This window comes from Ahaetulla prasina, chromosome 13 (genome assembly GCF_028640845.1).
Source record: "Ahaetulla prasina isolate Xishuangbanna chromosome 13, ASM2864084v1, whole genome shotgun sequence".
Classification (NCBI taxonomy): Eukaryota; Metazoa; Chordata; class Lepidosauria; order Squamata; family Colubridae; genus Ahaetulla; species Ahaetulla prasina.
Genome location: NC_080551.1, coordinates 14,998,639 through 15,142,817, shown reverse-complemented (window position 1 = coordinate 15,142,817; position 144,179 = coordinate 14,998,639). Strand labels below are relative to the sequence as shown.

The 144,179-nt window shown below is 43.1% G+C and overlaps 2 protein-coding genes and 1 long non-coding RNA gene across 3 annotated transcripts in view; all 3 read right to left on the bottom strand.

Moving 5' to 3' along the window:
* The window catches only part of ABHD17C (abhydrolase domain containing 17C, depalmitoylase), a 12,405-nt gene extending 6,780 nt beyond the window's left edge, over positions 1 to 5,625 (bottom strand). The window contains exon 1 of the mRNA XM_058156588.1: positions 4,482 to 5,625. Coding sequence (XP_058012571.1) covers positions 4,482 to 4,999 — 518 coding nt within the window. The 5' untranslated portion in view covers positions 5,000 to 5,625. The remainder of the gene's footprint in view (positions 1 to 4,481) is intronic.
* Positions 1 to 6,392, bottom strand: part of LOC131184830 (uncharacterized) — a 13,172-nt gene extending 6,780 nt beyond the window's left edge. Inside the window, exon 1 of the long non-coding RNA XR_009152037.1 lies at positions 6,013 to 6,392. This is a non-coding gene — a long non-coding RNA (uncharacterized LOC131184830). The remainder of the gene's footprint in view (positions 1 to 6,012) is intronic.
* A 24,360-nt stretch (positions 6,393 to 30,752) lies between these two features.
* Positions 30,753 to 142,162, bottom strand: ARNT2 (aryl hydrocarbon receptor nuclear translocator 2). The gene is made up of 19 exons (XM_058156176.1): positions 141,890 to 142,162; positions 121,161 to 121,272; positions 117,662 to 117,709; positions 104,425 to 104,638; positions 101,218 to 101,431; positions 84,927 to 85,029; positions 80,346 to 80,411; positions 79,213 to 79,298; positions 64,555 to 64,631; positions 60,497 to 60,631; positions 59,812 to 59,886; positions 56,955 to 57,106; positions 52,092 to 52,164; positions 50,853 to 50,976; positions 40,294 to 40,393; positions 39,280 to 39,418; positions 37,471 to 37,636; positions 33,790 to 33,926; positions 30,753 to 31,494 (listed from the first exon to the last, which is right to left on the bottom strand). Exons 1-19 carry the CDS (start codon positions 141,918 to 141,920, stop codon positions 31,396 to 31,398), a joined length of 2,151 nt encoding a protein of 716 aa, XP_058012159.1. The 5' UTR covers positions 141,921 to 142,162; the 3' UTR covers positions 30,753 to 31,395.
* Between the last annotated feature and the right edge of the window lie 2,017 nt (positions 142,163 to 144,179).

The following is a 144,179-nucleotide window of genomic DNA, read 5'->3' as shown; positions in this document are numbered from 1 at the left end:
CTGCCACTTCTTATACCAACTGCTAACATTGGTACCCGGGCCTACTGGACTTCTTCAACATAAGGAAATTCTTTGCAAAGCATGGCGTAAAATTTTGCAATGGATAAGATTAAACTCAAAGACTGGGTTTTCGAGTTCCAACCATTAACACTTGCACGGTGTGTTTTTACCATTCTGGTTTGTTCAGAAAAACTAACTTTTGTACGCACGTTTTAATTACTTGCAATTAATTGAAGATGTCCTTCAGCAAAGGAAATATTAGAAATCTCAAGGATTGTTTATCACAAGCAGGAAGCCACTTAAGGATTCCCTTCACTGACCAAACGATTAATAATTCAGAAGAAAGCTACATTTCTTTATCGGGTTTTTTTTAATTGGAGCGATACACAATATCTGTTCAAACTCAAGCTTTGGCAAACAATTCTGCAATAGATACCCATCAGAGGAAGTTCTCCTCCAGGTTTTCTGGAACAGGATACAAGCTTCCCCCCCTCCAATCTGGAACATTAGTATGAGAACAAATATTACATTGGCATTACTTTCCAATATAGTGTTTTGTGCAAACTGTTACTCAAAGCTAGTTGCCTCTTATTCTCTGAATTCCCGAGTTACTTTTCTATTGAAAAAGGTGGACAGAGCTAAATGCAACTGCCGCTTCTTATACCAACTGCTAACATTGGTACCCGGGCCTTCTGGACTTCTTCAACATAAGGAAATTCTTTGCAAAGCATGGCGTAAAATTTTGCAATGGATAAGATTAAACTCAAAGACTGGGTTTTCGAGTTCCAACCATTAACACTTGCACGGTGTATTTTTACCATTCTGGTTTGTTCAGAAAAACTAACTTTTGTACGCACGTTTTAATTACTTGCAATTAATTGAAGATGTCCTTCAGCAAAGGAAATATTAGAAATCTCAAGGATTGTTTATCACAAGCAGGAAGCCACTTAAGGATTCCCTTCACTGACCAAACGATTAATAATTCAGAAGAAAGCTACATTTCTTTATCGGTTTTTTTTTAATTGGAGCGATACACAATATCTGTTCAAACTCAAGCTTTGGCAAACAATTCTGCAATAGATACCCATCAGAGGAAGTTCTCCTCCAGGTTTTCTGGAACAGGATACAAGCTTCCCCCCCTCCAATCTGAATACTATACAGGCATCTCTATTAACAGGAAGTTGTCTTATAAATAAGCACCCACCTGTGATGAGTAAAAATAGCTCCAGGAAATCAGACCACTTAAAAAAAACCAACTATATAACAAATAGTGCTGTTTTGGAGTGGGATCCAAACCCATCTTCATCTAGGCAAATCCACTTGGTGCCATGATGGCGAACCTATGGCATGCGTGCCACAGGTGGCACGCAGTGCCCTCTCTGATGGTACGCGAGCTGTCACCCCTGGTCAGCTCTGCTGGCACGCCTCCCATCGGCCAGCTGACCTTTGGGTCTCTCATGCGCAGGAATTGTGCATGGGGCACATGTGTGGGGGTCATGCACATGCGTGGGGGACAGGACGCATGCAGGGGGTCATGTGTGCATGTGTGCGGGCAGCGCGCATGCACAGTGGCCCTGTGCGCATTACATTTTGGGGGTTCGGGCACGCGCACACGCTTTGGGCACTCGGTCCGGAAAAGGTTAGCCATCACTGACTTAAGTGACTTTGGATAAGTTACTCTCTCCACTAAATCTACCTCAAAGGCTCTTTTTTGGAGCTAAAATGGAGACACCCAATGTGAGCTTCCTAGAGCACCAGTGGGGTGTAGACCTAACATGTGATAACTTTGGTGCTTATGCAATGCATATGCACATAACAACCAATAAGGATTTTTAAGCCTGTTGTTGAATAGAGTAGATTCTCACACTGTTATCTTTTTTTTTCTCATTGTGGATTAGTGTGCGTGCAAAACCAACTGGTATTGTTTATAAAACATGGCGAACAGCAAAATAATGCAGCCGAAGGTATAAAAGCCAAATGTTAGTTGAAGTTCACCACATAAGTTTATATCAGAAAGTTGGTTACTGACTTGCAGGAAAAGTATTTTTAAGTTGCTGATGTTTTTTGAAACCCAGACTCTCATCTTTTAACACATGCTAAATTAATTAATATTTTCACATAAAAGCAAAAAATTAAAAGGGGTCATCTTAGTAAAACAAAGTTTTAAAAGTATGGCTGACTCAATGTATTTTTGCCTCATAGAGCGAATCTGGAAACTAGTATCTTGACTTGAATCACTGTCCAAAGACTGGATGCAAATCTAAGCAATAAATCAAAGCTTGACCATAGGAAAAACATTGCTGACTTAATCACACTAGGAATTATTTATTTCAAGACAATTGAGTTATATCACAGCTTCACATATCATTTAAATCCAACTGGGAAATAAACCAATGGTTAAGTACATACATCAAGCAGCATTGCTCTGATTCTCTATTTCGCTTTTTAGAAATTCTGTTGAAATGAAAGCAACTGAGAAAGAAAGAAATTAATCTTTCTCAGCTCATAATAAGGAGCTCCAACCTTGATCAGACCTCTGAACAATTACTTTTCTTTATTATCAGTTGCTGAATATTACTTTGCAATTAAAACAGAAAGCTCTGCCCAACAAAAATTATGCCAGCTCATTGTATCTCAGTTCTCTGACTGAATATGCCCAGTCCTTTTATTAAAGAGGACTATGACTAATAACCTGTGATTATTCTATGGTGAGCACACAGCATGCACCTTTCTGGTTTAGAAAAAATAAACTTGTCCAATATTGCACAAAGAATAAAACATTAAGAGCTAATTATGCGTGAATTCATCACAGTTGGAAAGGGAGTCACCATGTTCCAAACAGATTTAGATAGTTCCTCTTACTTAAGATTACAGAAATTATAAAAATACACAAGATGCAAAATGAAAGGAACTCGCTTTCTCTTCAAGATAAAGGAGTCTGTGTGAAGGAAGGGTTGGGGGAAAATCCCACCTCAATTTCCTTATGATGAAGGACTTTCACCCTCTGATCTCAACTGACTTGTCTGAAATGGTGTAGGGCAGGGATGTCCAAACTTGGCCCCTTGAAGAGTGGTGGACTTCAGCTCCCAGAATTCCCCAGCCAGCAACTTGCTCATATTTATAGCTCATGCTGGCTGGGAAATTCTGGGAATTGAAGTCCACCACTCTTCAAGGGGCCAAGTTTGGACACCCCTGGTGTAGGGTTTCCTGCTTGAGCAGGAATTGGACTAGAAGACCTCCAAGGTCCCTTCCAACTCTTGTTATTCTGTTGTTCATTTCAAAATAGGAGACAGTAAAAATAAAAAAATATTTGAATTGAGCTCAACTCCAGCTGACTGCATGAATGGCAACAATAGTAACTAGATCTCATCTATATATCCCAAACTGAGAGATTAATATTCATAGAGCATAATATCCTATGTAAGCTTGGGCATAAGTATTCAATACAGGTGGTCCTTGACTTACAAATCGTTTGTTTAGCAACAGTTCTTCATTGAGAGCAGGAGTAATAGATTGAGGAGCTGGAAGAAAATATAAAAGACTTCAACTTCAAAGTTGATTGCTCTCATTGGCCAGTTTGAACTTGAACAATCTCCTAACATCTGTCTTCAAGACTGCAATTATTCAATATTAATTTCAAGCCAGACACTAAACTGATATACTCAAATTAAACTGCTCAATCCAAAGCACATTTGCTATCAATCTTCTTTGAAACACATATATTATACCAGCAACAATCTGCCAAAGATTAAAATATGCTACCTCAACTTCCTGAATTTCAGAGTTTCCAGGTAACATGTTCTTTCATAAAGCCAAAGCCCTAAAAGCCAACAAATGCTACACTTCCTGATTTTTACTGGTTGTGGAAAAAGAACTTTGAACTTATCTATCTATCTTGGTGAGGGAAGGATTTTTATGTGACCCTCCTCACCTGGTTAAGCAGTCTAACATAATAGGTTTGATGCTACCTAGTTAGTACAATACAACCACAGCTGTATTTTGACTGTCACCATGATATTGTTGTGTTGTCCGAGAATGCAGAAAACCAAATCTCACGGTAAAGAGATGAATTACAAAATATCACTGTTGTCTTTTTTTGTTACCTGACGTACAATTAAAGGCTTGTGAGTCCCTGGTAGCAACCTCCCATTTTCAGTTCAATCAGAGACTGCGATTTTGTATTTAAAAAAAAAAAATCAACTGTTTTAAGAAGGATTTGTTGTGCAGCATTGGCAGTAAGCAGCTTTCTATTTAAGAAGCACAAAGGTCTCTTACATGCAAGGGCTGACAGTAGCTGAACATTTGGGACTGCAACAAAGTCAGCACTGCAAACAAACAAAGAATACAATAGTCAACACAGTTGCATCAGTGACAACTTTCGCCATCATTTTGCTCCAAACAGGATAGCGCCCCAAAAATGAGATCAAAACTACCCGCCACCGTTTCCTCAGGTATTTTTTTTGGCTCATCTTGCAATTTACCTTGTTCTTAAAGCCTGCCATGCTGCATCGATGTCTGCATAGAGATTTTTTTCCGATGGTTTACCAGTGCTGACTCCATAACCCGAGTAATCATAGGAGAAGACATTACAGTTGATGCGGGAGCCAAGGCCAATATAGAAGCTGCACATCTGGCCCAGGTCAACAGCATTGCCGTGAGAGAAAAGCAGGGTATACCGGCTAGAAGGAGCACAGCGGACAAACATACACCCCAGCCGATTATCCCGGGCTGTGCGCGAAAAGAAGACTTCAACGGCATCCAGTTCTCGTTGGGAATACTGCCAGTCGGCCCGTTCAGTCAAATGGAGGCTACAGCTGCTGGTCGGCGTCCCCACCGTAGCTGCGCTTTCTTGCTGTTCTAGTTGCATCACAGTGTAGGTGGGTTCCGGGGGCAAAAAAGCCAGTTTGGCCGCTATGCGACTGGGGCAAGGCGGGCAGCAGAAGAGCCAACATAGCTCGCCTAGAGAGAAACCGTTCATTCTGGGGCCTTGTTCTGGCATCAGAGATGCTGGATGGAAAACCGTGCCGAGAAGAGACGGGGAAAAGGACTCGAGAGATGATCCCCGGAGGAAGCGTTTCTCACTTCAAGCGACACAGATCGGAGGCGACCCGTTTTCATCCACTTGCCGAATTATTATACACTTAAAAATTCACACCCAAGAAGTCCATGGCTTCTAGGAACAACTGAACGGGCGCCAAGAAACGAAGTCCATCCTCAATTTTTTTTCCTAATAAGCCCCAAATAAGGATGGTTTCCAGGGGTGACTCTTAGCCGCTGGACATTCAGCCTCTCTTTTTATCCACCGTGAAGCCTTCTCTCCTAAACTGTCACCTATCCCAGGTACCTAAACCTGGCATGATCTCTACGGACTTTACCCCACCTAAACCAACATGGAAGATGCCAAAGATCCTTCCTGGCTTATGGAGAGAGCAACTCTATAATTCTCTTCTAAGGAAAACACAGCACCTTTATGGGGCTTTTTTAAAAAAAAAAATGAAATTATGGCAGCCCCTACCCCAAGATTTTATTCCCTTCCTGAACGAAACCCTTCTCAAATCACCCACCAAATACCCCTCCACAACCACTTCCTCGTTCTCTTTAATCCCCGAAGGCTTCTATTGCTTGGGACTCCAACCTGCCTGGTTTGAAACTCACCCTCCCAGCCTCTGCTAGAGCCCCTCCTTCTGGCTTTATCCCCCCCCAACCTCTAAAGTTAAAGAGACCCCTACCCAAGCAGTACCACAAAGGGAAAGGCCTACCCTGCCAAAACGGCCCCCGGCTCCCTTAAGCCAGCCTGAGGCCTTCCAGAGCCCCTCCCTCTAGCTTTATCCCCCCTAAACTTAAGGGGACCCCCACCCAAGCAGTCCCACAAAGGGAAAGGCCTACCCTGCCAAAACGACCCCGGCACCCTTAAACCAGCCTGAGGCCTTCCAGAGCCCCTCCTTCTGGCTTTATCCCCCCTAAACTTAAGGGGACCCCCACCCAAGCAGTCCCACAAAGGGAAAGGCCTACCCTGCCAAAACGGCCCCCCGCTCCCTTAAGCCAGCCTGAGGCCTTCTTCACGTTCAAGGCGGCCTCGAGGAAATGGGGGCGGGGGGGGGCTCCAGAGCGAGAAGGCCTCGAGAGAAAAGCAGGCCCGGATAGTCAGGCGGTTCCTTCCACCCGCGTCCCTCGTCCTCCAGGCGGCTGCAAGGGGCAGTCCCGAGACGGAAGCGGGGAAGGAGGCGAGCCGGCGGCTTTGGAGCAAGGCCGGGCCTCCCTTCGTCCTCGTCTTCTTCCCGGGACTACCTTTCCCTCCTCCCAATCGAGTCGAGGGTTCACTTCCGGGTCATGGCCCGCTCCGTTTCCCACGGCTGGGCCGCGCGAAAGAGGAGCGTTTTACATTGTGCCGCCGGAAGGGAGAGGAAGAAGAGAGAGGGAGGTGGGGGAAAAAAAAAAGACCAACCGACCAATCAGAAGAGGGGCTGGGTTTTTTTTGTTTTTTTTACTCCTCCTCCTCCGTCTCACCCCTTCTGCGCCTGCCCGTTCTCCACCGCTTTTCGTCCCTTCTCCGTATTAACCATAGAGTCTTCCCGCGACTTACTACTGCCCCCTGGGCAGGCGCAGTTAAAACTGCTGCTGCTGCTGCTTTAGAACACTCCTGTCCCTGGTTCATCCGGCTTTTGGCACGTGCAGGCAGCCGGCCGGTTAGCTGGTCCTATTCAGACGACCTTGCCTTGATTCGTGTCTCAAATTGCTCTATGCAGACTGACACGAGAGAAGTCCCCACTTTGTCCAAGGGAGGGAAGGTTGCTTCTGAGAAGATTTATTTGGCGTTACAAAAGTCCTGACCTCAGCCTTAAGCAAAACATGAGTAGAATAGGTAGGGTAGGGTAGAGTACTGCATAGAATAGAATACTGAATAAAAATAGAAATAGAAATAGAATAGAGAAGAGAAGAGAAGAGAAGAGAAGAGAAGAGAAGAGAAGAGAAGAGAAGAGAAGAGAAGAGAAGAGAAGAGAAGAGAAGAGAAGAGAAGAGAAGAGAAGAGAAGAGAATTTTTAATTGGCCAAGTGTGATTGGACACACAAGGAATGTATCTTTGTGCATATGCTCTTGGAGTACATAAAAGACAAGATACATTTGTCAAGAATTGTAAGGGTACAACACTTAATGATAATCATAGGGTACAAACAAGCAATTCAGGAAACTATATATAACATAAGGATACAAGTAACAAAGTTACAGTCATACAGTCATAAGTGGGAGGAGATGGGTGATGGGAACAATGAGAAGATTAATAGTAGTGCAGACTTAGTAAATAGTTTGACAGTGTTGAGGGAATTATTTGGTGTTCGGGAAAAAACTGTTCTTGTGTCTAGTTGTTCTGGTGTGCAGTGTCCTATAGCGTCGTTTTGAGGGTAGGAGTTGAAACAGTTTATGTCCAGGATGCGAGGGGCCTGTAAATATTTCTACAGCCCTCTTTTTGACTCGTGTAGCATACAGGTCTTCAATGGAAGGCAGGTTGGTAGCCATTGTTTTTTCTGCAGTTCTAATGATCCTCTGAAGTCTGTGTCTGTCTTGTTGGGTTGCAGAACCAAGCCAGACAGTTATAGAGGTGCAGATGACAGACTCAATAATTCCTCTGTAGAACTGGATCAGCAGCTAAATAGGAATAGAATGGAATGTAGAGAAGAATACAGCAGAGAATAGAATACTGCCTAAATAGAATACTGAATAGAAATAGAGATAGGACAGGACAGGATAGGATTCTTTATTGGCCAAGTATGATTGGAGATACAAGGAATTAGTCTTCAGTGCATAAGCTCTCAGTGTACATAAAAGCTATAAGTGATAATAGTCATCATAAATCATAAGATACAACAGTTAGTGATAGTCATAGGGGACTAAATAAGCAATCAACATAGATCATACTAGAAAACTAAATAAAACAATATAAATCGTAGAGATAGAAGCAACAAAGTTACGGTCAAAACAAGATAAGGAGATGGGTAATAGGAAAGATGAGAAGAATAGTAATGCAACCTTTGTTTGACAGTGTTGTGGGAATTAGTTGCTTAGCAGAGTGATGGCAAGGGGGCGGGGGAAACTGTCCTTGTGTCTAGTTGTTCTGGTGTGCAGTGCCCTATAGCATCATTTTGAGGGTAGAAGTTGGAACTATTATTATATATAATAAATTGTTTATAAATAAATGAATGAACTATAAATGAATTGTTTATACAGTACATTATAAACAATTTATCATATATAACCTTAACACATTTATCTCCCTTGGGGCAGAATCCATTGAAAAAGGCTAAGGTCAGGAGTTCTGTAATATCACCTAATACCACATACACACACACACGTAAATAAGGGTATATACATATATACGTACATATCTTGGGAAGCATTCCTGGATAACCTGAATAAAGACGTCCCAGTTAATAAGAATGGCTACAGATTTAAAATATAAAATTTGTAGCTATTGTTATTAACTGGGACGTCTTTATTCAGGTTATCCAGGAATCACTTCCAAAGATTCAGTACATTTTATTCCTTAATCTGCATGTTCAGTATTATAGCTCAAATTTGCTTCCAAGTTAGTTGGACTGGGATGGTAGGTCACGTTTGTTTTATTTTTACATCCTGCAAGTCTCAATCCATTTACTCAAATTAAGGTTACTGCTATTTCAAGAACACAATGCCGTTGTAAGGACATTACTAATAAAATCCCAGGGCTTCTTTTATAGATGATAGTGTCGTAATTAACACACTTCCACCCTCTGAGTAGCTTGATGGCTTTCCTTGTTCTGTTCATTCACTGGAGACCTTGAAATGGAAATACTGTGATTTTCTTGCATAATCAGGAAGGATGTTGTTATGTATTCATGTTTGTACCTTTAAATATTTGAGCGGGAAATCAGCACGTTGCTGATTGGTCGAAGCCTCCAGCAGAACTGTATAAAAGGAGAGGTTTTTCCCCCAGCCTGTTGCTGGGTTCACCCTATATTAAAGAGCTGTTGTCACTACCCTGGTCTCCAGCCTCGTCACTTCCAGAACTTAACATTGGCGACGAAGGTGGGATCTCGAGGCTGAGGAGAACCAGAACCGAGCTGAAGCACAATAGACCCGAACCCAGCAAACCCAGGGCAGAAAAGCGGAGATGGCTAGTTACACTCCGCCCGCACCGTTTGACCCGGCTAAAGAGAAATGGGGAACGTATATGACCCGTTTCGAAAGCTTTCTAGAAGCCAACGAACTGCATGGAGTTCCAGATAACCGAAAGAGGGCTTATTTCCTAAGCCACTGTGGTCCGGAGGTCATCGATATCGCGGAAGCCCTGGCAGAGCCAACACCGTTGCAGTCGGTGTCATGGCCAACTTTGCAGACTTTGCTTAAAAATCACTTCGCACCAACGCCGTCCAAATACGTGCGGCGGTTTGAATTCGGAGAGCGAAGGCAGATGGAGGGCGAATCCATCAGTGACTACATGGCCGCCCTAAGGAAAGCGTCCAAGGACTGCGGATACCGCGACCTAGACGAGGTGCTTCTCGAGCAACTCATCCGAGGGGTCAAAGACATCCGTTTGCGACGACGGCTGCTAGCAAAGAGCAACCTCACACTGGCCAACGCTCTGGACGAAGCCAGAGCACATGAAATGTCCACCCAAGCGGCAGAGACACTGCAGAAGCCGGTCCCACAAAAGGCGAGCGCAAAGGCAACTCCGGTGCACCAGGAGGAGGTTCAGACCGAATCCGACGGTGAAGACGAGGAAGGGGTCTGCCGCACTGAGAAACGCGAAAAAGGGGACCGAGACGAATGCGGAAGCTGCGGGGGTCAACACCAGCGCCAACGCTGCAAGTTTAAAGACGCGACATGTCGGGCGGTGTGGAAGAAAGGGCACCTAGCTCAAGTTTGTCGAGCGGCCCAACCTTCCCGCCGAAAATTCAAATCGCCAATCAGAGCGCGGAATCGGCAAGGCGGCCCGCGATTGGCTCAAACAAAAAGGCGCGATTCCAACCAAACAACTGTGGTCATAGGCCGCCACCAAAGTGGAGAAGAAGATCTTCACCAAGCCAAAATAGAGGGAGTACGGTGCCGGCTTGAAGTAGACACGGGATCAGCGATCACCATCATGTCCTGGGACACTTTGGCGAAGTCGCTGCCATCCGTCGCGAAGCGCCACCTGCAAGCACAACGGCTACGAGTGCACGACTACCAGGGGAATCGCATCCCTGTTCGAGGGACCACCTCCGTCCGAGTCGAGTACGGTCCACATAAAAAGACCCTGCCCATCACGATCGTCGAAGGAACTCTGCCCAGTCTGTTGGGACTAGACTGGTTTCGTGCCCTGGGCATGGGAGTGACTGGCATCTACAGAAGTGACTGTAACCTGAAAGACATTCTCTTTAACGAGTTCGAAGATGTCTTCAAGGACTGCCTGGGCAAGTACAAGGGGACCCCTATTTCCTTCAACTTAGACCCCCAGGTAGCCCCCATTAGGCTTAAGGCGAGGAGAGTCCCTTTTGCCCTAAAACCAAAAATCGATAAGGAGCTGGATAAGCTCATTAATCAGGGGATTTTGGTGCCAGTCGATCACGCAAAGTGGGAGACGCCAATCGTCACCCCAATAAAGCCGGACGGGTCAATTAGAATTTGCGCTGACTACAAGGCGACGCTTAACAAAGCCTTACAGAAAAGCGCGTACCGGTTCCGTGGTGCAACACTTATTGCACTCTTTGGGGCAAGGGCAAGTCTTTGCAAGGTAAGCCTGGGCCCAGGCCTACCAACACCTGCAGGTAGACGCCCGCACAGCCGAAGCCCAAACGATTGTGACGCACAGGGGGGCCTTCAAGTGCACCCGATTGCAATTTGGGGTCAGTGTGGCACCAGGGCTGTTCCAAAACCTGATGGAACGACTACTGCAGGGCTCCCAGGGTAGTTCCCTACTGATGATGTCCTAATTTCAGGGAAAACATGGAGGAATTGGGGAGCGGTTAAGAAAGGTCTTGAGCATTTTCCGACAGCCGGATTAAAAGTCAAGACAAACAAATGCCAGATAGGGGTCGAATCCGATTTCTTGGGCTACGGATAGACAAGAAAGGAATTCACCCTACTGAGAGCAAGGTTAAGGCAATTAGGAAGGCTCCAGCGCCCAAAAACAAAGCAGAGCTGCAGGCATTCCTGGATTGGTTAATTTTACGCGGTCTTTTAAAGAACAAAGCAACTGCTATGGAACCGCTGCATAGGCTCTTAGGAAAAATACTGTTTGGTCTTGGGGAAAGTCAGAAAATAGGGCTTTTGAAGCAGTAAAGAACCTGCTCTCAAGTGATAGCCTGCTCATCCAATATCACGACTCATTACCCCTAGTGCTGGTTTATGCCTCCCTTATGGGGTGGGGCTGTACTCAGCCATAGACTTCCAAACGGCACAGAAGCCCCTATAGCTTTTCTACTCTAGAACGATGTCCTCCCCAGAGAGGAACTACAGCCAATTAGACAAAGAAGCACTAGCCATTGTGTCAGGGGTCAAAAATTCCACAGTATGTCTTTGGGCGGAATTTTGAAATCGTGACTGACCACAGACCGCTACTAGGGATACTGGCTGGCGATCGCCAACGCCTGTGGCACTTTCGCCACGCTTGACCCGATGGACTATATTTTAGCCGCTTATTCGCATACAAGCTGCAGCATCGACCAGGAAAAGAAGTGGGCATGCAGACGCGTTAAGCCGATGCCCACTACCAGGGGCGATCAAGACCCCACTCCGGGACGCCCATCCTACTTATTGACTCGTTGGACTCTGGCCCAGTCACATCTAAGGAAGTGGCTCGGCATCATACCGACATTGTGTTAAGGACTGTACCGGTTGGGTACAGAGAGGGTGGCCGCTGCGCCGGGCGAACGGTTCAAAGAATTTGTTAAAAACGAGATGAGCTCTCGGCTCAAGGGGTGCCTGTTATGGGGTGATCGTGTAATAATTCCTGATAAGTTAAGGGAAAGGTATTGGACCTCCTCCACGAGGGTCACCCAGGATCGTAAGGATGAAGGGGTTAGCTAGAAGCTATGTATGGTGGCCACTCATGGACGCAGAGATTGCTGAGAGGGTAGGGAAATGCCAAGCTTGCCAAGAGTCCAGACCTCTACCCCAACGGCCCCAGTCAGAGAATGGGAAAAGCCCCAAGGGCCCTGGTCAAGAATCCACATTGATTTTGCTGGCCCTTTCACGGCCAAACATTCCTAGTGGTTGTGGATGCATTTTCTAAATGGTTGGAGATCATACTCATGAAATCCACCACGGCCGAAGCAGTAATCGCAACCCTGCGCCACCTATTCGCAACTCACGGGTTGCCGGACACTCTGGTGTCCGACAATGGGCCCCAATTCACGGCAGCCCAGTTTGAAGAATACCTGGCAGAGGAAGGCATCCGACATGCCCTCTCTGCGCCTTTCCACCCTGCGTCGAATGGCCTTGCAGAGCGTTCCGTCCGGAGCGCTAAGGAGGCATTGTCCAGGCTCAAGCCAGGTGACTGGCAAACAAAAATAGACTTTTTCCTAGCCGTCCAGCACAGAACCCCAAGCACGGCCACCGGGAAAAGCCCAGCCGAATTGCTAATGGGACGGAAACTCCGGTGCCCACTTGACCGCTTGAACCCCCATTACACACCCGAGGGTTACAAGGGGGAACTAGAAAAGACAAGGGAAATGAGCATAGGCGACCGGGTGTGGGCCCGAAACTATGGGGACGGCCCTAGTTGGTTCGCAGGACAAATAATAAAGATAACCGGCCCAAAATCGTACGTGGTAGAGCTACCAGACAACCGAGTGTGGAGGCGCCACATAGATCAGTTAAGGAAACGAATAACTGACCAAACCGAACCAAATGAAACAGATCATGACCAATACCAATTTGAATCCACAGCTGACAATGACCCGGGGGAGGCGCAAGACTTAGCTGAGGTCCCAGAGTTCCAGCGACGCCATCAGGTTCCCGAGGGAAGCAGCAGGGAAAGTTCCAAAATTAATCCAAGGCCGGATGGCCAAGAAAAAGAGTCGGCCAATAATCCGGAGCCCGTTGGCCCAGAGAAAGAGCTGGGAGGAGAAAACAGCCCTCCGACCAGCTCAAAACACCACCCAGAACTGAACCGCGAGGTCAGAAAGAACTAGGAGACGCCCAGGTTATTTGCGTGACTACGTCGAAAAATAACATGTAAATAAATATGTAAATAGAGGCAAAGTGTTTTCTGGGAGGGGAGGAGTGTTATGTATTCATGTTTGTACCTTTAAATATTTGAGCGGGAAATCAGCACGTTGCTGATTGGTCGAAGCCTCCAGCAGAACTGTATAAAAGGAGAGGTTTTTCCCCCAGCCTGTTGCTGGGTTCACCCTATATTAAAGAGCTGTTGTCACTACCCTGGTCTCCAGCCTCGTCACTTCCAGAACTTAACAGATGTTACTCTGTCTTTTTTCCCCCTCCACCTGGAAATTGGATGTATTGCAGGCTCCAAAACCACCTTTCATAAAAGAAGAATTGACGTACCAAAATTAGGCAAGCAAATCAGCTAAACCAACAGTATGCTAAGAAGTGCTTTAGCTGATACCACAATATAAGGAAATTACTCAGCCTGATTCTGCAAGTTTTTATTTTTTTAAAAAATAAAGTTCTATTGGTCTCCCACATCCTGACAAGAGCTTTCTCCATAGGGTAGGGCTTGTACAGTAGAGACAATCCACGGAGTAGTTCCTTCAATTCATGCCAAGAAAAATGTGAATGCAAAGAAAAATCAGTAAATTGCAGCTTTAGAGTGCCAATTCTACTTCTGCAACCACCCTGATTCCGTCAGGATTACTTTTGCCTTGCTGCTAACATCAGCATTTAAGGGAAAGAGGTCATGGGAGCAAATACAGAAAAGGGGTTGTTGTTTTTTAAAGCCCCACCCATCCTTTCCCCAATGGAACAGTTTCCTTTGAGCGATTCCGTAAGCTTCAGGGTGCGTTTCCTGCCATTTCCTCCTTTATTGTTTTCTTAAACTTATCCTACAGTTGCTCATGATTATTCTGTGCCATCATCAACTCAAGAGCTTCTATTCATATATCAATTCTTCTTGAATGAATAACCACTGCCTTTTGGAAATATCAACACTAGAACTTCCTCTTTATCTCTTTTGCCTAGAAATTTGAGAGCAAATTTCCCTGGTTAACATACAGATACATCTCAAGGCTATAGGCTAGACCGAAAACTTGAAAAAATATTGTGAAAGAGAGGGAGGGAGAGAGAGATTCAGATGGATGGAGAGTCAAAGCAGGTGGTAATTCCTATGCAAAGAATGATATTGTAAGGTTCCTGGTGCTCTCTGAGCTTAGCTGTTGTCTTGCAGACGTTTGTTTACCCAACTAGGTAATATCATCAGTTGGGAGAAATGTCCTTCTGGGTTCAGTTCCAAGTGGGGAAAAAGACACTGGAAATAAGGAGACGGCTTGGAAAGAAGGTTTAATGGTTGATAGCAGGACCACATGGTTTGAGGTCCTAGGCAAAAGGGGATCACATGCCTCAAAGATGTTGAAGAAGAAGGGAGAAAAGGCCGAGATGCTGAGAGTCCCTTGGTTTTATACCCTCTCTTGGGCCCCACCTCAGAGTTTCATGTTCCTGTATAAGAAATGCATCCTGATTGGTTGTCAGACTCCCAGGGGGCGGGGGTCTTAGCCAGAGGTGGGTTTCAGCAGAAATTTTGAGTAGTTCGAAGAACCGGTAGTAAAAATTCTGACTGGCCCCATCCCCATCTATTCTCTGCCTCCCAAGTCCCAGTTGATTGGGAGGGAATGGGGATTTTGCAGTAATCTTCCCCTGGAATGGGGTGGGAATGGAGATTTTACAGTATTCTTCCCCTGGAGTGGGGAGGGAATGGAGATTTTACAGTATCCTTCCCCTGCCACACCCACCAAGCCATGCCACACCCACCAAGCCACGCCCACAGAACCAATAGTAAAAAAAATTGACACCCACCACTGGTCTTAGCTGACTTTGTAGGTTGCCCCCCAAGCTTGCTTGAGCCTGGCTCAGACCTTAATGGCCCATTGAAAAAACTGGGGAGGAGGACGGGGATGGGACAGGGAACTGCAGGGAGCTGCTTTGTCTTTAAAACATGTTTCTCCATTTCTCATCCAGGGAAATACAATATTCTGCCTTTTTAATATTTCATAAAATATTTCATTCTTCTAGGAGAGGGGTGGGTGCTAACTTCCTACAACTGGAAAGGACTGAGGTTCGCTCTCTGTTTATATACAAGTGGCTTCCCCGTCAATCCCATACAATATTTGTCCCAATACTTTTATGGGAGACAATCAAAAAAATATCAAGGCTGTAGACTAGATTAGGAAACTAGAATAAGGGAAGAACAATAAGGGAAAGAAATATCAACAACAATGGCAATACAGTTATTATGAAATGAGGATTCAGAAATCTTCACCTTTATCTCTACGCAGAATTAGCGAAGAGTAGTAGCAATTTTTTTTTTAGTTATTACTATGATTTTAATAAAAAATGCTTGACAGACTATAGATACTGGCCTGGTTCATATAACACTCTAAGTAATATTTTGCAGAGTTGAGCAGCATATAGATTTAATAATTTACTATTGCTTGGTGTGAAACTAAGAAATGGTGGCTTATTTGGTAATCATGGTCAAAGCAATTCAAGTTTAGATAATGTGTGAAGCTAGTCATGGGATAAATTCATTCTACTGTTGGTTGAATGTGCATAAAATACTAAGCCCAAAATGGACAATTCAAAGTGCTTACTATATTGTGTGAACCCTTTTAATTTCTTTGACGGAAAATGTTGCAAATATTATTTAGCCATTATTTTATGGTACATCATTCTGGAAACAAAATTGTGGGGAACACAATTACAGTATCATCTGTGTGCTTCATAAAAATGGTAAAATCAATTTAGCTTGTTTTAAAATGAAACAGATTTCTTCTGGGAAAAGACCAAATTAAGCAAAATGTAAATACTGTATTCTTCTAAACCTGGAAAATTATTTGCACGAATGTGCAGATATTGCAATGTTTCTATTAAATGGTAGGCACATCCTCATTTTCATAAAGTCAATTCTGGAGTTTTAATTTCTTAAAACAACGTTGTGGAGAATACAACATTTACAGGAAAATCCGTATGTGTCATAAAATATGATATAATCATTTTAGCTTGCTTTAAAATGAAACAGATTTCTTCCGTTTCTTTCTCTTTTTTTCATAGCACGCTGTTACTGGTTTAATTTTTTTTTTTGGTAATATTATAAATCGTGATAGATGCATTATTTCAATACAGATATCGATGTATTGATCCTGGGGAAAAAATTCTGTTTCTTCTGGTGAAAGATAAAATTGTGCAAAATTCAAAACTTATTTCAGAACTGCGGAAACTATTCATATGAATTAGCAGATGCAACACAGCAATTTTTTAATCAAACTGTACGTACATCCTTATTTTGTGAAGACAACTATCCAATTGTTCAAAATTAAATTATAAAAATAAGTGTAGCAATTGGAGGAAAAGAGGAAGGCTATGATTCAGCAGGACCAGAACACAAAACGAAAGAACCTTTAGCTTGAGAAATTTCCTGGCCAAAACCAGCTATAAATTGCAAATGCAGTACTTTGGAAGTGATCAAATCCATGTTGCTTTAATTATTATGTTACTGTGCTTTTTCTACGAGGCAGTAGGCGTATTCCAAAAATTCCCATCCAGATGCATTGTACTCTTTCAACTCAAATACGTATGCTGTGTTTTTATAAACTTTTTTTTTTTTAAAAAGACATTTTTTTGGCCAGTTCCATTTTCTGCCAGTTCGTACTTTCCCAACCTTTTCATTGACCAATATCCGTAATTTCAGTGACCCAGTAGATGTCTGCAAAAGAAAATTAAGACTAATCATATTTCTTTCAAGGGATTTGATTTTTTTTTTTGATCCATTGTACTGACACTTAAAGTTCAGAAACTGAATGCAGGTTTATAGGGGTTTTGATAACATGAAACACCTAGCTCTAAATGCAGTTTTTCTTAGGATATCTTCAGATATGGAATGTATTATGTAATTCTATTTTCTCATGGAATTTGATCAAAGGTACGGATGATAACCCCCTTCATGGATTACTGCCTTGTCATGGCAAAGGGGCTTGCGTAGGTAGATCAATGAAGCTATGAGCTATGCCGTGCAGGGACACCAAAGACAGACAGGTCATAGCAGAGAGTTCTGACAAAACGTGATCCATTGGAGAAGGAAATGGCAACCCACTCCAATAGCTTTGCCATGAAAGTAAACAAAAGGAAAAAAGATATGACGCCGGAAGATGATCCCCTCAGGTTGGAAGGTGTCCAATATGCTACTGGAGAAGAGCAGAGTGCTAGTACTAGGAGCACCAGAAAGAGTGAAGCAACTGGGCCAAAGCCAAAAGGACAATCAGCTGTAGATGCATCTGGTGGTGAAAGGAAAGCTCAATGCTGTAAAGATTTTTTCTCCATAGGAACCTGGAATGTAAGTTCCATGAATCAAGGCAAGCTAGACGTGGTCAAACAAGAGATGACAAGACTGAACATCAACATCTTAGAAATCAGAGAACTAAAATGGACAGGAATGGGTGAATTTAATTCAGATGACCATCAGGTATACTACTGTGGGCAAGAATCCCTCAGAAGAAATGGAGTAGCCTTCATAATCAATAAAAGAGTAGGAAAGGCAATACTGGGATACAATCCCCAAAATGACAGAATGATCTCAGTTCGAATCCAAGGCAAACCATTCAATATCACAGTAATCCAAGTCTATGCCCCAACCACTAGTGCTGAAGGGGATGAAATTGACTAGTTCTATGAAGCCCTATAGCACCTTATAGAATTAACACCCAAAAATGATGTCCTTATCACCATGGGGGATTGGAATGCTAAATTGGTAGCCAAAAGATAACTGGAATAACAGGCATGTTTGGCCTTGGAGTACAAAATGAAGCAGGGCACAGGTTGATAGAATTCTGTCAAGATAATACGATGGTCATAGCAAACACTTTTTTCCAACAACCCAAGAGACAACTCTACACATGGACATCACCAGATGGTCAATACAGAAATCAGATTGACTATTTGCTCTGCAGCCAAAGATGGGAAAGCTCTATACAGTCAATAAAAACAAGACCAGGAGCTGACTGTGGCTCAGATCATGAGCTTCTCATTGCAAAATTTAGACTTAAATTGAAGAAAGTAGGGAAAAGCACTAGGCCACTTGGACTTGGACTCTCTTGGACTGCAAGGCGATCAACCCTGACTGCTCTTTAGAAGGTCAGATCCTGAAGATGAAACTCAAATCCTTTGGCCACTAATGAGAAGGAAGGACTCACTGGAGAAGACCCTAATGCTGGGAACGATTGAGGGCAAAAGAAGAAGGGGACGACAAAGAATGAGGTGGCTGGAGTCACTGAAGCAGTAGGCGTGAGCTTAAATGGTCTCTAGGGGATGGTAGAGGACAGGAAGGCCTGGAGGAATGTTGTCCATTGAATCGCGATGGGTCGGACATGACTTCGCAACTAACAACAATAGATGATAACATCAGTATTTATCTTGAGTTCTACTACTTCTTCCGCCTCTATCTTACTACTACTTAATGCACCCTGCTCCATAAATTGTGTCATCTGTTGGGAACAGAAAACAAACTTCCTGTGTTGCTGAACCTGCCCACCCAGAGATCCATAGGGCACCTACCCCGGTTATGTCTGAACAGGCTTTTAAAACATGTCTCTCTTCCCACAGCATTGGGTTAGATGAGGGATAGGCTATAATGGGGCAATGGACGTTATGTTAAGATGTTTCATTGCTCAACCAATGTGCATTGTGCTTTCTCTTTGATTGCTGTCTTGGGACTTCTTTTGATTGCTGTAACCCACCTGGAGTCACATAGTTTCAGTCAAGTGGCTATGCAAATGAACGAATGAATGAATGATGTTGCCAGGTTGTTTGAGTGACATGAGCCAAAGGTGTTTTTTTTTGTTTTTTCTTCAAAAGGCAACGGGTCTTTCTTGGTGCTTTCTTTGAAAACGTTTCACTTCTTGTCCAAGAAGTTTCTTGGATGAGAAGAAAAATATTTACAAAGAAAACACCAAGAAAGTCCAGTTATCTTTTGGGAGGAAAAAACAAAAATCTCTGGGACAACCATGACCTAGATGATTGAGAATCTCCATAGGCATTTGAGGACATCTCTCCTCATTTATGGCTAGTTACCCCACCAGATCCAGGAGTAGAGACCCCACCTAATAAAGAGTTCCATTGGTAGGACCCACAAACATAACCTTTTCCTGTCATAATGCCTGCTTTTTGGAACCTCATTCCTCAGAGATCAGATTAGCCCCAAATCCTGGTGGGCTCTTGTAAGGCCTTGAAGAGTTGGTTCTACCACTGGGCATCAGAGTTAGGACGTATGATGGAGCCTGGGAGATTGCTGTAGCTTTTACTCTGGCTTCTGGTTTGTATTTATTGTACTATTGTGTTGTTGTTGAGATGTTGTTGAGAGATGGCAAGACACCATGAACAAAGATATGCAAGCCACAGGCCTGCGCCCTGGAGATGCACACTGACCGTGCAAAGTGGTGTTCAATCAGGGCTGGGCTGCTGGGGGTTCGCAGGGGTTCGGGAGAACCTCTAGCTAAGATTCTGTGCAGTTTGGAGAACCCCAAAATCCCATTCCTGGCTGGCCCCACCCACCCCGCCCAGGAGTTCCCACACGGCCCATTTTGGATGGAGGTAAGTGCAGGGTATGCGCGAAGGTTTGGGGAAAGTGAAAAATGGGCCTAGCAGAAGTTCAGGAAGGCTAGAAACAGGCCTGAACTTTCCAGAGGGCCTCTGGGGCCTGGGGAGACCATTTTCACCTTCCCGGAGGCTCAAGGAAAGCCTCCAGAGCCTGTTAAGGGCAAACCCCTCCCACCATGGTGCAGGAGACTAGGCCACACTCATGCCCACCCAGCAACCGGGCAGAGAACCCCTTGCTAAAATTTTGAAGCCCACCCCTTGCATTCAATGATCTGAAAAGTGGATCCTGCACCTGTGGGAATATGCTAGGTAGGAGGAGGAGCCGACGATGATGAGTATTGTGGTGGTGTTGTGATAATGTTTTTTGTTACTATCTGCCTGGAAACATGATATTCAGGTGAGCAACCATCTACATCTACATTAAATTGCCGTGAGTATCAGAGAGTTTATGTCTTTTAGAACCAGCTATTGGACAGAAGTTCAGTGTTCAGAAGATGTAAGATTTTCTTATCTTCCCATCTGTCTCTTTTGGAGGTTAGACAAGGTGATTGAGCCAAGAATCATGTTCTCCCTGCTGTGTGTCAGGATTCTGATGGATGCCCTAATTAAATCATAAGCCTCGAGCCAAGCTTCAAAAGAAATCCAGTTATTTATTAGTTTCATGTCAGCACGTTGCAGGTGAAGCCAACTCTGACCCCACGTAATTTACGTCCCAATCATGACCCTGTTTCCCCCCTCCCCCCAGGGTGTGTTATCATCACATTCGCCAACGGAGCAAGTTTGCGGGTTGTAGAGATCACTCCCCTCCAGCCGCTGTGGGTAACCCTGGAATACAGCCTTCAGAGAGATATGTCTGGAATGTGCTCCTGTCTTTGGCTGCCGGGCTGCTTCATCGGTTTTCCATCCCTCTTGCCTATGGCAACTCGAGAGCAGGTCAGGGGTGCTTTCTGAGTTGACACTGTGGTTCACAGATTATGTGAAGCTGCAGTTGGCTCAATGAGGGCTTATTGGTTAAATGACAATTGACTAGATTCCATAGAACCTACCTGAAAACCCCCAAACCAACAACCCATATTTGTAGGTTAGCACAGTGTGACTCCAGTCTTTCCTTGCTTTTGTGGGGGAAGGCTAATTTTGCTTTTATGTTACCAGCAATACTCACCTATCATTGCTGGGAACAGAGGAAGTCCCCATTCAGTCATCTGGAGCTATCCCAGTACTTTGTAGGCATGGTTTGTCTCTCTAATTCAGGGAAGGATTTTCAGAATTACACAACTCTTAACTAACTGAGCCTCGAGGCCAAGGAAGGAAGCTTTCTTAGAACATGGTCAATTAGAAAAGCTGGAGGTTGTCTCCAAATGGGCAGATGTCAGGGTACATTTAGATCCAAGTGGAAAAAAAGGGGAAAAGGTCTCAAATTTTGTTGACTTTTTGTGTTATTATTGTTATTTCTTCTCCAGCTTGGATCTTTATTTCCCTGTAGGTCTTTTGGCAGGGCAGGCTAAGCATGGAGATTAAAGGAAGTGAAAAATCAAGATTTTTCTTCTACAATGTGAAAAAAAAATGGTATTTTATTATCCTTAATATATTTACACAGCTGTTCAGCTACTGTTCAAATACTTTCTCATGAAGCCATATCTGGTGACTGACATCACTGGGGGAGGAGCGACAAGGAAAAAGAACCTGGGTCAGAACTTGTAATGAAGAACACCTCAGCTGCTTTTGACAATTTTATGGTAGAGATAGTGGAAGTTAGCTGAGTCTGGCGAGAGAGATTTCGGATGGATTTGTTCCAGGCTCCATAATAAATTTCCAAAACTAGATCCAGTTCAGAGGTTTAATGAATCATGAAGGGAGACAGAATGTAATTGTCCTACTACAGAGGTTTGTGATCTTAGAAGATGAGGTCATCTTGAGAAGTCACAAAGAAAGTCACAGGGACAATCCTAGGCTGGAATTGCAGCTCTCATCATTTTAAACCAACATTGGGAGTTCAGTCCCAAGGCGACTGAAGAATGCCAGGCTAGAATAGCTTCACTTTTGCTTTTCAGATAAAATAATCATTTTGGGCTAGTGTAGTTGGAAAGCCTGAAGCTATTAGAATAATACTTTTATCACGTTTCATTTTGCTACACATCCCTTTAGAGAAAACAATTATTTCCCTCCACTTTGAGATCTACCAGATATCGACATCCCAAAATTTCCATTTGCAAATTATGCCCATGTATCTCCTTGGAGCAAAAGGTTCCAAGTGATGATTTCTTAAAAAAACAGTTCGTTTATCTTCAATACCGACGGTCTTTGAGAATGTTCTCTAAATGAACCTTAACAGAATAACAGAGTTAGATAGGACCTTGGAGATCTTCTAGTCCAGGGATCAGCAACCTGTGGCTCTGGAGCCGCATGTGGCTCTTTCATTCTTCTGCTGCGGCTCCCTGTCACTCAAAATATGCGTCACAACCACCAATGTTACCTTATGCCTCCCACCGACCCGTACGCTCACACAGAGAGGGTCTTCTCAGGGTGCCGTCCGCCAAACAATGTCGGCTGGTGGCCCCCAGGGGAAGGGCCTTCTCTGTTGGAGCACCCACCCTCTGGAACGAACTTCCCCCCGGTTTACGCCAATTACCTGACCTTTGGACCTTTCGCCGTGAATTGAAAACATACCTGTTTATCCAAGCGGGACTGGCTTCATTTTTAAATTTTCAAATTTCTGGTTTTTTAATAATTTTAGATTGGGGTATTTTAGTATAGGTCAATTTGACGGTTTTAATTTTCGGCCATCTTTGAATATGTATTTTAATTGTTATTTTAATTTTGTATATTATTGTTTTAATCTGGCTGTACACCGCCCTGAGTCCTTTGGGAGAAGGGTGGTATAAAAATCTAAATAAACTAAACTAAACTAAACTAAACTAAACTAAACAATGGCAAACACCCACTGGCACACAATTTATTGAGCTTTTCGATTCCCGGTAGGCCAACCATGGATAAATCCAGGAAAAGAAAAGTTTCAGAAGGAAACAGAATGTTTAATTCAACTACATATGCTAGTTTTGTGGCCACTCAGGAAATAGTCAGGCACGGGAAGGGTTTTGTGGCTCCCGGTGTTTCTTTTTCTTTGGGAAACGGGTCCAAATGGCTCTTTGAGTGTTTAAGGTTGCCGACCCCTGTTCTTTGTCACTGGACTGGACAACCATTTTAGGATTTTGATTTTTTGTATGGTACTAAAATGCTTTATACCTTGAACCACTTTGCAAATTTGTTTGGAGAAACAATATATAAACATAAGCAAAAGAAAGACAAGTTAAACCCTGTATTATTTTTTTAAAATTAAATCTTAAGTATCATCATTAAATCAATTAAAAAGAACCACATTATCCTACAGACTGGAATCAACAACAGCTCTACATTCCGTGGTAAGTAGCTTATGACCTTTTATTATTTTAATGAAATTTTAAAAGGCAAGTTATTCATTATATCAACACACAAAACTGCTTTTGCTACATAGAACATTCAAAAGTACAAAACACTTTTTTATCCACAGCACAATTCCACACACTGACATGAAAGAGTTCAACAAAGATCGATGCCAATGGTAAGAAAAATCATTTAAATAAACCTGATGCAAAATAATGTTCAATCCAGAGCCGAGAATGGATACATTGCGATCGCAATGGGAAATGTTCAAGCATCTTTTCCCCCCACTGAAATAAACTCACATGATTTCACCATTTATTTCAGGAGAAGATAAGATTGCTAGTGGGTGTAGATCAAAAATATTTCCCTCTTGCCTTCATCTAGGAAGGATCAGAAGGACAGGAGCTGGAAAAGAATGAGATGGCGGCGAGAATTTTGAAGGAATTTATCAGATCAAAAATCTAGGCTGGGCCAAATCGTATAGTCATGGGTGAAACTAATCCAGTGTACCGAGCAGAAAACAATCAATCAACCACACAGTTGTTACGTGTTTAGTGTAAACTCAATTCATATTAAAAATATTTAATGTGACGATTTACACCAGGGATGTCAAAGTCAATTTCATTGAGGGCCACATCAGGGCTGTGGTTGACCTTGGGGGGCCGGGCAGGCTTGGCCAGCTGGGTGGGTGTGGCCAGGTTGATGTCACTCACTGGGCGGGGCTGACTGGGTAGGCGTGGCCAGCTGGGTAGGCGTGGCCAGCTTGACACCACTCCCCAAACTGCTGGCATGTTTCCTCTTTCCATTGGGTAGACCGGGCCGAAGCCATGCTGGCCCAATGTTTCCTCTTCACAATGGGTAGATTGGGCTGAAGGCATGCTGGCGCAATGTTTCTTCGCATTGGGTAGACCAGACTGAAGTGATGCCAATAGACTGGGACGGTCCCGCGGGCCAGATTCCACCACATCATGGGCCGGATGCAGCCCGTGGGCCTTGAGTTTGACACCCCTGATTTACAGTATATTAATTTGTCAATAGCCCCAACAGACTGGCACAACTATTCTGCATTACAGTACTTTCTTCCCAACTAAGATCAATATTGCATTAAGGATGACCAGAGGATGTTTGCACCCAATAGCCAATATGTTGTGTGTCCATGCAGTTGGTAAGCAAGAGATGCAGATGGATACCATAAAATTACCATCAGAGACGACACCAGCCGGATCACAGAAAAACAAAGAGAAGTAGTGCAAGATCAGAAGATGTGGAATGACCTGGTCCATAGAATTGCCTAATCGGACATGACTGAATGGATAACTTTATCATCATCAATGTAAAATATCTCCTCCTCCATAGTCATTGCAAAATATCTTAACAGTATCGCAAACCTATCCACATTTAGTAATACCTCCCTTCATTTGAAAAACTAAGGGGTCAGTTTCTTCTTTCTAGCTGTCCCTCAAACAAACTCACCCAAGTTAAACAAAATATCTATTAGGTAGCCTATATAATATCTATTATATTTTATATAATCTATTATGTAGACTGCACATCTGCCAAACGTTTAAAAGAGGGATGATGAGAGAAGCATAGTGCATATAAAAATGTATACACTAACACCAGCTTGGGGGGGGGGAATCCATCAATATTAATACTAGACTAAAATGAATTCAGAACTTTGAAAAGGTCAGCTTGCAATTCCGTATTTTGCTTTCTAGCCAGGGAAAGAAACCAAACTATATAAAGGCACTGATGACCAAAGCAATAGTGGAATTCACATATAACACAAAATCGGGATTTTTAACCTCAGATTTGTTGAAAAACAAACACACAAAACACTACAATGGCTTGGTTTGCCAATAACTTTAAACCATGTTGTTCAAACACTGTAAAAAAAAACATCGCTTAAGGCTTAATGCTATGTACAAACTAAGCTAATTTACTAATATTAATAACACTAATTTAGGCTTTTTTTAAAAAAAAACCCTATGGTTTGAAGACGTTAGAACAAGGCAGAGTGAATCTTATAAACTAGTGAAATAATCTGGACTTTTTAGGCAATTCTCCATTTTCTCTATTCCTTTTGCCAATATGTAAAAAAAAGTGGGCAGAGCCCAGAAATGACTTTAAATTTGGCTTCAGATAGAAATTGATTAAAACAAGACACAATTTATAATCTTAAGAAAGTAATATTTTAAATTATGGTTTGTCATAAAAAGCCCATGACGTCTTTTTTGGGGCGGGGGGAACAGATACATCACACAAAGAACATCACGTTAAGCTAAATACAAACAAAACCCCATATTATGGCTTTGGGGCTTTGTGCAACCAGCCCAAAGGTTGGAACTACTTATTACACTCAACTGGGGTTACAGTATGAAAATAATTTCCTGCGTCAAGCATGAGAGGCATACATTAGCGTTTTCTGCTACCCTTGTTCGCATCCTTTCTGCTGACATTATTATTATTCATATTAGCTATGTTTGCAGGATATGCTGGGGTGGGCTAAAATGGGATCTATAATTCAGGATGTTGTTAGAACCAGGCATCGCCTTAAGTCACATTGGGGTTTGTTTGGCTACAGCAAGTTATGCAAATGCAGGAATTATTTTTTATCAACTTGGATTTAGCAAGATCGGTGGATCCAGCCACTTTTGCTTGCTTGTGGTTAAGACTATTTCTGGTGGAATGTAAAAGTTGTTCCTTCAGCCTGATGGATTCTTCTGGGTCTACAGCTGCAAACCTGCTGGACTGTGTCACATCTGCGAGTAGCTAAGGCACTGAACATTAAGAATACTCAGTGCACATGCCAAAACTAGGCTTAACGCAATTTGTAAACTCAAGCATTGGTTTGTAAACCATGACTTATGGCTCAGCAATAAGTGTGAACTCAGCCACCTGTGGCATGCGGACTGATTCATTTTTAAGCCCCTGGCTTAAACACATTGTGCTGTCTATAAACTCAGCTGCAATCTGAACTTGTGACATTCCACCAATACATTTATCACTGATAGTATGTAATGGCCTCTCTCGTAACCTGGGGACACAGACCTGCAAGTCCCATCATACCTGTGCCAGGGATGAAGGAGGCTGTACCCCAACTCATTTGGAGGGTGCTAAGTTCTGGACAATCGAGGAATCTGCAAATTCATGTGTAAAGAAAGCCACAATGACTCAACAAGCGTTGTTCTTCCTTCACAGAAAGAAAAGGGAAGATTGGATGTATTGGACTAATGCAGTCATTCACATCCGTTCTCTAAGACAGGGGTCTCCAACCTTGGCAACTTTAAGACTTGTGGACTTCAACTCCCAGAATTCCTCCGCCAGCAAAGCTGGCTGAGGAATTAATATAATATAATATAACAACAGAGTTGGAAGGGACCTTGGAGGCCTTCTAGTCCAACTCTACACCATCTTAGTCAGATGGTTATCCAACATTTTCTTAAAAATTTCCAGTGTTGGAGCATTCACAACTTCTGCAGGCAAGTCGTTCCACTGATGAATTGTTCTAACTGTCAGGAAATTTCTCCTTAGTTCTAAGTTGCTTCTTTCCTTGATCAGTTTCCACCCATTGCTTCTTGTCCTTCCCTCAGGTGCTTTGGAGAACAGCCCGACTCCCTCTTCTTTGTGGCAACCCCTGAGATATTGGAACACTGCTATCATGTCTCCCCTAGTCCTTCTTTTTATTAAACTAGACATACCCAGTTCCTGCAACCGTTCTCCATATGTTTTAGCCTCCAGTCCCCTAATCATCTTTGTTGCTCTTCTCTGCACTCTTTCTAGAGTCTCAACATCTTTTTTACATCGTGGTGACCAAAACTGGATGCAATATTCCAAGTGTGGCCTTACCAAGGCATTATAAAGTGGCACTAACACTTCATGTGATCTTGATTCTGGGAGTTGAAGTCCACAAGTCTTAAAGTTGCCAAGTACATAACACGTGACAAGTACATATCTCTTGTTCCAAAGAGGAGAGCTTACTAGATCTCAACCTAGATCAACTGCCCTTTAAGTTTGCTTTATAAATTCCATGCCATCGTGCACCCTGTCCAAACAGCTTCCTTTGTTTCCAGACTTCCCATTTCTACAGCAAACTCACAGACAGACAGACAGACAGACAGACACAAAGAACTGATTTCGTATGATACTAGATATACAGATGGTATAAAAATGTCTACATCTTCAAGTTTAGCTGGATTTAACATGGAGTTAGAAAGACCATAAACACTTTTTTTTTTGCCAGAAAGCACCAGATTACAGGAATGTAACCTTACATTCAAACTGGCCTAGAATGATTATAAGATAAATAACGAAGGCATTAACACATACATGCATACTTTCCTTGAGAAAATGGGTGAGCCACATCATCACTGGCCCCAATCTCACAATTTACTGGCCACTTAGTGATCCCTGCCATAGACGTCACAATCTTTCTGTTAATCCTTCTTTGCAACCACAAGAACATCACATTTAAATAAGGTGGTTTGCAAACATGACACCACCAAACAACGGTATGAACAAGTAGATTTTGCAGTGTGTGGTATACTTCATAACAACATAATTTCTATGCACTATATCCACAATATATTTCTTTCAGTGTCATTGATGATGTACATTAACGTTATATTTAGTGGCAATTTAAAGACTTTGAAAGAGCTCAAGTTAGTAAGAGTTACTGTTATGACTTGTCGGCTACCAGCCCCTCCAGCAGCGGAATCAAAGGAGAAGGAGGCGTTGGAGTCAGGGTCAGCTTCAAAGCAACCTGAGAGCTCCGAGGGGGCAGAGGGAATGGAGCTGTCAGAGACAGAGGCGGAGCCTGGGCCGTCCATCACCTCTCAGATGGAAAATCCAGGACTGGAAGTGGCTGATGAGGAAGAGAAGGAACAGCTGGGTCCAGTGCCTGACGTGTGGATGTGCAGAAGGCAGAGGAGAGGAGAGCAGGGAAATCTATGGGCTGATCCTTGGGACAAAAGAGCCACCACTGCTAGCGAAGCCCCACCCTAGCTCTGGGGATAAAAGGCAGGGGGTGAAGATGAATAGATGTGGAAGACAACTATTCATCTCCTAACTGGACAGACTTGTTAGCCTGCGGTGAGAATGAAACTTTTTACCGGGGCTGCCGACGCTCCTGATAAAGGAATTACTGAGTTAAATTCAGAGGGTTTGTTGTGTTTGGGGATTTGAGTCAGAACAGTTACCTTACTAACTTGAGCCCTGTGTCCCAGTGGTTAAAATGCAGTATTACAGGCAAATTCTGCCCACAGCCTGGAGTTCAATCCTGACTGGCTCAAAGCTGACTTGGCCTTCCATCCTTCCGAGGTCAGGAAAATGAAGATCCAGATTGTTGGGGACAATATACAAATAATGCTTCTACATTGTAAACCATCCAGAGAGTGCTATAAAGCACTATGGGATGGTATATAAGCCTAAATATAAGCCGCGGTGTGGCTCAGGCTGTAAGAAGCCTGTTATTAAAACACAGCTGCCTGCAATTAGTGCAGGTTCTAGTCCCACCAGGTCCAAGGTTGACTCAGCCTTCCATTCTTTATAAGGTAGGAAAAATGAGGACCCAGATTGTTGGGGGGGCAATAAGTTGACTTTGTAAATATACAGATAGAATGAGACTATTGCCTTACACACTGTAAGCCGCCCTGAGTCTTCGGAGAAGGGCGGGATATAAATGTAAATTTTTAAAAAATGCTATTTCTATTGCTATAACAACCTTACTGTTAATCAAAAGTTATTGATTTGATGGAAAGGAGTTGGCCAGAGCTTCAACTATTAAAAAAAAAATCAGAGTTAATTTAAAACTAACGTGTTAGCATGTCACAGATCTATTCTTTTTACTTAAACACAAAACAATGCCACTTCATTGTATTGTTCTTCTATTACTGCATGTATGCGTATGGAGTATAGATTTCTGTACAGTACACTTTTCTATGTATGTTTTTTTAATCACTATAAAACTTTACAAATAGGTGGCAAGGAGTAAAATGAAGCATAAAAAATCATGCCGAAGGTAAAGTCATATGACACAACAGCTTTAGTTTCGGTTTTGATTTTTTTTTTTTATCCCATAGTTCCAATCTAGAGCAGACCCTAAGAATAGAGAAGCTGTCCATTTTCTACTCTAGCCAATAAATTTTATCGTCCTGGACATTCTTGATCTAAACTACAACATTTGTGATCCAGGATGGCTAGTATTGTTGTTGTTGCTTGTTACTATTTTAACTGACACTTCCACATGTTCAAGGCATCACCAAAAAAAAAAAAAAGGCATCACAAACATTCAACCTACTTTGACCCTGGTTGCAATGTGAGCTGAGATATGGTTACAACCTCACAACCATAATAATTCTACCTTTGTGTTGTGCATAGTCTGTGCCACCCAGGGGTGAACTGCTAGGGGTTTGTGAGAACCTCTAGCTAAGATTCTGTGCAGTTCGGAGAACCCCCAAATCCCACTCCTGGCTGGCCCTGCCCACCCTGCCCCTCTCCTCCCAGGAGTCCTCAAACGGCCTGTTTTGGATGCAGGTAAATGGAGGGCACGCACGGAGGCTTGGGGAGGGCGAAAAACGGGCCTACCGGAAGTTCAGGAAGGCCAGGAACGGACCTGTTTCCGGCCTCCAGAGGGCCTCCAGAACCTGGGGAAGCTGTTTTTGCCCTCCCGGAGAGTCGAGTAAAGCCTCCGGAGCCCAGGGAGGGCAACTGCCTCCTCCTCCCGTGACTAGGCCATGCCCACCCAGCAACCGGGCAGAGAACTCCTTGCTAAAATTTTTGAAGCCCACCCCTGGTGTTACCATATACGCAGCATATATGTGCAGGAAAAAAAAAATTAGTTTAGAATTACAGCAAGTAGGGCCTTGCCACCCTTGTTAGTCAAGTTCTTTTCAAAGGGTTGGGCTGCAGTGATTAAATCCACAAATTGCATACCAGACAATTTAAGTATCTTCCACCAGTGAAGCAAACTATGAAGCCTGAACTGTGTTTCTTTTGGTCCATCCCAGCCCAAGACTGCTATGCATTACTCATTTTTTTTTTTTTTTGTTTTTTTTTTTGTTTTTTTTTGGATTTATATCCCGCCCTTCTCCGAAGACTCAGGGCGGCTTACACTATGTCAGGCAATAGTCTTCATCCATTTGTATAATTATATACAAAGTCAACTTATTGCCCCCCAACAATCTGGGTCCTCAATTTTACCTACCTTATAAAGGATGGAAGGCTGAGTCAACCTTGGGCCTGGTGGGACTTGAACCTGCAATATTGCAAGCAGTTGATGTTAATAATAGGCTGCATTAGCCTGTTGCGCCACCATCATTAAGTGGGTGTCCTTTGTTCAAAGTTCTAGAGAAATCTGGTGGGTTTGTTTTGAATAGCGAGTGAAGGATTGGCGCACCTAAACTTTAAGCGAGATGATTTTCATGGAAATGGGAAATCAGCAACGATTTACATTCTGATGTTAAGGGCTCGGGAAAAGAAAATCACAAAGTCCCCCCCCCACATTCTTTTCCCCCCCCCCTTGCTCTTCATCCATCCAACCCCGACCTCTTCAGCCAATGGAAATGAAATACAGATAGTCCCCTACTTACAACAGTTCATTTAGTGATCGTATAAAGTCACAACGGCATTGAACAAAGAGACTTACGACCACTTTTCACAGTTACAAACCATTGCAACATCCCTATGATCACACGATCAAAATTCAGATGCTTGTTTAACCGGTTCAGACTTATGACCATTGCAGCATCCCGGGGTCATGTGATCCCCTTTTGCAAACCTCTGACAAGCCAGATTCACTTAACAACCGTGTTACGGACGTCTCAGCTGCAGCGATTCACTTAACAACTGCCGCAAGGAATGTCGTAAAATGGGGCAAAGTTCCCTTAGCAAAATGACCCGCTTAACAGCAGAAATGTTGAGCTCCGTTGTGGTCGTAAGTCGAGGACTGCCTGTACAAATGGAACCCTTGTGCGAGTCCTGTCTAATACGAGGTGAATTATTAGAACTTGCATGGTTAACATTGGGGGAGGGGAGCAAGTTATCTCAAAGGAAAGAACGGAGGCTCCTTGTATGGGAGCTTCTATGATAATATTAACACCAACAAACAAATGAACAAACAAAAACCAGAGCCCAGGCTACATTGGTAGGTTTTTTTTCCCCCCAACCCTGTGCCAGAGCAGGTTATCTGGCAAGATAAATTTACTCAGAAAACGGTGGAAACATGCCCAAATCAGCAAAGTCTTCTATGTTGTAATTGCCAGTCCCTTGTGTTGGATCCCCTGGAATAGGTAGCATATCCTGTGGAAGAACGAAAAAGCAAAAGAAAAATGTGATTCTGGTTTAAACTGGGGGTAAAAAAAAAAAAAAGCACTCTTTTTTGAAACTTCTGCAATTCAAGACCAACACCTTTTGTTTTGTCACAAAGGAGTTAACTGAAAAAGGAGCAGAGCAAATGGCAAAGAAATGCTTCCAAAATAAAAGTTAAGACCAAGGATATCTGCACCTGGTATCCTTCATCACCTCCCCAAGGCTGTCCATGAGTCAGGGTAACAGTAACAGAGTTGGAAGGGACCTTGGAGGTCATCTAGTCCCAACCCCCTGCTCATGCAGCAGACCTATACTAGGGATTCGAACCGCCGACCTTTCTGATCAACAAACTGAGCATTTTAGCCACTCAGCCACCTAGGGCAGGGGTCTGCAAACTTGGCTCTTTTAAGACTTGTGGACTTCCAACTCCCAGAGATCCTCAGCCAGCAAAGCATATGTGCGAGGGGAACCTTTACCTTTACAACTCCCTAGTGAATTTTAATGAGGTCATCTTAGGTGTTCTAAGGCCACAAAAATGCAGTTCCTGGCTTCCAACAGTCTATGCCAAGGGTCTGCAAACTTGGCTCTTTTAAGACTTGTGGACTTCAAGTCCCAGAGTTCCTCAGCCAGCTTTGCTTTGCTGGCTGAGGAACTCTGGGAGTTGAAGTCCACAAGTCTTAAAAGAGCCAAGTTTGCAGACCCTTGACCTAGGGAGACAGCCATGATCTCCTGATTTTTTTGAATTCAACGCTGCCCAATAAATTTAAATACATTCACAATATATGCATACATTTCCCACTGTGCTTATGCAGCCCATTTTCTGTCAATCTCTAGCATGTGGTATGATACCGTGCCTTCAATTTAACTCTTCTGAGTTTTGCAAATGAAAAAGCGATGAATTAGTTTTAAATACCTATCGGATTATCCTACCCTACACTGGCTAGGCACCTCATGTTAAGAAGGATTTGTCAGAGAATCTAAAATGGACAGGGACCAATAATAATGAAGATCGTGGGACTGTAAGTTAAATCTTACTGTTTAAGAAGAGATTGAAAAAGTTAGTATATTTAGCCTTGAGAAAAGCTGCTCTGGTCTGGAGGTTAGGATAGCGTTTTTAAATACCAGAACAGAAGAAAGATAAGAATAGTTGTCTTAACATACAGAACTGCTACCGGTAGTTAAAACATTAGGAAAACCATCCTCAAGGTAAAAGCAATTTTACTAGAACAGGATCTAGGTAGCGGTTTTTGAAACTGGGGTAAGAACTTTCAAGAGGGAACAGAGCAAATTGTAATTGCTTAGTTGTGTGTTGAAAACCAGTTTGCATTTGCCACTGCCAGGCAGAATTTAGTTTTGCTGTGGGAGGTAATGACATTATTTGAGACCGGGAAAAAGAATAATTGAGCCAAACATTTTAAGAATCTCTGAGAGCTACAGTGGCACAGTGGTTAGAGTGCAATATTGCAGGCTACTTCTACTGACTGCTGGCTGCCTGCAATTTGGCAGTTCGAATCTCACCAGGCTCAAGGTTGACTCAGCCTTTCATCCTTCTGAGGTCAGTAAAATGAGGACCCAGATTGTTGGGGGTAATAAGCTGACTCTGTAAACTGCTTAGAGAGGGCTGTAAAAGCACTGTGAAGCGGTATATAAGTCTATGTGCTATTGCTATTCTAGTTTTGCATCTTGTGTGAATTTAGTCTATTGGATTTAATGCATCATGCAAACCAGATTAAGGGTTAATTTAATAACTGGGAAGCATGTTGGTCATGAAGTGTGGGAGACAGTGTAGCATGGAGGTTAAAGTGTTGCACTGGGATTGGAGATCCAGGTTTAGGTTTCAAGAGACGTGGTTTGCCCAGTGGTTAGAGTGCAGTACTGCAGGCTACTTCTGCTGACTGCTGGCCGCCTGCAATTTGGCAGTTCAAATCTCACCAGGCTCAAAGGTTGACTCAGCCTTCCATCCTTCCGAGGTCGGTAAAATGAGGACCTAGATTGTTGTGGGTAAGATACTGACTCTGTAAACCACTTAGAGAGGGCTGTAAAGCACTGTCAAGCGATATATAAGTCTAAGTGCTGTTGCTATTGCTATCTAAGGAGCTCTCCTCTTCTGGATGTCTCCAAGAAGAGACTGGACGGGCAGTTGTTATGGGTGCCTTAACATGAAATCCAATAGCGAGCAGGAGTTTTTTGTAAGTGTTGCTATGGCTCCTTCCAATTCAATGACTCTATGGAATCCCTAAAGCTAGAACTATGGTGCCCAAACATTTTTGGGTGGTTCGCACTTACCTGGAACACTTCTGTCTGGCTAGTTTGCTGGTGAGGATGCTGCTCACTGTTTTGCTGGTTATGGTGCTGGCTTTGCCACTGGGACCAGACCTCTGAAGGCCGTCCTTGAAACTGTCCACTACTTTGGCTGCTCTCAGCTGAAAAAAAAAAAAAACCAAAAGGAAACCACTGTGATGATTCTTGTTAGAAGCACCCCATTCCAGGATGATAATGCTAGCATTTTGCCTGTTGGTGAATTAGCGCCAGCACTGGGAACCTTCAAATGCCTGTGGATTGGACTGAATCTGTTAGCAACAAAATACCGGCAGACAGAATATCTTAACTTTCTAAGTCAGGGGTCTCCAACCTTGGCAACTTTAAGACTTGTGGACTTCAACTCCCAGAGTTCCTCAGCCAGCTTTTTTGGCTGAGGAACTCTGGGAGTTGAAGTCCACAAGTCTTAAAGTTGCCAAGGTTGGAGACCCCTGTTCTAAGTCTTTCCTCCTTCCAAAGCCCTCGTTTTGTGAACAAATCAACTGGTGATCAACAATAGAGTTTCACATTCCATGAGATCATCCTATGTTTCTCTATGCAAGGAAAAAAAATTTCTCCCTTTCTCTAAAGCAATGTGAGGCACAGTGTTATCCAGGCTGAAGAAAATCTGAGCAAGGTCTTTACAGAATACAGGTTAAGGCCAGGGGTGGGCTGCTGGGGGTTCGCAGGGGTTCGGGAGAACCTCAAGCTAAGATTCTGTGCAGTTCGGAGAACCCCCAAATCCCATTCCTGGCTGGCCCCTCCACTCTCAGGAGTCCCCACATAACCCGTTTTGGATGCCGGTAAATGCAGGGAGTGCACAGAGGCTCGGGGAGGGCAAAATATGGGCCCACCGGAAGTTCCAGAGGGCCTCCGGAACCTGGGGAGGTTGTTTTCACCCTCCTGGAGGCTCGAGAAAAGCCTCTGGAGCCCAGGGAGGGCAAAAGCGCCCCTCCCCCCCCCTCGCCGTGGTGCAGGAGGCCGGCTAGGCCACGCCCACCCAGCAACCAGGCAGAGAACCCCCTTGCTAAAATTTTTGAAGCCCACCCCTTGTTAAGACTCATTGCTTGTCTTTGATCCTTAGGGTAGGGCTTTCCTCTCTTTTCTGTCATTTTGCACCATATTCCTGTGTACCGCAAAGAAGCCCCTACTTTAAAACATTATCTAAATGTATACAAAAAGATCTGTCAGGGTTCAAATGGAGACATTTTGCTCCCAACCCTCCAGAAAACCAAGAGTCCCCCCAGGATGATTCCTCAAACTATGTGTTCATTCTTCCCAAAGGGGAAGATTAAACTTCTTCATTATAAATAAGAATTGGAAACTTTGCACTAACTTTTCTATTTGTGAACGTAGCCCATAAGGCCTACTTTTTATATTAATATTATATTACATTTATATTAATAATACAATGGTATAATTATCAGCATGTTTTTGCAGATAAACATCGTTTGATGCGGATCTTTTTAAAACAAATCCTGTTGGTAACTTTTGAATTAGAAGAACCAGTGTCCTGAAAAAAAATGCTAGACATTAGATTCAGTGTCCGGAACAACTAAATCAAGTTTTGTTTCCCCTTCTCCTTGCCTTAGGCTGGAATAATTCACTGTAGAACTTTCAAAAAAGAAAAATGGTGTAGGGTTTCCTGCCTGGGCAGGGGGGTGGACTAGAAGGCCTCCAAGGTCCCTTCCAACTCTGTTGTTCTTATTATTAAAAGAAAGAAAGAAAACCATAGATACTTTGTTTTGTGTACGCTTTGATGTTTATGTGCTCTCTCTTCACCTTTTGTTTCTGGCATTTCCACTCACACCCTGTTCTGAATTTTCAGTAAAGTCTTTTCTTGGTCAGGGATATTTTATCCTCAATTTGCTGAATTGAGCACACATCCTGTTCAATCCCCCCCCCCTCTTTTTTTTTCCCTGGGGTATTTTTTTAAAAAAATTCAAACAGGAGCAAATTGTCAGATGAAAAGGAATCAGCTGGGGGAATACTGGGCTATTAGCCAGTCAGAATTCTTAAGACTATTTTCTTTGCAGTCACAATGGCCCTTATGCACAGAGATAGTTCAAGTCTTCTTATTTTGGCTAGCATCACTTTTGGAAAAGTCTTTTTCGGTATTTTATTCCAGAAAAAAGGGCTTGCAAGGAGCCAGTGTCCTGGAAGCTGCCAAGAGTAATAAAGATAACCCTTGATAGGGGGCCATGGAGTCAAATCATCTAGGCCAGTGTTTTCAAACTTGGCAACTTTAAGATATGTGGAGTTCATCCCTCAAAATTCCCCAGCCAGCATGGAGAATTTTGGCAGCTGAAGCCCTCCTATCTTAAAGTCACCAAGTTCTAGACAATATTTTCAGAATATTGCTTTGCCTTCTTCCTCTTGGAGCTGAGAGAGGAACTACCCCGAAGTCACCTAGCTCAGGGGTCTCCAACCTTGGCAACTTTAAGACTTGTGGACTTCAATTCCCAGAATACCTCAGCCAGCAAAGCTGGCTGAGGAATTCTGGGAGTTGAAGTCCACAAGTCTTAAAGTTGTCAAGGCTGGAGACCCCTGACCTAGCTAGTGAGACTAGAATTCACAGTCTCCCAGTTTCCAGACTAGCGTCTATAACCACTACACCAAAGTGACCCTTAATACCTGCTACTTCTATGAGGCAACAACTACCTTATGTATACTATCTTTGCTACAATACAATGAGTAAAAAAGTAAACCCCTGCAGCCTCCCCAGGGTCATGTGATCAAACTTCAGAGGCTTGGCAACTGACTCCTATTTATGACGGGGTCCTGTGATCAGCTTTTATAATCTTCTGACGAGCAAAGTCCACGGGGAAACTAGATTTGCATTACTAACCCAACCATGTTACTAACTTAACAACTGCAGTGAGAAAGGTCGTGAAATGGGGGCAAAACTCAGCTTAACAAATGTCTCACTTAGGAACAGAAGTTCCTGGGCTCAATTTGTGGCCATAAGTCAAGGACTACCTGTATCAGTGGTGAAATCTGAACCGGTTTACTACTGGTTCGCTGGCTGCGCAAAAAGCCTCCGACGATCGCGCGGCTTAGCTGGGATCATCAGAGCCTTTTAAAAGCATTTTTTCTACAACCTCTTTGGCCAAAGAGATTGTAAAAAAAATGCTTTTAAAAGTGGGGAAAAAAAGGCTCTGATGATCGCGCAGCTCAGCTGGGATCGTCAGAGCCTTTTTTTTAACCTTTTTAAATGCTGTTAAAGGTAAAAAAAGAAAGCCTCTGATGATCAGGCAACTCAGCTGGGATCATCAGAGCCTTTTAAAAGCATTTTTTCTACAACCTCTTCCGCCAAAGAGGTTGTAGAAAAAATGCTTTTAAAAGTAAAAAAAAAAGGATCTGATGATCGCGCAGCTCAGCTAGGATCGTCAGAGCCTTTTTTGTAAACCTTTTAAAAGCATTTTTTACAACCTATTCGGCCGAATAGGTTGTAAAAAAAATGTTTTTAAAAGTAAAAAAAGAGGGTCTGATGATCACATGGTTCAGCTGGGCATGGGTGGAGAGTGGGCAGGGATTTTTGCTACCGGTTCTCCGAACCACCCACCGCCATCACTACCAGATTGGCCAATCCAGTCCGAACCGGGAGCATTTCACCCCTGACCTGTATATTAATGCACTAATGCAGTTATGAGCAACTTCCATACCTACCGAAGCCCGTCGTCCTGTTAGCTAGGCTGGAATAGGCGTTTCCACTTGGAGAAGACGTAGCCGGACTGGAAAGGGGGCTGAAGGAAGCTGGATCAGCAGGGTAAGTATGGCTGGATCCAATGGCAAAGGGCGACGATTGTGCCTTGCTGGCTTGCGAAGGAATTTGCTGAATGGAGAGTAAACCCAAACAAAGATGACATTATCTGTCCACATTTCTCCCAAAAAATAATTAAAAAAATGAAGCAATCCAACAGAGATCGAAGCTTAGCCCTGACAGCCTCGTGCGCATTACAATATCAGCGTCTTTTCTCAGGGCTAATTAGGTCGTTTGTTTTCATTTTTATCGCTTGGCTATTGTAATTCAAGGAACTGGTGGAACCGAACAATTAACTTATGGAACTGACAATTAACCGGTGGAATGGCTCGCTTTTAGAAATCGTGGGCACTCCATCACTGAAGGTTTTAAGAAGAGGCTTGACAGTCACTTGCCTGAGATGGTATAGGTCAGTGATGGCAAAACTTTTCAGTACTGAGTGCTGAAAAGGGAGCGCACACACGCACACACAGTACCAAGTACCAAAAAGCGAGCACTTTGCACATGCGCTCACACGCACGTGCTTATCAGGGCCACAACCAGGGCCTCTGGTGGCTCAACGGACTAAGTCTGTCTGTTATTAACACAGCTGCTTGCAATTACTGCAGGTTCTAGTCCCACCAGGCCCAAGGTTGACTCAGCCTTCCATCCTTTATAAGGTAGGTAAAATGAGGACCCAGATTGTTGGGGGCAATTAAGTTGACTTTGTATATAATATACAAATGGATGAAGACTATTGCTTAACACATTGTAAGCCGCCCTGAGTCTTCGGAGAAGGGCGGGATATAAATTCAAATTAAAAAAAAAAAACCAGGAAGAGAAGCTGCCCAGGGAGCATGCACGCACCAGATAAGGTACTTCTGGTTTCCGGCGCGCGCATGCGAGCCGGCCAGCAAGTCTTCTGGTTACTGCCGCACATGCGCATGTGATGATCAGCTGGCCGGCACGCATGCTCACACTGGAAAACGGAAGACCAGTTCTTCCGGTTTCTGGCACTGCTGCCTGCACAAAGGCCAGCTGATCATCGCGTGTGCATGAACTCCAGAAACCTGGAAGAAGAACGGGCGATGCCTCATGTGCCAGGCGACATGGCTCTGTGTGCTACTTCGAGCACGCATGCCATAGGTTCGCCATCACGGGTATAGGTTCTCCTGCTTGAGGAGGGGGCTGGACTAGAAGACCGCCAAGGTCCCTTCCAGCGCTATTCTTATTCTTAATTCTATTCTATTCTATTCTATTCTATTCTATTCTATTCTATTCTATTCTATTCTATTCTATTCCATTTCCTTTCCCATTCCCATTCCCATTCCATTCTATTCCGTTAGAGCAGGGGTCTCCAACCTTGGTAACTTTAAGCCTGGAGGACTTCAACTCCCAGAATTCCCCAGCCAGCAAAGCTGGGTGGGGAATTCTGGGAGTTGAAGTCCACCAAACTTAAAGTTGCCAAGGTTGGAGATCCCTGAGTTAGAGGAAATACTTCTCAAATTTGCAGCAGACACAAACTTGATGGGATGCTGCTTTCAGGTGTTGGAGACAGAAACTATGTCCTCGCTCAGGGATATTCCAAAGCATCCTTTGGAGAGGAAGTCTCGTTATCACTCTTCCTTCAAATATGCCTCTTGTGATCAAAACGATAAGAGCCCCAAATAGAACACACGATTGCTCTGCCCAAAAAAACAGATGTAAAGCCAGCCTTTTGAAATGAGTTGCCATACCTGTCCGGAGAATGGAGGGCGACTTCCTGTCCAGGCAACTTGGCTTTGATTTAACTGCCGAGAAATCTGTGACAGGTTCTGTCCTGTTGATGAAGAGGACTGGATGTCGTTGACACCTGGCACGTGGACCACAGATGAGCTGCGAAGAAGAAAATGAGAAGGGATTTGCAAGAGAGAAGATTGCTTGACCTCTAGTCCTTTCGTTCTACGTGGACCAGTCCAGATATAATTGTATGTGAGGTCTTTGGTGCTCCCTGGGCTTGATAGTTTTCTTCAAGACATTTCGTTGCCCAAGTAGGCAATATCAATGCTAGAAAGAAGTGGGGTTTCTGGAGAGGAGGAGGAGGAGGAGGAGGAAACTGTGAGGTCCTTGGTGGTGTTTATTGGACTTGGTTGTTTTCTTGCGGATATTTCATGACCCAACTAGGGAACATTATCAGTGCTAGAAGGGGGAAGGAGGGGAATTGTGGGGTCCTTGTTGTTTATGGACTTGGTTGTTTACTTGCAGATATTTCATTACCCAACTAAGTAACATCATCAGTGCTAGCAAGGACTGTGGTTTGTAGAGAGGAGGAGGAGGAGGAGGAGGAGGAGGAGGAAACTGTGGGGTCCTTAGTGTTTATTGGACTTGGTTGTTTTTTTGTAGACTTTTCATTACCCAACGAGGTAATATCAGCTGTGCTAGAATACCCAGATAAGCAGAGATTAGCCCCAAGATTAATACAATCAATAAGTAAACACTATTAATGCACTGATGGTGTTTCTTAGTTAGATAATAAACGTCTGCAAGAAAACAACCAAGCTCAGGGAGCACCAAGGACTTCTCATTTCAAACCTGAGCTACAAACATTCTCTTCTATTGATATAACTGTACTATGCTGAATCTGGCTATTTCTGAGCTCCAGTTTTCCCCTAATAACATTGAGGTCAAAAGATCCTATTCACAAATGCTTGCTCAATGTGTGCCAAGTGTTGGTTCGCTGCCTTTATTCATTCTGCCATAAGTCACAGTACCTGAAAGATTTCCCAGAATGTCCTGGTTGAAAAGGGCTCCCTTGAGAGTAGATCTGCTGGTTTCCTGTGGTGGAAGCTGAAGGCATCATCTTTTTATCTGCTGCAAGTATAATCAACAGAAACGAGACAATTCAAAACAAGGCAACCATCATATAAACCAGGTTTAGCTTCAGTCCTACCATTGTGGCTGCCGAATTGGCTTCGTAACCATATCCTGCACCTAGGCCTCATTGCACGTGTCGCCCACGAACGCTGTTTCATACTTCTCTCTTCTAATCTTTAACAACAAAACACAACCATGGCAACGTCACCAACCCTTTCAACATCACCAACCAGTTTTTGGGTAGGTGGCCTTCCAATTGAATGCTGCATTCTTGTCTTTCAACTATGTTTGTGGGATGATGACAAAAGTCCTCCTATGCAACATTGCGTTTGAATGAGATTGCTCGTGTGATGTTGCCACAAATCAGAAGAACATTCTACAGATGCCCCAAAGGTGCTTTTTCAAGATGCAACTGGTTTTTCTTTAAAGACATTTCACTTCTCATCCAAAGAAGCTTCTTCAGCTCATGACTGTATCAGCCCTCGAGGCCATCTTTTTCTTTGGATCTTCAGGGCTGCCACATTTGGTGCTGGGGGAAATTGGGAGGGGGGATTGTATGGAGCAGGAACAGTGGTGGGTTGCTACTAGTTCTCCCCGGATCGGGCGAACCTGTAGTGGCAGTGGTGGGAGGCTCCGCCCACCTACCCAGACATCTCTGTGCATGCCCAAGGGCAGATCCACGAGCGAACTGGTAACGACGGGATTTGAAACCCATTACTGAGCAGGGATGAGATATATAGTCATAATATTCCTTTCTCAGAGAGTCAAGGACTTCTTGCTCTGCACCTGGAGGGGTGTGACTGGGAGGCATCTCCACTTGGGATGGTGCATTGATTGGACCATGTGAGGGACATGTGGGTGCAGGGTGAACGGACTTGGACTTCCTTTTGGATGGGGAAAACCTGGAAAATTTCAGATTCAGGTTTTCCCAGATATGCCAATACGACATCTTTAATAAAATGGGAGGAACTTCTAGCCTTGGGGTCTTTTTGCGTTGGGGGTGTTACTTGGAACTCTGATAAACTGAGATTCTCCATAGACATTCTACAGATGCATTTCGCATAATCAACTAGGTTGACATATTCCTTTTGAGTTGGTTTCTGCTGTTCTTATTTGATATTTCCTCATATCTAAACATAGTATGTGGTTCATTTTTGTGGCTTATCATATTGACCAAACCTTACTGTATGGTTATTTTACATTTTAAAATTCTCTGCAAAGCCATTAAATCAGGTTTTGTAATATCCTTCCCTCAGGAGTGGAGTGGGAATGGAGATTTTGCAGTATCTTTACCCTGCCACGTCCACCAAGCCACACCACTCCCACCAAGCCACGCCTACAGAACCAGTAGAAAAAAAAATTGGATTTCACCACTGCATTAAATACATTAATTCAGTAAACAGGTTATGTATCTGGATGACTGCTGCAATCTTCAGCCCACGTGGAAGGATGGCCCACTTCTTTGGAATCTGTCCTTCCTCTTCATTTTACTGCTCACAAGACTCCCATTAAGGAGATTATGGGGTTTGTAGCATGTTAGATCTTTCCTAGGTAGGATCGCATGATGAGAAAACATCTTCTTGACCAACAGAGTGCAAACTTTTGACTGATACTTCCAATTGTGCCTCATCTTCTCACCACAAGTTGCAAAATCAGGGTTTCAGAAGTAGGGGTCAAATGCAGGCAGAAGTAGAGTAAGCATCTGAATTATCTAATAAGAAAAGTTCACCAAGGGCATTCCCATTGCTTCTCTTTTGGCTTCTGTGGGAGCAAATCATGAATACAGCGGGTTCAAAAATTAAGTTGCTGGCCAAGAAAGCAGAGTTCAGCTCAGTTTAACCTTATTTATTTTGGCTTTAAGCCACGACTTGAAGAACAATGGCAAAGCTGTACCAAATTGCAAATCCACCCAAGATGTTGCAAACGACTGTCTAAAGACATTGTATTTATAATTGACTCTTGGGGTCAGCGCTGAAAATCTTGGCCAGATTTAGCATTTGCTAAACAAAACTGGCTATGTTGGAAGGGGCAGTTCAGTAGAGTGACATATTAGGATTAAGGAAGGTCACATTTCAGTCTTCCCTTCTCCAGAATGAGCTGGTGATCTTAAGTAAGTCATTCCCTCTTAGTCTGACTAAGTTTACAGGACTACTGTGTGGATAAAATGAGGGTGTACGTAGAAAGAACCATACATCAGTTTCTTGGGGGTAAATTTACATACAGTAAATATATTATGGTTGGCAATAGTGGTGAAATCCAAATTTTTATACTACCGGTTCTGTGGGCGTGGCTTGGTGGGTGTGGTGTGGCTTGGTGGGCATGGCAGGGGAAGGATACTGCAAAATCTCCATTCCCACCCAACTCCAGGAGAAGGATATTGCAAAATCTCCAATCTCTGGGGCCAGCCAGAGGTGGTAATTGCCGGTTCTCCGAACTGCTCAAAATTTCCACTACCGGTTCTCCAGAACCTGTCAGAACCTGCTGGATTTCACCCCTGGTTGGCAATCTTTTTAGCTAGGGATACCTTTTGCAAATTATATGAGCTGCGATGGCACAGTGGTTAGAGTGCAGTACTAATGTATAGCCTTTATTGTCATTGTACATCATGTATACAATGAAATTGGTTTTAGCCTCACTGGTGCAATCCATGACAAAAAAATACAAACAACATAAATAGTATAAAGAATAATCCCTATGCAAGTAATTGGGGGGGGGGAAGAAAAAGAAAGAAAAAGAAAAACTAGTCATACGTTTCCGTGTGTGCGTGGAATGATTGTGGTTGTGTTTAAGAGTCTGACAGCCCAAGGATAGAAACTATTTTTAAACTTATTTGTTTGGCTGGGTATTCTTCGATGTTGGAAGTGCGAAGAGACACTGACCAGAGTGTGAATCATCTCTGAGTATCTTCCTTAGTCTACTAAAGCAGCGAGACCTGGCGATGTCATCCAGTGGTGTTAGAGGGCAACCAATGGTTTCTTGTGCCGAATTGATCACTTTCTGTAGTGCCTTCCTGTCCGCAGCAGTTAAACCGGTGTACCATACTGTAATGCAGTATGTGAGGATACTTTCTATCGTGGACCGATAGAAAGAGGTTATCAGCCATCGTTCCACCTGATTTTTTCACAGGACTCCAAGGAAATGAAAATACTGCAGGCTACTTCTGCTGATCACCGGCTGCCAGCAGTTTGGCAGATCAAATCTCGCCAGGCTCAAGACTGACTCATCCTTCCATCCATCCAAGGTGGGTAAAATGAGGACCCAGATTGTTGGGGGAAATAGGCTGACTCTGTAAACCGCTTAGAGAGGGTTGTAAAGCACTGTGAAGCGGTATATAAGTCTAAGTGCTATTGCTATATGCACACATGCCCAGTGAACAAACACTCAAAAAAAAAAAAAAAGGAGGGGAGAAGAAAAAAAATGAGATGTATCACTTGTGCATTCAATTCTCATAAGGCGTTGGTGTAGTGCAGCCAAATCAGGTGAATTTGTGAAATTTCAGTCCAAAATAATAAACATTTACATCCCATTTTTGGAAGCCAGGGGCACCTTTGTTGCCAAACTTAAAAAAAACCCAACCATTTGGCATGACTATTTTTGCTAATCACTCAATCAAACTTCAATCAGAATAGAATTGGAAGGGACCTTGGAGGTCTTCTACTCCAGCCCCTGCTCAAGCAGGAGCCCCTGTACCATTTCAGATAAGTGACTGTCCAGTCTCTTCTTAAAAGCCCCCATTGATGAAGCACTCACAACGTCCGAAGGCAAGCCCTTCCACTAATTAATTATTGACACTGTTGGGAAATTTCTCCTTGGTTCTAAGTTGCTTCTCTCCTTGATTAGTTTCCATCCATTGCTTCTTGTCCTGCCTTCAGGTGCTTTGGAAGATACGCTGACCTCCTCTTCTTTGTGGCAGCCCTGGAACATTGCTATCAGGTCTCCCCTAGTCCTTCTTTCTCCAGGCTAGCCAAACCCAAGTTCTGCAACCGTTTTTCATATGTTATAGTCTCCAGGCCTTTAATCATTTAAATTAATCATTCAATCATTCCTTCAACTATTGGGCAGCATAGGCACTTTCACCAAATGGGCATCCTCGAAACGTGCCAGACTACAACTCCCATAATGCTTAGCAAGCACGGCTGTGCAGGCTGAACATTTCCAGAACTACAATGCAACATGATTGGAAGTGGGGGCAAGTTTAAAGACAGCTGCAGTAGATCAAGGTTTCTTGACACTGAAAGGAACTCCAACTGGAGACAAATAGCATCTGGGATCCGCTGTCATTACATCCCAGACAGAAAACAGAATAAAAATAGTAACAAACATTTGTCTATTATCCAGAATTTTCACCCGCCTCCTTCCCCCTCAAGCTGAAATTCAAATTGTACATGAGGATTTCTTAATGGGAACTTCTCAAAAACTTCGCAATAAAAGTTTGGATTCGGGCTTAAATTAAAAAATGTGGAAACGTTGCCACGATGTTGAGAAATCAATGACAAATTAGTCCGAGAGACTGTACAGCATCATTTGCAGTGGTGGGTTGCCCCTGGTTCAGACCGGTTCGCAAGAACCGGTAGTAAAACAGGCAGGAGGCTCCGCCCACTGACCCGGACGTCATCAGGAAGCGTCCGCGCATGCGCAGAAGCGCATGAGTGCGCGGCCCCATTGCAAACCGGTAGTAAAGGTAAGTAGAACCCACCCCTGATCATTTGAATGTCTCTGCTCACAGCACCAAAGCCAAGAAGCCCAGGTTTCCCAAGCAAAAAGCCATCTAGCAAATTTGATTTCTGATATTTAGATATTTCTTTCTATTTTCTTGGCCAGGGATAAAGGAAAAGTGAGTTATATCTAACTTGGGAGATGCAATAAATGCAGATATTAACAAATTCTTCCTGAACTGTATTATTATTTTTTTTGAAGATATTTTTTACAGGATCTGTTGCTTATAAACACATGGTTGGAGCAATAGGGGATATTTTCATCCCCCCCCCCGCCTCCTGCTAAGATACGTGCTTGACGGCTGCAGAGCAAATGTCCTTAGCATGATAGGCCTCTCTGTGCAAGCTCCAGCTATTTGCACGCACTGGCTCAGAAAAAGTCAATCCAAAATCAACATTATTCAAAATATGTAAAAGTAACAAGTACTTTGCCTCTATTCCTTTTTAACAGCATCCTATGTCAAAAATGGTTCCTTTATGGCTTGAAGCAAGTGCAAAGAATTTAATTCCCCCAGTTGAAGTTAAATTTTATATTTGCTGAAAATAGTTTGTCGTGAAAGTGACTGCCTGCGAAGGCTCCTGGACTGGGGCTGAAAGACAAAAGCGGAAGCAGGATGCTCTGTCCCATATTTGGGTAGACCAGGTTGCCCTGATTTAAAAAAAAACACTTTTGCAGTTGAAGGTTAGCATCCCCTTGGCATCATCTCTTGAGAGTTACATGGTGAGCACATCTTAAAGAGATGAGCAACAAAGATGATTAGGGGACTGGAGGCTAAAACAGGAAGAACGGTTGCAGGAACTGGCTATGTCTAGTCTAATGAAAAGAATAGAAGGACTAGGGGAGACATGACAGCAGCGTTCCAATATCTCAGGGGCTGCCACAAACAAGAGAGAATCAAGATATTCTCCAAAGCATCTGAAGGCAGGACAAGAAGCAACGGGTGGAAACTAATCAAGGAGAGAAGCAACTTAGAACTAAGGAGAAATTTCCTGACAGTTAGAACAATTAACCAGTGGAACAACTTGCCTCCAGAAGTTGCAAATGCTCCAACAGTGGAGGCTTTTAAAAAGAGTTTGGATAATCATTTGTCTGAAGTGGTATAGGGTTTCCTGCCTAAGCAGGGGGTTGGACTAGAAGACCTCCAAGGTCCCTTCCAACTCTGTTATTCTATTTTTTTTTTTTAAAAAATCAGTATTGGTGGGAACCACCTACTTTTCTTTCCAATATCCACTTTTTTCTTCTCGCCCTCTCTCTGCCAAGCAACAGTCTAGGATAGTCTACTTCATCTAATGTCCTAATTTTTTTTCCCTTGTAGCCACGCTACAATCTTCACCTTGATTCCAAGAACAGAGAACTGAGTGAAAGAATCTTATTAACGTAGTGCTTTTTGATTTGTGCACTATCTGGACCTATTTTGAACTAGAAGGTAGGAATTCACCTTCAAAAATAACACTGAAGAAAGATCTTTTTTTTCTTTGGCAGAACTAAATCTGATTCCTGGTGAGAACATTTCAAGAAGGCCTTTTAAAGATTGCTCCTCTCTCTGAATCAAGGGAGACATGCAGGGGTGGGCGGATAGGGGTCTGCAGAGGTTCGGGAGAACTTCTAACTAAGCTTCTGTGCAGTTCAGAGAACCCCCAAATCCCCGCCCCGCCCACCCCACCCCTCCCAAGAGTCCCCATGCAGCCTGTTTTGGATGCAGGTTAAGTACAGAGCGTGCACAGAGGCTCAGCGAGGGCAAAAATGGGCCTACCGGAAGTTCGGGAAGGCCAGAAACGGGCCATTTTTGCCCTCCCAGAGGCTCAAGAAAAGCCTCCGGAGCCCAGGGAGGGCAAAAATGCCCCTCCTTCTCTGGTGCAGGAGGCTGACTAGGCCAGCAAAGCTGGCTGGGGGATTCTGGGAGTTGAAGTCCGCCAGGCTTAAAGTTGACAAGGTTGGAGACCCCTGCTTTAAAGTGGGTTATAAGGATAGCCGTCTCTTCCACATGAAGTGACTGCCTCAAATAGCAATAGCCTTATATACCACTTCATAGTGCTCTTACAGCCCACTCTAACTGGTTTACAGAGTCAGCCTCTTGCCCCCAACAATCTGGGTCCTCATTTTACCCACCTCGGAAGGCTGGAAAACTGAGTCCACTTGAGCCGAACTCCTGGCAGTGGGCAGAGTTAGCCCGCAATACTGCAACACTGCGCCACCACGGCGCTAACCACCAAATATACATCAAAATCTAGGGTAGTCCACATGGCTCCAAGGTGAAGGGACAACAATCGACAGGAAAATGTATTTCAGTAGCAGATCCTGTACGTTGGAGTATTCCATCTTGCATTTAGGTTAACACCTTTGTTTAATTCTTCTATAAATTAGTGAAAATCAAGCTATTCCAGAAAAAAAATCATCATGATTGAGGGATGTTACTTTGTATGGATCGAAATTCATTTCCCCCCCTCTAATAATAAAATAGTTTTATGGTTTTGATGATGCGCACTTTGTTTTATTGATTGAAGCTTTCAGGAGTTGATTCAGTTAGGGTAGTTATAGAAGGAGAAAAAATACATGCCTACATAAGAAAAGAATAGAATAGAATAGAATAGAATAGAATAGAATAGAATAGAATAGAATAGAATAGAATAGAATAGAATTACAGAATTGGAAGGGACCTTGGAGGTCTTCTAGTCCAACCCCCCGCTTAGGCAGGAAACCCTACACCACTCAGACAAATGGTTATCCAACATCTTCTTAAAAACTTCCAGTGTTGGAGGATTCCATATACTGTACCTGTGCATTTTGTTTAAATGAATGACATAAATATTGGTTGTATTTTGCTTAGAGAAGTAAAGAGGTGTGAAATTCTAAACAGGTGGGGGATTGTTCAGTTTGCAAGATCCTAGAAGTTCACCCAGTGATCCAGGGCTATTGTTATCACTGGAAATAACCAGCTTCAGGGAGCAATAACTGTTAATAAACATTTTCCATGATGGATGGAAGAAAGACGGCAACATCTCGAAGGAAGGAGGCCCAGCTGTGCTGCTGTCTCCCAATGACCCTTTGTTACAAACACTGAGATGCTTCTGCCTTGGCTAAGAACGCCTTGCATGGTGATTAATTAATAACAAATGTTAAAACTTCATCAGCAGCAGGGAAGGTTAGGAACAATAAACAGAGGGAAAGATCACAATAAAAAGAATCCTAAAATACTTCTGAAAAAAAAACACAACCCAACAATATTTTTGTCCCCTCTCTGGAAAAAGCTAGGTTGATTTATTGACTTGCTACTCTTGCCCAACTATCAGCTGACAAGTTATTAGAGATGCAACTGCCGTATTTTTCGGACTATAAGATGCGGTGGAGTATAAGACGCACCAAGTGGAAAACAAGGGAAAAAAATAGTTTTTGGCCTCATTGTGTCTGGTTTTTGCCCCCCCTGGCCCCCAGGAGCACTCTGCAGATCTTCCAGACCCTCTGCGCATCCCATTTTTGCGAAAAACAGACCCATTTTTGACTTCCCAAACCCCCCATGCATTGTATTTTTGCCCTCCCCAGCCCCCAGGACCACTCTGCAGGCCTCCCAAACTTTCTGCACATCCCGTTTTTGTGAAAAATGGGCCTGTTTTTGGCAAAAAGGGACGCACGAGGTGGGGTTTTGGGGAGGCCAAAAATGGCTGTATTCGGTGTATAAGACGCACCAACATTTCCACCAGTGGTGAAATCCATTTTTTTTTTACTACCGGTTCTGTGGGCGTGGCTTTGTGGGCATGGCTTTGTGGGTGTGGTGTGGCTTCGTGGGCATGGCAGGGGAAGGATACTGCAAAATCTCCATTCCCACCCCACTCTGGGGCCAGCCAGAGGTGGTATTTGCAGATTCTCCGAACTACTCAAAATTTCTGCTATGGGTTCTCCAGAACCTGTCAGAACCTGCTGGATTTCACCCCTGATTTCCACCCTCTTTTGGGGGGGGGAAGTGCGTCTTATACTCTGAAAAGTACGGGTATCTTCTTTCTTTCTTTCTTTCTTTTTTTGGTTCCCTTAAACAGCGAAAACACACAACTGAAAGGATTGTTTTGAATCCAAACCCGTTTCCCTCTGAAGAAATCCAGGATTTTCCATGAAATATGTAGCAATGAATTGAGAACTGGGGAGAAGTCAACTCTTACATCCCTTGCTAAGAATAGAAAAGGTCGAAAATAAAAGAATAGGCAGCCAGCTACGACAGCTGTAAGACTTAGCCTCTGCACGCCAAGAAGTCCTTTCTTTACAAACTATCCTGAAGATTGGGGTTTTTTGCTGGGCAAATTTACCCCTTTTTGTAGGGGCTAAGTATGGCTTTTTAAAATTTTAATTTCTCCTCATTGGAGAAGACTCGACATCTTCCAACAAAGATGCCTTCATCGAATCCTAAAAAATCTGCTATTTTGACCATGTTACCAATGAAGAAATGCTCCAAAAGAGTTTCTTCTACAAATTACATAAAATTGTCGCATGCAGAAGACTCCAACATGCAGGTCATATACTTCGTATGGAGAATAGCAATAGCACTTAGACTTATATACCGCTTCATAGTGCTTTATAGCCCTCTCTAAGCGGTTTACAGAGTCAGCATATTGCCTCCAATAATCCGGATCATCATTTTATTGACCTCAGAAGGATGGAAGGCTAAGAACTAAGGAACTGCTGGGAGAATTAGCTTGCAATATTGCATTCTGACCACTGTGTCACAAGGGCTCTATAATCGAATAATCAAATTTGCAAGATGGCAATGAGATGGACCTTCCCTTGATGCAAAATGATCAAGATGGATGCCCTCAAAACATATGGCAAAGAATGTTTGTAGATGACTTAAAGACCTTAAATATCACATGGGAAAATGCTGAAGTATTTACCTCAAACTGAAAATACTTACTGCTTGATATACTACATAGCATGGGAGAATCTAATGCTAATACTAATAGGAGGTACCTTCCTACATTGCCATTTTGTGAGAACAATTCAACTTGGGTTTCAATGTCTCCTTTTCCCTGTTATGTGCTTTCCACTGAAACAGTGTGTGGGGTTAAGAGTCCAGGGATGAAATGCTACCAGTTCGCCCGAACCGGTAGTAATAAATGCTACTGGTTCACACGAACCTGTAGTTTTAAAAAATGCTACCGGTTTGGGAAAACTGATATTTCCAATAATCAGCTGTGCCATGCTATTTATATTTGTTAGAAAGCAGGAAATCTTGCTTTCCAGAAAATCTAAATTGTGTGGCACAGCTGTTCTCCCCCTCGCTGTTCTACTTACCTTTGCAGACTCAGAAAAGGCTTAATTCTCCTTTTTCAGCACTGCATGGTAGTGCCTATGGTGTGCATGCACATGCACATGCAAAGGGAACTGGTAGTGAAGCAAACCGGTAGCAAACTTCACCCCATTAGTGTCTCTTGATGGAAAGTGTTGTGTCTGCGCCCCCCGAGCCGGCCCCCCTGCCAGAAAGTGACTCGGAAAGTGAGGGGGAAGGGCCATCAGGACTTACCTCTGGAGCACCGGCTTCCCTGGCTCAGCTCCAGGAGCCAGAAGCAGGCCAGGTGGAGGAGATAACAAGGCTTCCGTCCCCTGACTCTTTCCCCCACCCCAGGCCACGCCTTGTTTAGCCAGCTCACGTGGCTGAGGCCAGGAGGGGACTGAACAGAATGTCAGCTAAGAATCCAAAGTAACAATAAACTTAACTTATACTGAAGATGAAACTTAGAGAACATATTATACTTACAAGCAGTTATGCCAGCAAACATTTCTGCAAATCTTGGATCTCTTTCCTGGGTGAAGATTGTGTCCGGCTTTTCCACTGCTTTTCCCCCCTCGTGAACATTAGACTGTATACTTGGAACTGGCACCTAATTACAACAGGCAAGAGAGAAGGAAACCACAATTTCCTTGATGGCTAAATTTCCACCCAATTTAGTTAGAAACAAGCCCTTGTTCCCAAGGATGAAATCTAGCAGGTTCTGACAAGTTCTGGAGAACTGGTAGCAGAAATTTTGAGTAGTTTGGAGAACTGGCAAACACTACCACTGGCTGGTTCCAGAGTGGGGTGGGAGTGGAGATTCTGCAATATCCTTCTCCCAGAAGTGGGGAGGGTATGGAGATTTTGCAGTATCCTTCCCCTGCCATGCCCACTAAGCCACACCCACCAAACCACACCATGCCTACCAAGCCACACCCACAGAACCGGTAGTAAAAAAAAAATTTGGATTTCACCACTGCTTGTTCCCCAATTCCCCAATTCCCCTATTGTTCTGCAATAGACATATTTCGTTTCTGTACTGCTCTTATTATTCCTTGGACCGTAAGCATGCTGGCTTGGTAGTTTGCAACAGTCATGAAGCTGTTGCTTGAATGGTATGGCTCCAGCTAAAGTGGCCTGTGGTTGAGGTGGGTGAGAGACACCAAGTGAATAGTGGCAGAAGACAAACGCAGGATATCAGAAGCATTCTCACGTTCTCTCATCACAAGGTGCCTCTACGTAGAAAGATTCTGCAGAATTTTGAGAGGATATTCTACAGAAGTTCTCTTATTGACAAATTTGGGATGGAAATAAATGATGAATGGAGAAGAAAAACACTGACTGTGGTCAGCGGTGTTTTTATATAGCACCTTATATCCCACAAGAAATGCAGAGTGAACTTCACAGGAAAACTGGGAATATGCCTTCGTTTTTGTCCCTTTCCTGAGAGAAGATGGCATCAGGCACAAAACCAGGCAAAAAAACCTTGAAGGATCAGGCAAAGGAATCTCTGGTCCAGCATTCTGGACCACTATGAATATTAAAGAAGCCAACAAACTTCTCCAGATCATACTGAAGGTGTGGGAAATCACTAAAAGCCCTCTCTTCTGTCAATTAATCTGGCCCTCTTTTAAAGCTATTGACAAATCTCCTGGTGGCAAATTGCTTGGTTTAGCTATGGATTATTTTAAAGAACCCGAGGTCAATTCAGCAGGGGCCTCTCACCTGAGTTAAGTCATAGGAGGAAAGTCCATCTCTCTGGTGTACTTCCAACTCAGCTTGTTGCTGCTGAAGCTGCCTGAAAGGAAACGAATAGAGCAGTGGTAATAAATACCTTTGAGACTGTCATGGAAGAAGACTTGCGCTGTCCTGCCAATTTGCCAATCAAAAACCAAGATAGCCAATCAAGTCATTCTAAAGCAGTGGTTCTCAACCTTTATAGTGCTGCGACCTCTTTAATACAATTCCTCATGATGTGGCAACCCTAGCTGTAAAATTATTATTTTTTAGGCAGCGATCTCAGCGCGCCTCAGCAGCTTCAGAAGGGGGAAAAAAGCGGCAAACTGTTTTTTTGAATTTATCGCGGCTGAAGCCGTATTGGCTAGCAATCTGAACTGCTTGCGATTGCCTTGGGGACGGAGGCATTAAAGCGGAGACTCCTCCCCTATTAAGTTTATCGCGCCTGAAGCCAGATTAGGCTAGCGATTGGGAGTGATTGCAGCTGGCTTGAGAGGGAGACATCAGAGCAAAGATTTCTCTCTTTTTTAATTCATCGCGCCTGAAGCCAAATTCGCGATTCTTCGACTCGCAAGTATACTTCCCATATTTCCGATGGTCTTAGGCGACCCCTGGCAAATCGTCATTCGACCCCCAACGGGGTCGCGACCCACAGGTTGAGAACCACTGTTCTAAAGCTTCATTTAGCTTAATAAGAACAGAGTAAATAAAGCCTAGAGATCACGGTCCAATTAGTAAAACTTCAAAGAAAGAGTTATGAGATCACATTTGTAGCCACCTCACAGAAAACGGACACATGCAATCCAGTAAAGAGAAGTTTAAATCCATCCAAACGATGGATTTAAATGCAGGGCAGGTAGAAACTTTGTCCAGCATCAAGGGCTTTGCGAGAATCCCAGCAAGACTTTAATCTGAAACCTGTAAAAAATACAGCTTATACGCTGTGTATGTATCTAATCGCAGGCAATTAATTTGGTGAGTTTCAATTTGTAACTGATTAGTTAATCAAATTGCTAAGGCAACTCTGAAAAAATATTTTTTCACTCATATATCCAAGGCAGGGGTGAAATCTACTTACCGTCCTTACCGTCAGAAGTGTGTGCTTCCCACGCTTGCATGCACGCATTACATGCACGCTTGGATCCTCTGCACATTTGCAAAGCCTTCTGCGCAGGCACAGAAGGTCAAAAACAGGTTACTTCCTGGTTAAAACCAAGAAGTAAAGATGTCTGGGCAGAGCCTCGCGCTGCCGCCATTACCGGTTCTCTGAACCACGTACCGCCATCGCTACCGATTCGGGCAAACCGGTCCAAACTGGTAGCATTCCACCCCTGATCCAAGGAGATCAAAATGGCATAGTCTCACTTTTTTCCCTTGTTTTCCACAACATATCTAGATCAGGCTAAAAAAATGCAACCTTGACTACCACTAAGTGTTGTATCATTTTATTCTTGATGAATGTATTTTATTCTCCTTGTGTACATTGAGAGCGTAAACACCTAAGACAAATTCCTTGTGTGTCCAATCACACTTGGCCAATAAAGAATTCTATTCTATTCTAAAGAATTCTATTCTATTCAATGTGGAGTATTAGTACTTAGAACCATCCAAAAATACTGAAATGATCTCTTTTTGTGTTGTCATGGGAGGAAATGCAAAGGGAAGAAGGGAGAACAGCTCGATTTCGAAACTAAATAGACCCTGGAACGGTTGTGTGTATGTAGGAAGGCGAACACTGTGTTTTACTGTATTAGATTCTCTTTTTCAACAAACAAAGAAATGTTAAATGCCAATGTTTTACTTCTGAGCTGGGATGACTATGCCCAAAACAAACTTTTGCAGAGAAGAACATGAACATTTGAACTTAGTATTTAGTTGTCTTTCAACAGAGAAACCAGATTTGGAAAGCCAATGGCTTCAAGCCAGGTGTCAGTATCAAATAAACACAATTCTGATGATAATTACCAGTGTCCTTATAGCTCTCTATTTAAAAACAAAACCAAACCCTAAATAGCTTCATATATATCAAATCCTTTTTGTTTCTTGTTCACACCTTCATACTTCTGGAGTGATACTTAGCCCTGCTTTTCTATTTATACAATCTGAAGTCTTTCTGATCTTTTGATCTGTAGTTGTTTTGACTTATTTTTTTGGAACTTTTGACTTATAAAGACCTAGACAGTCTTAAAGGTTTGCTCTTGGATTCATGCAGATGGGAGCAGCTGATTAGCCAAAACAGGGATAATCTATTTGAGAAATTTTTCTTTTTTTTAATTCTCCCTCTTTGACCGATAGTTTTTCATTGGCAAAAACTCATTAGCTAAATATTTAATTGTCATTAGACTTACTGTACATTAAAATTATGCAAATACAATTTGCAACTTACAACTCCAATCAATTCCTAATTACCATGTAAGTGGGCTCCAATGTAAAATCAGGTCCAGCAATTAATAGATCTTACCTATGGCAAAGGGCACTACTTCTTTCAATGCCATGCCTTCATTGAAGGACACTATTTTGATTTTTGTTCACAATACCTTTGATATAGCATTGGTTTGGGTCTTGGGGAGAATGAAAAATGTGGGTTATCCAAAAAGGAGCATAACCAGGGCCTCTGGTGGCTCAACGGACTAAGTCTGTCTGTTATTAACACAACTGCTTGCAATTACTGCAAGTTCAAGTCCCACCAGGCCCAAGGTTGACTCAGCCTTCCATCCTTTATAAGGTAGGTAAAATGAGGACCCAGATTGTTGGGGGCAATAAAAGTTGACTTTGTATATAATATACAAATGGATGAAGACTATTGCTTGACACATTGTAAGCCGCCCTGAGTCTTCGGAGAAGGGCGGGATATAAATTCAAAAAAAAAACACCAAAAAAAAACCCCGCCTTATAGTAGGCTCTCCAATCCATTGAATATTTGAGTATCTGTCCCCAGGGATGTGGTGGATCAGTGGCTAAGATGCTGAGCTTGTCAATCGAAAGGTTGGCAGTTCAGCGGTTTGAATCCCTAGTACCGCCTAACAGGGTGAGCTCCTGCTACTTGTCCCAGTTTCTGCCAACCTAGCAGTTCAAAAGCACGTAAAAAAAGCAAGTTGAAAAATTAGGGACCACCTTTGGTGGGAAGGAAACAGCGTTCCGTGAGCCTTTGGCGTTTAGTCATGCCGGCCACATGACCACGGAGACATCTTCGGACAGCACTGGCTCTTCGGCTTTGAAACAGGGATGAGCATCACCCCCTAGAGTCAGGAACGACTAGCACATATGTGCAAGGGGAACCTTTACCTTTATCCCAGATGATAAATTTTGACCAATTCCATCAATGACCCTCAGCTTCCTTTCTGGTCTCTCAAAGAATCTGATCCACTCATTTCAGATCCAGATTGTTTCTAAACATTTTTAAAGAGTCTGTAAAACTGTAATCAACCAACTGTATCTCTAGCTCCTTCGGTTATTTAGAATGCTACAGATGTACTGCAACTTTCTAAAAGCTAGTTTGAAAGGCTTTCTCACGCAATTTATTGCTCCCTTAGAAAAGAGCAACAGTAATGCATTAGCCCATAGCAGCCTACCCCCATATTAGGGAAGGATGCCTAGTTTGTTTTGCTAAGTCAATTGAGGATAAATATGACAGAATCCAAAGAAAGATTAAACATTCAATTCCTTTTCAAGTGCAATGCTATAGATGCAACCTTGAAAGGGAAAATTCCTTGCTCAGTGTCAACATAAGTAATTTATTGGCCCAAATAAATGACTTTTTTATTTTTAGGCCGGCCAAAAGACTTCTGGCTGAACAGAAGTTTGTTTATGAGCTATAGATGCTCCTGCCACTACCATCTGACCATGCAGAATACACATTTATTTATTATCTAGGTTTTGGTTCTTCTTTGGACCCAAGTCAACTCCAAGATAATCTACTGATCATATCAACAAAACAATAGAATAGCATTCTGGAAAGTGTCCATGTTGTTCTAACTGCAGGTCCTCAAACTTGGTGGGGAAAAAAAGTGAAATGAATGAGCTTTAGGAGAAATGGAGAAGAGAAAACCACAAGTCTGAACCATCAACCTTCAAAGTGATGAAATATATGACTTTGATTAGTTTTTCCACTTGAAGAATTTTTTATTGTATAGGGGCAACCCCAAGGAAATCCTGTTCCTTGTGAGTCATGAGACTGTCATCAGATAAAATTGAGATTTTAAACAAGGTCCTATTTATATGTTGAAGAGCCATGGTGGCGCAGTGATTAGAATGCAGTATTGCAGGCTAATTCTGCTGACTGCCAGCAGTTCGATCCTGACCGGCTCAAAGTTGACTCATCCTTCCATCCTAAGGTCAGTAAAATAAGGACCCAGATGTTGAAGGCGATAGGCTGACTTTGTAAACCGCTTAGAGAGGGCTGTAAAGCACTATAAAGCGGTATATAAGTGTTGTTGCGATTGTTATGTTAAAGCCACCTCTGGCTGGCCCCAGAGTGGGGTGGGAATGGAGATTTTGCAGTATCCTTCCCCTGTCATGCCCACCAAGCCACACCCACCAAGCCACACCCACAGAACCAGTAAAAAAATGTGAAACTCACCACTGCAGCCAAGCCATGTGGTCACACAATACTCATGAGGCCTTGACATGATGGCATGGTTGGACCTGCTACTTTGATTGTGTTTATTTCCCCCTTCTCCCCGCCCCCCCCCCCCAAGCAGACGTGCACAGTCATTCTTAGGATCCGTTGTGTAATTTTGTGCTCAAAACACCCACCCACCCACAGAAAGTAACCTGGAAACACAGCCCTCATTCTAAAAACAAAACTGCTTTCGAGAAAGGAAGGCATTCCTTAGCGTTTAAAGGACGTACTTGACATTCGTGTTGGTGCAGATGATATACTCAATCTCATCCGAATACGGGTTCTGAAATGTAAAGCTGCTAGTCCTGATTAACATCCATTCCCGGTTCTTGGTACGAAAGCGATACATCACAGACAGCACCTGGCCTTTCAGCTTCACCACCTGCAGAATCATTCGATCAAGATCAAAGGAAAAGAAGATCACGTTCCAGTCCAAAGGGAAGGTTTACAGAATAGCCAAATAAACCACCTTCAAAAGCTTGCTTTTTAAGCCGGAGATCTTCACCTGATGAGAAAAGTCCTAAGACTTTTAGGAAAGTCACATTAGGAAATTTTGGGCTCAAGTGGTTGTAAGTCAAGCACTACCTGTAGTAGTACCGTGTTTCCCGGAAAATAAGACCAGGTCTTATATTAATTTTTGCTCCAAAAGATTTATTAGGCCTTATTTTCTGGTTAGGTCTTATTTTAGGGGAAATACAATATTAAATGCATCCAAGTGGCTGACAATCTTAACTAGGGCTTTTTTAAAAAAAAATTTGCATGTATATCCCGCCCTTCTCCGAAGACCCAGGGTGGCTTACACTATGTCAAGCAATAGTCTTCATCCATTTGTATATTATATACAAAGTCACCTTATAAAGGATGGAAGGCTGAGTCAACCTTGAGCCTGGTGGGACTTGAACCTGCTGTAATTGCAAGCAGCTGTGTTAATAACAGACTGTCTTAGCAGTCTGAGCCACCAGAGGCTTATTTTTGGGGTAGGGTTTATATTATAAGCATCCTGAAAAATCATGCTAGGGCTTATTTTTCCAGTTGGGTCCTATTTTCAGGGAAACGGGGTATTTATTTGAACAGCAAGTGTGTATCTTTTCTTTTGCCAGCGGATATCTTAAATACGCTTTGTCACTACAGAATGTTGTTTTTCTTATTTTACAATGGATAACATATAAGCTGGCGGAAACTCAAGGAACTTGTGCACATCCCAAGCAGCTAACCCATTAACATTCAGCCTTTCAGTAGGGAAAAAAAAGGAAGTGCCGAGTTTCAGGCAAGGACCAGAGCGATCTAACCTGCAGCTAAATATGGCAAGGGAAGCAGCTGGAATGTGGGTCTGGTAACCGGCCAAAGCGATTTGTTGAAAGGCACGCTGGATAAATCAAAATCGATTTGTCTTACACAAATTCCGATTTCTCCTCTGGAAACATGGAGCTCAGCATAGAATTGGTTCCACATGCTCTTTAGCGCTTGGATTTGAATTATTTGCCGAGTAAAAATTTCGGGGAGCTAGACATTTATTATTACCAGTTGTAAGAAAGTTTAAAAAATGATCCGATTATCTATAAATCATGGATTGAGATTTTCCAAATGCATGACTTGACAGTTTAAGAGAGTCAAAATTGGCGGAATAGCATTCGCTGGCTTGGGCTGTGGGAGTTACAGGCGTTTTAATGGTTTTGGTTTTGTTAAACATGAGCTAAAAGGTGACAACTAGGGATGTGTATTGAGCACATTTTCACAACTAAAAAAGACCTGAACTTGAAGTTCTAACATGCAAAACAAACAGAAGACTATATTGATACATAGCATCGATACAACGGGTGCTATTCAGCAGGTTCTGAGGTTCCGGAGAACCGGTAGCGGAAATTTTGAGTAGTTCGGAAAACCGGCAAACATCCCCTCTGGCTGGTCCCAGAGTGGGGAGGGAATGGGGATTTTGCAGTATCCTTCCCCTGGAGTGGGGTAGGAATGGAGATTTTGCAGTATCCTTCCCCTGCCACACCCACCAAGCCACGTCCACAGAACCGGTAGTAAAAAAATTTGAATTCCACCACTGATTGATACATGCATAGCATTCAAATTATGATTTGTAACAGAATTTCTGCATGCAATGAACAGCTTAAGGGAGTATTGGAGCATATAATTTTGTGCTTCCGTATAGTTCTAGGATTCGACATGAACACACAGCGCATATATAGAGCATAGAATAATGTGGTTGGAAGGGACCTTGAGGTCTTTTAATCCAACCCCCTGCTTGAGCGGGAGACCCTATACTATTTCGGATGAGTGATTGTCGAGTCTCTTCTTAAAAGCTTCTAGTGAGGCAGCATCCACAACTTCTGAAGACCAGCTATTCCATTGGTTGATAGCTCTCACCATTAGGAAATTTCTCCTTAGTTCTAGATAGCTTATCTCCTTGGTTCGTTTCCATCCATCATTTCTTGTCTTGCCTTTTGGTACTTTGGAAAATAGTTTGACATCTTTGTAGGAGCCACTCAAATATTGGAACACTGCTATCATATTTCCCATGGTCCTTCTTTTCATTAGACTAGACAGAGCCAATTCCTGTAACCGTTCTTTGCATCTTTTAGCCTCCAGCTCCCTAATCATTCTTGTTGCTCTTCTCTGCACTCTTTCCAGAGTCTCAACATATTTTTTTTTATACTGTGGGGATCAGAACTGGATGCAGTAAGCGTGGGCTTAACAAACTTAAATTCTTTTACATTAAAAATAATTATTTATGCTCTATTACATATTTGCCTGCTATCATTATCTTATACCTGATTTCACATTGGGATGAAGAATAGAAAAGGACTGTATAAGCGGTGAAATCCAAACTTTTTTTTTACCGGTTCTGTGGACATGGCTTGGTGGACGTGGCAGGGGAAGGATACTGCAAAATCTCCATTCCCTCCCCACTCCTGGGGGAAAGATATTGCAAAATACCCATTCCCACCCCATTCTGGGGCCAGCCAGAGATGGTATTTGCAGGTTCTCTGAAGTACTCAAAATTTCCGCTACCGGTTCTCCAGAACCTGTCAGAATCTGCTGGATTTCACCCCTGGACTGTATGAATAGAGAGAACATTACCTGCTGGAAACTTTCTCTTAAATGGCTTTGATCTTCTGGATGGCAGAATTCTAAAATATCTTTCCCCAACAGATCCTGTTAAGCAAACCATAGAAGGAGGAGGAAAAAAAACAAGGCACCACACCAGTTTAAAAAACATTACAAATTGCCGGAGGAATAGTTTACTAATAATGAATCCACTAAATGTTTAAAAATAAATGTTAGAGCTACTTAATAGAAAAAATAAGCAAGGCCGCAATAATTTGTTTGCATATCTGTCAGATGAATACAACGTCTTAAGACGTGACTTGCAAAACAGCAGCAGAGATAAGGATAATTATTTTCAGATGGTCCCAGTCTCAAAGTATCTATCACACAATAATACAACTGAATCAACCACAGTTTTTCACTTTACATTTGAAATTTGCACTTTATGTATGGAGAAGAGCCAATAAGACTAACATTAAATATATTTATAGAAGATACATGATTTAAGGAATGTTATTTAAGCCATTTAAAGCTCAGTCTTCCTTCCTTCCTTCCTTCCTTCCTTCCTTCCTTCCTTCCTTCCTTCCTTCCTTCCTTCCTTCCCTTCCCTTCCTCCCTCCTTCCCTCTTGGGAGCCGAGCCCAGATCTGGACCTCTTTAAAAATATTCAGAGGCAAACTTTGAATATTTGGTGACTTAAGCAAAAAGAACGAACAGACCTGTGGCTGATAGCCAATAACACTGATGCATCTTGGATCCACAAAGGTAATTATTCCATCTGAGCTGTGCCTGGATAAGAATTCTGTGGGGACCGACATTCCGTTCATATCCATGCACACCGGCGAACTGGTCACCTGAGAAAAATAATTTACACATGCTTTCCTTCATAAAAATGGCAGGGGGTGGGGAATCATCGAAATACAATTTACAAGAAACAATTTTACTGGTGCTTGTGAAAGAAAACTGCATAACAGTTTAACTGGATGCAACATTCAATAGAAGATCGAATGGTTGTGGATCGGAGCCTGTAACTTCCCATCTCAAATGGGAACAAACATTCAAGCAATCAGATAGGACAAAGGAAGGTCTTGCACAGTGGTCGGTTTCAAAATTTTTTACTACCAATTCTGTGGGCGTGGCTTGGTGGGCATGGCAGGTGAAGTAAAATGTAAAATCTCCATTCCTTCCCCAATCCAGGGGAAGGTTATTGCAAAATCCCCATTTCCTCCCAATCAGCTGGGACTCAGGAGGCACAGAATAGATGGGGGCGGGGCCAGTCAGAATTTTTACTACTGGTTCTCTGAACTACTCAGAATTTCTGATACTGGTTCTCCAGAGCTGGTCAGAACCTGCTGAATACCACCTCTGGTATCTAGGACAATTAAATAATATTAAAAAAAAGGCCAGGCTGGGTTTCTAAACAACCTTCTTGAAAATGTCCAAAACAACCAGAACATTGGAAGCAAAAGATTTAAAATACTAAGAACCCCATTCGGTGCTAATAATTCCACTGAAAATCAGACCCAAACTGCCTGAATGCACCTGAAAACAGGAATGAAAATTTCCCAGAAAACTGCTGCTGAGGAATATGGTCATTGGGATAAACCAATGGGTTAGAACAGGGGTGTCAAACTCGCTTCCTCACGGTGTCGTCACGTGACGTATCGTGACTTTCCCCCCCTTCCGCTAAACCAGGCGTGGTCATGGCCAATGTGTGATGCATCCGACCCATGGGCTGCGAGTTTGACACCCCTGGGTTAGAAAGTAGTACCTACTATAAAGAGTTTTTCAGCAGCAACCCAACTTTTCGGCAGCAGCGAGTGAGATCTTGGCCAGCCGAGAAAGCTATGCGAGTACAGGGGTATTATGATGAAATGGGCTCTAGACCAGGTTGCTCTTGTGTGAACTCTTTTCTCTAGGCCACAGTGTGCCAGATGCACTTCTCAAGCGAAGAAACACGTCCCAGCATTGTTAGCCCTTTAAATGTTCTCCCTTCCACCCCCCGAATTGAAACCATGTCAACCTGTTCACCCTAAGGAAGGAGAAGGGCTCTGGCTTCCAGCTGGATTATGTACTTCCTGGGGAGAGAAGAGTTCATCATGTACGCTCTTCCTGATTTCTTTGCGTTGACGTTTCCCTAGCTGTTGACCTCACAGCATGGCTTGCGCGAAAGGTTTTTGGTTCTCTACATATTGTGAATAATCCTTCGGAACCGCAGTTTTATTTTGACAGCTGTACCGTTAGCAGATTATGTTCTTCCTCTCCCCCTTTCTGCAACCCCTAAGTAATGTTTGGCTTTTGTACTTAAGGCGTAAAGAAGTCAGCAGTGCCAAGACCACATTTTGCCTCTTCAAGGAAATCGGCGACATTGAAAACCAAGTGGGATTAAAGACTCCAAAGCATACTTCCATTGTCAAGGACTTTACATGAGCATATCTACCTTTAATAGTATTCAGGAAAAACCAATGTAGGAGTCTTATTCAAGAATCCAGTTTACCTGATTACTCTATGTAAAATAAGACCCCTGGCTTTGTCCTATTCAATGAAAACTTGTCACTCCTATTATTGCCCATTGACCCCGATCTGTGTATATGGACTCAACCTGTGATGTGGAACATCATGTACTCGTCAAAACGAAGATCAATGGTCATGACAAGGCAAGGATCAGGACAAGACCCTCTTGATGCTGCTTCCTTGCCTCCAGAACTTCCTGACCTTCGGACCTTCCACCGCGAGCTGAAGACGTACCTATTTTTCCGCGCAGGACTGGCATAGAATGTTTAGATTTTATTATTGGGTTTTTAATTTTAATTGGGTTTTATGGTTTTAAAAGTATTTTAATTGGGGCCAAATTTGAATAAGTTTTTTAATTATTGTTTTACTTGTATTGTGTTTATTTATTGTCATTTTACTTGGCTGTCAACCGCCCTGAGTCCTTCGGGAGAAGGGCGGTATACAAATTAAATTATTATTATTATTATTATTATTATTATTATTATTATTATTATTATTATTATTATTATTATTATTATTATTATTATTTCTGGGTGCTCCATCACTGGAGGTTTTCAAGAAGAGTTGGGCAGCCGTTTTTCTAGAAGAGTATAGGGCCGTGATGGCGAAACTACGGCACGCATGCCAGAGGTGGCACGCAGAGCCCTCTCTGTGGGCATGGGCAATGTCACCAGCTGCTGTTCTGGTTTCCGGCAGCCAGCCATCTGGTCTTTATGGGCACCGGAGTGCTTGAAAACAGCCTGAAATTGGCCAAAAAAATGGCCAAAACCAACCAAAAAACAGGCATGCGTGCACTGGTCAGCTGGTCTTCGGGTTTCTGGTGCTCCAGCATGCATGTGTGTCCTGGTTTGGGCACTTGGTGCTGAAAAGTTTTGCCATCACTGGTATAGGGTCTCCTGCCATGGGCTGGAAGTGGGACTAGAAAATCTCCAAGTTCCTATCCAACCCTATTATTCTATGTTCCTACTATGGATGGACTGGGCCGTAGCTCAGAAGCAGAATACCTGCCTTGTATCTCAAAGTTCCCTGGACCAGTTTCCAGCATCTCCAACCAGGTATGAAAACCAATGCTGGAGAGTCTCTGCCAGGTAGATCAATCTTCCTCATCTTAATGTAATGAATCCCTGCTGCAAGATGCCTCAAAGTGGAAAAACTAGGACATACAGTACCATACAAATAGCCTTTGGTGTAATTTCCAAAGCCTGTAGCAGGAGAACATTTCAGACTTCTGGCAAGAGCCAGCAGTGTTTTACAGAATAACAGAGTTGGAAGGGACCTTGTAGGTCATTTAGTCCAACCCCCCACCCACCCAAGCAGGAGACCCTACACCATTTCCGAGAGGGGACAGTCTGGTCTCTTCTTGAAAGCTTCCAGTGATGAAGCTCCCACAACTTCTGAAGGCAACTTCTGAAGCCAACTTCTGTTCCATGGGTTGATTGTTCTCACTGTCAGAAAATTTGTCCTCATGTCTAGGTTGAATCTCTCCTTGTTCTTTTCCTTGCTTTTCCTTTCCCCATAAGCTGCTGGTTGAAGAGATGGAAAGGGGGAATGTTGCAAAGGAATGGTGGTCCCATTCTACTTTGGGCATTGATTCTAACCTGCGTTAATGTCAATCCTGTCTCTTTATCTTTGAGATAACGTGATACACAGCAGAAAGAAGATTATCCACTTTAAGCATCAGATGAACCAGAGCTCTGACCCCAAACAGATTCCTTGGTAGGGAAGAATAACACCTCCAGACATCAAGAAGTGATCCACTGTCCCGAATTATACATAATGAAGTATGTAGATCTTATACGTATTCGGATAGTGATATATTTGGTAGCATTGTTATGTATCTGTTCTACTGGCCTTACATTTCAGCTGGGATTATGGTTGTTATTTTAAGTCCAATAATTTAGAATAGAATAACAGAGTTGGAAGGGATCTTGGAGGTCTTCTAGTCCAACCTCCTGCTTAGGCAGGAAACCCTACATTACTTCAAGACAAATCCAACATCATCTTAAAAACTTCCAGTGTTGGAGCATTCACAACTTCTGGAGGCAAGTTGTCCAAGTTGTTCTAACTGACAGGAAATTTCTCCTTAGTTCTAAGTTGCTTCTCTCCTTGATTGGTTTCCATCCATTGCTTCTCACCCTGCCCTCAGGGGCTTTGGAGATTAGCTTTTATAATAATAACAAACAAACAAATAAACAAACAAACAAGCAAGCAAGCATACCACAGAGTTAACTTTTGCAACCCCTTTTGTAAAAGTATTTTTTACCTGAAGTCTTCCTATTGCCACCAGGCAATATTTGCTGCCTTGTCCAACTTCAGCATCTTCTTCCGGTATGGTCATTCCTAAAATTATTTTCCCAAAACAAAAAAGTTAGAAGGATTGGAAAGATGAGAAAGATCTCTTTAGCTACTCTGTCCCTGGGCAGAGAAGATGGCCTGATTTGAACTAATTTTCTGGTACCAGTAAAAACATATTGAAGCTGTCCTGCTGTTAATAATTTTCAGCCCAGAGATTGAAAAACACATTTCTGCTCCTTTTAGCCCTGAAACACTTTGGTTCTTGAAACCCGTTTCATTAGTAATTTGCTTTTAATGGTTTATTTTTGTATATTGCCTTGCTGGCCCATGCTAAACCAAGTAGATGTTTACAGGCATTCCTATAAATGCAAAATAAGAATAAAAGTAGGAAAGTGATAGGATCATCCAGATATTAGACTTGTCATCTCATGGCAGTTGTTTTTACTGTAAATCGCCAACATAGTGTATGATGTTGAAACAAAACAGCTGCCTGGAAAAAAAAACCCAAGAAGTTTCATTCCACTTTGTTTTCAACCTTTTAATGGAATTTAATGCTATAAACATGTTTAAAAACAAGGCAGGTCGGGATGCTGTTTTTTTCAGTGCCTTGGGGTTGCGTAAATACCTTCGATTGGTACATCAGCATAATCTCCCCACTGGCCATCCGTGTCTTTTAAGTAATCCGATTTCTCAAATTGAGTTTTAGGGCCAGAAACTTCCTACAAATTCTTGAGTGAGTTATTTAAAGCCTTCCTTATTCCCCTCGAGGGTTTGGGATTCACATTATACAGGATTACTGAATCATTGGGAGAAGAAATTTTGGCCCCTTAGTCAGGTTGAGGAGAAAGGAAGGTCATGTTTTATCAGATTGCAGGAACAGTCAGACGAGGAGGCCTGGACTCTCACTGGTAGCTTCACACTGCAGTGAACAAGGACGTACATTCAAATTTCGCAGCTACTAAGATTGTTGGCCGAGCAGGTACAAAAATAGCCAGGGAAATGACTGAAGCCTTAACTGCAGTGACTTGCTTAACAATCATGCCAAAAAAAAAGAGGTTGTAAAATGGGCCAGGACTCACTTAACAATTACCTTGCACAACAACAGAAATTTTGGACTCAATTATGTTGTGTATAAGAAAGGTTTGACTCAGGTATTAAGACTGGCTTACTGAATAAGTAAGAAAAAGATCAGGTCGCTAGTAGCTTTGCCAGTGAAAAACTACATTAATCACAAAACCATTACAGTTGTCAAATGTGTTGCACCCAAAATTAAGCCAAAGCCTTAAAGAAAACAAATATTGTAGGTGCTGGTGGAGAGACAAGAAGAGGAATGCCCTCTCCATGGTGCTACTGGCCTTTTAGCCAGTGCCACTGTTGCATGAAGGATTAGCATGCATTTGGCATGCTTCAAATGCATTCATTGGGCATCATGAGCTCATTGGTGTGGGCTGCAGACAAAGACGGTTACCATTTTACTACAGCACCTGGAAGAGCAGCCTAGGATCACCTGATCCTCTTTCCATAACATTTTCTTCTTTTTGGATGAGCTGTGAGAATTAATTAATTAATTACATGCTACAGCCCAGGGGTGAAATCTACTTATCTTCCTTACCGGCTCGGAAGTACACATGCCGTGCGTGCACGAGCAAAGTGCAAGCCCGTGTGTGAGCAAAGCACAAGCACGTGCATGTCAAGTAAAAAAAACATTACTTCCTGGTTAAAACCAGGAAGTATTGAAACCCGGGTGGGTGGGCGGAGCTTTGCTCCACCATCACTACCAGATCGCCGAATTACCAGCCACGATCGCTACCGGATCTGGTCCAATCTGGGAGCATTTCATCCCTGCACCAGCCTATCAGGGCTCATATACTGAACATCAGATCGGAGTTGGTGAGGACATTCTGAGTTTGATCTGAGTTTGTGAGGAAGCAAGAAAGCAAAAAAGGAAGGAAAGAAGGAAGGAAGAAAAAGAAAGAGAGAGAGAGAGAGAGAGAGAGAGAGAGAGAAAGAAAGAAAGAACGAACGAACGAAAGAAAAAAAGAATATTTTTTTGTATTATCAACATTCTGATTACTGTGGGTATCAACTGTGCAAGACGTGCACCAATGTGCAGTCTGGAGGGGAACATTTGTCCTACTTCGATTCCTGCAGGCATGCACATCAAGCTACAGCATGCCTTTCTAGCAAATATTTTCCCCTCAGTGTCATGCAGTGAACAAATCTGATTAAAGGGGGGGAAAAAAACATCATATGGACTGGATAAAAATTCATTTCCTTCTCAGAAATATGAGATCCCTTAATTGAAATGGAGCAGGGGGAGGAGGGGGAAGGCAAACGGATTTTTAAATAAAATAAAATTGGTAAACTTACATACCAAGCAGTGGGAAAAGTGCATTCATTGGGCATCATGAGCTCATTGGTGTGGGCTGCAGACAAAGACGGTTACCATTTTACTACAGCACCTGGAAGAGCAGCCTAGGATCACCTGATCCTCTTTCCATAACATTTTCTTCTTTTTGGATGAGCTGTGAGAATTAATTAATTAATTACATGCTACAGCCCAGGGGTGAAATCTACTTATCTTCCTTACCGGCTCGGAAGTACACATGCCGTGCGTGCACGAGCAAAGTGCAAGCCCGTGTGTGAGCAAAGCACAAGCACGTGCATGTCAAGTAAAAAAAACATTACTTCCTGGTTAAAACCAGGAAGTATTGAAACCCGGGTGGGTGGGCGGAGCTTTGCTCCACCATCACTACCAGATCGCCGAATTACCAGCCACGATCGCTACCGGATCTGGTCCAATCTGGGAGCATTTCATCCCTGCACCAGCCTATCAGGGCTCATATACTGAACATCAGATCGGAGTTGGTGAGGACATTCTGAGTTTGATCTGAGTTTGTGAGGAAGCAAGAAAGCAAAAAAGGAAGGAAAGAAGGAAGGAAGAAAAAGAAAGAGAGAGAGAGAGAGAGAGAGAGAGAGAGAGAAAGAAAGAAAGAACGAACGAACGAAAGAAAAAAAGAATATTTTTTTGTATTATCAACATTCTGATTACTGTGGGTATCAACTGTGCAAGACGTGCACCAATGTGCAGTCTGGAGGGGAACATTTGTCCTACTTCGATTCCTGCAGGCATGCACATCAAGCTACAGCATGCCTTTCTAGCAAATATTTTCCCCTCAGTGTCATGCAGTGAACAAATCTGATTAAAGGGGGGGAAAAAAACATCATATGGACTGGATAAAAATTCATTTCCTTCTCAGAAATATGAGATCCCTTAATTGAAATGGAGCAGGGGGAGGAGGGGGAAGGCAAACGGATTTTTAAATAAAATAAAATTGGTAAACTTACATACCAAGCAGTGGGAAAAGTGCATTTCATTGGTGCAAATTCATGGGCTGGGTTAATGCAATGCTTTAGAGGACATAAGACACACTCAGTGAATTGGCAGCAAAGTATATGGACAAAAAATTGAGGATAGAATTTAAACAGGGCATTTTAATCTACTAATGTTCCAGCACCAAATTTTTTAAATTTATTGTCATGTACATCCCTGATGAGTCCAGATCACCATCATTCAATCTATTTTTAGTTTTTCATTACAATCTCATGTTCTGTTCACTACAGCCACACATAGTTCTTGGAGTCAGTTCTTCTTCCATGTCCAGATCAAACTTTAAACTGCCAGAATGAAGCCACCTTCTTGGCTTTATCATTGGCCAAAAATAAATCATAATCAGTACAGGTTTCTGGTACTAGCCGACATTAGAATCAATGATTGGCCCCATGGACATTCATACACCCATGGAAATAACTCAGGACACACGTCTGATCCTCAATCCCAGCCAGTGGTGGGTTTCAATTTTTTTACTACCAGTTCTGTGGGCATGGGTTGGTGGGCTTGGCGTGGCTTGGTGGGTGTGGCAGGGGAAGGATACTGTAAAATCTCCATTCCCGCCACACTCTAGGGGAAGGTTACTGCAAAATTCCCATTTCCTCTTGATCACCTGGGGACTCAGGAGGCAGAGAATAGATGGCGGTGAGGCCAGCCAGAGGTGGTATTTACCAGTTCTCAGAACTACTCAAAATTTCCACTACCGGTTCTCCAGAACTGGTCAGAACCTGCTGAATATCACCTCTGGTCCCAGCTGATTTTTAATGTTTTGCCATTTTAAAGCAAATGTAAAGCAAAGCACTAAAAACTGCTGTCTATTTCCAGCCTGGTTCCGGAAGATGAAAATGCTGGGTGACTGCATTCAATTTGCAGAATGAAAATTCTTCTTCCAAAAAATAAAAAAGGCATGCAGGGAAGGATTTAAAAACACCAAGATAGTGGTCACAAATAAACATGGCTGTGGCTGAGATCTCTAGCTGATGCTTAAAAGCTGGTTTCTAAGATGTCCTCTTTATAAAGAGTCATTTAGATCAGGGGTTTCCAACCTTGGCAACTTTAAGCTTAGAGGACTTCAACTCCCAGAATTCTGGGAATTGAAGTCCTCCAAGCTTAAAGTTGCCAAGGTTGGAAACCCCTGATCCAGATTGTCACAAAGGTACGGTTTGAAAGGCAACTGAACTTAGTTAGAATAGAATAACAGAGTTGGAAGGGACCTTGGAGGTCTTCTAGTCCAACCCCCTAAGGCAGGAAACTATAGCATTTCAAACAAATGGTTATCCAACATTTTCTTAAAAATTTCCAGTGTTGGAGCATTTACCAATTCTGGAGGCAAGTTGTTCCACTGATTAATTGTTCTCACTGTCAGGAAGCTTTTCCTTAGTTTTAAGTTGTTTCTCTCCTTGATGAGTTTCCCCACCCATTGCTTCTTGTCCTGCCCTCAGTTGCTTTGGAGAATAGCACCTCTTCTTTGTGGCAGCCCCTGAGATATTGGAAGACTGCTATCATGTCACCCCTGGTCCTTCTTCTCATTAAAGTAGACATACCCAATTCCAGCAAGTGTTCTTTATATGTTTTTGCCTCCAGTCCCTATTGTTTCTTTCTTTGAAAAGGTTTTGTTTCTCATCCAAGAAGCTTCTTCAGAACTGGTAAGGCCCCCTTGGGACCTTGACTTGGATGACTGAGAATCTCCATAGACAATCATCCAAATGAAATATGGAAGAGAAAGGAAAGGGCAATCGGGATGTCGAAATCATCCAACCCAATCATCCAACCCATTTCTGGATGGTAGACTGAGTAGCAGACGTACAGATTATCTGGACATCGCCTTCATCCGCTGTAATGAAATTTTTTGCACTTCTCCTTAAAAACCTAGCAATTATTTCTAAAGACGCCTCTAGGACTATCCATTAGCAGATGCAAATGTTACACAAACCAACATCCTTTCCACCCCCCCTCCCCCTTGCAATGCTGTTTTTGGCAGGGAGTCAGCAGCCATTCTCCAATTTTAGGCACTGCATGTCCTAAATGACTTATACAACCTTGAAAAATGTGCTGCTTTTTCTCGCAAAAGGCAGTTGGGGAGGCTGAGGTAATCGAGAGATGGTTCTGGAAAGGCCTGTCACACTTCCTTTCCTTCTGTTTATGAGGGAGAACTTTCAGCCTCCTCTCAGCATGGACGAGAGAAAGAATAAAAACATCTTCTTAATGGCCCGAGAGAGGAAAAAAATGAAATTAGCTTCCTTTATTTACTGAGTGGGGAGGGGGAACAAAGATCCTGGTGACTCCAACCTCAGGAAGGAGGCAAAAATGAGCCGAAAAACAACTTCCCTCCCTCAACCCCTGATGTGGAGGAGGAAAAAAAAATTCTTCCTTTGTTCCCTGAAACTCTTATGAACTGCAACAACAGAGCTGAACAGCTGAGTGTGGAACTCAGATGAATCTGACACAACGAGATCTGTTTTTTATTTTATTTGGAGACATCTGTTTGGTGCCATATAATAAAGAGCATAGGACTGTGTGGAATGTCTGGCAGGCAGAGGTTGTTTTTTAGTATTAAAGAAAGGACAGAAATAAAGTCATCCTGAGTTTCTGAGAGGTCAGCTCCATGGCTTCCAAGTTTGGATGCAAGCGAATACAGTTTTAATGAAAAAACAAACAAAAAACAAACAAACAAACCTGTGAGCCGAGGTCTTCTTTAGAAGGCAGAGTGGCTTCTACCAAGCCACCCACACCTGTGATTTTTCTCCTTCCGCTTATAAATCCTAGTGGTTTATTTTGGCTGTAGCCAGAAGATTTTGTTGTTGTTAGTCGCGAAGTCGTGTCCGACCCATTGTGACCCCATGGACCAGTGGTCTCCAACCTTGGCAACTTTAAGACTTGTGGACTTCAACTCCCAAAATTCCTCAGCCAACAAAGCAAAGCAAAGCAAAGCTGGCTGAGGAATTCTGGGAGTTGAAGTCCACAAGTCTTAAAGTTGCCAAGCTTGGAGACCCCTGCCATGGACAACGTTCCTCCAGGCCTTCCTGTCCTCTACAATCCCCCAGAGACCATTTAAGCTCATGCTGACTGCTTCAGTGACTCCATCCAGCCACCTCATTCTCTGCCGTCCCCTTCTTCTTTTGCCCTCAGTCTTTCCCAGCATTAGGCTCTTCTCCAGGGAGTCCTTCTGATAACTATACAGTAGAGGTGACAAATAGTTTTAAGGAATTAGATCTGATAGACAGAATGCCTGAAGAACTATGGACAGAGGTTCGCAACATTGCACAAGAAGTAGCAACTAAAATCCTCCCAAAGAAAAACAAAAGCAAGAAAGCAAAATGGCTGTCTGAGGAAGCTTTACAAATAGCTGAGGAAAGAAGGGATGCAAAAGGAGAAAGAGAAAGATACACCCAATAGAGCCAGAAGATTTAGTGATGTTCAATCTTCAATTTTGTTCAGGACCCAAAAGATTATTCAGATAAAGGCTTAACCCAGCCTTTATCTGAATGACTGGGGAAGCTTTGAATGGCTTCCATAACAATAGGGTACAATTCTCCCATCTAGATGAAACAAACAATAAACAGAAAGCTACAGGAGAGCTGGCAAAGAGTGGAGATTGGTATTTTCTTCTCATTATGATAGGGTTTTTTTTAATTTGAAAAGATACTGTGTTTTCACTGGCCTTTAGAGGCAATTTAGATATTTAAAACTTAATCCACATATTGCATTCTGACTAGGGGCAGACTAGACAGATACCCCCTGCTTATCTCATGTTCCTAAGATTATGAAACAAGAATTGAGATAAAGAAATATTGAGAGGAGGTTAGAAAAGCAGAGCAGGACTGAAAAGGAGACAAAAGTTCTCATGGCATATGAATGCAAAATGCTGATCGGCTGAACAAGGACTTTCATGAAAAGCTGAGAAAACTGTGGCTGCCCGATATTGCTCAACTATAATTCCCAAAGGCCAGTGGGGTACAGAGAATTACAGTTCAGCAACTTTCAGAGGGCCTTAGATTCCCCATCACTGTTTTTAAATTGTTAGGTCAGAAGAAAAGTTGGACAGGACTAAAAGAGTGCAGATCCCAAGGCAAAAATTTGCTATTACACTGATGTTCATTGGGCTCTTATCTCTGCTACCTTCTGAGACAAGATGCCTAGGCTGTAATCCGGCAGCGAGATGTACTGGATAAAATTTAGAAAAACAGAACACGTTGAAAAGTATTTCCCAAGTCATAGTTTGCAATATAGAAATAGATCTATCCATCTATCTATTTCTCAAGGATGTTAAAAGCCGGGCTTACTCCCAATCTGACCATTTGCCCACACCATAGATCACATTCTCCACTCTGGTAGAAAATATAAGGTAAAATGTCCTTCTCCTTTTTCAGTGGGATGATCTGTGGCTTGGATCGGGGGCACTTTGCATGAAAAGCATGTGCTACACTACTGGGATACTGGCCATTCCTTTGCTGTACCTTTGAACTAGATCATGAGAAACTATACTCCAATTGGGGGGGGGGGATATTCACAGTCAGAGTTTATACGAACAGCCTCAATGGTAGCAACTAAAAACCAGATACTCAAATATCAGAGGATCATTCTGAGTTCTGCAAATTTCTGGGGTCAACCGAGAACCTTCTAAGTTATCGGTTTCACTGCTCCAAAGGTTGTTCCAAAGGTTGTTCTCTCAAAACAGACAGGAGCCATAAATTTGCTGTTTCCTCTGGACTTGATCTTAACAGCCATAATTCCATTATAGAGTAGAGGAATTTGAACAAATTCAATTTCCCCCCCAGTTAACAATATTTCTGGTGTGCCGGGTCTATTGTTTATACAAGCGACTGTGGGAGATGGTTTGTCTCTTGCTAAAAGTTATAGGTCCAAAATTAAGCTTCAGTACAAATTATGCTCAACTTGAGGGCCTGCATCACAAATAAACAAGATACATTAAAAGAGAGACCAGAACGGCAAATACTTATTTAACTGATTTGAAAAGGAATTCATTTGTGCATAAGCAAACCATGATGGAGAAGTTCATTTTTTAAAAATACTGGGCTAGTGATATGGTTTCTACCGCCAAAGATCAACTGGAAGACCTCCTACTGAGCTAGATATTCCACACGGTAGGATGAGTTGAAAATGGCGGAGGTTGATTAAGAATAGAAATTATAGAATTACAGAGTTGGAAGGGACCTTGGAGGTCTTCTAGTCCAACCCCCTGCTTAGGCAGGAAACCCTGTACCATTTCAGACAAATAGTTATCCGATCTCTTCTTAAAAACGTCTAGTGTTACAGCACCCCAACTTCTGAAGGCAAGTCATTCCACTACTTAATTGTTCTGTCAGGAAGTTCTGTTAGGTTGGCAGAAGCTGGGACAAGTTACGGGAGCTCACCCCGTTACATGGCACTAGGGATTCTAACCGCTGAACTGCCGACCTTTCGATCGACAAGCTCAGTGTCTTAGCTACTGAGCCACCGCATCCCTTTTAGCCCCTAGAATTCTCTAAAAAAAATTTTTTATTTGAATTTATATCCCGCCCTTCTCCGAAGACTCAGGGCGGCTTACACTATGTTAAGCAATAGTCTTAATCCATTTATATATTATATATAAAGTCAACTTTTATTGTCCCCAACAATCTGGGTCCTCATTTTACCTACCTTATAAAGGATGGAAGGCTGAGACAACCTTGGGCCTGGTGGGACTTGAACTTGCAGTAATTGCAAGCAGCTGTGTTAATAACAGACAGACTTAGTCTGCTGAGCCACCAGAGGCCCATGATTCCCTGCAAGGCACCCGGTTGGGAAAGGCCAGCATAAACAATAAGCTTCTAAGCCAGAAAAGAACCATTAATGTAATTATTCATCACCGTCACTGGTGAGATAAGCAAAGGTTCTTACATTTCGGTGGAGACGTTACCATCTTCCAATTGTTGTGTTGATTCTTTCACAATGAAGTTGAAATGTATTTGTTTTTCATAAGACCCTCATGAGACAACTGAAAATGTCAAGAAGGAATCCACTCCCCCACTCCACATTTTTTCCATTGTTGAAGGGTACAGAGCTACCATAAGAAGCCAATTAGGCTAAGCTGTAACTCAAAGGCTCCTGAACGGCCCAGAGAACGCAGGGTGTGCTATATCCTTGCACGCATTCAACAAATACACATACACACATTGCTTAAGAGCAGATGGAACAGCCTTGGCTCCATTTACATTCTTTTCACTATATTCATGATGACATCGGATGCAGCTCATCGTTCAGCCCCCTCTGGAGAAATTCCTTAAAACAAATATACACACAATTAAAAATGGAAACGTTCGTTTTCCAGAAATGTTTGAAATACTTCGAAGTTTAAAAAAACATGCTATTTCTTTTTTCTTTTCCTTTCTGAAAGATGGGGAAATGCTTTAAAAAGCAGCTGTTTGCCATTACGTTATGTATGAATCTTAAAAAAAAGGAAAAGAAAAAAAACATGGCTGTTCAGTTCCCCTTTTTTCTAAGAAGAAATTACAGGTAGTTCTCCACTTAACGACCACAATGGAGCCCGAAATTTCTGTTGCTCGGTGAGACATGTGTTAAGTGAGTTTTGCCCCATTTTACAACTTTGCTGGCTACAGTTGTTAAGTAATAATAATAATAACAGAGTTGGAAGGGACTTTGGAGGTCTTCTAGTCCAACCCCCTGCCCAGGCAGGAAACCCTACACCATTTCAGACAAATGGTTATCCAACATTTTCTTTAAAAATTCCAGTGTTGGAGCATTTACAACTTTTGCAGGCAAGTTAGTTCCACTGATTAATTGTTCTGTCAGGAAATTCCTCCTTAGTTCTAAGTTTCTTCTCTCCTTGATTAGTTTCCACCCACTGCTTCTTGTCCTGCCTTCAGGTGCTTCGGAGAATAGCTTGACTCCCTCTTCTTTGTGGCAACCCTTGAGATATTGGAAGACTGCTGTCATGTCACTCTTAGTCCTTCTTTTCATTAAACTAGACATACCGAGTTCCTGCAACCGTTCTCCATATGTATAAGTGAATCATTGCAGTTGGAAAAATTAGTAACACATGAAAGGAGTTTCCCCATGGACTTTGCTTTTCAAATGGTCACATTGTGACGCAACCGTCACAAATGTGAGTGACTTGCCAAACATCTCAATATTGACCATGTGACCACGGAGATGCTGCAGTGGTCACAAGTGTGAAAAATGGTCATACGTCCCTTTTTTCAGTGCCATTATGACTTTGAACGGTCACTAAATGAACTGTTGTAAGTCAAGGACTACCTGTATACGCAGCGACGTATGGCTATTACATTGGACTGCTAATGTAACCCACCGCTCCTGTGCTTCCTCACTCTTCCTAGCAGTTTTAAAAAAAAGTAAACAAAGAGAAAATCTAAAATTTAATGCTTAAGTAACCTCTTCAAGGGAATGTTAGCAGTTGGCAAGTGAAGGACTTGGGAACTTGCCCCTTCTCAAAAACGACTTTCTATGATTTCACAAAATTAAATGAATGCAATTTGAAACATTCGCAATTCGGGAGATTGCTAAGATAACAGAAAACTAGGCCATCTCTCTGAAGACATCATGAACATTTGGCAATTTTTCACAAGATTACAAGGTTTTCATACAAGATATTTTGGTCATGAAATTCTTCCCAATTCAGCAATAGCAATACTACTTCGACTTATATACTGCTTCACAGTGCTTTACAGCCCTCTCTAAGTGGTTTACAGAGTCAGCATATCACCCTCAACAATCTGGGTCCTCACTTTACCCACCTCGGAAGGAGGGAAGGCTGAGTCAACCTTGAGCCGGCGAGAATCGAACTACTGGCAGTTGGCAGAATTAGCCTGCAATACTGTCTTCTAACCACTGCGCCACCATGGCTCTTTTGCATTCTGCACCTGAAATGGTTGCTAGTCCAGTTGTAAGTACTTATGATAGAATCACATTTGGAAAGATTCGTACAGCTTTGCACTAGCCCAACGTATTTACGTTCTGTAATAATCAGTGGCCCCAAAAGTATTTTAAAAAAATCCCAACCCTCATTCTAAACTGTAGCCTCAGCAAAATCCTCTTCCAAATGAAGGCCTCAGGATAATGTTGCAGTATCCTATCCGGGCGACTCACTGGGACCAGAGGTTTTGCCTTCCGAGCTTTCGGATTCATGCTGGAACCCATCTTCAACGAACTTCTCACTAGCAGAGTGTGTGCTCTGGGCTATTCTGTGTGTGGTATTTATGCGATGCCTGGTTGTGTGTGGCTTTTTAGTTGTTGATTGGGGTCATAGCTGGCCATTAACATTCCAATCAACAACTAAAAACCCATACACAACCAGGCACCGCATCAATATAACATGTGCTTTGGGCATAGAACTGTTGTGACCCAGGCCCAGGTAGGTAGTAGGAAACTCAGTCAGTGTAAAGACAAACAAACTTTATTCAAACTGCTGAGAATTACTTCATTCTCAGCGTAGTCCAATTAAATTAAAGCAAATTCCTCCCAACACAAATTCCTCAGTCCTATCACCAACCTTGGTCCAATTAGGCAAACTGCCAAAGGCCTTTCTTGGCAAAAATTCAGAAGACACCGATACGAAACAAATGCAACAAGACAAAGCTATCAACGTTGTTTTCCGGCAAAGAGTCCAAACACCGTCGCTGGTCTTTTAAGCCTTATGGGAAGGGCCAATCATCTCTTGGCCCTACTCCCGAGTTGTCCTCTTTGCTTTAGCTGCTCTTGCCTTCTAGCAGCTCTGTGCATGCGTGTATTAGGAACAGGCTCCTCCTGTTCCTCTGCTTCATTACTGTCCACCTCTGGAGGCTCTGGAGTCCGCACTTCACTCCCAGATGGCCCTGGCCCCACCTCTGCCTCCAATGCAGAGCCCTCATCTGGGTCTTCCCCAGCCTGCAGGACTGACCCATGCTCTTCCTTAGCCTCATCGCTGTCTGACTCCGTTGCCAGCTCCACAGGCTGCTGGCAGACCACAACAAGAATAGCCCAAAGCACCCATTCTGGTGAGAGAGAGATGCCCCTAAGGATGGGCTCCAGGATGAGTCTGAAAGCTTGGAAGACTAAACCTATAGTCCCGATGGATCCTGAAAAATCCTCTCCCTTCCCTGAACACGGCATAATTATTCTTTGCAGAGCTCTGAAAGAGCCACACTACAATACATGTGCAATACCTACAGCTCTACAGTAAGTTTAACCAGACTAAAACCTCACACAGCCTTAGTAAGGTAAAGGTAAAGGTTCCCCTCGCACATATGTGCTAGTCGTTGCCGACTCTAGGGGGCGGTGCTCATCTCCGTTTCAAAGCCGAAGAGCCAGCGCTGTCCGAAGACGTCTCCGTGGTCATGTGGCCGGCATGACTCAACGCCAAAGGCGCACAGAACGCTGTTACCTTCCCACCAAAGGTGGTCCCTATTTTTTCTACTTGCATTTTTACGTGCTTTCGAAACTGCTAGGTTGGCAGAAGCTGGGACAAGTAACAGGAGCTCACCCCGTTACACGGCAGCACTAGGGATTCGAACCGCTGAACTGCCGACCTTTTGATTGACAAGCTCCACGTCCTAGCCCCTGAGCCACCGTGTCCCTTTTACAGCCTTAGTAGCAGTGGTGAAATTCAACCGCTTCTATCCGGGTGGTGCGATCCGGTAGCGCCTGGCTGCGGGAGGCTCCGCCCACCCACCCGGACATCATCGCATCCCGTTTTTGCAAACCGGTAGCTTAGGTAAATGAATACCAGCCCTGCTTAGTAGGATGGGACACGGTGATACTTGCAACCCAAGGAAATAAAACTATCACTGCTTTAGGCCGGTAATATATCCAAATGTCAACACCCAAAGATAACTCCTGTTCTGATTCACATCAGCAGGGGCTGTCAGAGAGGAAAGCTCTCTGACAGCAGATCCGAGGAATAAGGTCAGCCAAACCATATCTTGACAACATTGGACACAATCCCCTCTTGGGCTTCCAACTGTTTTCCACATTTTCCCGTATGTAAATATCCCCGTGCGTGATATTGAGTTACAGCATGTTTAGAGTACAGTGCAATGGGCCAAGGAAAAAAAACACATATATATTCCCAGAAGACCTCATTCAAAACAGAAATGCTTTACTGAAGAACTGGAGGGTGTGGTAGCTTGGAACGAAGGCTTACGTATAGGGTTTTTGCTCTTTTTTTTTTTTTTTTTTGAAAAAAAAGTCAGATTTTCTTCTTTCCCCCCAAAAAAAATTCCTTTCGAAATTCTCCTACATTCAGAATTGGCCATCAGGGAGGAAAAATTACTGCGGGAGAAAAATATATCAAGGCTTCTGGGGTTTTAAGAGTTGCTCTTCCTTTATACAGTTGCTAGCTGGGGACCTGAGGAACTGTAGACCATGAGATGGGCTGGGTTGCCTATCCTAGCATGGCCTGTAGAAATTTGCTAAGGGTGTCCATTTCCTGAGATAAATAGCACTTGAATTCAGTGTGTATTGATGGCTGCTCTAGAGTAAAGACTCGGATACCTTGGCATGTAGGTATGGAATTCTGAATCACGTTCTCTCACCCAATCATATAGAATTAAAAACACAAGAGAGAAAGATATTGTGACTGCTGATTTCATGTAGGAAAATCATGTAGAATGTGATTCAAAGCCTTGAGATTCTAAAATGTTGACATTCCGTGAGGTCTATGAGAAGAGAAGCTTTTCTGTTCCAAGAAAGAACAAAAGAGAAAGAAAAAAAGAAAAAGAGAGAAGAAAGAAAGAAGAAGAAGAGAGAAAGAGAGAGAGAGAGAGATAAAGAAAGATGGAGATAAAGAGGGAAGGAGAGAGGGAAGGAGGGAGGGAGGGAAGGAGGGAAGGAAAGAAGGGAGGGAGGGAAGGAGGGAGGGAGGGAGGGAGGGAGCAAGGGAGGGAGGGGGAAGGAAGGAAGGAAGTTAGGAAGGAAGAAAGGAAGGAAAGGAAGGAAGGAAGGAAGAAAGAAAGGAAAGGAAAGGAAAGGAAAGGAAAGGAAAGAAGGAAGGAAGGAAGGAAGGAATGAGGCAGGGAGCGGGAAGGAAGGAAGGGAGGAAGGGAGGGAGGAAGGAAGGAAGGAAGGAAGGAAGGAAGGAAGGAAGGAAGGAAGGAAGGAAGGAAGGAAGGAAGGAAGGAAGGTTGGCCAAGAATCTCTGGTCATGAAGGAGCTTCCATGCCTCTCTTCTTCACTTCTGGAAACAACCCAAAGCAAAGATATTCATACGGAAGGTTTTATATTCCGCTTTATCTATTTTACCTGCTGGGGGCCATGCTTTGATATACCCGGTACAGTGGACCACAGCATATTGTGCCTCTCCTTCCTTCACTGGGCCCAGACCGTTTCTAAATAGAAAGCAGAGTAAAAAAAACATAACCATGTTTGTTTTTCAATCAAGACAATCCTTCCAATTTATCACCACTACTCTCTGAATCCTCTTTTCATAGTTCAATCAAAGTGATTCCCTTTGAAGCAAGAGATGTTTCCTATTTGGCCCAAGGTCCAAACGCAGGCGCTCCCTTACGTCAATCGGAAGCCACGGAAAGAGACTATAGAAAAAAAACCGGGTGAGTCACACACAGAGTAAAGCCACAATTTATTTCTTGTGTAAGATAGTTTGGAAGTCCGTGTTACTTTTAAAACAAAATATTACCAATACGTGGATGTCATTTCTCAAATCTTGGAGCAGAACAAAACATTTGGGATATGAAATCTGCACATGAATCTATGTGGAAACGAACCAGTCGAAAGGAACAGCCACTAAATTTGTTGCCGTATTTATATTCCCTTCTCTCATCTTGGTCTTCTCTATTTGAAATGCAGCTAAATACACACACATATATCTATATTTAAATGTCGCTTATAAATACACAGACATACTTCATCTCATACACACATACAAATCCACGCAGGCAGCCATTAAGCAGAAACGTGCACAAACCACATGTATTTCGTGAAATTATACTCCCCATGTAACGTAATTTAACAGGAACAATGACAAATAATAAATCTTGTTTTGAGCACATTTTAAACCCTGCAACTTAAGAAAACAGATGCTCGTCTCCAACACTAAGAATAATTGTGGTTTAGTCCTAAACGTGGGTAAAAGCACATTGGCAAAAGGCTTTGGGTGAGCCTTTTGCCAATGTTTTAATTTGATGGGTCTGTTCAAATTCAATTAGCCCGCTGGCACATTTGCCGAATTCCTTAGAGTCCATATGTCAGAAATGAACGCCTCCGCCATCACTGATCCCAAGGCCCTCAAGAACGTGGATTGATGCTTCTGAGACTTATCTTGTCAACCCAAGCATTGCCTAATATAAGGTCAACATTTTTCTAAGGGTCCTGGATAAGGGTTATGCCAAAGAAGGAACAGAACAGAAAACACCAACCTGTATCTTTTCCTCATGGTTGTTATCCTGTTCAAAGGTAAATGGTCCAATGGAGCATTTCCACATCTAGAAATGAAATAGCATAAGACAGGTTAGCAATCCTACTTGATTGCAGGGAACAAACTACAACAATAAGGTAAAGGTTCCCCTCGCACATACGTGCTAGTCGTTCCCGACTCTAGGGGGCAGTGCTCACCTCCGTTTCAAAGCTGAAGAGCCAGCACTGTCCGAAGACGTCTCCGTGGTCATGTGGCCGGCATGACTCAACGCCAAAGGCGCACGGAACGCTGTTCCCTTCCCACCAAAGGTGGTCCCTATTTTTCTACTTGCATTTTTTACTGCTTTCGAACTGCTAGGTTGGCAGAAGCTGGGACAAGTAATGGGAGCTCAACCCGTTACGCGACACTAGGGATCCGAACTGCCAACCTTTCGATCGAGAAGCTCAGCATCTTAGCCACTGAGCCACCGTGTCCCCTTACTGCAACAATAACTATAACTACAACAATAGAGTAACACAACTGCAGCCAAAAACCTTTGTAACAGAAGGCCTTTAAAGACCATGGGTTGGTGTTTGCTTTGCTTTGTGTTTGCCACAAAGTCACAAAGAACATAGGGGGACAACCTATTCTGTAAAACACCCGAGGGCAAGATAAGAAATAATGGATGGAAACGTATCACAGAGAGAGCCAACCGAGAACTACGAAGAAATAAACCAATTAATAGTGTCGTCTGAAAGGAAATGGTTCTCTCTTTGTTGCTCTCTTGTAGGCTGATCCAGAAGTCATTTTGTTGTAGCTTTATGTAATCGCTGGATGGAGGGATACTAGCCAAAGATAAAAAAAACCAACCTCACACAATACAGAAAAGCAAAATAACAGAATTGGAAGGGACCTTGGAGGTCTTCTAGTCCAACCCCCTGCTTAGGCAGGAAACCCTGCAACACCTCAGACAAATGGTTGTCCAATCTCTTCTTAAAAACTTCCAGTGTTGGAGCATTCAGAACTTCTGGAGGCAAATTGTTCCACTGATTAATTGTTCTGACTGTCAGGAAATTTCTCCTTAGTTCCAGGTTGCTTCTCTCCTTGATTGATTTCCACCCATTGCTTCTTGTCCTGCCTTCAAGTGCTTTGGAGAATAGTTTGACTCCCTCTTCTCTGTGGCAACCTGAGATATTGGAACACTGTTATCATGTCTCCCCTGGTCCTTCTTTTCATTAAACTAGATATACCCAATTCCAGCAACCGTTCTTTATATGGTTTAGCCTCCAGTCCCCTAATCATCTTTGTTGGAACTTCTAGTCCAATCGACCATTCAGACAGAAAACCCTGCCTGAATGATTGGACAACCATTTCAGACAAATGGTTGTCCAACTTCTTCTTAAAAACCTCTAGTGTTGGAGCATCCACAACTTCTGGGGACAAGTCGTTCCACTGATTATTAACTGTCAGGTAGAGATTATTTTATTTTTCCATTTGATGTAGGATTCCATGGCTATATGGATAAATCTACGTACTAACCAAACCAAAAGAATAAATAATAAATAATAAAATAAATAATAAAAAACACCTAAGAACAAAAATTAAAAAGGCAGCTGTTCTGACCATGGGGGTCCCAGTCTATTATAGCACCACAAACATATTGGGCTCATTCAAGATCGTAAAATAAAATGCAATTACATAAGCTCTTATTTGGACAAAATGGTAAACAAAGCAAACTAAGGAGACTCAAAGACAGCTGATGTCCAAACCATGTGGTCCATGTTCAGTGACCGCTTTAAGATGGTTGTAAGAATCCCAAATATTTATTTTAGACCAAAAAATGGTAATCCATAAGCCACAGGCTTAATTATTGCCATGCGATGGGATTTTTAAAAATAAAGTATTTAAAGACACCTAAAGTATTTCAAAATTGGAAAAATGAAGATATTCTCAAAAATTGCTCATGTGCCTAAAATTAGCTGGGTGATTAGTTATGTGTGTTCTTTCCCCTTATAAATAGAAAAATGTGGTGTGTTATGAAACAGAAATAAGGCCACATTTCCATTCCGATCTTAGGTCTCAGAAATAATAATTTGAATAATAATAATATAGTAGGATGACACAATGGATCACATTCCATTGGTCAATCTGATGGTTAAGTTCTGGTAAACACAACCAAGGAAAAAATGTGAGCTACTGACTCATAAGTTTCAAAAAAAAAACACAACATGCAGATATATGGATCTTATGAATGAAAACAAGCACCACTTTCTGCAAATTGCTAGTTTGCAATTGGGACCATTCTTTTCTGACAGTTATAGCACTTATTCTCCAAAGCACCTGAAGACAGAACAAGAAGCAATGGATGAGAACTAATCAAGGAGAGAAACAGCCTGGAAATAAAGAGAAATTTCCTGACAGTCAGAACAATTAATAAGTGGAACAACTTGTCTCCAGAAGTTGTGAATGTTCCAACATTGGAAATTTTTAAGAAGATGTTGGATAACCATTTGTCTGAAGTGGTGTAGGCTTTCCTGCCTAAGCAGGGGGTTGGACTAGAAGACCTCCGAGGTCCCTTCCAATTCTGTTATTCAGTGCTTCATTTTTCTAGGGTTTTTCTAAGTAAAAACTGAACATGTGAAGTAGATGTGAAGAAAGAGTGAGGTCACTTAAGACCAAACAGAATAGGAAGATGGGCTGTACGAATTCACAGATGACTATTTGAAGAACTGAAATTACAAGTCAGTCACCAGTTTTACGTTATCATAGTCTGTGTCAGGGGTGAAATGCTCCCGGTTTAGACCGGATCGCCCAATCCGGTGGTGATGGTGGCAGGTGGTTCAGAGAACCAGTAGCAAAAATTCCTGGTCCCCTCCCCCACTGCCCATGCCCAGCTGAGCTGTGCGATCATCAGAGGTGGTTTTTTTTTACTTTTAAAAGCATTTTTTCTTCAGCTGAAAAAATGCTTTTAAAAGTTTTTTTTTAAAAAAAGCCTCTGATGATTGCGCGGCTCAACTGGGATTGTCAGAACCTTTTAAAAGCATTTTTTCTACAACCTCTTCAGCCGAAGGAAAAAATGCTTTTAAAAGTAAAGAAAAAAAAGTTGGCCACACCCACCCAGTCACATTACCCCCTCACCAAGCCACGCCAACAGAACCGGTAGTAACAAATTTTACATTTCACCACTGGTCTGCATGATTAACATACATGGGCCAATAGCTAGCTTCTTACCTAAAAGAAAGTCTGTACATCACACCCTAACCAAAAAAAAAAAAAAAGACAGCTCTTCCAATATTGTATTTCACCATAGTGGAGGTCCAAGCTAAAGACTGGATGAAGGTGGAAGGTGAAACCCATGAAATAACTTGGGAAGGAGAATATTGTAAAACAATGTTATCAATGATGAACGAATGAATGAATGAATGTAGCTTCCTAACCATGAGGACAATTAAACAGTGGAACAGCTTGCCGTCAGAAATTGTGGGCGTTTCATCACTCAAGGTTTTTCAGAAGAGCTTTGACAACCACTTGTTTGAGACTGGACAGTCACTTGTTTGAAATAGTATAGGGGCATCCCCGGGCACGCAAGCCATTGCTTGCTGCTTTTCCGGGTTCAGGCACGCCAGCCAGCTCATCTTCACCCACGCAGGAGCACTAGAAACCAAAAGAGCAGCCATCCAGTGCGCATGCGCACTCCGGGAAGATGATCTTCCGGTTTCCGGACCGCACATGTGCACTGGCCAGCTGGTCTTCATGCGTACATGCATGCCAGAAACTGGAAGACCAGGTGGCCCCGTGTGCATGTGTGCACCAGAAACCGGAAGATCATTTTCCCGGTGCGTGCATGCATACTGGGTGACTGCTCTTCCGGTTTCTGGCATGCACACGCTGCCCTGTTTTGGCACTCGGTGCCTCAAAGGTCTGCCAACACTTGGTATAGGGTCTCCTGCTTGAGGAGTGGGTTGGACTAGAAACTTGATGGCGAACCAATGGCACACATGCCACAGGTGGCACGCGGAGCCGTATCTGTAGGCACGTGAGCGTTGCCCTAGTTCAGCTCCAGCGTGCATGTGCACGCTGGCCAGCTGATTTTTGGGCCTTCTGGGCCTACCAGAAGTCAGGAAATGAACTGTTTCCAGCCTCCAGAGGGCCTCCAGGGGGTGGGGAAGGCCGTTTTTGTCCTCCCCAGACTCCTAGAAAGCCTCTGGAGCCTGAGGAGGGCAAAAAACAGGCCTACTAGGCTCACCATGTCATCGCATGCCAAAAGCTGGAGGAGTGTGGGGGAGCCGTGCGTGAATGCGCGGGGGGTGGGGTGCATTGAATTATGAGTGTGGGCACGCACACACGCAACCCCCCCCCCCGGATTTTGGCACGCGACGGCAAAAGGGTTAGTCATCACTGGACTAGAAGGTCCCTTCTAGCTCTATTCTGATTCATTGATTGATTGATTGATTGAAAATGAATGAATGAATGAATGAATGAATGAATGAATGAATGAATGAATGAATGAATGAATACCAGTGTGGTGCAGTGGTTATTAAGGTACTGGGCTAAGGAGGCAGGTTCTAGTCTTCCCTTAAGGACAAAAGCAGAAATAGCATACCTCATTCTGCATATGAAGGAACGCCTGGATCCCATGCACATTCTCATTGAAGACTGTTGACCTTCCTTCTTTACTGTGCCAGTTTTCAAATCCAAAATCCTCCCTGCGCAGTGGGAAGGGGAAGTGCAAACAAGAACAACAAGGAGAAAAAGATGGGTCACCAAGAGGACAACTTGACTTAAGAGAGCACAGCCTAAATTCAAATCATTTTACAGTGTTAGGGAGTATAATATTTCATAACCGTGTTATGGTTCCATACAATACTGGCAGCAAAGGAGGAAAGAGTGGACCGATCAAGCAATTACAGTATCTTCATTAAGCCTGTGATTCACACCTTTCACAATTAGCTAGTTTGCTACACATCTGAACTCACCCTGAAATATACCAACAGTGTCTTGTTCCATGGCGGCGTGGCTATAGCTGCACACCCATTAGAAGCTCAGCAGCTGAATCTGGCATAACAATGTGTGAATGCGTTACACAAATTCTAAGCAGAAGTCAAGAGTTTCTGCCACTGAGATTCCTAGGACAGGGATACCAATTTTTGGTAGTAGGCATAGATTAAACCTGTGTCAATTTCTATGCAATCGTAATGACGTTTTGGTGTATTTATTAGAAAAAATAATTGGCCCTAATGAAAAGAGAGGATTAAGTTTGGCAGAATTAGAAAGCCGATCCTTGATTTAAACCAATATATCATCCCAGGAGGCTCAAATAATTGTACCGCAGCAAGTAAAACCACATTTTAACCAATAGAAGCCGAGAAGATGGATTGGAATTGAAGGATTTATGGTCTCCCGCATGCCATAAAATATACCGTGCATAGGCGAAACAAAGCATCCAATGAAAGCAAGAATATATTCTGCGAATTTGGACCCTGCCACAACGAATTACAAACCATAAATCATCTCGTAAGGAAGGAAAAAAATCCCCATGCTTGATGATCACGGTTAAGTCACATACGGGAAAACCATATGAGATTCTTTCTTCCTTCGCTCCCAGTGCTGAGACAGTTATAAAAACCGTAATTTGTTCTGCTTTTTCTGGCTTGGGACACCTTAATGAAGCAAACTGCCCACACTCGTATTTTTGACTCCTTACATCTTCGCTTAGGAATGCTGTTGGGAGATGTTTGAAAGATGACTAGCAGACTCCGGTTCTTCTCCTGAATCACACACGGCACCATCCCAATGACCTTCTTTTCAGAGATGGCTCAGAAAGTGTTCTACGACAAATGTTATGACCTAACCTCCAATGGTTTGCGGGTACCCATTGCTGCGTTTGTCATGTGCAAGATGCAGATTTTTTAATGACACAGCAAATCAAACTAATAATCACTCAAACCAACAGTCTACTGGAAATCCCTAAATTCTCAAGATTAAGCAACGCATACAAAAGTTTAAAGGAAAGTATGTCTTTCCCATATATATTTTTTTCCAGTAATTGTTCATTTTCCCCACGTTTTCACCCTACCAGGATCTGGCTTATTCAAAAGAAAGAAATTAAGAAAACAAGGCCATTACTTTGTAACCTCCACAGCCTATTGCTTCCTATGACCCAAAAAAAGGGCTCCTTTAGTCATCATTGCCCCATCGCGTTCCCCACAAAATGATGAAACCAGGACCAAAGTTCACTGCCCATTTTTTTTTTATTCTCTCTCCCTCTCTTTTGTGATTCCCACTAGAGAAAAATCTGGAACTGAACACACTCAAAACCATAGAAATGGTGGTAGACTTTAGGAGAAACCTTCCCATACTTCCACATCTCACAATACTAGACAACACAGTTATTAACAGTAGAGACCTTCAAATTTCTAGGTTCTACCATACCGCAAGATCTAAAATGGACACCCAACATCAAAAATCTCATCAAAAAAAGACAACAAAGAATGTTCTTTTTGCGCCAATTCAGAAAGCGCAAACTGCCCAAGGAGCTGCTGATCCAGTTCTACGGAGGAATGATTGAGTTTGTCATCTGCACCTCTATAACTGTCTGGTTTGGTTCTGCAGCTCAACAAGACAGACACAGACTTCAGAGGATGATTAGAACTGCAGAAAAAACAATTGCTACCAACCTGCCTTCCATTGAGGACCTGTATACTGCACGAATCAAAAAGAGGGCCGTGAAAATATTTACAGACCTCTCACATCCTGGACATAAACTGTTTCAACTCCTACCCTCAAAAGGACGCTACAGAGCACTGTACCAGAACAACTAGACATAAGAACAGTTTTTTCCTGAACGCCATCACTCTGTTAAACAAATAATTCCCTCAACACTGTCAAATTATTTACTAAATCTGCACTACTATTAATCTTCTCATCGTTCCCATCACCCATCTTCCACTTTTGACTGTATGACTGTAACTTTGTTGCTTGTATCCTTACGATTTATATTGACATTGATTGTTTCCTGATTGCTTATTTATAGCCTATGACTATCATTAAGTGTTGTATCATTAAGTGTTAAATTTGTACCCTATGACTATCATTAAGTGTTGTAAATGTTGTACCTTGATGAAGGTATCTTTTCCTTTATGTACTCCAAGAGCATATGCACCAAGACAAATTCCTTGTGTGTCCAATCACACTTGGCCAATAAAAAATTCTATTCTATTCTATTCTATTCTATTCTATTCTATTCTATTCTATTCTATTCTATTCTATTCATTTCTCTATTCTATTGCATTTAGTTTTTCTTTCTTTCCTTCCTTCCTTCCTTCCTTCCTTCCTTCCTTCCTTCCTTTTCTTGGATCTTCAGATCCTATAGTACAGGAAGTCTAGACTTATGATCACAGTTATGAGCTCAAAATATATGCTTGTGAGAAATTTATTAAGTGAGTTTTGTCCCGTTTTGTGATTTTTCTTGCCACGTTGAACCAAAATCCTGTAGAAGAACCCATCTTCTGAAAATCCCAAGCATTTTCTGGCAATCATTATCTTCTTTCAATGACCCCATAATCCCTCACGGGATGGAGTACGGGCAACCAAATGCAGCCAGCAGAATGTTTTAATGGCCGGATGCCCTTCCTGTCGCCAATGTGGAGTTTTTTTCAGCAGATATATTCTCATTGTGCCAGAGAGAGAACTATTTGCCTCTACCTGGGATCGAACTCACAGCCTCCTGATTGTGAGGCGAGAGCTCTACCTCTAGGCCAACTCACCACTCCCCAAGCATTTTTTGGCAATGTTGGAATGAAAATGTGCCTAAGGGCTAGAAATCAACTGCCCATGTTGTCCAAATTAAATTAAAAGGACTAATAACCAGCAGGACAATGGCTTGATAGGAAGCAAATGCATAGATCTGGTAGGAACAACTGGATGAAGTACTTTGGAAATAGGTTTCACAAATAACTCCCTTTAGGGGGGGGGGGGGAAGGAACACATTTAACCTAGATTTTCCAAAATTTTGCAACAGATACTTGGCCCTGGTTCACACAAACCCGTGCATTTTGTTTCAAATAATGCATCAACCATCCAACCTGATTTCACATTCTCTGCCATCCAGGCTGTTCTGCAACTTGTTCAACAAACTATAACAAAAGCATCCTACATTACAGCAATGTTGTATAATGTCTTCAAAAAGGGAGACCCCAGCCTAGCTGAAAATTACAGACCAATCTATTTATGTTGCGTCACCTGTAAAGTCATGGAATCCATCATTAACCAATCCATTACCTTTCACTTAGAGACAAACAACCTACTCTCTAACAAAAAATTTGGTTTCGGAAAAAAATTATCCTGTAATCTTCAACTCCTACATTGCAAAAACATATGGACTATACAACTCAATCAGGGTAAAGCAATAGACACAATTTACATAGACTTCTGTAAAGCCTTTGATTCAGTGGTACACGACACTTCTAAAACTTAAATCCTATTTTTATACTTATATCTGTTATCTAATACATGCTTGAGAAATAAAAAAAATTGTGTGAATGCACCTCAGGGCAAGTCTACCTCTCAAACTAAGATCCATGCCAGGGGTGAAATCTAAAAATTTTCCCTACCGGTTCTGTAGGCGTGGCTTAATTGGTGGGCGTGACTTGGTGGTCAGGTGACTGAATGGGCATGGCCAAAAATAATAAATAATAAAAATAATAAAGTATACAAAACTTGGGAGTGCACTGGTCTACCTTCTTTAAAAATAGAGGCACCAGTCTACTAGCTGCCTACAGTGCTAATCAGCTGTAATGCGGCCCTTTGAAGTGCCACGGCAGTCATTTAAGGCCGTTTGCAGCTATATCACCACCGAGAGCTTCAGGGACAGAGAAGAGGAACAGCGAGACGTGGGCGGTGGGGGGGGGCAGGGATTTTTGCTACCGGTTCTCCGAACTACCCGCCCCCATCGCTACCGGATTGCACGATCCAGTCCGAACCGGGAGCATTTCACCCCTGATCCATGCCCTTATTTTTACTGCATCTTTTTTTGGTTGAGGGGGAAAAAAACAACCAACCAAGTTCAGAAGCTACAGAAGACTTGCACAAACGTAGCCACAGTCTCACTAAGACAGAAGTAAATCTTGATATCCTTAAATGCCCCGTGCACTCGTTCTTATGCTCCCTGCTGTTGTCTTATAAAAGAGAAATTCAGTTTGACTTGGATAAGATAATAACAACAATCCCCCCACCCCAAAAAAAAGATTCTACTCCAAGAAAAATATTCCACAGGCTATTTGGGAAAAACAACAGAAAACGGGAATTAAATTTAAAAAAAAAAACCACCGGAAGAATCTTGGTAGACTCTAAACTGTTTCTCCTTTGTTTTTATAGAGAAATGAGGATCCTGCAAGGTAATGGTACAAAAAAGCAAATGATGAAGAGCCTAATCAAAAACATAAGCAACTACAAAACTATCCGATGCTGTTTTAATCACAATAAATTGGAATGCGGTTCCAAATTCTCTGGAAACGAGGCTTACTAATACAGGCCTGTTTTTGTGACTAATACTCTCATAACCTTCAAAAACAACTTGCTGTTAGGCTTCCATAAAAGCGTGGCAGAGAGAGGCCATCAACCACAAATGATGATCAAGGCTTTCTCCAATTTTGAAACTAATACGGTTCCTGAAAAATTTCCTCCCCCCCAATGAATGAGGTTGTTTCTCTCTGCTTGAAAATTACTTCAGAATTTCTTGGGACAAGGCCTTCTAGCTGGCTTTGTAATTGTGAGCTGATGCTGGCACTGTACTTGCTTGTTACCCAATGCTCACTCTATCACTTTCCAATTCTCATGATTATCCAGCCTTCTAATTTGAGAAAATCTCACTAGAGAAGTTCTTGGAACAACTTCTCCTCTCCTCTCTCTCCTCTCCTCTCCTTTCCTCTCCTCTCCTCTCTCCTTTCCTCTCCTCTTTCTCCTCTCCTCTCTTCTCCCCTCCCCTCTCCCCTCCTCTCTCCTCCCCCTCCCCCTCTTTACTGGAGAACCCAACAATCAAGTAAACAATAGCCCAATCAAGAAACTGCCAAACAAGCCAACAGAAAACAGCCCAACCAAAGAATCTTTAAGACCCTCCAGACCAGAGGTGGGTTTCAGCAGGTTCTGACCAGTTCTGGAGAACCGGTAGCGGAAATTTTGAGTAGTTCGGAGAACCGGTAGTAAAAATTCTGACTGGCCCCGCCCCCATCTATTCTCTGCCTCCCAAGTCCCAGCTGATGGGGAGGGAATGGGGATTTTGCAGTAACCTTCCCCTGCCATGCCCACCAAGCCACACCCACCAAGCCACACCCACAGAACCGGTAGGAAAAAAATTTGAAACCCACCACTCCAGACCAACACCGACAGGGCAAGACACTAGACTATAAATGGAGAGAAACCCCATTCCTTACTAGCATTGATGGTGTTACCTAGTTTGGGTAATGAAACGTCCTGCAAGAAAACACCCAAGTTCAGAGAGCACCGAAGATCCTTCAGATGTTCTTTTACCAAGTGCTCCCTTGAGTTGTAATGAACATTTGAGAAGCCAGGGAATTTGCAAATCTCCGACAGAATGGCTATCTGCTTATGCTATCTCTCACCGATGCTCATATGCACACGAGCATTCTATAAGTTCCTTTGAAGGGCACTTATTCCCAAGTGTCATGTCATCTGGACTCAGTTGGCATTTTTGACATAAACCGTCAACTAACTCATCACCCACCATCTCTTCGTTCTTTATCTTTGCTCTGTCTTCTACTCCTTTCCCAGCTTCCCCATAATGGTTCACACTTAATTTTTGTTTTCTTATGGATCATCTTTGGCCTATGACCGAATATTTTAATAATTAACCTGAAACTCTCTTATGGGTCCCAATTTAGAAAACGTGTCTACTTCAAAAATGATCCTGCCAGGGTTAACCCTGAGAATGTGCTTAGCACAAAACTACACTGTGATTAAATATAGTAAACAAGTAAAACACTACAGGACATAAATAGTCAGGTTATCCAGAAATGATATGGAAATTCCAATGTCTACCTCTCCAATTTCTGATTAGTCCATGGTTTTGTTTTTCCTGCTTCACATAAGGTCTGTTCAAAGACAGGAAGGTTTTATCCTCCTCCTTCTCTGCTGACTAAGTTTCCCTCATGGAACTTCTTGGGGATTCCAAAACAAAGTCAACCTGCAATCCAAGGCCACCATTTAGATGTCCCACTCTCCTCGTATTGAAGCAAGGTTGGCTCTCCATTTACTCAGGAATTACTAACAATATCAACAAGCCAAGGTGGCGCAGTGGTAAGAATCTAGTATTGCAGGCAAACTCTGCCCACAGTCTGGAGTTTGATCCCGACCGGCTCAAGGTTGATCCATCCTTCCGAGGTTGGTTAATTGAAGACCCAGACCGTTGGGGGCAATAGGCTGACTCTGTAAACTGCTTAGAGTGTGCTGTAAAAGCATTGTGCAGTGATATATATAAGTCTAGGTGCCATTGCTATTCCAAAATATAAATATCAGGGGTGAAATCCAGCAGGTTCTGACAGATTCTGGAGAACCGGGTAGCGAAAATTTTGAGTAATTCGGAGAACCGGCAAATACCACCTCTGGCTGGCTCCAGGATGGGGTGGGAATGGAAATTTTGCAGTATCCTTCCCCTGGATTGGGGTGGGAATGGAGATTTTGCAGTATTTTCCCCCTGCCATGCCCACCAAGCCACACCCACAAAACCAGTAGTAAAAAAATTTGGATTTCACCACTGATAAATATGTATACTGAGTATTCTATATGATACTGCTACTGTCAACCCTGAAGCGAACCTGGCTGGGGTCATCTTTGAGGCTTCAGGGCTGCCACTAGATGGGAAGGGGAGGAAAGTAGATAGCTGGGGTGTTGTAGTCAAAATAATAAGTTTTCCTGTGGGAACCAAGAACATTCCAAGAGGTGGCTGGGAAAGGAGGAGCGAAGTAACCAAGCAACTGGCCAGCAGCTCGACTGGACCATGTGACTGATGATTTGGGGAAAGGGGAAAATTTTCTCTTTTAATTAGGTGAAAACTGTGGGAACTTTCAGAGTCGGTTTTCACCAGTTGTGCCAATACAATCTATCCAATAAAACTGTCCTCTGAGGAATCTACCTGCCTTCAAGTTCTGCTTTCTATGGGTGCATTACCTGGAACGGTGACAGCTACAAGGAAAGCATGGGTCAAAAACATAAAAACAAAAAAGAAATGCGAATGCAACTACCAGAATTCAGGGATATTTATGGATCCCACTGCAGGCAGCTCTGCTAGAGAGAAAGGGTCAGACATAAAAAGACAATAACCATAGTCTTCATTTAGTCGTCACGTTCCGAAGGCAAAAGGAGGAGAAGAATGGAGAATTCACTGGCATGACCTGTGACGTTTGCCTTTGAGTAATTCCACTCGGAGCCCCACCCTTTAAGAAAGACGCAATCTGGAATAATCCAAAGGAAGCATGGCAAGGATGATCAGGAGATTAGAAATTAAAACTTTAGAAGAGAGTTGAAAGGATTGGAAATGTTTCGCCTTGAGAAAATAATTTAATTCGGAGGAATGGGAAAAGAGCAACGTGATACGTTTTGAAGGAAGAAAGTCCAACCTTTCATGTGGAAGAAAGTCAAAACTTGATTTCTATTACATTTATTCCCATCAAAGCTCCCAGTTTGTATGTCCCAACAAACTGAAGATGGATGCCAGCATCTGAAATTGGTTTTCACTTAGGAGATGTTAGGGCAAATCTAGCTTCAACAGTCACAGGAAGCTCTTGCTTCATGGTTAGTTTCTGGTTTGCTGTGTCCAACGATTCCTACCTTATCGAGTGCATCAAGACAGATAAACTGCATATGAATCAAAAGTCAGAATTCCAGCCATTCTGAATTATCCTTGCCTTCAAACACACAATCTTAGTGCATTCTTACCTACCAAGCAAAAATGAATTTTGTTTTAAGCTTAGCAAATTGCACGGAGCCGATAGTAGTTTATGTAACAAACCATGGCTTTTTACTGTAAGGGAACCCAGTCACAAAAGCTCTTAGCAGACATCCTCTAAAGATAAACAATACCTTATTATTCCGTTTTTTTTCAAAGGACAAAACAATTTCTAACTTTCTAACTCCGGGGCTATTTATTCAAAAGTGACTCAATAGCATTAAAAGTTCTCCCATCCTCTCTTTGGCCTGATGTCATAACACTGTTTTGCTGATTAATCCATCTTCCATTTGCACATAGACAATCTGACTCCTTCAACATCTGGATTCCCTCCGGGTGCGCAAACTTTGCTTGCTAACAACATTCCTTGCAACCGGACATCGAACGAAAGTCGCATACATCAACATCTGCAGATCTAATAGCTTCTTAAAGGCAGACTTGTTTTTATGCTGGTCTTAATCTCTGCAAACGCCCTACTGTTTTACAAGACTTAGATCCTAGTATTACAGTAGACTGATTTCTGTGCAAAACTCGTGTCCTTTAATTCGATAAAAGGCAGTTAATCAAAATAAGCCGATCCCTGCTCTGTCACTCTTTCCATTATAGTGTAAGCGTATTTCCTGTTATGGCTCCTTATGAAATCACGGTGCAAATGAGAGGATGCAAACCGGGTTTATGTGCCAAACAAAATAAGATCCACTGAATCTGCTTAGTCATGTTTTTCGGTTACACAATTGGAAAAAAAGCAGGGATTTGTCTCAGCCCCCTGATCATCTGTCTTGCTGAAACTTTAACCTATCAACTATTTCTCAGAGGAGAAATGCAAGCCATAAACTTGATTAGGGAATATTTCATTCCTCTCCCCACCACCCAAAACCACATTGTTTTCCTTCAAAAAGTTAAGCCAAATGACAAACGTTATATCCCAATAATATGTATTAGAATTCCTTTTCTTTCTCTCAAAACAAGTGATTGAAATTAGCATCTTGCACGTTAAAATGAATGTGACATGGCCGTATCCTTTTTTCCATGGCTCCTCTGCTTTGTAAGTGCATGGAAGAAGTAGAAATCTGCAAAGCTATTGAGTAGATAGTCTTTAGTATAATCAGGGGTGGGATTCAGAAATTTTAGCAACCGGCTCTCTGCCTGGTTGCTGGGTGGGAGTAGCCGTGGTGGGCATGGCCTACTCAGCCTCCTGCACCATAGGGGGGGTGGTTCAACCTCCCCAGATTCCAGAGGCTTTCCTCATGCCTCCAGAAGGGCAAAAATGGTCTCCTCTGGGCTCTGGAGGCCAGAAACGGGCTGGTTTTCAGTCTGCTGGTACTTCCGGTAGGCCTGTTTTTCGCCCTCTCAAGGTTCAGGAGGCTTTCCTCAAGCCTTTGAGAGGGCAAAAATGGCTTCCCCCGGGCTCCAAAGCCCTCCGGAGGCCAGAAACGGGCCCATTTCCGGACTTCCGGAACTTCCGGTAGGCCCATTTTTCACCCTCCCAGAGCCTCCACGCAAGCCCTGCACTTACCTGGCATCGAAAATGGGCCGCCTGGAGACTCCTGGGAGGGGAGGGGCAGGGTTGGTGGGGTCAGCCAGTCCTTGCAACAACCAGTTTGGCAAACCAGATTAAAATTAACATCCGGTTTGCCCGTACCGGTCAAAACCATGGCAAGTGGGAAAATTAGACAGGGCCTTCTCAGTGGTGACACTGATTTTATATTTTTTAAAATGTTATTATAAGTTGTCCTGGGGATTTCTGCTTATGGCAGAGTAAGGTGAATTTCAGATTCCATTAAGCAATTAAACAAGAGATACATTCATTCATACCATTTCTGCCTCTAAAACAATATTTTATCCACTATTAGCATGATGATTCCCACAGTGCAGATAGGATGAAAGGCTTGTTTTAGGACAGGGTTGGCAATCTGGATTAAGGCATTGGCACTGCGTACAGAAATTGGGAGTGGTGCAAGTAGCCTAGAGGTGGAGCTCTCACCTCACAATCAGGAGGCTGTGAGTTTGATCCTAGGTAGAGGCAGATACTTCTCTCTCTGGCACAATGAGAATATATTTGCTGAACAAAATTCCACATTGGCAACAGGAAAGGCATCTGGCCATTAAAAAAAACACTCTGCTAGCTCCATTCAGTTGCCAGACTCCACCCTGCAAGGGATTATGGGGTCGTTAAAAGATGATGATGATGATGATGATGATGATGATGATGACGACTGCATGCAGAAATTCCGTTTTAGTCTCCAGCATCTCAACAAAAAGTTAGAAAGAGCCCAAGAAGAACAGCTGGGGTAGCCATGAAAAACTAGCAGCTTACGTGATAAAGTAGGAAGAAAGAAACTGAGATATTTTTGAGTGAGGATTAAAGATTTCTTCTAAGGCCACATTAAAACATTATCCAGATCTAATTCAATGACTGTTCACCAGGGTTCTCCAAACGGGTCAACATTGACCCCAAGGTCAATGGAACTACTCAATATCAAGGGGTTGATATTGTTATTATGCTTGGTCACATAATTCAGCCAGATGTTTAGTCTGGATTTGGCATTTTTACTAATAGTAGCAGAGCTGTTGTACCATTAGTTAAAGTAATCTGGATTTAATTTTTCACCTAAACTAAATGTTTGAAGGTCCATAAACAACCTGAAACTTCATGAAGTGTTTGTGGACCTTTTTTTTAGTTCTTTATCTGAATAGGAAAGAAAGCGAATGAGTTTTCTGAACCTGTTGCTTTTATGGAATTCTTTTAGGAGACCCTGATTGAATATTGGGTTAAGTAAAGGCCCTGGGACTTTCTTCGCCCTTTGTCTATTCTGCTTAACAATTCTGGGAACTGCAGTCTCAACATCTGCAGAAGGTTGAGGAACATGTTTAAATACCCTCAGCTTTCTCCAAGATGGCACTCTTGAAACACACCTGGATACAATGTCTATCTTATGCTTCACGCTTGCAGGTCTGATGGTTGGCAATGTTGGATAGAATAGAATAACAGAGTTGGAGGTCTTCTAGTCCAACCCTCTTCTTAGGCAGGAAATGCTACACCAGTTCAGACAAATGGTTATCCAACCTCTTCTTAAAAACTTCCAGTGTTGGAACATTCGCAACTTCTGGAGGCAAGTTGTCCCACTGATTAATTGTTCTAACTGTCAGGAAATTTCTCCTTAGTTCTAAGTTGCTTCTCTCCTGATTAGTTTCCACCCATTGCTTCTTGTCCTGCTCTCAGGTGCTTTGGAGAATAGCTTGACTCCCTCTTCTTTGTGGCAGCCCCTGAGATATTGGAAGGCTGCTATCATGTCTCCCCTAGTCCTTCTTTTCATTAAACTAGACATGCCCAGTTCCTGCAACCGTTCTTCATGGATCTTGTAATCCAAATGCATTTAGACTGAATGGGTTGGGGGTGCCTCAGGGAAAATTATGTTCAGTTCCACAGTTTCTTGTTCTTTCCCTATAGAACATTGTTTACCTGTATTTTTAAATTACCCTAACTCATAAGCCCACTTGTGATTTTTTAAAACAACCACAACAACAACAACAACAACCATCATGGTGTATCTCCTTTGCCAGGCAGATATCTGGAATGCACTGCAGATGAACAAAAGAATTTATATCTCCACCCTTATCGTTAGTTTAGACAGGTTTTGCTGAAACCTTTATTTCTAGCAGGATGAGGACAGGGACATGCAGAAGAAGATTAAAAATGCAGAAGTAGTACTCTGATCTTTTAAAGGCCTCTTTGATTCCTCAATCTAATAGAGGATTTGATGACTAGAGGAACATCAAGCTAGATCAACTCAATTAAATCTCCCCTTGCTTGAGGAGAACTAGATTTCATGGAGGGGAAAAAAAACATAAAGAAAGGGGGGGGACCACAGTGGGAACAGCTGGGCCTCCTGCAGTGTCAGTCTCTTTGAAGGCTTCTGTTGACCTTTTATTCTGTGCAAAAATCTGTTTGCAGTACTGGGAAAGGGCCTTGAGGTAGCCAAATGATTTGCCAGGTTCAAAGTCAAGGCAGCCACATTATTCTTCCCCCCCTCCCCGGGGGAGGGATAGCTTGTTTGCTCTGGTCCTCCCTGCTTCGCCGTCCAAGCTTGCTAACCCATGCAAGGTTAAAGCGAAACAATCCAAATGGGAGGGGAAAAAAAATAATAATAACAAATACCGTCCATTAAAAACATTTTAGTGGTTATTAAGATCAGAGAGTCTCAAACCAGCCACAAAAAAAACCGGATGGAACAAAAAAATAATAATAATTGATGCCTTTTCCAAAAACCTGTGAAAGCATCGGTGGAAGTTGAGGATTAGAAGAAAAAACCAAAAAAAACCAGCAGCTCTTCTGCAGAATTTCATTCCTAAGAATGTGAATCCAAATGGTTTTTTTAAAAAAAGAAGAAGTCTGCAGCATAATATTTTAGATGGAGCAGAAGCGAGTGGAGGAAGTCAAAAAGAGAACGGGGAGGGGGTTGGGCAAGGGGAGGGCAGGTTAAATAAAGTCGGAATAAGTGTCAGAAAGACAGATACAAAGAGTATGTCGGGAGTATAGAAAAAATGGTCAACTTTAAAAAGAAATGCCAAGAAGAGGGATGGGAGAAAATATATATATATATAAGAGTCCCTCTGTGGGTGAGATGGGTGGTTCCAAAATGTGCCTGACTGACAGACAGACAGTTATATTATAGATGGAGAGAAAGGGGGAGGATTGAGATTATAAACAGACAGACATATTATAATTGAAGAGAGAGAGAGATGATGATAGACAGACATATTATACATGACGTGTGTGTGTGTGTGTGTGTGTGAGAGAGAGAGAGAGGCAGATATAGGATAGAGAGAGAGATTATAGATGGAGAGAGAGAGAGATTATAAACAGACAGACAGACATATTATAGACAACAGATTTGTGTGTGTGCATGTGAGAGAGAGAGGCAGATATATGATAGATAGATAGATAGAAAGACAGAAGGATGGATGGATAGATAGATAGATAGATAGATAGATAGATAGATAGATAGATAGATAATGTATATATATATAGAAAGATAATAGAGATTCAAATAGAAAGATAAAGAGAGAGAGAGAAAGAGATGATAGAGATAGATGGGTGGGTGGATAGAGAGATAGATAGATAGATAGATAGATAGATAGATAGATAGATAGATAGATAGATAGATAGATAGATAGATAGATAGATAGATAGATAGATGTGAGAGAGAGATGATTGAGAGAGAGGAGAGAGAGAGATATAGATAGAGAGAGAGAGAGAGAGAAAGAGACAGACAGACAGACAGACAGACAGACAGACAGACATATTATAGGTGTGTGTGTGTGTGAGAGAGAGAGAGGCAGTCAAAAGAAAGAGAGAGAGAGAGAGAGAAGAGAGAGAGAATCTTAGGCACAAAGAGAGAAAAGAAGGGATGCCAGATAGAAAAATATGGTGCCAAAGAAACAGAGACAAAAGAAAGAAAGTACCAAAGGAGGAGAACAAAAACAATGTATTATTATCTTTTCTTGAGCCCTGGTAAAAAATTGCATGCAAAAAAACAACAACAACTACCACCAAAAACTTGCAACAGATGAAAGTCCTTCAAGGAAAAACAAGAGTACATTTAGTGTCAGCAACTCAAAAATTAAAGGAAGTCAAATCCATAAACAGCACAGAAAATCCTGAAAAAGAAAAAAAAAATGTGCACGAAAGCCAGAGGCAAAATCTCCCTCCTGCCTGCCCCACCCCCATCTCTTGCAAAGAACTACTGTAGATGGAAATTCAGCAGCCCAGCCAAGGGACAGGGGAAACCGTGGCCAAAATGAAATGGAGGCAGTGGCTCAAAGAAAAAGGAAAAAAAGACAACAGTAACAAACTACCTAGAAATCAGCACTGCATCACAAATAATATTTGGTTCCCTTTGTTCTCACCAATATGCATTTCACACAAAACCACAGAAGACCTTCAAGAGACCCAAGCTTCTCTTATATGCGTTCCAAACTTATGGGCTTTTTTGGTTTTTTTTACTGCCATAACGAAACACAACCTATTTAACACTGGGTGAAAAAAATTGTCGTATCAGCACAGCTGGCGATTAAATTTAGACGGTGCAGTGAAAAACCATCAACAACCCACAAGACACAAAAAACAATAGAAGGGGAGAGGATAAATCAGAAAGGCGCTGACACTGCAAATGTTTATTTGAAGAAAACAAGGAGAAACCAGGAGAAATATAAGGGACGGTGGAAGGGGAGATGAAAAATAAGCCCAGATGCAATTATTCTTAATTAACAGAGTAGGCTGTGTTGCTGCAGTTATTTATTTATTTTCCCCTGCACCAATGTGCCCATTTTTTTCATTGCAGTATACTGAGTCACTGGCAGTGAGATGGGTGGCATATAAATTTAATAACTAAATAAAATACAGCTGCAACCTTGGACATGTCATCATAAGCCTGCTTATTTTCAAAATGATAGAGAATGTTTGCAGCTCGGGTAGAAGATGTTGGTGGGGCTTTGTTCTTTGACTAGGCTAGGTGACTTTGGTTGAAGCCCCAAACTGAGGATGTCACCTAGCTTGATGATGAAACGTTCAAAAGCTAAACAGCAAGGCCAAAGAACAAACCCCCACCCACCTCCTTATCTTCAAACGACTTGCATCTTATGTATAGTAGTGGTCAAAATTGTGGAAACCTTTTGGGAAAAGTGTATTTTCTAAAACTAGCTAATAACACCACTTTTTTTGGAGTAGTACCAGCAAATGACATATCAATAGAAAGATAACTTAATCAAGAATATAATGCAATAACTTTTATGCAGGATTTGCTATTAGAATAGCAGTTACAGTATAAAGAAGAAAAGTGAAACATGTAGAAGAAACGAGATATACAAAAATGATCACCCTGTCAGTTAATATTTAGTTGGGTAACCTTCAGCATGAATGACAGCCTTAAAACGTCTTCCCATGGAGTGAACCAAGTCTTTGAGTTCTGCAGCTGTTCTAATGTGAAACCAAGATTGAATGATGGCTTCTATTAACTGGGTTTTATTGCTGGGTCGCTTCTGACTAACAAGTTTCTTTAGTCAGCTTCATAGATTTTCAATTGGGTGAAGGTCTGGGTTATTCCCAGGCCATTCCAGCAGTAGAATAGGATTATCTTGAAACTCCAAAAAAAAAAAAAGTGGTGTTGTTAGCCATCAAACCTCAAAAATATACTTTCCCCTAAAGGTTTCAACAATTTTGGCCACTACTGTAAGTAGATATCTGTATGGTAGTTCAAGCCATTAAGATAAGGCTTCTTCAACAGAAGTATGTATTTAGTATTACATGTTTAACAGCAGCGAGGATTATCTTCGCACAATATTGGAAAGATGAAGAAACACCCTCAAGATGAAGAGATAATTAAGAAGATAATAGACTGCGTGGAAATGGACAGACTTACATTGAAAATCAAACAGAAAGAAGATACAGAATATTATCTAACTTGGAATTTATTTTACCAGTGGTTGGAAGAAAGAGTTAGTGGAGAGTAAGAATGGCACTTATATTGTTAAGCAAATTAAACACCCAGACACCACTATGTTTATTAAGCACTAAGGAATGTAATTAATAGAAAATTAATAACAGTTATTTTTATCTATTTTTTTAAAAAAAAGATAAGGCTTCTTCAACGTGGAGCCCTCCACCTATGAGATTGAAGCTTCCAGAATTCCCGGCATGCTGAGAATTCTGGGAGTTGTAGTCTCAAAACATCTGGAAGCTATAAGGGAAGTGAGCATTAGGGCAGGGGTCTCCAACCTTGGCCACTTCAAGCCTGGAGGACTTTAACTCCCAGAATTCTGGGAGTTGAAGTCTGCCAGGCTTAAAGTGGCCAAGGTTGGAGACCTCTGTATTAGGGTGTCCGTCCATCCCCCCACAAGCAAGTGAAGTGAAGCTGCTCAAGAGGCCACTGACCCGTCATGGAGTTTTCAGAGGTACACAGCTGCTCCCTCAGCTTTTCAACGTCATCCGGGTGAACCTGCTCGTAGAGGGTGCTGCCGAACCACTCCGACTGGGGCTGGTTCAGGACTGGCGTAACCGAATCCGAGACGTAGATCACCCGGCCTGTTTCAGCAGCCACCACGAAGAGAAAACCATCAGCCGCTTCAAGGATCAGGTGCTTCAATTCCTTGAGAGAATGAAGACAAGCATGTCAGAAAGCAAAGCCAACTGGCTAAAGCCCTTTTACAGAGAGAGGGCATTTTGTGCTAGAATTATTATTGTATAACCCTCTCCTTTTGTTTTGGAATATGTATCTTAAAGTTGCACAGGTCCCTGTGACTATTATTCATTGTCTTCTGTCATACTTCTTTGTTACGTTTCTTCAAGTAATGTTTTGACTACGTTGACATTTATTAAGCCATTAGCTGCCATCCTTGTTGGCTGCCATCCTTGCTATACCACTCGGAGCCTTCTGGATAAATAATATCGTATTTCGGTTGAAAAGAAATGAACTGTCTTACCACCGTTTCCTTCTCCAAAGGATACGTCCCCATTCTTGCCTCTGAGCTTAAATTACAGAAGAAATTTACATGTATCGACGGATTTGTACAACCTAGTGTGTCCAGAAAACATACTTTGCACATTTAAAGTGCTTTGGATACAATTGCACTGTATTCCAGCCATGATTTCAACAGCCTCGGACCTTCCTGGATATGGTCAAGGACTTCCATTCTTTTTCTCCTGAAGTCTTGAGTTTGAGAAAGGAAACTTTGGATGCGATATTCAGCAGAAAGATCACCCAGCACACAAATAACTGACTCCACTTTTAACTACCGTACCTTCTTCTCCCATGCACCATAAGTATTTCTGTTGCAAATGAACTATAATTTGTTACCCGTTCCTTCGTTTTCTAAACTTTAGAGAACACAGATTATTACTTCTCTCACATCTTGTTGCCTTTTCCTACAGTCTGGAATATACATGCAATGCCCAGACAAAATAAAATATCACATCGGGGTTAAGGCACTGGCTGGATGCCTACAACACAATGAACCATAAACTACTCAAGACCCTTTTTTAGCCTAAGGTAGAATGTTTTATGGACCACAAACAATTTGTGTGTTGTATCTGTGTGTGCAGCAACACCAAAAGTTAATTATCCATACATATTTGTAGACAACACTTCAAATATAATGTAATAAAAAAACAGTGTCAGTGAAAAGCATGAATATTTCTCAGGGCAGAGATGTCAGTTACATCAACAACTTGTGCTTTGTGCTTCAAAGCCACAAAACACAGGGGCAAAGAGAATGGGAAAGGAGGAGGAAACTAACAAGCCATGGTTGCGAGGGTAAATTGCAACCTCATGTTGACACAGGGTGACCAACAATTCAATGTGACATTGTTTTAGTTTGCAATAAAAAAAAATTCTTAGGTAGCCACATTATGTCAAGTGTCTAAGAGATTTCAGCTGAGTTCATGCTTAGCAATCAAGTGGAGCCATGTGTGGTTGTAGGATTGAGATTTACATCTTCTTGGGTTCAGGAAGCCCGAGAACACATTCATGATAGCTTCATCCAGGGTAACCAAAGGTTCAACATAAGGACAAAGACTTGAGGGCATCTCAGAAAGCAGCTACATGTTTGGGTTGTTATGAGGTTGAAAGTTGTGAAGCAGACAATGGATGTTTCTAGGACAATATTAGCAAAGTTACTGTATTTTTTGGAGTATAAGACACACTGGAGTATAAGATGCAGCTTAGTTTTTGGGGAGGAAAATAGGAAAAAAAACCTGCCTACCAGGTATTCATCTGGCTAGCGTCCTTAGTTTGGTCAGCTTCAGCACATTAGTTTGCTGGTTTTTATCCCCTGCTTGGGGGATAAAGCACAGCTGATCTTTGGAGAGAGAAGCAATGAGAAAAGCAGGCAAAGCTCGGAAGATGCTTCACTCACTAGCGCCTCATTAGGGCTGAAAAAAGAGCTTCGAAAAAGCTACATTTAGAGTATAAGGCGCACCCAAATTTTCAGTCTCTTTTTTTGGGGGGGAGGGGAGTGTGTCTTATACTCTGAAAAATATGGTAAGTTCTTCTTAACCCACTGTCCCATCTTTAAATGGGCTAATAACCAGCAGGAAAGAACCTGTCTAGATGGGAGCCCTTCAGAAATAGAAAGGAGGTTTCTACAACCCTCACGATAGCCTTGTCTTTCAATCCGATGGTGAACTCTTTCTTAGGAATGAATGGAAGGGTGGGTGGGAAGCAAAGAAGAAGGCCTAAAGGAAGGAGGAAAAGCCGCTCCCAAGGCAACTATTAGATAAACGAGGCTTGAGCCCATTCCAAGAAAGTAAAGTGAGAAAGCATATCAGACAAGCCCCTCTCTAGTTCACTAGCAGTCAAAACGAGAGAGGAGGAGGAATCACACACAGACTTGCAAGGTTCTGTTTCTACAGCTGTTCCAGGAAACACATGTTTAATAAGACCTCTGTTTAAAAGACAACCACCCTGTTGTCTTTAATCTGGTTTACCTGAGATGGAGTGCTCACCTCCAGAAAGCAGAAAGCACTAGGAAAGACAGGACATTCTCTTGTCACCTTTCAATTGCCTTGTATGCAAGAAACACTCCCACCAAAACCCCAGCATCCTCATTAAAAAAAAAAAAGCAGCTATTCTCCCTTGGAAGAAAATCCCTGCCATTCAAACCGAAGGAAAACGATCTAAAGATAGGAGGAAGAAGGAAGAAAGTAGGTAGGCAGGTAGGTAGGTAGGAAAGAAGGGAGGGAGAAGAAAGGATAGGAGGAGGAGAAGGAGGGGAAGATAGAGGGTTAGAAAGGATGGAAGTGAGAAGTGGGAAAGAGGAGGGGAAGTAGGAAAGCGAGGAGAAGGATGGTGGGGAAAGAAGAAGAAGGATGAGAAGGGTAGGAAGGATTAAGGAAGGGAGTGGCAGCCGAGCAGGCCTGATTGAGCATAATCTGAGTATAGGATCGATTGTTGGATAAGTGATTGTACTGTACACTGGTCAAATTGTGGGAATTATGGAAAATAAAAAAAATTTGCCCGGAAAAAAGATAGGAGGAAGTAATCGACTAGCTGCAATCCAGACTCCCTATAACATGTCAAAAACATGCTCCTGTTTCCTCCAACCCCTGCTGAGACCCTCTACGGCCTTGCACGAAGCCACCCACCTGCTCGGTTAGGAAAGAAGGCTTATATGCTCCATCGGTAGATTTGTTCCCAGTGCCCCTCATGGACTTCATGTGAGACACTGCCATGCGTAGGATGGTCAGCTTGTCGGGTTTGCGCGCCAAGGCGCTGCAGGTGGGCACCATGTCAGAGAGCTCGGTGATGTACTGGGTCATCTTGTTCCTCCTGCGTCTCTCGATCTCACTATGGTTCTCCCTAAGCACACATGAGAAGGAGCAAACCGAGAGAGAAAGCGAGATGCTGTCGGTAAAAGATGCAGTGCTTGGAAATTGGCATAGCAGATCCAGGTGGGCTCAAAGGGGAGGCACTATGCCTGTTGCGAGCATCCCAAAGACTTGAAATGCATGGACCAGGGAAGAGCAATAACACTTAGCCCTTAGACTTAATATACTGCTTCACAGTGCTTTCCAGCCCTCTCTAAGCGGTTTACAGAGTCGGCATATTTGCCCCCAACAATCTGGGTCCTCATTTTCCCAACCTCGGAAGGATGGAAGGCTGAGTCAGTTTTGAGCAGGTCAGGATCGAACTGCTGGCAGTCGGCAGAGTTAGCCTGCAATGCTGCATTCTAACCGCAGCACCATCACGGCCCTTCCTTTCCTTTCCTTTCCTTTCCTTTCCTTTCCTTTCCTTTCTTTTCCTTTCCACTTAGCAATAGCATTTACACTTATATACTGCTTCAGATTGCTTTACAGCCCTCTCTAAGCAATTTTACAGAGTCAGCATATTAGTTAGCTCGGAATATACAGGTAGTCCTTGACGTACGACTGCAATTGAGCCCCAAATTCATGTTGTTCAGCGAGACATCTGTTAAATAAGCCTTGCTCCCATTTTACAAACTTTCTTGCCGCCATTCTTAAGTGAATCACCGCAATTGGTAAGTGAGTAATCCGGTTGTTGAGTGAATCTGGTTTCCCCATTGACTTTGCTTGTCAGAAAGTCGCAAAAGTGGATCCCATGATCTTGGGACCCAACCACGGCCACAAATATGAACCAGTTGCCCAGCATCTGAATTTTGATCCCATGATCATCGGGATGTTGGAAAGATCGTAACTGTGAAAAACGGTCCTAAGTCACTTTTTTCAGTGGCCGTTGTAACTTTGAACGGTCACTAAATGAACTGTTGTAAGTCAAGGACTACCTGTACCCTGGTGCACCCAACAGTTCTTGTTTCCCCATCTACACTTACAAGCAAATGGATATCAGTCTATAGGGATGTTGGTTTATGGCTAAAGGTAGTAGCCTAGGCCAGGTGTCTGTAACCTTGTCAACTTTAAGATTTGTAGACATCGATTCCCAGAATTCCTCAGCAAGCTGCTGGCTGAGGAATTCTGGGAATTGAAGTCCACAAGTCTTAAAGTTGACAAGGTTGGAGACCCCTGGCCTAGGGGATAGTAGAGAGAAACAGAAAAGTTGGGTGAAAAGTTGGCCTTGCTCCTCAGGTCCTTCTTGAGAGATAAACAAGGTAATAAAAATTAAAGCAATGATAAAACAATGAATTTTTTTTTTATCTACAGCCCAGTGGTGGGCCAACCCTTCCCGCAACCAATATTTACACTATCCTAGTTACTGTCACCCATTCCACTGCAAAGAACATGGACTTTCAGCTTCCACTTTGGACAGTAGTTGTCCAACGTCCATCAAGAGGGACTTATGGGGGCCAAAAGAGGAAGGTCTTTCTCTGAAGATACCAGGTCTACCAAATCTTCTGCTCTCCTAAATCCCTGCTATTTTCAGCCACCAATCCTGCCATGCCATTTGGGTAGGACACCATATTTTCTCTTTCTTGTCTAGAGGCACTGAAGGTCCCAGCCAAGGTCATCTCATTCTCCCACCACCACCACCCTTGCTTAGAAAATTAGGGCATGTAACCTTGGTTTTCACAGGCACAAGAACACACATGGAACCCCCCTGCCCACAAAACCTGAAGTTGCAATGGAGGAAGCAGATCCACACTCCGATTTCGTGGCCCAGGCAGATCTTCTTCCTTCACTGAAATGAAACCGGTAGGTCTTGGCAAGCCGGGGAGTTTCATGCATGCATTGAAATACAGTACATAGGCAGAGACCCTGCACCAGAATGGCCCATTGGCATCTTGAGGAAGGGAAGCAATGAGGAACGGCAAAAATTCCAAAATGGGAAGAAAAACTTGTGGGGGGGGACACACAAAGAAAACGGAACCATTTCCCGCTTTTGGAACAAAACGTAATGGAATATTTGGTCAGTTTCCCAGCAAAATCTTATGTGATTGATCAAGCGCCACGTTACATAGGACAAGAACAATAGTGACAATAGCAGCCAAGGCAACTGAGATTCTCCTCCATGAATAGCATTGCATAAATGGGTGTTTGGATTAATTCATTTACATTTCATTCCCAGTTTTACCTTATACAAGAGCGAAGTCAAGATTATCCATTCCATCTTCATACACACTATATAGAAACTCCCAAGCATACTCGCACAAGCAGTAAATCTGGATACTTAATGGGTGGGTGGGTGGGGGCTTAGACTGGGGAAAACTCTTGGCAAGTTCATTTCTACTGTTAGTTGCATATCCTGCATTTCTCCTGCAGTTTCAGTGAACATACCCCCTAGGATTTAGGTTGGCTTAAATATATCTGTTTTCTCTCTTGACACAACCATCTTCTAAAACAACAGACAGAGAATTTGCATCTCTAAAGCCAATTCCCCATTTCCAAGTTTTCCTCCACTGAAGCATGGAAGATAATGGAAATGAACAGGGGAAGGAGGAGGAGGGAAATGTGATCTGGACATCTTCAGAGGGGCCAGGAAAGCAGGAAGCAGAGTGATGTTCTACACCCAAAAAGTAAATGTTTGCATAAAGCAACAGATTATTACAAAAAAAAAAGTTGTGTGATACCTTGTCTGTTTTTAGATAGACTTGCCTGCTTTTCACCAAGGGACTAGTAGGTTATCTGAAAGTAACTTTCTTAAAATTCATGATCTACATAGAATAGAATAGAATAGAATAGAATAGAATAGAATAGAATAGAATAGAATAGAATAGAATAGAATAGAATAGAATAGAATAACAGAATTGGAAGGGACCTTGGAGGTCTTCTAGTCCAACCCCCTGCTTAGGCAGGAAACCCTACACCACTTCAGACAAATGGTTATCCAACCTCTTCTTAAAAACTTCCAGCGTTGGAGCATTCACAACTTCTGCAGGCAAGTTGTTCCACTGATTAACTGTTCTAACTGTCAGGAAATTTCTCCTTAGTTCTAGGTTGCTTCTCTACTTGATCAGTTTCCACCCATTGCTTCTTGTCCTGCCCTCTGGTGCTTTGAAGAATAGCTTGATTCCTTTGTGGCAGCCCCTGAGATATTGGAACACTGCTATCATGTCTCCCCTAATCCTTCTTTTCATTAAACTAGACATACCCAGTTCCTGCGTACTTGCTTCTATTTTATTGAGATAGCCCGGAAGTTAGCTTGGAGCAAAAGCTGTGCATCACTTTTAGGAAATAAGACTCAGGCTATAGTCTCCGGTTCTATTTAGAACCACATCCAGGGGAGAAGAAGAAAGATAGAGAAAAATAAATGGAGGCTAGAAAGAATATTCTAGGAAACAGGAGGATGGAGTAGAAAGCAACCTCCCCCAAGGCAAATATCTTGTAACAGCAGCTATGAGATGCTCCTAAAATTCCAAATTACTCACCAACTCCCAAGACTGCAGATTCCTAATGTAAGAGTTTAAGGCTTATAAAATGGTTCCATGTGTGCAGATCTATCCGGATAAGAGAAAGTCAGGGTGTCCCTGAATTTGTAAATGCACACGAGAAACATCCATGTATTTTCCGTGACCCATTTGACACACAGCACTACTTTCCTGCTCTCGGTATATCCAAATATCCAGCAATACCTCAAGGGCAAGGAAGTCAGACCATAAAGCCATCTTGATCTATTGCCTCTCAGGTCAACACATAGCATGGGCTTCCCATAAACCCCTGAGCTACTTCTGAGAAAAGCCAGGTGGGTGCAGCCAATCCAGTAGACAAGAAGCTATGCTACGTATGATAATTTCAGCTCTCCTTAAAGTGAAGACAAACACCAGCTCTCCCAAGGCATTGGATGGACTCTCTCCCCAAAACTTAAACCTGTGGTTCAATGAAGATCTCAATTGTGTCTTTTTTTCCCAACATTTCTGCTTCAAGATATTAAGCAAATAAGAGCAAGCTTCTCTGCAGCAGCTTCTGGTTCTACAATTCCCTCCCCAAGCAAGTCTGCCCAACATCAACTACACTATGTCTGTGGAGATTCCCAGTCATCCCAGATCGTGGTTGTCCCAAAGGTGTGGTGTTGTTTTTTTCAAGAGGCAACTGGACTTTCTGGTTTTTCTTTGAAGACTTTTCGCTTCTCACCCAAGAAGCTTTTTCAGCTCTGAAAAGAAAAACCAGAAAGTCCAGTTGCCTCTTGAAAAAGCACCTTTTTTTGGTAGACAACCATGACCTGGATGACCGAGGAGCTCCAGAGACATCAGCGCTGAAGAAGCTTCTTGGATGAGAAGCGAAACGTCTTCAAAGAAAATCCAGAAAATCTAGTTGTCTCTTGAAAAAGCACCTTTGGACATCAACTACAATAGTTTCCTCCCAACTAAGTAAACCTGTTCCTGTTCACTCAAACTTAATTAAGTTAATTTACTGACTAGCCCTGCTTTATTAAGGGGTCAGACATCACTGCCAATAAGGGAACAGTTTAGGATGATGTTTAAACTCAATCCCGACCTACTCTGTAGTCTTTCCCCAACTAGTCAATGCATTTTTAATTGTTTTTACTGCAGCAGACAGAGGACATTGCTGTAAACCAAGTCAGTCTCTTTATTCTTCCAGACTTGGTTGAGATAGTTCCTGCTATCGGCTTCTCTAAAAAACAAGGGAGATGACAAGAACCTTCTGCAGCAAAGCTTGCCCTTTGCAAATTAAGTTATGTCCCTTCTTTTGAAACTAGAAAGCTGCTGTGCTGTAGAAAGTGGTCGGCATTCAAGCTCCATCACTCTCTTAGTGTTGCATTCACACAACATGCTAGTCAACACGTATCAAATAGGCTCTGACAACAAGCAAGGTTTCTGCCTTAGTGTTTTCTACCAACTCAAATCAGTTTGTTTGGGTTATGATTCAGCAACAGAAAGGGTTAATTCAATAAATCAGATTAAATGGATCATGTGAATTCAACCTAGTAGCGGTGCGGTGGCCTAGAGGTGGAGCTCTCGCCTCACAATCAGGAGGCTGCGAGTTCGATCCTAGGTAGAGGCAGATATTTCTCTCTTTGGGCACAATGAGAATATAGCTGCTGGGAAAAAAAACTCTGCACTGGCGACAGGAAAGGCATCCAGCCAGTAAACACTCAGCTCCATTCAATTGCCCAGACTCCACCTGCAAGGGATTATGGGGTCATTAAAAGATGATGATGTGAATTCAACCTAGTATTTCTGTATAGGTGGGAAGGAGTATCTCCAATCCTGGGTTGGAAGTGCATTTAATTTTCATCTGAATCAAGTCCAACCAGTTAGTGGGATGTAGCATCTTTTCTATTCCTTTCACAGTAATCCACTTCCAGGGGATCTACTTGCCTCTATAACAAGTACATTCTGCTTTGATTTTACACCCTTTTTCTAAGACTGCCCCTTTCGGAAGGTATCTCCTATCTCATCTTTTTTTTCCTGGATCAGCCATTATTTTAACACACACCGCTCCCCCACCCCAAAGAGAAAACTAACTCCTTAGACTGAAATACAAAAGGCTGGATGGATTTATTTTCCCTCGTTTATTTTAGGATAATCCCTTCCCTTTTTTTTCCAACGCCTACCTTGCATATTTTTTCATCAACAGAGATTGGATCGTCATACCTGCAGAGAAAAACAAAAGGAAAGCATAACCAAAACATGGTAAATAACAAGGGTTAAGATGAGAAAAACATATTGAAAGTATGGGCAAATGCCTTATAATTCTCAGCCAGTTTGAGATAGGCAACAAGCAGTGGTGAAATTCATTTTTTTTTAATACCGATGCAGTGGGCGTGGCTTGGTGGGCGTGATGTGGCTTGGTGGGCGCAGCTTGGTGGGTGTGGCAGGGGAAGGATACTGCAAAATCTCCATTCCCACCCCACTCCTGGGGGAAGGATACTGCAAAATCCCCATTCCCTCCCCACTCCTGGGGGAAGGATATTGCAAAATCTCCATTCCCATCCCACTCCTGGGTGAAGGATATTGCAAAATCCCCATTCCCTCCCCACTCCTGGGGGGGAAGGATACTGCAAAATCCCCATTCCCTCCCCACTCCTGGGGGGAAGGATATTGCAAAATCTCCATTCCCATCCCACTCCTGGGGGAAGGATATTGCAAAATCTCCATTCCCATCCCACTCCTGGGGGAAGGATACTGCAAAATCCCCATTCCCTCCCCATTCCTGGGGGAAGGATATTGCATCATCTCCATTCCCATCCCACTCCTGGGAGAAGGATGTTGCAAAATCCCCATTCCCTCCCCACTCCTGCGGGGAAAGATACTGCAAAATCCCCATTCCCTCCCCACTCCTGGGGAAGGATACTGCAAATCCCCCATTCCCTCCCCACTCCTGGGGGAAGGATATTGCAAAATCCCCATTCCCTCCCCACTCCTGCGGGGAAAGATACTGCAAAATCCCCATTCCCTCCCCACTCCTGGGGAAGGATACTGCAAATCCCCCATTCCCTCCCCACTCCTGGGGGAAGGACACTGCAAAATCTCCATTCCCACCCCACTCTGGGGCCAGCCAGAGGTGGTATTTGCCGGTTCTCTAAACTACTCAAAATTTCCGCTATCGGTTCTCCAGAACCTGTCAGAACCTGCTGGATTTCACCCCTGGCAACAAGGTAACCTACAAGGATTGTGGGTATCAGTTCCCACCAATTTAAACAGCAGGACCAATAGCAAAGGTTTTGGCAAACTGATATATAAACCATCTGGACACCGTCAAATTTCCTATGCAGGTAATCCTTGACTGATGACAGCAACTGAGCCCCAAATTTCTGCTTCTTAAATGAATTTTGCCCCATTTTAAAACCTTTCTTGCCTCGGCGATGAAGTCAGTCCCTGCCGTTGATAAGTGAGTAACCCGGTTCTTAAGTGAATCTGGTTTCCCCATTGACTTTGCTTGTCAGAAGGTCGGCAAAGCGGATCCCATGACCTTGGGACACCACCGCGGTCACAAATATGAACCAGTTGCCCAGCATCTGAATTTTGGTCCCATGATCATCGGGATGTTGGAAAGATCGTGACTGTTAAAAACAACGGTCCAAAGTCATAGCCTCAGTGGCCGTTGTAGCTTTGAACAGTCACTAAACGAACTGTTAAGTCGAATTTGTAATTTGCTTTAAGATGTCTCTGCATGAGACTGCGAAATCCTCAAGGTTTCGTCCCCGTCTGACTTCCCCCAGACTATAATTCAAGCTTGGAAGCCAGAAGGCGAAGACTGAAGGATACAGACCTTGGATCAGCTATTTTTATTGCAGGCACTAAAAATGCCATAATTAGAGCAGAAAACTGTCAACTGCCAAATTTTGAGTCCCACGTTTTAAGCACGGCAGTCCAGAGGTGCAAACTTTATATCTCTTTTTCTCTTCGCAAAAGAGGGAAAGAGGTAATTTCTCAGTGAGAATGACAGTTGAGAACACTGCACAGTTATAATAATGGACCCGTGTCTCAGGCTTTTCTGTCTGGCTTTCGGCTTCCCAGACCTCAGAAGCTCTCTCCTCTACCGAGACATCAAGGACATCAAAAGATCTTGCTTCCTATTTTAAACCAAGAACAGCTTTCTTACGTTTTTTTAACTTACAACCCTCCGGCTCATTTAAACCGGAGATGCGTAACTTTTTTTTTCTTTTCCCCAAGCCAAAAGACAAACTTGGTTTTTTTGAGTAGTATTCTAGGGGTTACATTCCAAAGATTGGGTAGGGCAAGGACAACAAAACAAAATTGCAGGTTTTTTTTTGTTTTTAATTAATGAATTACAAATGTATACCGCTCTTTCCCATGTGTTCCCTAGCTTCCCCCTTCTGATGAATTCAGGATTACAATTTTCTTTCTTTTGTTAGGGTAGAATAGAATAGAATAGAATAGAATAGAATAGAATAGAATAGAATAGAATAGAATAGAATAGAATAGAATGGAATGGAAAATGGAAAATTGAATGGAAAATAGAATAGAAAACAAAATAGAAAATAGAATAGAATAGAATAGAATAGAATAACAAAGTTGGAAGGGACCTTAGAGGTCTTCTAGTCCAACCCCCTGCTTAGGCAGGAAACCCTCCACCACTTCAGACAAATGGTTATCCAACATCTTCTTAAAAACTTCCAGTGTTGGAGCATTCACAACTTCTGCAGGCAAGTCGTTCCACCGATTAATTGTCCTCACTGTCAGTAAATTTCTCCTTAGTTCTAAGTTGCTTCTCTCCTTGATTAGTTTCCACCCATTGCTTCTTGTCCTGCCCTCAGGTGCTTTGGAGAATAACTTGACTCCCTCTTCTTTGGGGCAGCCCCTGAGATATTGGACCACTGCTATCATGTCTCCCCTAGTCCTTCTTTTCATTAAACTAGACATACCCAGTTCCAGCAACCGTTCTCCATATATTTTAGCCTCCAGTCATGTAATCATCTTTGTTGCTCTTCTCTGCCCTCTTTCTAGAGTCTCCACATCTTTTTTTACATCGTGGCGACCGAAACTGAATGCAGGAATCCAAGTGTGGCCTTACCAAGGTTGTTGTTGTTGGCTTAATGCAGCGTTTTGTTGATCAGCCGAATGGCAAAATAAAATTTAAAAAGAACAAAAGGCTACTTTTGGCGCCAGCTGAAGAGAGAGATTGTCTTGGGGCAATAGCCAAGGCTTTAGAGAGCTATGTACATCCCTGAGACCACAGATTATGCACTGACTTGAAAGGGGTCATGAGCTAGTTAGAATTACAAAAGAGGGTGGGGACCTTTCATTGGAATGAACTTTGCTTTCATCGGAGTTTTGCCGTCTCTGGAAGGCATGATAAATGGCGGTGAGTTTAAAAGCTGTAGCACTTTAAGCTTGCAGAAGTACCAGGAAAAGGAAGAGGAAAATCCAAAAAGACAACAACAATCATATTTGTCTTGGCTCGGACATGAAGACCTGTCTCTTCACCCAGACCTTTGGCGCGAGGACGAGAGAGACATCTCTTCATTCCATCTGGCCTGCTGCGATTGCTATCTTTTAATTTTTTTAATCTTCTATTGATTTCGTTGTCATTTCTTTGTTTGTCGTGAGCCACCCAGAAGGGTTGGGAGTCAGACGGCACACAAACTTCAACAACAACAACAACAACAAAGGAAGGTTCACCCATGACCACCTGAGCAGGCTGCTGAGTACATCTGGTCCTCAACTTACGACCCAATTAGGACCAGAATTTCTGTTGCTAAGCAAGGGAGTTGCTAAGGGAGTTGCACCCAATTCTACATTTTTTTAAGACAGAGTTGTTAGGCGAATCACTGCAGTTAAATGAATAGCAATAGATTTATATACTGCTTCATAATGCTCTACAGTCCTCTCTAAGCTGTTTTATAGAGCCAGCATATTTGCCCCCGACAATCTGGATCCTCATTTTACCGATCTCGGAAGGATGGAAGCTTGAGTCAACCTTGAGCCGGTCAGGATTGAACTCCTGGCAATGGGCAGAGTTAGCCTGCAATCCTACATTCTAACCACTGCACCACCCTGGCTCTAAGCACCAAATATACATCCAGAACTAGCGTTTCAAGGTGAAGGGACAACGATCAACAGAAAATGTATTTCAAGAGCAGATCCTGCATTTTGGTCTATTCTATCTTGCGATCAATAAGCAAATCCAGCTTCCCCATTGACCTGGCTTGTGGGAAGTTGGCTAGGAAGATTGTAAATGATAATCAATGACCCCAGGATAGTACAAAGATCATAAATACATGCCAAACGCCCAAATTTTGATCACAGGACCCTAGGGATGCTGCAATGGTCATAAGGGGTAAGAACAGATCATCTGTCACTTTGTTCATTTGTCCATTGTAATTTTGGATGGTCACTAAACAAAGGATTGTAAGTCGAAGACTCCCTTATGCGTTGTTTTAGCTGGTTGACAGTTACGCCTTTTTATGTCTGTAGAGATTCTCAGCCATCCAAGTCATGGTTGTCCCAAAGGTGTTTTTTCAGGAGGTAACTGGACTTTCTGTTTTTTCTTTGAAGACATTTTGCTTCTCATCAAGCGAAACGTCTTCAAAGAAAAAACAGAAAGTCCAGTTACCTCCTGAAAAAAACACCTTTGGGACAACCATGACCTGGATGACCAAGAATCTCCACAGACCTTTAGCTATACCAGGGGTCTGCAACCTTAAAACACTCAAAGAGCCACTTGGACCCGTTTCCCACAGAAAAGAAAACACCGGGAGCCACAAAACCCTTCCCGTGCCTGACTTATTTCTTGAGCGGCCACAAAACTAGCAGATGTAGTTGAATTAAACGTTCTGTTTTCTTCTGAAACTTTTCTTGTCTTGGATTTATCCATGTTCGGCCTACCGGGGGTTGAAAAGTTCACTAAATTGTGTACTCATTGCCAGTTGTGACGCATATTTTGTGTGACAGGGACCCGCAGCAGAGGGTTGAAAGAGCCACATGCAGCTCCAGGTTGCTGACCCCTGAGCTATACAATTTGGGATGAACACCCTTTGAATGGTGTGGGAGCAGGAGTGGATTTCCAGAGGGAAAAAAACGGCAACTACAGGAACCAGGAGCACCACTCAGGTGACCCTGAGAACACAGATAAACCTCCAAGGGCTTCAAAGACCCTCTAAAAGGATGCAAATGACCAGCTGTCTGCAAGGAATATAAATCCTTCCATTCCCCACCATCCAGTCAAAGCTGGAGAAGCTTCTTGGATGAGAAATGAACCGTCTTCAAAGAAAAAAACCCAGAGAGTCCAGTTGCTTCTTGGAAAAAGCATCTTTGGGACAAACCTCTTTATGCTTTAGTCTAAAGCAGGGGTCTCCAACCTTCTCAACTTTAAGACTTGTGGACTTCAGCTCCCAGAGTACTTCAACTCTGAGAGTTGACGTCCACAAGTCTTTAAGTTGACAAGGTTGGAGACCCCTGATCTAAAGAATCACAGAAGGAATGAGTTAGAAAGGACTTTCAAATCTATGCCAAGCCCAGTCTCCCTGAACTTCGCTAAACCAATCCTGACAAAGGGCCTTTGGACCTCATTTAGCGGAGCAAAGTATCTGAATGCTTCCTATTTCAAAACATTACTTAAAAAGCTGCCTTTGGATTGAAGGGACGAGGAATGCAAAGCCTTGAGTTTGAAATCCCAGAGCGGGTTGTTTTCATCGCACCTACAATATGTCAAACGGATGGGAAGGAGCTCCAAGGAACGCCAAGCATATAAATACTGCTTTGTCATTCCGTTATTTTCAAGAAGAGCTCCTGGCCCAGATTGTGCAAGGACAGAACAATAAAGCAGCGGTAATAAACGGGTAGGGAGTTTGTCACAGGGCAGGCAGAAGGAAGGATGGTAGTCCGCTCCGATTCATTTCCAAGAAGGGCACACACACACACTGCAGGATTGTGATTTGCTCGCCTATAGGAAAAAAAAATATTCTTGTATTCAATCCATTCTATTTGGATAGATCTACCGCTTTGCAGCCGAGAGTGTAAATTCTCTTTCTAAGAAAGAAATATTTCTTTAAAAAAAAATAAATGGGGTTGCAGACAAGTCCAGCTCAATAAAGAAGAATATTTGTAGCTCAGGGTCCTTGGTGCTCTCTGAGCTGGGTTGTTTTCTTGCAGATGTTTCATTACCCAGACTAGGTAACATCATCAGTGCTGGTAAGGAGTGAGATTTGGGAGGAGGAGGAGGAGGAGGAGGAGGAGGAGGTCTTGGTGGTCTCTGAGCTTGGTGCTTTCCTTGCAGATATTTCATTACCCAAATTAGGTAACATCATCAGAGCTCAAGTATAGATAGGTAGACTAGCACTGATGAATTATCTATCTAATGAAACGTTTGCAAGAAAACAAGCAAACTCAGGAAACACTAAGGACCCTTCAGGTCCAGCACAACTGCCAGGAAATTCACAGAAATATTGTCGTACATTGCTTCACACCAATAACCCCAAATAGCTTGCTATTAGTGCAGTGGTGAAATCCAAATTATTTTTACTACCGCTTCTGTGGGCGTGGCTTGGTGGGCGTGGTGTGGCTTGGTGGGCGTGGATCAGTGGGCATGGCAGGGGAAGGATACTGCAAAAATCTCCATTCCCACCCCACTCCTGGGGGAAGGATACTGCAAAATCTCCATTCCCACCCCACTCCTGGGGGAAGGATAGTGCAAAATCTCCATCTCCACTCCACTCCCGGGGGAAGGATATTGCAAAATCGCCATTCCCACCCCACCCCTGGGGGAAGGATAGTGCAAAATCTCCATCTCCACTCCACTCCCAGGAGAAGGATATTGCAAAATCTCTATTCCCCCCACTCCAGGAGAAGGATATTGCAAAATCGCCATTCCCACCCCACCCCTGGGGGAAGGATAGTGCAAAATCTCCATCTCCACTCCACTCCCACAGGAAGGATATTGCAAAATCTCCATTTCCCCCACTCCAGGAGAAGGATATTGCAAAATCACCATTCCCACCCCACCCCTGGAGGAAGGATAGTGCAACATCTCCACTCCACTCCCACAGGAAGGATATTGCAAAATCTCCATTCCCACCCCACTCCAGGGGCCAGCCAGAGGTGGCATTTGCCAGTTCTCCGAACTACTCAAAATTTCCTCTACCAGTTCTCCAGAATCTGTCAGAACCTGCTGGATTTCACCCCTGTATTAGTGTCTTCTGGAATTCCCTGATGTCTCTTCTTCAAATCCTAACCGACGCAATGGGCTGACCAGCTAAAGAAAATGCCTCTGGTTAATAAAGCAGCACAAACATAGGTGTGTATAGGTGCACAATGTGCTCACACAGACACACTCCAAAAATGTTTAGCTTGTCAAGAGTTGCAAGGGGCACGTTTGAATTTTTTTTACGTTTTGTTTCATGCTCTTTAATATTAAGCATATGCAAATTAACGCATATCTGCTGAGATCACATGGGTTTCCTTGTGGCAATGGCATTATTAAATGTGCAACCTGTGTCCCCTCATCCATTTATATACCTCGATGGAGCCTTTTTTTAAAAGCTCACCTTGAAAATTTGCTGGGTCCTTCACCATCTTCATCATCAAAATCCATTCTGGGGGAGGAAAAAAAAGGAGTATTACAATTACATAGCTGGAAGAGTCTGCATGGATGAAGGAAAGATAAGGTGAATTGTGCATTAGTTCTCATGGAGCCTCCCCTTCGGACTTTCTCTGCTCATTTGTACCCTATGACTATCATTAAGTGTTGTAAGTGTTGTACCTTGATGAAGGTATCTTTTCTTTTATGTACACTGAGAGCATATGCACCAAGACAAATTCCTTGTGTGTCCAATCACACTTGGCCAATAAAAATTCTATTCTATTCTATTCTATTCTATTCTATTCTAGTCTAGTCTAGTCTAGTCTAGTCTAGTCTAGTCTAGTCTAGTCTACTCATTGTATTGTATTGTATTGTATTGTATTGTATTGTATTGTATTGTATTGTAGTCTAGTCTAGTCTAGTCTAGTCTAGTCTACTCTACTCTACTCTACTCTACTCTACTCTACTCTACTCATTCTATTGTATTGTATTGTATTGTATTGTATTGTATTGTATTCTATTCTATTCTATTCTATTCTATTCTATTCGCGATGCTCATTATACTTTCAGTTCTTCCTTTTTGTTAAGAGTTTATGAACAGTCCCGTCTCTTCTCTCTTTGGAGCAAACCTAAAACAGCCAAAATGGTCTGTCTGCAGCTCTCCAAATATTCTGGACTCCAAATCCCATCAGGCCCAGCCTGCCTGGTCAACAGCGGGGATGAGGGAAACCGGGTCCCGACATCCATAAAGCCATTATCTCTCCTTAATGTCTCCTCTCTGTGCTATGGATTCTTTTTTTTTTTTCCTTTACACTGCTCAAAAGCAGAACTGTTGGCCACTTTGAACTTCCATTGGTTTCCTTTCCATCCAGCTGATCATTAAAAGCAAGCCAGAAGTCAAATGTTTCTGTTCTGATAAAGTTATCCTGTTATTTGGCTGTTCTTGCTTCGTGTGTGTTAACAGCCAGATGATCTTCAAAGGCTGTCCAATTTCTTGACCCGTTATTTTTCTGGTCAGCTGAGCCAAAGAAAATCCATTTCTCTCAGTTCCCCTCTTAACTTTCTTTGCAAACAAAACTCCTCCTCCACCACCACCATTGCTACCTTCCTAATGTTGCCCTGTTTTTGTCACTTTCTTTAGTTCTGAAATCCGACAAGATTGTTTACTCAAAAAGGTCCTAACCGGAAGCCCCCATTCAATTCTGGAGCCAACTAGAAGTCCGGTTCCCCCATCATAGTCTCCTCCTAGCGCTGCATCCTTTTACCTCTACCAGTCCTAACCAAAAGCCCTATCAATTGTAGAGCCGACCAGCAACAGGGAGCTGCAGCAGAGAGTTGAAAGAACCATATGCGGCTCCAGAGCCCACGGGTTGCTGACTCCTGGCTTAGAGCAAGGACCACCATATACAGTATCTCCCTCCCTAAATCACCATCCCAAACCTACCTTTAAGAGGGGGAAAGTCAGGCTGTGCCAAGCTGTTTCTCAATTACATTTTAATTTTGGTTAAATTATGACCACCTTTTCTAATTTCATCACTATATATATATATATATTCTGAGCAAACAGCTGTAGGGAGAATGACTCTCATTTTCATTGAAATTAAGTTGTTCTTTCAGCTCCCCTTAATTTGTTGGTGTTTTGATGGTCCTTGATTGGTGGAGAAACAGTGGCCTCCAGTGGTCACTTGGGCAGCTAATAAAATGAATCCGATTCACTGTCCACTTCTTGATGGATCTGTGTCTTCCACAAACAGTAGAAATACTTGGAAATGAATTTTTTTCCCCCTGGATTTTGTAAGCATCTTGCTTGATTAAATGGTTTGGGGAGCTCAAAAGCTATCAAGTGTTTTGTAAATACTCAAAAGGGCATTTTGAGACCAGATCTTAGAAAAATATAGATTTTGAAATTTCCTTTTCTTTTCCTCTAAGGCAGAGGTCTTCAAACTTGGCAGCTTAAAGACTTGTGGACTTCAACTCCCAGAATTCTCCGGCCAGCTATGCTTCAACTCTGGGAGTTGAAGTCCACAAGCCTTCAAGCTGCCAAGTTTGAAGACCTCTGCTCTAAGGTCATTCAAGCTGCTTCCTCTTTTCCTTATTTGCATTTAACTCCTCTGCAGATCAATATATAAATTTGAACTCACACCAAGGTTAAAGCCTTCCATCCTTTACAAATATCCCCCAACCGTTTACCATTCACCGCATTTCATTCAGACGGATGTTTGGCTGGCTTGCAATCCTTCAAAAAGACTGTTCCTTCCACCCTGAAATTTCACTGCATGTTATTTATTTGACGCAAGTGCAAAAGAAAAGGAGAAAAAAAATCCATCCCTCAAGAAATATGACTGCATCTAACTTTAGCTTTCAGTCAAAAACACAAGGTGGAAACTATTAATTCAGGGAGTAGAAAACCTTTTTGTGCTTAGCGGCTGAAAATTGTTTTAGAGACGATGAAAGCTTCACCGCAGATTTTTTTTTTCTTTTCCAATCTTGTACCAGATTGATTCTGGCCATTGTCAGCATCCCGCTTAATAAATTATGATACCTTTCATTTATCTTCTTTAGGATCATAATATCTGCAGTTTTACTTTAAAATATTTTATTTTCAGAAATTTCTGAACAGGTTGGTCTATTTTTTTCCGTGTGTGTGTGTGTGTGTTTGTGTGTGTGTGTTTGTGTGTGTGTGTGTGTGTATCCACCACTTAGGATAAAACGTTCCTTCATTGTCCTGGCATTTCCAACCTTTATTGGTGCATGATTTATCCACCTCGCAATATCACCTCTTCTTTTCCCTTCAAGTGTTAGAAAATCCATCCGAGAGTGACCTTCAAAGAGAAGACCTGGGCACTAATGGAAAAGAAAAAGGATCACTCCCTCTTACATCCTTTCCTTTCATTCATTCTCCATCCTAAATTAAAAGTTTGTGCAAAATTTGCAGCCATTGAGCATGTATCTGTGTTTAGGGTTGTGTGTGTGTGTGTTTGCATGAGACAGATGGAGGAGGGAGGGAAGGAGGGTAAGAGGAAGGAGGAGGAAGAGGAGGAGGGGGAGGGGGGAAAGGGAAGAAGGGGAGGGGGAGGAGAATGGGGAGGAGGAGGAGAAGAAGGGAGAAGGAAGAAGAAAGAAGGAGGAGGAGGAGAGGAAGGAAGAAGGGAGGGAGGAGGAGGAGGAGGAGGAGGGAGGAGGAGGAGGAGGAGGAGGAGGAGGAGAGGAAGGAAGAAGGGAGGGAGGAGGAAGAAGAAGAAGAAGAAGAAGAAGAAGAAGAAGAAGAAGAAGAAGAAGAAGAAGAAGAAGAAGAAGAAGAAGAAGAAGAAGAAGAAGAAGAAGAAGAAGAAGAAGAAGAAGAAGAAGTAGAAGTAGTAGTAGTAGTAGTAGTAGTAGTAGTAGTAGTAGTAGTGGTGGTGAAGTATTTGAAAATATATTGTCCGTCCATTCAACATTATTTTGAAGAAGTGATGCTTACTTACCCAGAACGCCTCTTTCCCCCCCTGGCAGGCACAGATCCTGCCATTCTCACTTGACCGGCAGCCATGGGTGCCACTGGCAATGTCACTGATCCGGGTATATCCGATGCCATTTCTGTAACACAGAACATAAAGCATCTGCTGAAGTTGGTAGGCAAACAGAAGGATGTCTCCTGGCATAGCTGAGCTTTTGATAAAGCTTTTGCAGTGAGCTCGTTCACAAAATGGCTTCCATTGGAGACTTCCTTATTTACAGAATGGCTGCTAAGGAAAGCACCTTGGATACACATTGTCTACTCATGAAAAAAAAAGGAGACCGAAATGATCCAATTTCTCTTATTTTCAGGGGGGGGAACCACCTTTTTAAAAAGAAATTTAGATGGAAAACAGGAAGTTGCCCCAGTGATTCATTTTTAAGATGTCGTTCCCTCCAAATGTCAATGCAATCTGAACAAGTTACAAATACAATGATTCTACACTTCAGTGGTTACTTGAGCGCAATATACTAATCACCATTGACCATGAATGTAGAATGCATAGGAAAAATGCTAAATCTATAACACTTTAAACCTGCTAAGATCAGATAGAGAGCCAGTTCGATATAGGGGTTAAGGCAGGGGGGATCAAACTCAATTTCATTGAGGGCCACATCAGGGTTGTGTTCAGTGGTGAAATCCAAATTTTTTTACTACCGCTTCTGTGGGCGTGGCTTGATGGGCATGGTGTGGCTTGGTGGGCATGACAGGGGAAGGATACCGCAAAATCCCCATTTCCTCCCCACTCCTGGTGGAAGGATACTGCAAAATCCCCATTCCCTCCCTACTCGCTGGCAGAGGCACTGTGGGTCAGTCCGCTGTTTCCAGGGTGGCCCCGGAGCCTTGAGTTTGACACCCCTGGGTTAAGATATAAGGCTAGAAGCCAGGAAGGAGACTGTGAGTTCTAGCCGTGCCTTAGGAACAAAGCCAGGTGGGTGAACCTGGGCCAGTCACTCTTTCTCAACCCTAGCAATGAGACAGTGACAAACCACTTCTGAAATCTTGCCAAGAAAACCACAAGTCCTTCAGGAGTCAACACAACACAACAATAAAATACCTTATCCCACCAGACTTGAAATCCTCGGCTTAGAAAACTTGGAACTCCGTCGCCTTCGAGAAGACCTAAGTTTAACTCACAGAATCATCTATTGTAATGTCCTTCCTGTCAAAGACTACTTCAGCTTTAATTGCAATAATACTAGACCAACCAATAGATTTAAACTTAATGTCAACCGCTTTAATCTAGATTGCAGAAAATATGACTTCTGTAACAGAATAATCAGTGCTTGGAATACTTTACCTGACTCTGTGGTCTCTTCTCATAATCCTAAACACCGACTCAAAGGTAACACCTCCCCCCCTCAAAAAATAAAAAGATTTGCATGTAGTAAATCTGAGATTTAACTATTTTTTATTCAACAGACTTCTGATAAAAATGGGAAAAAAATCATTTTATTAATATGCAAACTTTCATTTGCTTTTTAATGGACATTTGGATCTTAAGGCACCTCTCTCCTCCATCAGTCCATTAAATCAAGATAAACTATATTAGCATCCATTTCCTCCCCACCTCCAAATCCATTATATTGCTGAGTTTTAGGCCTTAATGATATTTACAAGCGTTCTACTAAAAATAATAAATAAGTCATAAATTAAACCACCAAATTGGTTTGAATGCAACATTTTACATTTTATTCCCACTGCAATCCTTCAAATGCTTAGGAGAGATGGTAGTCTAGAAGCAAAGAATTGAATGCTATTTCCTGGGGAATAACATTGGAAAAATAATAGGCCTATGGCTTTTCTTAACGTTTTCCTTTTTTTAGATTGTGAGTTGTTAAAAATTTGTTAGCTGTGCAGCAGCTTTTTGGAGCCAAGTAACATCAAACATCTAAGAAATAAATAATTAAAGGAAATTCCAGGTGTCAGAATGTTAGGCTATCTGTACAATTTGTCTGATCCAATGCAGTTGTTCTTACAAATGTTTCTTTGAAACATACAAGAACATTACAACACCATTTTTTAAAAATGACATTATTATATTACATTATCAGCATTCCATGAATTAGCAATTCCCAGCAAACATCTCTCCATGCTACATGAATGTCAAAGGGAAACCCAAATACTCAACATTTGTAAAAGAGATTTAAACAATACAATTTTAAGGAATGCCAGATATAGGTGTCTGTTCCTTAATCTTTATCGTGCAGTTAGAGGAAGTGTTTTATCATCAAATGCAAAAAGAGACCAAGAAAGAAAGAGAAAGACATACAGAGAGAGAAGGAGAGGGAGGGAGAGAGATGGAGATAGAGTGGGAGGGAGAGAAAGAGGGAGAGGGAAGGAGAGAAAGGGAGAGAAAGGGAGAGGGAAAGAGAGAGAGGGAGAAAGAGAGGGAGGGAGAGAGAGAGGGAGGGAGAGAGGGAGAGAAAGAGAGAGGGAAGGAGAGAAAGGGAAAGAGAGGGAGAGAGAGAGGGAGGGAGAGAGGAGAGAAAGAGAGGGAAGGAGAGAAAGGAAAGAGAGGAGAGAGAGAGGGAGGGAGAGAGGAGGAAGGAGAGGAAGGAGAGAAAGGAAAGAGAGGAGGGAGAGAGAGAGGGAGAGAGGGAGAGAAAGGAGAGGGAAGGAGAGAAAGGGAAAGAGAGGGAGAGAGAGAGGGAGGGAGAGAGGGAGGAAGGGAGAGGGAAGGAGAGAAAGGGAAAGAGAGGGAGGGAGAGAGAGAGGGAGGGAGAGAGGGAGGAAGGGAGAGGGAAGGAGACAGAGGGAGGGAGAGGGGGAGAGGGGAAGGGAGGGAGGAAAGGAGAGAGACATAATGCCAGCTTGGCAATTGACCACAAAAGCTAAATCAAATCTTTCATAAAAACATATGTTGCACAAAATAACGTTAATCCTCTCCATTCACATGATAATACTGATATGAACCAAAAAACAAACAAACACCAAACCAAACAAAGCCAGAGATTCTTAAAGACAGATTTGTGCCGCTATGATTTAAAATAATTGGATTAATAAATTATTGCAAAGGCTCAGCTCAAGCCCATCTGCATTTAATGCTCAACGCTCATCAATGCGCCCTGCTCTCCGCCAGATCAATTCTCTTTCCCACCTGTGCAGAAGCAGTTCAACAAATCTCTCTCTCTCTCTCTCTCTCTCTCTCTCTCTCTCTCTCTCTCTCCTTGGGATTGCACCTTCTTTCAAAAGGAATTCATAAGAAATGACAAAAACCTCTGGGAAGAAGCATCGCTAGATTGGTATTCCGCTCAGAACTGTCATCTCAGATCCGTTGATCTTAACAGCAGCCTATGATTCAGCAAGGAACAAAACATCTTGCATACCGATCGGTTTATTTGCGGGTGGGGGAAAAACATCGACATTCAATATTTGAGGTCTTCAGGGAAGGTAGAAACTGGAATGGAAGACAGCTTCTGATGTATGATAACAGGCTGACATAGACAAGTTCACCAACTCATCACCCAGGGGGCTAGGGGGCTATGACTCGGGTAAGTTGACAACCAATCACAGACCCCCATGGCCATTTTAAGGTAAGTAACTTGAGATAAAAGCCTTCTGTTACCATCTCCAACTTTCTACAGTCTGGCGCCTCTCATCTGGTGAGATTTCAGTGTTGACCATGCTGCCTTGATGTCATGCAACTGAAGAGCTGAAGCAGAGGTGAAATCCAGCAGGTTCTGGAGAACCGGCAGTGGAAATTTTGAGTAGTTCAGAGAACCGGCAAATACCACCTCTGGCTGGCCCCAGAGTGGGATGGGAATGGAGATTTTGCAGTATCTTTCCCCTGGAGTGGGGAGGGAATGGGGATTTTGCAGTATCCTTCCCCTGCCACATCCACCAAGCCACGCCCACAGAACCAGTAGTAAAAAAAAAAGTGGATTTCACCACTGAGCTGAAATCCAACAAAACTGAAGGGCACCAGGTAAGTAAAACTGCATGGTACAGTCAATGACTGGGTGATTCACTTAACAACCAGAATAACATAACTGGAAGGGACCTTGAAGTTTTTCTATCTAGTCCAATCCCCTGCTCAGGTAGGAAACCCTACACTACTTCAGACAAATGGTTGTCCAACATCTTCTTAAAAACTTCCAGTGTTGGAGCATTCACAACTTCTGGAGGCAAGTTGTTCCCCTGATTAATTGTTCTAACTGTCAGGAAATTTCTCCTTAGTTCTAAGTCGCTTCTCTCCTTGATTAGTTTCCATCCATTGTTTCTTGTCCTGCCCTCAAGTGCTTTGGAGAATAGCTTGACTCCCTCTTCTTCGTGGCAGCCCCTGAGATATTGGAAGACTGCGATCATGTCTCCCCTGGTCCTTCTTTTCATTGAACTAGACATATCCAGTTCCTGCAACCGTTCTTCATATGTTTTAGCCTCTAGTATCTTAATCATCTTTGTTGCTCTTCTCTGCACTTTTTCTAGAGTCTCCATTTCTTTTTTACATCGTGGCGACCAAAACAGGATGCAGTATTGCAAGTATTGCAAGACCTTATAAAGTGGTATTAACACTTCATGTGATCTTGATTCTATCCCTCTATTAATGCAACTGTGTTGGGATAGCTGGCAAACACTGCTGGCTCATATTTAAGTGACCGTTCACTAGGATTCCGAGATCATTCTTGTAGTTGCACTATTGAGCCAGGTACCACCTATTCTGTGGTCTGGTATTTAATCATGGTAAAAACGGTCATAAAATTGGGTCCACATCACATGTGATGACTGACTTAAACGATGATTGCTTTAGCGACTGAAATTCCAGCAAACTGTGTTCGTAAATCAAGGACTACCCGAAATGCCGTTTCAGTCGCGTTACTCTCCTCACTATTCTTCACTGAGCATTCTACAGCATTCGTCTCTTTCTCCCCCTTTGAGAATGAGTTGATTTTAACCATGATTTATTTATTTATTTATTTTGTCACAACAATATATGTAAGTATCATACAAAAAGATTATATAGTATATAAACATATATGAGTAAATATTAGGAGGTATAAGCATATATATATAGGAAGAAGAAAGGAAAAAAACAATAGGACAGGAACGGTAGGCACGTTTGTGCGCTTATGCACACCCCTTATGGTCCTCTTAGGAATGGGGTGAGGTCAATGGTAGAAAGTTTTTGGATAAAGCTTTTAGGATTATGGGAAGAGACCACAGAGTCAGGTAAAGTATTCCAAGCATTGATGATTCTGTTACAGAAGTCATATTTTCTGCAATCTAGATTAAAGCGGTTGACAGTAAGTTTAAATCGATTGGTTGCTCTTGTATTATTGCAATTAAAGCTGAAGTAGTCTTTAACAGGAAGGACATTACAATAGATGATTCTGTGAGTTAAACTTAGGTCTTGTCGAAGGCGACGGAGTTCCAAGTTTTCTAAACCTAGGATTTCAAGTCTGGTGGGGTAAGGTATTTTGTTGTTTTCAGAGGAATGGAGAACTCTTCTTGTAAAATATTTCTGGACACATTCAATTGTATTGATGTCAGAGATGTGGTGAGGGTTCCAAACAGGCGAGCTGTATTTAAGTAGCCATTCGGGACACGACGTTCAAGAGCGGTTGGATGAAAGTGCAATTTGTTAACACTATTTTAAATACATGTTTCCAGTGTCTTTCTCCCCACTTGGAACTGAACCCAGATGGACATTTCTTCCAACACCCTCAAGTACTGGAATATAGTTACCCTGTGTGTCCCCCACCCCCCAATCCTCCTCTTTGATAAGCTAGATAACTATGACAATCATGGTACTACTGAAGACAATCTCTCCAAATCCAAATTTTGGGTCCTTCAGTCACAAAAGCTGGCCCTTCTCAGCTTTGCTGTCTTTGGAGCATGAATCTACGGGATGCTCTGCAGGGGTCTGAAGAAAACATAGCACAGGCAGTAGGTTAAAAAAAAAATTGTTCAGGTTGTTTCCAAAGGAGCTGTCTTTGTTCTTTATTACCCCAGGCAGAAATTGCCATGAAAGCTCATATTACAACTGCCATCTAAGTAGTGACACCTTGTCAGATCAGTAACAGGAACATTAAATTGGCCAATTAAATCTGTATGGCATGGTGCACGAAGGAGAAGAAGTAAAAAGACAATGTTTTCTTTGTGATCCAAAATGCAACGTATCTGAACATTTATAATATATGAAAGTTGCTTGCTTTTTTGGGGGGTACAAAATGATAAGGTAAAGATAAAGGTTCCCCTCGCACATATGTGCTAGTCATTGCCAACTTTAGGGGGCAGTGCTCATCTCCGTTTCAAAGCCGAAGAGCCAGCGCTGTCCGAAGACGTCTCTGTGGTCATGTGGCTGGCATGACTCAACACCAAAGGCGCACGGAACGCTGTGACCTTCCCACCAAAGGTGGTCCCTATTTGTTCTACTTGCATTTTTACGTGCTTTCGAAACTGCTAGGTTGGCAGAAGCTGGGACAAGTAACGGGACCTCACCCCGTTACACGGCAGCACTAGGGATTCGAACCGCCGAGCTGCCGACCTTTCGATTGGCAAGCCTCAGCGTCCTAGCCCCTGAGCCACCATGTCCCTATTACAAAATGATACCAACCAGCAATTTTTACTGGAAATATCGGGACTTGAATTTTCCCACAGGCAAAGTTCTCTATGCCATTCACTTAGTTACACTGCCCTGCCTTCTACCTAATCTCCTGAAAAATATTCTGGTTTTTGCTTACAAGAGATTCTTTTCATTCAAAAAGGGAACATCTGCACATTTATAAAAAAACAAAACAAAAAAACGAATCCAACAGGCAAGCTGAATGCTTACCTACAAGAGAGAGACCTTTCCATTCCTTCCCAACCTCTCTCTTCAGTTTCTCATACTGAGACAAAAGGCTGCAACCAACCAGCCTTTTCACATGTAAAACAAGAGCAAAGCACAAACTTCAGGGTGACTGACAGATCTGGCAGCTGCATTCTTCTGACTCCTACTCAGCCAACATAATGGCATACCAAAGAACTCAGCCGTTTGTCAAATAAGCAATTTCACAGGGGAGCTGCATATAAATGCCCTGTGCCAGGGATCGGCAACCCGCGGCTCTGGAGCCGCATGTAGCTCTTTCATCCCTCTGCTGTGATCGGCTCCACAATGGATAGGGCTTTCGGTTAGGACAGTGTCATGTCCCATTCCTCCGCTGACGGCTGGGTCAGGGAAATCCAAATCAGGCGTGCCTCTGCAGCTCTGCCAAAGTCCCAGCAAAGTTCTCAAGGCGGGCAGGAGACCAGAAAGTGATTTCAGCAAAATAAGGTAAACTTTGCCTGACTCAGAGAATGCCAGAAAGCAGATTCTTTATATAGGCCATGGAGTGTGGCTCCATGACTCAGCACTTATCCAGGCCTGCCCCTCCCTTCCTTCTGTTGACGCCGCTTATCAATTCTCCTGAAGCGAGGGTCACTCCAGTCTGCAGCTGTTGGTAATTGACCTTCCTCAGGCTCACATGCTGTGGGGGAGGGGGAGGGGTCTAATTGCTTTGTTTGCCTGGGCATGGAGCCAGGGCTGGGGGCTGGAGGTGCTTCTTCCTCCTCAGCCTGTTTGGGCATGGAGCCAGGGCTGGGGCCGGGAGGCATGCTAGGACATTCCTCAGCATTCGGAAGCAGATAAAAAGGCCCCGGCTGCGGGGAAAGCGGGCGAGGCACAACAGACAGGTAGAGGAAAAAGGATGCTGAGCTAGGAGGAGACTCTATGGTGGGGGAACCAGACTTCCGATCAGCAGAGGAAAAAGGATGCAGCACTAGGAGGAGACTATGATGGGGGAACCGGACTTCCGGTCGGCTGTGGAATTGAACGGGGGCTCCAGTTAGGACCTTTGTGGCTCTTATTTAAGGTTGCCAACCCCTGCCCTATGCCTCATGTCTAAAAAGAGGAGGCGGCAGAAAGATCCCAAAACATGTACAGAACAGGGTCTTACGGTTGATTGTTTTTCCTGAATCTCCCAGTAAAACTCGATTCCGTGTCTGCCCAACTCTTAACAGGTTCCTCTTCATCGGGATCTATAATCATGACCTGGATGACTGAGAATCTCCACAGACTTTTAGGTAGACAAGACCAAGAAATAGGTGTTGTATGCAAGTCACTTGAATACTAATAAGCTTGTTTAGTTTTGACCTTAGTTCTTTTTTTGGGGGGGGAGGGGTTTAATAGATTGCATAACCCAAATCATTACGGTGCAACCCAGTTGTGTATAGTGCAAAAATGAATGTGTTGTATGACTCCAATCCAGCGGTGAAATGCTATCAGTTCGCACCGGTTCAGGCGAACTAGTAGTAAAAAAAAAAAAAGCTAGCGGTTCCTCTGAACCGGTATTTCCGACAATCAGCTGTGCCACACGATTTAAAATCCTGCTTTCTAACGAATCTAAATTGCGCGGCACAGCTGTTCCCCCCAACTCGCCGTTCTACTTACCTTCCCAAGGCTCCTTTTTCCACACAAAGTGCGCGTTTGGTGCATACCGTGCATGCATGTGTGCACAGCGTGCATTTGGCCCTCATTGCGCATGCAGTGTGCTTTTTGCACGCACTGCACTTGTGCATGCGCAGCACACGTTTGGTATGCACCGCACATGTGCGGGCAGCGAACCGGTGGCAAACCAGGGTAGATTTTACCATTGCTCCAATCCCTCAGTCAGTGTTTGAGGCATGAGGGAGCATCTCGGAGCTTCCATATAACACCTCTCCTACGCAAGCTGCACTGGTTGCCGGTGGTCTTCCGCGTGCAATTCAAGGTGTTGGTGATCACCTTTAAAGCGCTCCATGGCATAGGACCAGATTACTTACGGGACCGCCTACTGCCGCCAATAGCCTCCCATCGACCTGTGCGCTCCCACAGGGTGGGTCTCCTCAGGGTGCCATCAGCTAAACAATGTCGGCTGGCGGCCCCCAGGGGAAGAGCCTTCTCTGTTGGGGCACCTACCCTATGGAACGAACTGCCTCTGGGGCTACACCTTCTTCCCGACCTCCGGGCCTTTAAGCACGAGCTGAAGACTTTTTTGTTTCAACGAGCAGGGTTGGCCTAAGAGTAATTTTTAATTGAGTGGTTTTATTTCTTGTTATTTTAATATTCGGCCTTATGGTTTCAGATTTTTAAATTTCAAATATTGTGTTTTAATTTTTGTATATGTCTTTTTAACTTGGCTGTAAACCGCCCTGAGTCTTCGGAGAAGGGCGGTATAGAAATGTAAATAATAAATAAATAAATAAATAAATCAACATTGAGACTGTGTTCTATTTCATTTTCTGAAATCTTGCTTTCTCATTCTCTTCTTCCTTGACATGAGATGTCGGACATCGTCTTCTAACTTTCTGCCTTATTCTCATTTAATTTAGGAGCACGGATACGTATTGATCAATAGTTTGATTGTGGTACATACCACACATTTTCTTATCTTTCTTACTGGAACATCCCATTCGACACCCATCAACTACACAAGACACCACAAGGAGACTAAGTTTATAAAACTATAACAACAAAAACAACAGACAAGAGGCCACAAGGCTCTGGTTGATGTATAAAGAAATGCTGGCCTTTCCTGAAAAGACAATGCACCAAATCTTTGCTACAACTCTCAGGTTGGAAAACGTATCTTCTGCATCAGGAACACGGTAAATATCTCAGCTTAAGAGAAGCTATTGGGGGTGGGGAGGTATCTGTTATCTCTGGTTTAATCACCTGTGTTATTTTTCATCATTTGGGTGATTATGCAGTTGACATAATTGATGTTAATTATATTACGCAACAGCCATTCTGGGTCATAATTGGACGCAAAAGCCCTGAGAACCTTGATTATGTCATTATAATAATGACTGACAATGATGCAAATTATATAAATTACACCAATGATCTAGATTGTTTCAGACTCTGTTGATGGAGGGTTAAGTTTATACTAGATCTGTTCCACTGAAACCAAGGCAACGGCTTTGGAAAATGGAAGCTCTATGCTGTCTGACGAGGAATAATGGATGGAAACTGAACAAGGAGAGATTCAACCCCAAAATAAGGAGAAATTTTCTGACAGTGAGAACGATCCACCAATGGAACAGAAGTTGCCTTCGGACGCTGTGGGAGCTTCATCACCGGAAGCTTTCAAGAAGTGACTGGACTGCCATCCGTCAGAAATGCTGTAGGGTCTGCATGGGCAGGGGGTTGGACTAGATGACCTACAACTCTGTTAATCTGTAATCTGTCTTCAGTTCAAAACATTTTTTTTTATTTGCATTTATATCCCGCCCTTCTCCGAAGACTCAGGGCAGCTTACACTATGTTAAGCAATTGTCTTAATCCATTTGTATATTATATACAAAGTCAACTTATTGCCCCCAACAATCTGGGTCCTCATTTTACCTACCTTATAAAGGAGGGAAGGCTGAGTCAACCTTGGGCCTGGTGGGACTTGAACCTGCAGTAATTGCAAGCAGCTGTGTTAATAACAGACTGTCTTAGCAGTCTGAGCCACCATTTTAAGGATCAACCAGCCCTTTGATTAGGAGACAGGATTTCTTCCATTGTGTATCACACCCATGAAGTTCAACCAGGTAGAGTTAGACTCATCCTACTGCGTTGAAGCCCTTAAAATGTAGCTTTGACAAGCACCTCCAAATGAGTCTGCAAAATATATTTGACCAGCCTGGCTAGAAAGTCTTGCAGTTCCTTCCCTAGTTCCGTCTATCTCCTGGTCCGTCACTTCACAAGCATAACTTTAAGCGAAGTCAGTTCTGCTGAACATTGATTTGTCTGGAATCGATAAACTCATAACTGGGGATGGAAGAATTGCCAAGGATTGAATGAAGGGTCAAATACGAGCAGCAAATATATATATAAAAAAAACCCAGTTTAGAAGATTTAATTAAAAGCGTTTAAGTGGTTAATTAGTTTACCAATTCAGGCCTTAAGGAAAAACTGTGATCTCCAGTAAACCTCCCAAAGTATCTGCTAGTAATGCTTAAATCACAACTTTTCCTTCCTCTGCAGCAGTGGTGGGTTTCTACCGGTTCTCCCCGGTTCGGAAAAACCGGTAGTGGTGGCAGGCTCCACCCACCCACCTGAACGTCATCATAGACGTTTTGCGCATGCGCAGAAGCGCCCCGCGTGTGCTCACAATCCCGAACCAGTAGCAAAGTTAAGTGAAAACCATTACTGCTCTGCAGGATTTATGGGACGTGCTAGGTTCCTGTGAATTTTGCACACCGATATTGTCAGGTCTACTATTTTGCAAAGCCTTGCAAATTTGCCCATGAACCAAATGTGCTTTCATTATTTATAATACTATCAGCATATGTAAGAGGGGCTCTGCTGGACCCATCCAATCACCATCTGGTTGAACAGTCTGCTATCGACAATTGGACACTTTGGGGAAATTAAGGGGCACCCAATGACGTCAATGACAAGCTCTCTCCCCTGTTTCCTCCCCACAGTAGCCAATGTTCTGAAACAAAAGGATTTTCAAACCTGGAAATTTGACAAATGTATTAAAATCAGTCACTACATTTGCACCTTGCAACCATAAAAGGTAAAAGTAAAGGTTCCCCTCGCACATATGTGCTAGACGTTCCCAACTCTAGGGGGCGGTGCTCATCTTGGTTTCAAAGCTGAAGAGCCAGCGCTGTCCAAAGATGAATTCCTACTGCTGCCGTGTAACGGGGTGAGCTCCCGTTACTTGTCCCAGCTTCTGCCAACCTAGCAGTTCAAAAGCCCATAAAAAAGGCAAGTAGAAAAATAGAGCCCACCTTTGGTGGGAAGGTAACAGCATTCCATGCGCCTTGGCGTTGAGTCATGCCGGCCACATGACCACAGAGACATCTTCGGACAGCGCTGGCTCTTCGGCTTTGAAACGGAGATGAGCACCGTCCCCCTAGAGTCGGGAACGACTAGCACATATCTGAGGGGAACCTTTACCTTTTAGAAACAATGATGCACTGATTTAACATCATTAAAAGCAAAGTCAGCAAGTGCTGTTAAGTGTTCAGGAATTCACTTCTCTCCTCCTTGGTGAGAAAAAGGCCCTGAATCACTCTCTCCGCTGAGCTGGGATCACTTGAAATTCATCGCGCAATCCCAGTATTCAGTGCTTCTTTAAACAATGGTTACCGAGAAACCTGATGAGAACTTAATGTAACTCTGCAGCGGCTTTAAAAAATATCTCGCAAGCGGCTCCCCTGACTGTAATAGATGAGTAATAACGGCGGGTTAGACACAGAAGATTGGAGAAAATAAAAGATCCAAGAGAAGGAAAGATAAAGCAAAGACAAATAGAAATAAGAGTTTAGGAGAATTTTTTTTAAAAAAAAAAAAGAAGAAGAAGCAACGAAAGGGAACAAACAAAATAGGATTCTAAAAATGGAAGGCTGGAAAACCATCACTAGTCACTACTTAATCTGGGGAATTCTCAATCGTGGCGACAATTTAAATTAGCATAGCAATAGCATGGCGTTTAGACTTATATACCACTTCACAGCGCTTCACAACCCTCTCTAAGCAGTTTACAGAGTGAGCGTATTGCCTCCCAACAATCTGGGTCCTCATTTTACCTCAGAAGGATGGAAGGCTGAGTCAACCTTGAGCCAGTCAGGATCAAACTGCTGGCAGTAGGCAGAGTTAGCCTGCCATAACAATAGCACTTAGCACTTAGACTTAAATACCGCTTCACAGTGCTTCACAGCCCGCTCTAAGCCATTTACAGAGTCACCCTCTTGCCCCCAACAATCTGGGTCCTCATTTTACCAACCTCAGAAGGATGGAAGGCTGAGTCAACCTTGAGCCGGTCAGGATCGAACTATCAAACTATTGGCAGCCGTCAGTCAGCAGAAGTAGCCTGCAGTACTGCATTCTCACCACTGCGCCACCACAGCTCTTAATAAGGTCTTTTAGGACCAACCCAACTGAAGATGCTGCCTGGAAGCTATTTTGGCTCAAGATGCACAAACCAGGAGCCTCAGAATGACATGAATCGTGCTAATCAATCTAAACAAAAGCATACCTATGTTGTATGGTTGTAGCATTATTATTAGCCTTGTTTTCTTTACTAGCCCCTCTTATTGATATGGTGATGATGTTGATGATGATGATGATGATGATGATGATGATGATGGTGATGGTGATGGTGATGGTGATGATGATGACGACGACTTTTGGTCTGTTGCATTGCATGTACACCGAGACTTTCTGCACTGGAGACAAATTCCTTGTGTGGCTAACCACATTTGGCCAAATAAACCCACCTCCAATCCCACTCCTCTCCCCCCACCTCCTCTTTTCCCCTCTGCCCTCTCCTTTCTCCTCCCCACCCACCTCCTCTCCTTTCCCCTCCCCACCTCCAATCCTTCTCCTCTCTCCCCACCCCTCTTTTTCCCTCTACTCCTGACGCCACCTCCTCTCCCCTCCCTACGTCTTCTCCTTTCCCCTCCCCACCCATCTCCTTTCCTTTAATCTCCTTTCCCCTCTCCCTCCTCCCTCCTCTCTCCTTTCTCCTTCTCACTCATCTCCTTTCCTTCCTTCTCCTTTCCCTCCTCACCCACCTCCTCTCCTTCCCCCTCTCCATCCTACCTCCTCTCTTCCCTCTCCTTTCCCTCCCTACCCCACCTCCAATCCTTCTCCTCTCTCCCCAGCTCTCTTTTTCCTCTACTCCTGATCCCTCCCCACCTCTTCTCCCCTCCTCTCTTTTCCCCTTCCCACCCATCTCCTTTCCTTTCATCTCCTCTCCCCTCTCCATTCCACCTCCTCTCCTTCCCTCTCCTCTCCTTTCCCCTCTCCACCCATTTCCTTTCCTCTCTTCTCCCCTCCCCATCCCACCTCCTCTCCTCCGCTCTCTCTCCATTCCATTCCATTATTCCACACTGCCTCTTTGGTTTTTAAAGTGAACATGTTCAAAGCTTTGGAACTGAAAAAGTCCTTTGAATGTATGCCTCCTTTGCAATGGATTTAAAAAAAACAACAACTCCCAGTACCCTCTCTTGTATCTTCCTCTGTAAATCAAAACTGTCAAGAGAAACAGTGGCCCTTCATCACAAGTTATGGTTTTGGTGACAGTTTTAAAATTAAAAGCTATATCACTGCTTGACTTGGAAGCAACCTACGCACAAACTCTCTTAGAGCCAGAACTGGATGGAGGGTTCATAGATACAATGGATAAAGCTTCCAGGAAGAAAATGTCTTAATCAATACCTCTTTTCTGGTTCATGCTTAGGAAATGCTTGACAAAAACATTCTGGTGTAATGCTATTGCCCATGGGAGCATCTGCTTTGAAGATCAAGGATGTTGTAAGAGATTTCTGTAGTTAATCAACGACAGGGAAGAATGAAAGTAGCAGAGGTCCATTTAGAACAGAACAGAATAGAATAATAGAGTATTGATTAAGACATTTTCTTCCTGGAAGTTTTATTCAGTTTGGGAAAAAGGCATATCTCCATAGCAAAAGTGAAGGACCAGTAACAGATTACATTATTTCTCATCTTAACTGAGTAACTGAACAGCGGAGTGTACATCCTGCACTGTGTTGTTCATATCTGAGATCAAAGTCACTTCCATGTAGCTAACAGGTCTTTAGGGAAGAACTCGTCAATGCAGATTTAGAATTGAGTATCTTACCCAACAAATATTTAAAAGAATTATTATCAAACCACCAATCTGAAGCGTGAATAAATTCCCCCATGGACATGGTTCTATTTTTGTTTCCCGTTTATCTTGGTACTGATTTTATGTGCTGAATTGTTGGTGTGATTATTTTTTTTTAAACCAATTGGGGCTGGTGTTCTTCCTTAAAAAAATGGTCCCCACTTAGGAAATTGTTAGGGAATTAGGGATTTCATCCCACTCTCTAGGGCTTGACAGCTGGTATCCAGGAATGCATGGGAACGCTTTCAAATCCTGACCGGAAATAGTTGAAGGGAGAGCAGAATCAACTCTTGGGGAGGACCTGCTTCAAAAACACTCCTAGACCTTCTCCGGAAGCTGGACAATGCCTTCTGTTGGGACTTCAGCCAAAGAAAAGGAACGATCCATCCTCTCGGATCAAAGTGTGTTTCCTGCTAGACAAACAGAATCTCAGTATTTCTTTCCTTTGACAGAGATCCTGCTTCCTGCTCTCCCTTTCCAAAAGTTTTCTATGCACGACTGTTCTACTTCTCCTTAGAAGCAAAGCACCGTCATCGGCCGAGTATCTCCAGTTAAAAACTCAACCTGCTTTCCACTTTCAGCCACTTGCAGCATCAAGACCTGGTTCATTTCACAAGGTGTTTCTTCCCAAATGATCACACCTAACCCTGGAGCCCTGATGGATAGATTTGGATCAGCAAAGGTGCTGCTTTTGAACTGCCTAGAACAGTCATGGCGAACCTTTTCGGCACTGAGTGCCCAAAACGAAATGTGTCACACGCTGGAGTGCCAGAAACCCAAAGACCAGTTGGCCGGTGCACGCATGCCTGTTTTTTTGGCCCAAAAAAAACAACACCCTGAAAACACCCCCAAAATGCCCTGAAAATGCCCCAAAACACCACGAAAAACGCCCTGAAAATGCCCTGAAAAAACCGGACAAAAAACAGGCCTTTTTTCCAAGCCAAAAATAGCCTGGAAACGGCCCGAAAACGGAAAGCAGAAGAGCAGCTGGTGACGCCACGTGTGGCCCCAGAGAGGGCTCTGTGGGCCACCTCTGGCCCACGTGCCATAGGTTCGCCATCGCGGGCCTAGAACTTACAACAAATAGTTAAGCTACTCTAAAGGAAGGCAAAAATGAGGGTGATAATCTACAACCCCCGTTGAATATGTCCCTGTTCAGTAAAAGCACAGTTAAGGTTTGCTCACGCTGCACAGGTTGGAGTGGAAAGATTTATTATATACAATCGATACATTAAAAAAGTCAGCAGTCTATGCCTGTCAAGAGTAAGACACAGTGAAATCCAATCGGGTCCAGTACTTTATTTGCTTGCACCAACTGGACAGGATCTCACCGGCTAAAGCTTATAATCTTCTGACTTCAGATACATCCAGGTGGGGATTCTAGGGTGTGCTACCTACCCTGTACCTTTTCATCTCTCTCTCCATCATCCAGTGCAGGAATGTGGAGTCTCTTTGTTTTGGGGGCCCCCTCTCTGAAATCTGCTGTCTTCCTCACCCCCAAAGGAAGCCAAAGTGCCATTGCTGACCTTCCTCCTGTCCCCTCTCCTTCTCCAGCTGCACATTCCATCACCATGACTCTGTAGCTTTGGGCTAAGCAACGGGCAGGTTCACATACAGCTTGGGTATGTCTAGTCTACTGAAAAGAAGGACTAGGGGAGACATGATAGCACTGTTCCAATACTTGAGCAGCTGTCACAAAGAAGAGGGGGATCAAACTATTTTCCAAAGCACCAGAAGGCAAGAGAAGAAACAAAGGATGGAAACTACTCAAGGAGAGAAGCAACCTAGAACTAAGGAGAAATTTCCTAACAGGGAGAGGAATCAACCAGGGGAACGGCTTGCCTCCTGAAGTTGTGGGTGCTCCATCACTGGAGGTTTTAAAAAAGGAGACTGGAAAACCAATAGAATAGAGCAGAGCAGAGCAGAGCAGAGCAGAGCAGAGCAGAGCAGAGCAGAGCAGAGCAGAGCAGAGCAGAGCAGAGTAGAGTTAGAATTAGAATTAGAATTAGAATTAGAATTAGAATTAGAATTAGAATTAGGATAGGATAGGATAGGATAGGATAGGATAGGATAGGATAGGATAGGATAGGATAGGATAGGATAAGATAAGATAAGATAAGATAAGATAAGATAAGATAAGAATAGAATAGAATAGAATAGAATAGAATAGAATAGAATAGAATAGAATAGAATAGAATAGAATAGAATAGAATAGAATACTTTATTGGCCAAGTGTGATTGGACACACAAGGAATTTGTCTTTGGTGCATAGGCTCTCAGTGTACATAAAAAGAAAAGATACATCCATCAAGAATCATAAGGTACAACACTTAATGATAGTCTTAGGGAACAAATAAGCAATCAGGAAAAGCTATCAATATAAATCGTAAGGATACAAGCAACAAAATGATGGCTAACTTTTTCCGGACCGAGTGCCCAAAGCGTGCACGCGCGAATGCATGTGCGCCCGAATCCCCAAAGTGCAATGTGGGCACAGCCCCCATGTGTGCACCCCGCCCCCCTTGTGTGTGCACATGGCCCCCTGCATGCCCCCTGCCCCCCGCACATACATGGCAGAGACCTGAAGACCAGCTGGCCAGCAGGAGGCGCGCATGCATGCGCAGCAGACCTGAACTGGGGCGACGGCTCGCATGCCATCCGAGAGAGCGCTGCGTGCCACCTCTGGCACACATGCCATAGGTTCACCATCACGGGTGTAGGGTCTCCTACTCGAGCAGGGGGTTGGATAGAAGACGTCTAAGGTCCCTTCCAATTCTATTGTTCTTTGCTCTACGTGCAGAGATTTACATCCCTTTACATCAGGGGTCTCCAACCTTGGCAACTTTAAGACTTGTGGACTTCAACTCCCAGAATTCCTCAGCCAGCAAAGCTGGGAGTTGAAGTCCACAAGTCTTAAATAGAATAGAATAGATTTTTTTTTTATTGGCCAAATGTGATTGGACACACAAGGAATTTGTCTTGGTGCATATGCTCTCAGTGTACATAAAAGAAAAGATACCTTCATCAAGGTACAACATTTAAAACACAAATTGTTAAAGTTGCTAAAGTTGGAGACCCCTGCTTTACATAGTTCTAAACTACAGTTTGTTTAATACAGCTGCAAATAGGTTGTTTGCATGGTGTGCAGCTAAACTGTAGATGCTGTGATTTAATGCACAATGATATTTTGTGATATACTACAGACCAGGAGTAAAATGTTCCCAGTTCGGACCATGCTCCTGGTTCGGACCAGATCAGCCGATCCGGTAGCAATGGAGAACTGGTAGCAAAAATCCCTGCCCCCCAGCCCCCCATGCCCAGCTAAGCCACGCGATCGTCAGAGCCTTTTTTTTTTTTACTTTTAAAAGCATTTTTTAAACAACCTCTTTGGCTGAAGAGGTTGTAAAAATAAATGCTTTCAAAGGATTAAAACAAGGCTCTGACGATCCCAGCTGAGGTGCCTGATCATTGGAGGCTTTTTTTTTTACTTTTAAAAGCATTTTTTAAAAGGTAAAAAAGCTGAAGCCTGCTAGGCAAAAAATGGGGGGGTGTAGGCAAAAAATGGGGGGGTGAGGGGTTCATTTGAGAGAGAGAAAGAGAGAGAGAGAGAGAAGGAAGGAAGGAAGGAAGGAAGGAAGGAAGGAAGGAAGGAAGGAAGGAAGGAAGGAAGGAAGGAAGGAAGGAGGAAAAAGGAGAGGAAGGACTACAAACCTGGCACTAGACGCAGCTTCAGAGGATAATCCAGGGCTGGAAGGGAGTTAGAGGTCATCTAGTCCAACCCTGCTCCAGCAGGACATAGTTAGTGAGTTTCTGTCTTTTGATCCCCCAGTCACATGGTTACATAGCCACGCCCACCCAGTCACATGACCCACCAAGCCACGCCCACAGAACCGCAGGAAAGAAATTTAGATTTCACCACTGCTACAGACTAACATTTTTCTCAACTTCATTTAAAATACAACCCTCGTCATTCAAGGATTTCAAAAATGGAGCTTTTCAAGCCTCTTTATAAAGGAGATTGCGATAACAATATAATTAACCGGGATTAACCTTTACCTGGGATTAGCTGAATTAATCCAAACTTCTACATCTATGCAACTAGAATAAACAATAAAACAGCCCACATGGGTTGGTTTTGCACAATATAATGAGCAAAAATTTAAGTTTCTTAATTACAAACTAGCCAAATTCCTTTAAACCCAACTTGTTAAACACAAGCCAGCCTAGAATTAAACAGAAATTTCCCTTACAGTAAGAACAAAATGCAGAGGAGCTTAACATTTTTGTGCCTCCGAGTGAAATCTCAGATAAACGTATTTAAATAAAATAAAACAGTGAAAATAAAGTTGTACTGTTTTTCTCATCCAACTTCCTTGGCTCTTCCAAATCTGGAATCCCAAGTTAAGAACCACAAACAAGAACCAACAGTTTAAAGCAGCACTTGGCAAGCTGGCATCTTTGAGATGTTTTAAATTACAAGTTATCCAATTCCTTGTCATTTGGTGGTGCTACCATAGAGCTGATTGGGCACAGCTCCAAATATTTGATCAATTTAAAGTTAAGTCCTAGCAGAATTAACTTTGGTTCCCAAAGAGACAAAGGAAAGCTGTAATTTTTCCCCCCATTAAAAGACGGGCAAGTTTTGGGGAGCACTCCAAAACGCAACCCCCAAAAGGCTACTTTTTCCCAAGGTTTACCGATGTTGAAATGCCGTGTCTAACTCTTTACAAGCACCCCTAAAGCTGCAGAAGGACCACTGCCAGCCAGTCACAAATGTTTGATACATAATTCCAACCTTGCTGATAAATTTGGTGCCGCCAATCACATTTGGGGTATCCCTAATGCTTCCTGCCCAACATCCTGTCTTGCTGGTGTGCTTGGATGAAAAACCAGAATTGTTTTTGGTTTTTTTTTCTTCCTAAGGGGAAATCCTCAAACTTGGCCTCTGGGATACAGTGTCAGAAATGCTAGCCATCTCCAGAACAGCGGTCAACTCCGTGCAAAGGGAAGTCAATTGCAAAAGGAGAAGGGAAGGGAACCCAAGCCATCCTTTGGGGGAATTAGTTGGCTTGCTAGGTCCCATTTCTGGCTGCCATTGCTGGTCCTTGTGGCTGGGCCCAGAGGTGATTCTTAGGGGTGAATCTAGGAGCCTGAGGATGCTCCTTCCTTGTGCTGGGCATAGAGGGGCTTCTTAGGGGGGAATCTAGGAGCCAGGGGATGCTCCTTCCTTGTGCTGGGCATAGAGGGGCTTCTTAGGGGTGAATCTAGGAGCCTGAGGATGCTCCTTCCTTGTGGCTGGGCACAGAGGTGATTCTTAGGGGTGAATCTAGGAGCCTGAGGATGCTCCTTCCTTGTGCTGGGCATAGAGGGGCTTCTTAGGGGTGAATCTAGGAGCCGGAGGATGCTCCTTCCTTGTGCTGGGCATAGAGGGGCTTCTTAGGGGTGAATCTAGGAGCCGGGGGGATGCTCCTTCCTTGTGCTGGGCATAGAGGGGCTTCTTAGGGGTGAATCTAGGAGCTGGGGGATGCTCCTTCTGGCTAAGCTCCTACGACGCACCAACCCACTAACATCCTGCGCGATGCCAACCCGTGGGCGGGGGGAGGGGAGGCGGTTTAGCTTATCGTGACGTGCTGACTCGAGACGGCTGGGCTCCCCACCGAGGTCCATTTAACCACGGGGATAACACCTCGTGCGGCCACAGCCACCGAGGGATCTGCTGAATTCCCGATCGGAGGCTTGCGAAAGCTCGCAAAGCAAGTCGATCCTTGATTTGCAAGAATTGTATGTACACTGAGAGCGTATGCACCGAAGACAAATCCGTTGTGTGTCCAATCACACTTGGCCAATAAAGAATTCTATTCTATTCAAGAGGGACGAGCAATTCAAGAGGGGCGAGCGGTTGCTGACGGGTCCAGAGAGAGATTTTGCCCCCCCCCCAAAAAAAACAGCCTTGCCTGCTTGGGGCGGGAGTAAGGAGAAAGGGGTGGGGGGTGTGCGAGTGCGTAGGCGCCCCGGCCGATTCCAGCGGACTTTCCCCCAGTTTGCAAAGATGCTGCGGACTCGCAAACCAGCAGCAGCTACTCACCGGGTGGATTAACAGCCGCCGGCGTTGCCATCTTGTCTCGGGAAGGATTAAGAGGAATGCAAGCTGGGATGGAGGGTGCGGGGAGCGATGGATGAGGGGTGGGTGGGGGACTGATGCTCCGAAGACGGAGGGCGGGCAGGCCACGAAGCCCGCGGTCTGGGGAGGGGGGAAATGCCTTCCCACCTGCACCAACACAAAGGGGCGCCGCCGGGCTCGCCACGCTGGTCTTAAGCTCTTAACGCGCAGCGGGCTCAAGATGTCTGATCTGATGAAGCCCTTTTTTCTTCTTCTTCTTCTTCTTCTTCTTTCAAATTTTGCTTCTGCTCATGCTCGGCGTCCCCCCCCCCAGCGAAGTGAGCATGTGCCAAAGGGCTGCACATGGGCAGTGGGCGAGTGAAGCCGGCTGCCCTCACTTTGCCCTGACTGCTGGACTGCGCTCTCCATCCCTTGGACCGCCGCGGATGGAGGCGCAGGTAACGGGAGAAGGGAAATCCCAAATCTCTCTCTCTCTCTCTCTCATCATTCAGGGATTCCCTCTAAGATTCTGTAGTGTGTAGGAGAGAATCGCCAATGCATTAAAAAAAAAAGTGATGTTTTAAAAAGTGATGCTCATGATTACTCTTTAAATAAACAGGTGTGGACTTTATTTATTTATTTATTTTTGTCACACAGTATATATAAGCATAAGCATGAAATAATTATACAATATATAAGCATATATATGAGTATAAGTGTGTAATAACTATATTAATTGGATATAACGAAGGAAAACAATAGGACAGGAACGGTAGGCACGTTTGTGTTAGTTGTGAATTCATGCCCAACCCATCGCAACCCCATGGACAATGTTCCTCCAGGCCTTCCTGTCCTCTACCATCCTCTGGAGTCCATTTAAGCTCACACCTACTGCTTCAGTGACTCCATTCAGCCACCTCCCGCTCTTCTTTTGCCCTCCATCTTTCCCAGCATTAGGCTCTTCTCCAGTGAGTCCTTCCTTCTCATTAAGTGGCCAAAGTATTTGAGTTTCCTCTTCAGGATCTGGCCTTCTAAAGAGCAGTCAGGGTTGATCTCTAGGACTGACCGTTTGATTGCCTTGCAAGACATGGACTAGGTGGACTATAATCCACCTAGTCTATAATCTAGGACTATAATCTGATTAGGTGGCTAAAACAAAGGTCGGCAGTTCGGCAGTTCCAATCCCTAGTACAGGTTTCCTTTGTGAGCAGGGGGTTGGGCTAGATGACTTCCAAGGTCCCTTCCAACTCTGTTACTGTTATTATTACTTGGAAGGAGAAAATTTGTATCCTTTATCTCACTCACCATAAATGGGTCTTGGATATATTGCTGGCTTCTTCTTGAGCGGAAACCTCAAAAAAATCACAACTTCTCATTCACCCGAAGCTTCCCATGAGACTGGATGCGCAAAAGGAAAAGACGTTGACAATATAATTGCTAAGGATGCTGTTAATGTACTTGACATCTGGTCGAACGAAACAGTGTTTTCATTGTGGAAAAAACGATCCACCAAGAGAATTGTTCTCTCTGTCATAGTACTGGATTAAGCACTAAAGCTGTGCTGAATCTACCTTCCCATTTCTCAACACTTTATTTTTTTATTTTATTTTTTTATTTATTTTCTTGAGTACATATTAGGTAATATATATAAGTGTAAACATGAACTGAATACATAAAGTGAATACAATTAAAGGGAACATTAGGACAGGGATGGTAGGCCCGCTTTTAGTCTTGGCTTTTAGGCTGGGATTTAAGTTGACAGCCCCCTGCCACAACGGAGAGGGCTCAGCCTATTTTCCAAAGCACCAGAAGTCAAGACAAGAAACAATGGATGGAAACGAATCACGGAGAGAAGCAACCTGGAACTTAAGGAGAAATTTCCTAACAATCAGAACAATTAACCAGTGGAATGCCTTTGCCTTCAGAAGTTGTAGGTGCTTCATCACTGGAGGTGTCCATGGAGATTCTTAGTCATCCAGGTCATGGTTGTCCCAAAGGTGATTTTTTTTCAAGGGGCAACTGGACTTCCTGTTTTTTTTCTTTGAAGACGTTTCGCTTCTCATCCAAGAAGATCTGAAGAAGCTTCTTGGATGAGGAGCGAAACGTCTTCAAAGAAAAACCAGAAAGTCTTCAAAGAAAAACCAGAAAAAAAACACCTTTCATCACTAGAGGCTTTTAAGAAAAGATTTGACAGCCACCTGTCTGAAATGGTATCGGGCAGACAGGGGTGTCAAACTCAAGGCCCAGGGGCCAGATCCAGCCCATGGGGTGCTTA

Coding starts and splice junctions, on each gene's coding strand:
- ARNT2 (XM_058156176.1), bottom strand. CDS start 141,920: ATGGCAACGCCGGCGGCTGTTAATCCACCCG. Junction 117,710..121,160: donor GGGGGAAAGAGGCGTTCTGG/GTAAGTAAGCAT, acceptor TTCCTCCCCCAG/AATGGATTTTGATGATGAAG. Junction 31,495..33,789: donor GCCAGACAGAAGTGTTCCAG/GTAAGTGCGAAC, acceptor GTTCTTCCACAG/GATATGCTACCTATTCCAGG.